This window comes from Brienomyrus brachyistius, chromosome 15, assembly GCF_023856365.1.
Source record: "Brienomyrus brachyistius isolate T26 chromosome 15, BBRACH_0.4, whole genome shotgun sequence".
In the NCBI taxonomy this organism is placed as follows: Eukaryota; Metazoa; Chordata; class Actinopteri; order Osteoglossiformes; family Mormyridae; genus Brienomyrus; species Brienomyrus brachyistius.
Window position 1 is genome coordinate 17,574,773 of NC_064547.1, and position 108,263 is coordinate 17,683,035.

At 47.0% G+C, this 108,263-nt stretch overlaps 5 protein-coding genes across 14 annotated transcripts; 2 read left to right on the forward strand and 3 right to left on the reverse strand.

Moving 5' to 3' along the window:
• Positions 1–11,258: 11,258 nt before the first annotated feature.
• Positions 11,259–19,459, reverse strand: atg4c (autophagy related 4C, cysteine peptidase). 2 transcript variants are annotated; one of them, XM_048975886.1, is made up of 12 exons: positions 19,336–19,408; positions 18,989–19,051; positions 18,752–18,886; positions 18,310–18,393; positions 17,951–18,184; positions 16,215–16,542; positions 15,493–15,563; positions 14,324–14,472; positions 13,894–13,972; positions 13,180–13,256; positions 12,570–12,689; positions 11,259–12,108 (listed from the first exon to the last, which is right to left on the reverse strand). In XM_048975886.1, the coding sequence occupies exons 3-12, from the start codon at positions 18,825–18,827 to the stop codon at positions 11,950–11,952; spliced, it is 1,377 nt and encodes a 458-aa protein (XP_048831843.1). In that variant the 5' UTR covers positions 18,828–18,886; positions 18,989–19,051; positions 19,336–19,408; the 3' UTR covers positions 11,259–11,949. The 2 variants fall into 2 exon arrangements, with proteins under 2 accessions (XP_048831843.1, XP_048831842.1); XM_048975885.1 differs by lacking the exon at positions 18,989–19,051 and having other exon boundaries at positions 19,336–19,459.
• Positions 19,432–64,109, forward strand: dock7 (dedicator of cytokinesis 7). Its single transcript, XM_048975881.1, is given in 52 exon segments — positions 19,432–19,548; positions 20,999–21,086; positions 25,856–25,958; positions 27,898–28,073; positions 28,588–28,656; positions 29,372–29,501; positions 29,615–29,827; positions 30,648–30,733; positions 30,853–30,919; positions 31,269–31,418; positions 31,634–31,714; positions 31,831–31,896; positions 31,898–31,994; positions 32,196–32,338; positions 32,599–32,692; positions 32,818–32,980; positions 42,498–42,615; positions 42,731–42,801; positions 43,738–43,876; positions 44,100–44,201; positions 44,444–44,530; positions 44,959–45,190; positions 45,580–45,741; positions 45,984–46,153; positions 47,180–47,272; positions 49,005–49,094; positions 49,602–49,697; positions 49,794–49,934; positions 50,021–50,134; positions 50,225–50,392; positions 50,550–50,689; positions 51,132–51,301; positions 51,414–51,568; positions 51,776–51,958; positions 52,049–52,184; positions 52,287–52,383; positions 53,310–53,327; positions 54,119–54,215; positions 54,910–55,044; positions 55,302–55,454; positions 55,596–55,754; positions 56,031–56,131; positions 56,370–56,562; positions 56,743–56,886; positions 56,961–57,092; positions 60,627–60,761; positions 60,851–60,940; positions 61,183–61,419; positions 62,280–62,423; positions 62,808–62,914; positions 63,022–63,189; positions 63,628–64,109. Coding segments are annotated over 51 exon segments (6,396 nt in total). The 5' UTR covers positions 19,432–19,548; positions 20,999–21,048; the 3' UTR covers positions 63,671–64,109.
• Positions 35,169–39,022, reverse strand: angptl3 (angiopoietin-like 3). Its single transcript, XM_048975887.1, has 7 exons — positions 38,460–39,022; positions 38,008–38,118; positions 37,755–37,866; positions 37,541–37,654; positions 37,148–37,243; positions 36,242–36,511; positions 35,169–36,097 (listed from the first exon to the last, which is right to left on the reverse strand). Exons 1-7 carry the CDS (start codon positions 38,937–38,939, stop codon positions 35,928–35,930), a joined length of 1,353 nt encoding a protein of 450 aa, XP_048831844.1. The 5' UTR covers positions 38,940–39,022; the 3' UTR covers positions 35,169–35,927.
• A 162-nt stretch (positions 64,110–64,271) lies between the features above and the next one.
• Positions 64,272–69,663, reverse strand: usp1 (ubiquitin specific peptidase 1). Of its 3 annotated transcripts, none has more exons than XM_048975884.1 (9): positions 69,496–69,663; positions 68,517–68,718; positions 68,294–68,417; positions 68,084–68,179; positions 67,793–67,962; positions 67,021–67,694; positions 66,748–66,912; positions 66,420–66,621; positions 64,272–66,329 (listed from the first exon to the last, which is right to left on the reverse strand). In XM_048975884.1, the coding sequence occupies exons 2-9, from the start codon at positions 68,681–68,683 to the stop codon at positions 65,612–65,614; spliced, it is 2,316 nt and encodes a 771-aa protein (XP_048831841.1). In that variant the 5' UTR covers positions 68,684–68,718; positions 69,496–69,663; the 3' UTR covers positions 64,272–65,611. The 3 variants fall into 3 exon arrangements, with proteins under 3 accessions (XP_048831841.1, XP_048831840.1, XP_048831839.1); XM_048975883.1 differs by lacking the exon at positions 69,496–69,663 and adding an exon at positions 69,282–69,450 and having other exon boundaries at positions 67,793–67,959; XM_048975882.1 differs by lacking the exon at positions 69,496–69,663 and adding an exon at positions 69,282–69,450.
• Positions 69,664–71,448: 1,785 nt separating this feature from the next.
• Positions 71,449–101,375, forward strand: kank4 (KN motif and ankyrin repeat domains 4). Of its 7 annotated transcripts, none has more exons than XM_048977054.1 (11): positions 71,449–71,638; positions 75,932–76,105; positions 89,589–89,636; positions 89,866–92,259; positions 94,229–94,328; positions 95,204–95,392; positions 95,956–96,040; positions 96,333–96,552; positions 96,681–96,823; positions 97,309–97,506; positions 98,473–101,375. In XM_048977054.1, exons 3-11 carry the CDS (start codon positions 89,618–89,620, stop codon positions 98,608–98,610), a joined length of 3,486 nt encoding a protein of 1,161 aa, XP_048833011.1. In that variant the 5' UTR covers positions 71,449–71,638; positions 75,932–76,105; positions 89,589–89,617; the 3' UTR covers positions 98,611–101,375. The 7 variants fall into 7 exon arrangements, with proteins under 7 accessions (XP_048833011.1, XP_048833009.1, XP_048833010.1 ...); XM_048977052.1 differs by having other exon boundaries at positions 71,449–71,621; XM_048977053.1 differs by lacking the exon at positions 75,932–76,105.
• The last annotated feature ends 6,888 nt before the right edge of the window (positions 101,376–108,263 follow it).

Sequence of the window (108,263 nt, forward strand, 5' to 3'; positions counted from 1 at the left end):
GTTTCCTGTGATCGTGTCATCGTCCTTCAGAACATTCTGGAAAGGCATGCTGTGAAAGACCGCCCCCCTTCGCAGTCAGACCGTAACTAAGAAATCCTAATGTTTTCCTAGTGCCCCGCCTCGCCGTAATAAATAAAAAAGAAACATTTTTAGAAACGCACTTCGATACTGTGGCTTTTGCTTCATTTTTAAATAACCCTTTTTAAAAATGAAAAACAGGGGGTCTCTTCAAATAAAAACCACGGCCTTGAAAAGGGGCCGTAATGGGGACGCCCGGGACAAATGGCCAGACGGCAAAAGGTACGCAGGCGTGGCGGCAAGGCGGGCAGCACCTACGGATCACAACCCCGTTCATTACAGTTTAAGAAGTGCTTTGATTTCCATTTTCCCATCCCGCCTTTAAACACTAACACAAAAACTCTTGCGCTTCCATGATTAAAAAAAAAGCTGGATAATGGCGTGCGGCCGGGGGGCCCGATTGCTCGCCGCGCGATTAACGGCTCGGATCTGTAGGCAAGAGGCTCTGGCAGCCTTGGGCGGAATGGGTGGGGGGTTTTTCCTGGACCGTAGGTATGTAACACATGCAGATCGTGGCCGGTGAGGATCCAGCGGGGGTGTTTGTACTCAGGAAACAAGTCCGTTAGACAAAGCGGGCCTTCCCTGTCGGATACTCCCTATTTCTGTGGCCTGCACAGTTCCAGAACAGCTAATCCAGAGAATCAGGTGAATAGGCGCCAGGCCACCATGGTAGGAGGCTGACGACGAGGGTCAGGAACCACAATAACTTCAGTGCTTCTTAAGCGATCTGGCGCGGCCTGGAAACCAGTCTGGACCCGCCTGCTCCGAGGGCACGCAGGAGCTCTGCTCCCCCCCGGAGATTCATAGACCGTATAAATGATGAAGTTTGGGTGCAATAACAGCTGCGAGAGGGTCACAGTAAAGTTTGGTTTAATGACAAGAACAAACAAGTGTAACGTCCAGCCCGGACGCTGAACCATGTGCCGGGACGAAGCTGGATAGAGCAGAAGCCAACCGGCTGTGACCGGCTGTGACCGGCTGTGACCGGCGGGGTGACTGCAGGGTGGAGGCGCTGGGGGAACCATAACGCTCGCTCATCGCACGGCAGGTGTCCATTTTATAGAGTTATTCGGCTGGATGATGCGGAGAGACTGGCATTATTGTTACCGTGCCGCTCATCCCTCCCCAGGCCAGATCCCCATGGCCAAAGGCCCTACCGGAGGGCCAGCTCAGAGGTAGCTGACCGCTCACCAAGCACCTTCCCAAACCGCCAATTCCCAGCCATGCTTCAGGACTACCGTCCGACATCATAACAGTGCACAGCTGCCAGGCATCTAATCACAACTATTAGCTACTTCTCCTGCCGTTGGGGGGGGGGGGGGGCTGATTCAGCAGCATCTACAATCTCCCCTTTTTTTGGTAGCTAAAGGTGGACCTTTCCTTCCTATTGCCCATACTTCTTCTCTGCGGTGTTTATAGTGTGTATAAGTTTGAGCATGTTGCCTGTATATTCTACGATTTTAGATAACAGCATGAAGAGGGGGCGCCCTGACACCCAAGGTGCCTTTGGGGCAGCTGGTTGGAAGATGGCACCCTAAGCGGGACGCCTAGACCACCTCGACCTGGGTACCGCTTCCAGGGTGGCCATCCGCAGGATCCCATCACCCCCCACCTCACCAGCCCGGCCTTTTTGTCCGCCTTTCATCGCCATGTTCCCGGTTTACACGACCCGAAAAGGCCTATTGGGTCGGCCCATTGTGGGAGGCGGCTGCTCCTTTCAGCTGCCTTTATCCGTGAAGAAGGGTCCTCACAAAAAGCCAGCCGGGTCCATGACAAACGATCCGGCAACAAAGGGGCGCGGGGCGCATTGGAACAAGGCAGCACACGAGGCAGAATCGGCCCCGTCAGGCGAAATGGATGAATGTCCAATTCATCATCATTACTTTATATTATTAACATTCTTCTCTATTCCTCTATATTCCAGCCTGAACGATGAATTAGAGACACGTCTTTTACGGGCGTCCGTGCCGTCTTTTCTTTTGCAACTGAAATGCGACATCCCCTCATGGTTACTGCGACGGCGAGTGCGACGTGGCGCCCGTAAGTGCAGATAAAATGTTGTGTTAATTCTCTACAAGTTGAGGCCATGTATTGCCCCAAGGGGGCAGCACGGCCAAGGAGCTGATTAGTGATTAGTGGTATAATTAACAGCTCAGACACGGGCACCGTTCCAAGGAGCCTGCCTGCCCTCCACTAAGAGCGACACGCGCACACACACACACACACACACGCCAGACACCCCAAACCACCCACCCTGCTGCCCCCAAAGACCACTTCACGTGGTTCTATCCGCCTCATCCCCATTATCCCACAACAAAAGGCAGACCACGGCGGACCACCCCCCCCTCCCCCAACCCCCCCGACTCTGTGAGGACACCGTATCTCCCGCAACGATAAAAAAGAAACTTCAGTTTAAACAAAAAAAAAGTTACACCATATTTGCTCAGACTAACTATGATGAAAGGCAATGAAGACAAGGGGCTCTTCATGTAGATATCAATATAAATATTACTGGAAGGTCAATTAATATGTAAATTAACTCCTCCATTTAATTAGCTATTTAACTATTTTCCGAGGCATGGACATATTAAATCATGCTTAAGGACCCCTCTAAGTAGCCTCCTGACAATAGTACAGAGGAGTCGCTGCCTCATAAACTACCGGCTTGACCTATAAGAAGCCCAAAGCCCGCTAATTCCATCTCAGGCTAATTTTATTACTTGCATAAAATAACCATAGTGCAGCTTTGCGGCTGTAAAGAGGATATTGATAATAAAAGCGGCTGAGGAAAAGCATGTGAAATCCCCTCTTTACCAGTGTCCTCATTTATTATTCTATTATTCTTTGCCAGGATCCGAGACCGCGTGAAAGACAAATGACCTTATTATATTAAATAATTTGTGAGGATATTAACCGTTAATCACACATAAACAGCATTTAAAAGGTATTGATTTTTCCGCACTCTCAACAGCTTGTAAAATTTATGTCCAATAACAAGATAATAGATAATCAGTGGGATTATGCCCGGCATCCAGGGGACAAAGTAAAGGTACAGAATAACACCTGCATCCCACCTCCCCAAATATAACCTCTTACCCCCCCCCCCCCCATACCTTCCCCAAATTTCAACAGGTTCAGCTCCTTGCCCAATTCCCTGCCACTTCAACCAAAAAGCCTGCAGTTTGCATTTGTTTTAATTTAGTAGACATACATTTCTTTCAGAAAGCAGTGTCGGACAGTTCTTAGACCAGCTGGAGCGGGGGGGGGCTGGGAGGGGTGTTAAGTGCCTTGTTCAAGGGCTCAGTGGCGAAAATCCTGATCCACAGTGTTTGAACCAGCAGTCTTCAGTCCACGGGGACAGTATCCTAACCCACTGATCTACACACTGCCCCCATCCCTGTACCCATTTAGCCTCTGGTTCCATTTCCTCGGACGACCACGTTACCTAAACAGGCCTAAACACACCCAAGCGTTGGCTTCAGGGAAGCCCTTTCCCTCAAACGTCATTGGTTGACACCCACGTCCAGGCAACTGCCCGCCTGAGAAGAGGCCTGCTGTGTGTAATTCCAGAGTCCTAGACAGAGTGACCTGAACTGGCAGCACCCAGGATCCGGTTGTACCCCGAGATGGCCGGACTGCTCCGGAAGTCCACATGGTCACCAGAGCGTGATGCTGATGACACGTGTGCGTCGTTTACAGGGGAGATACACGGTTCCAAAGGAGCACATAAATGCCTCATCCCTTTGAGTACCTGAGAAAAGGCTTTTATTTTCCACGAAAGACACCCGGAATGAATCCAGTGCCCAATCCTGCAGGAATCACGGAAAGCCTGAAACGTGCGGACCGGACCTAAATCAAACTGACGGCAATGACCTATTACGGAGTATGTATGATCTATGCAGACGTGCTCTGAAACCCACATGCGACACATCAGGCTGAGAGAATACGCTGCAGTGACATTATCTCCCAAACTTTAGCATTATCCGAGCTGCAAAATGCTGCAGATTCAGTCGGCCAAATACCAAAACCATGCAGCCTTTGGTGGTGATCCTCCCCCCCTGCCATTAAAAAGACCGCCTGCAGTTAGCATTTCGGTTTAAGAGCCCCCCCATGTTACTGTTTGGAGCTCTACGGCCACAATAATACATTTGCAGGAGGTATCAAAAAGTAAGGGGGAGACATGCAAATCCGTCTTGTGTCCCTCTGGGGGCAGCAGCGAGGGGGCAGGGGGGGCAATGAGGGCCTGCAGGTGAACTGTCTCTGGGACCAAAGTTAATTCCCAGGACTCAAGCGACTAGAGGAGCAGGGAGGTCTTTTACAACACGGCACCGACATGTGGGAGGGGTCGAACCTGAGACAGATCTCCAAGGAAAGACTCACACTCCATACTTGACGTGGGGGCGGCGGGGGGGGGGGGGGGGGGGGGCACTGATTGATCAGGGGAGGGCGCTGTCTTTTATTAGCCCGTGGTTCTTATTAAAATTCTATCTTGTGGAAAAGCAGGAATTTCTCTAGATTAATACCGCAGATTTATTATGTTAGCGCACATACATCTCCGTAATTAAGGGGCCCGTAGTGCCTCTGACAGTCCCGTTGAATAAGGCGCCATTTTCAACTTGGGCTGGACAAGACTTCGTTAGTATTGGCAGTATCCCAACACCTCAGAGCCGATTAACAAAATTATTAAAAATAGAATGCAATATCTGCACCGATACATTTAAAATGGTAAAATCTAAATTAAAGAATACAAATAATGTAAAAGACACATTATCAGTCTATATTTAATTTTTTTCCTAATACGATTCTTACCAAGTAAGTTGTCGATAGGTATGTATTTTGGTGATATTTGTCCCTGGTGGCTACAAGGTTAATTCAGTACCAGTCTTCGAGCGTTTACTCTGAATGCGGGCAGAAGGGATTGTGGGAAATAAGTGAAGGGCTACACCGCGCATCCGAGCAGGAATTCCGTTAATTAAATCACTCTGACTGCTGAGGACAGGTGTGCGCTTGTGTGTGCACGTGGGCCGGCAACGGGGAGTTATTGATTCGGCCCCCCTCTCATTTTTATGGGGGGTGGCGGCATTGCTGTGTCGTTTGGGAGCCATTTTGACAGCGCCGCTGATGCTGTCGTGGGCAATTTGACGAGCCGGAAAGGGACGGTGTGGGGGCTCTCAGCGGCGCACGGGGGGCCCTGCCGCGCCTCCTGCCTCGGCCCTGGAATCAATTCCCTCTGTTTACAGACCATTTCACAGCCCTTTACCTGAAACATCACTTGTGTCTGTCCCATACATAGCAGCGGGCATATAATGGTTGAATTAGCATAATGGCTAAAGCACTGAGCTTGAAGCACAAAGGAAATGTCAACATGTTCCCTGCACTCAGGCAATCAGGAGCCATTAAGCTGCGTCGCTGGAAATATCATCAAGGTTAAATATAATCCCTGCCCCCCCCACAGCCTCCCCACACCCCGGCTCTTTAATTCAGAGCCTAATAGATGAGCCATAGAAATTGAAATGTTAGTAAACAGTCGCAGTTGCAGGTTTTGGGATCTCGTCCGATCGGCCCACTTACTCAGAACCACAAATAGACAGCTTCTCCCAACCCCGCCCCCCCCCCCCCCCCCCCCCCTGCCCCCCCTGCCCCCACTGCTGAATAACTAGGGCGAGGTTTAAAAACCAAGTCAGGATACAAGAGCAGCCCCATTGGAGGAGAACGGAGATTGAAGACCTGGTCCATCACCCTCGGCACAGGGCATGGAGGGGGTGGGCTGGGTCAGGTCATGTGACCACGCCATGCTGCAAAAACAGCACCTTTATGCTGCCTTACCTGAACGAGTACCCAGCTTCTCATACAAAAGGCAAATCATAGTAGATTAATAGTTTTCATTAAAAATGTATGAGAAACGAGCATATATGAGATATACTGGAAGCAGCAAGACGGTAACATACTGAAAGAATGATGCTTTTGTTTTTTACTGAGGTAGAATGTTGAAATCAACAAAGTAGGCAGTGGTTCACTATGGGATTTGAACCAGCAACCCTCCGGTCACGAGCTTGGGTCCTTGTTCTGTATGTTTTCCTGTGGCCTGGCCAACTACAGCCTGCTAATAACATGTGATTAAGACCATGTGACCCAGACTTAAACCCATGAAAAAGCCGTTTACCTCAAGGCTTCCTGAAAGTTCTGTTAGAACCCATCACAGCACTGTAGAATTGACGCACAAAGCCATGTTTAACCCAGCATGGAGGATCGCGTCTCCCAGCAATGTGCCCTTCAGCTAGAAATGAGTGCAGGGCTCAATATGACCTGATGAGTCTGATCTCCGCCTCGTATTGACTGGAGCCTCGGAGGCGTATGCAGGTTGCAGGGGTAAACGATTGCATTTTATGGGCACCGCTGTCACTCCACCCAGTTGTCTCACGCCATTTTCTCAGGAGAGGGTGAGCACTACTGAGAAGTTACTACAAGTTTGTGTGTTGCTAAAATTATGAGCAGCTTCCAATGAATACAAAAAGGACTTGAGTTGTTGCAACCAGGCCCAAAATCAACACCCATTGCTTCTTTTTTCCTCCATTAAAAGGTCACTGTCAGTTTACATTCTTTGGCGTGTTTGATTTTAATAAAATGATCTTGTAGGTTCCTGACACGTATGAAGCAGAATTAACATTGAAGAGTAAAGTTAAAAATTGTACTGGTCCTGTGTCAAGTTGATCCTATTAAGGGGTTTAAGATTCCTATCGCATTGTCCTGCGGGGGGAGGAACCCGGCCAAAGGGATCAGCGCTAAGACGTCACCAAACATGGAGCGCAGATGAATAAATCTGTCTGGCAGGGAATTTAAATAACTTTTACAGTTTCATCTGTGTCTATTTGTTTCAGGGAAGATTTATGCCTGGGCTCCGGACGCGCATGTTTTTATCTCGCCTGTCTGTAGATTAAACCCGGATCAGCCTGAGGAGGGAGGCCTCTCTCTGACTGCTGTAATCCACAATTGGAGATGATCTTGTCTCTTAAAAAATTGCCAGCAGGCAGCGGTGCGGGGTAGCCACAGAGGAGATCTCGCCCACTCTTTCCCTTGGAGTGGCGCTCCGCAGATGGCCGAACCCAGTAATCGGCGGCGGGCGGGCGGCCGGCCGGCTCTGGCGAGTGCCATTCTGGGTGCCCGCCTCAGTTGCGGCTAACGAGGAATTAGCCGCTTTTGTTTTCCGCGCTGCCTCTTGCCCGGCACGTTAATTGATTGATGCTAAAAGTTTAGCAAATAAAGGCTAGGCGGCTAACTCGCCGGCCCCCATCGGCAGCAGGCCAAACCCTGGGAGAGCAGGCCGCTCTATTGAAAGTGGCAGCTTGCAATTCGTCGACATGGGCAGCTCCGTCATCCTGCCGGGGATGTGTGGGCGCTGCCGTTCCACGCGGGCCCACGGCTGAGAGACACATGTACTCCGGATCGGGAAATCAATAGAACACTTAATGAACAATTAGGGGAACATCTGCAGGGCTGTCAGAGGCCCATCTGTACATAGCTCAGAGGGAGGGGGCGGTAGTCCGGACAAGGCCTTCAGCACCATGCCCATCGCTCCAGGACATCACCCCCCACCCTTCCCAACAACCACAGCCATTCATCCCATACTGACCCCTTTCACATTTTCCCTTCGCAGCTTGGGGAGGATTTATAAAAATATGGAAATGGCTTAAGCCAATCCGTCAGGCCCCCCGACACCAGAACAGACTGATAAATTTCACAAATGCTGACGTTTAATTAAACAAAACAGACCACACTCCCGCTATGGGGTAATAAAATAAATATCGCAAATCGCCGCTGCGTACGCCGAGGTTGCGTCACAAACCGGGTCAGACAAAATCGGTATCAGTTACCACGAGCAAAGTCATTTCAAACGTATTTTTGATGTGCAAAATACATTGTACAATGATGAGAAATGATCCCCCTTTTTTGCGCTCAGAGCGGTGACCTTATATGCCAGTCATATGGAAAAATAGTCAGCGTCCGTAAAGAGGATGTTAGATAAGTTTAACCTTCTTGTCTCTGGTGGACATTTACGTATGGCTTACTGCCGCGTGACTGGCACGTATTATGGTTAATTAAGTATAAGTATTTGCACCCCGGAATGGAAATTCTTGTAATTGACCCAGAACATTCAGTCTTGCTTTATTAAAACTTCATTTAAAGAAGAACAACCCTACTGTAGCGAAGACTGCAGATATAATAGATTAGATGTGAATGCATTATGTATTTCATACAAGAAGGAGAGGAAGCTGAAACCTGCTTAAAAATATATTTTTAGTGCTGAATATTAATGTGTTCACACAAGCCACTGAATCATTTTAAATGTTCTTTTTTTAGGTTTTTAGGTATATATGTTAAAAAGACCTATATTTCAGGTGCACACGTGGCGTGGGGTTGAAAAAGTCATTAATGAATAAATTAATTTCTGCTCGCGGACCTTTGCCACGCATATATCCCATTTGACTCGTTCCATTTGTATAACTTTTCCCCGTTTTGATCTGACAGCCTGCACACTTAATCATAAGGTAAATCATAGCTTTTGTAACCAGGTACTTAGCCAGCACTGTATTGCGTGCAAATAAGTCATAACAAGAGTTTTCCTCTCTACGGAAAGATACGCACAGATAAGCAGAAATGACTTTTTTTTGCCCCGTTTTCCAATTGAACCCTCGTCCAAACCCCCAGTTTAATATCGACGGATGAAGTATTTTAAAAAACTAAATAATTATCATACGTAAATTTTTTACAATTTTAATTTCTCGGTATTAAAAAGGTTAGATTGTAACATCGGGTTGACTCGTTAGTGCAGGTACTGATTAAGTTGATTCACTGTGGCAATTACTGTCGAATCCCATTTAATTACTCTGGGTTTTATTGCGGCTTCCTCACAAAGCCGGCAGTAATGGATGGGCGCCCTAAGGAAAATGAGGTTGCGGGGAGTGACTATGAGAAAGGCGTAGCGGGGAAGACGGCGGACAAAGATGCGGCCCCCCAGCACCCCGCGTCTGGGACTGACAGATGCGTCACTGCCAGCGGGGCTCTCAGGTCCGGCGTCACGGCATCCCCGCGTTACGGTTTACCGGGTTATGTGCAAGTGCGGCCGCGAACACGGGCGCCTAATAGGAAGCCGTAAAATGACACCTTGTGCTGGCGGTTTTAACCCGGATCCAACGCTATCTCACGCCGAATCGATGGACACGTGGTCATCAAGCGCAATTCATTCAAGCGGAAAAAGCAAATGAACGAATTTATAAATGATCAGAAATAATAAACGTGCAAAAAGATGAGTGAGACTTTTGTAGAAGAGACTTTGGGAACAGGTTTGGGCGTCATTTATGCCCTGTCTACCGTGAGCAGTTATTTTTAGGAGCTGACTAAAAGCTGGGTACCCTTTGTAGGAAATATGGGGCTCCCAGTCTAACGTAAATCAGCCACTTTCCGCACACACGCATAAATAAAAATCGAGATTTGCCACGAAACCGTGAGACGTTCTTTGGCCGTTTAGAAATACTGAAGCGGTCTTCCGCCTTTGTGGGTATATATCTTTCTCGCGAAGATGGTGCTGTCCGTCACTGTCGTCATGGATCATTGTTAATAACATAAATTAAGGATAACATAAATTAAGGATTATTTTAAATAAAAAAATAAGTTAAATAACTTTTGGACACGACGCACAAGTTCCATAGTTTCGTCTGATATCTCCTGACGAACCTGGTGGGTCTTGAGTATTGCTTGATGTCAAAATGAGTCCAGGTGAGATAAATGCAGTTAGCTTCGCGACAAGTATCACATCTCATAGGTAAAGCTTGTTAAATATTTTACCCAGTCATCATCCAAACATCAAATCTTACGCTTAAAACCTCAACACCGCCATGCTGTTGTATTTATTACAATTATAACCACGATGAAAAAAATTTGGGAACGGGTGCGCTGCGGACTTTGGACATAATGATGCCTCTCATAGATTCTCTTTTAACTGAGGAATTTGCTCAGTGGCACAGATCAGATTTTCAGGAATCCGCTGTGTCAATGAAACTATTGGCAGCTGTGTTAACAGGGCCGGGATGGGCTTTGTACAACAGGACAGTTATTACATTTCCCCTGAGACTATGAATCATTAATCAAATATTCATACGTCCCTGTAAATACACCCCGAACACAGCAGCCCCTCAGTCCCCGTGCCCCCAGCACAAGTGGCCTTTCATGTAGGGCTGACAGATCACCCCCCCTCCCCTCCACCACCACAAAACAGACTAGCCTGTCGTGCATTCTTAATACCGCCCGCCCCTCGCCGGTTTTCCTAAAAACAGACCCATACGAATTTACGGACCACAGACAAAGTGACAAAACACAAAACGATCCCATTATCATCGGGCGGCGCTGCCTCGCAGTCAACGCCGAAAGGGCCGCGGCGATGGACAGACGCGCGATTCTTCCTCCCAGTCCCCCCAGTCAGAGGGGTAACTTTTTCCCCAAACGAGTTCCTAATCCGAGGCCATGCTCCTATTAATACAAGAATTTGTATTTAACATGAAAACAAGCATGCATTGCTCAAACGGAGCGGCGAGCACTAAATGAAACATGACAACACTGCATTCTGCATGGGGAAATTTCCTTTCTCCTCCTTGCCGGGACACAATCGGCTGTGTTGTCGAGTGACATTTTTCTGTGTCGGTGTAATGGGCTGTAGAAGCGGTTAGTGCGTGCGATTCATTTCAATTCCGTACATTTTAGTGAATCTGGAAAAGCCTTTACAGATATAAACATACCAAACACAACCGGTCTCAGTACAGTTTGTGTATTAATGAATATTCAGAAGACAAGATACAGAGTTCTGCATACTTGGGAAACGCACTTAAGAATAAAGCAAATGATTTTTGTTTTTTTATTTTTTAAACTTGATCGTTAGATAATTGTAAAGTGGGCCTATTTGTCATTACAAATTCCATTACAAGCAACAGCGTAACTGCTTTTTTTTTCTCCAAATGTTAGATAAAAATTAGCTTTAGCTTGCGTAACTGTTTGAAAACGTATTCTTTTCTGTAAACGGCGATAATTCTTCATAGAGTGCTTGCAAAAAGGCTCCTAAACACTGAATTTCCTTAGTATAAGCGGGTTGTTTACCAGCTGCGGATGAGGAATTACAATCATACCCTCAGTGCTGTATCTTGCATTTATTATTTTATTGATTGTAAACGAAACCAAGCACCGCTCCACTGCACAATCAAGCTGAAAGTTTCCAAGAAGCACTTTCTTTAGTATTATGGTTTTCTAAAAGCAGTAAGAGTGTTGCACAGCGTCCACATCACACTACATTGGTAAGACCAGAAGGTCTTTAAAGGTGATTCACCGCCTACTTTATATGAGACAAGTGTCTTTTTCTGTCATAACAAGGTTTCTGTGTAACATAACAGGATCACAGTGAATTCCCCAGGCTGCAGCCTAACACAGCACAGCTTTACTTAGCAAGGCAAATGTTTTCTCTCTTTTTTTTTGGCTAAATTATTTTCTTTCATTGAACGGCTGCGCCCATCCTTTCACGCACAAGATGCCACGTTCCTCGTACCGTCAACTTGAGCTACGCTGCCATCCACACCAGCACGAACCACCTACACGCACACGCGTCAGTCACTTTCAGTGCGCTCGCAAAACAAACGACAGTCTGCAGCAGTAATCTACCCGCTAATTGTCTTTCCTTTCCCAGTAAGGCTTGATTGGAAATGAGCTCGTGATGGGAGTGCTGGCGGGGGCCGCAAGGATCTCAGGATTAGAGTACAAACGATCAAAGCGGGAGCGAGCAGCGGCGTTTCCGCGGCCGCGCCGTCAGCATGCCGTCGGACGCTGGGGGCCTCAGAGCAGCACGAAGTCTCCCGACGTAGCGCCGGGTCTCCTCGACTCCCCCAGGAAAGGCCACTCGCGGGACTGCGGGCGGGAGAGGTCATAATCCTGCCCGTGACCCTTCATTAAGGTGAACGCTGGGTATTTCTCTTTCGCTGAGAGTCGCAGCACCTGAAATATGACACAACACCAGAGAAAGAAAGAATCTGTAAACACCGCCCATTCCTCGACAATTTGCCGCATCTCTGTGACCTCTGGAAACCTAGGAAAATAAAGTCCAAAGAAACCCAAGGCAGTGGCAGTACCAAACCTCATTTAGCCTATTTTTATCTCAATAATTAATTTCTGTTCCAGAGTGTAATATCTTCCCACATTATTCATAACATTTATTAAAACCAGCTTTTCATAAAGCACATTTTATGAATTATTTTCCAAACAGAAATTACATTTTAATTTGCATCTTTACAGCTCTCACCATCAGCTGCACGAACATGAGTAAATGCAAATCCTTCAGATTCAAAGACAAATACCGCCACCCCTTGGCCAAAGCCCCAAACTGCACCCTACAGAAGCACTCGCCATCGTCCCTCCATTCCACGATTTAAAAAAAAAAATTCTTTCTGGTCACAAACCTTTGACAGTTCCTCGCTGATCTGCTCGTAATCCCGGACATTTCTGGAGTAAAACCCAATCGTGCAGCTTGGGTCCATTTTGTTGAAAGGCATCTTCTTTGGTGACGGACAGTGGTAAGACTGCGAGGCAGGCAGACAGCGAACTCAACCCCCAACCCGGATCTCACAACATCCACTCACCTCTTTAAGCAAACTACATACTCTCTACAAAGAGTTAAACCACTTAAACCCACTTTAAACACAAAAACCAACAATAAAGGATGTTCTGGTTTAATAGCTTAAATTGAAGATCTGATTTTGCAGACACATTCAAAATAATATTACAATCACTTAAAAGCACATGTTAGTTACCTATGTCAAGGATAGGCTAAATCTTTAAGCGTCTACATGAATATTCAAAATAGCATGAAACATCATCATTAAGAATAAGACGTATGAACATGATATTGCCTATTACTACACTATTGACAGCATGTAATGGGGATGAAGCACATCTGCAGTCCACTGTAATTGGCCTAGGCTCATTTGGTTTCATATCTTTAACTACTAACAGAAAGTATTAAATTCACATTACTGAAAACACAGTCAGCTCTTTGTAATTTCACATTACCTCCAGGGGGAAGTCGCTTGTGCTGACATCCACAAAAGACTGACAGTAATGAGGATCCATGTAAATCAAGCTGTCATCTACAAGGACAAAACAAAAGACAAGTTATTCAAAAAACATCCGGTTATTAGAGTGTGTATCCTCCAATTTCTATGCAAAACAGCTCACAGACTCCAGCCTCCGTCAGACGTTTCACAGCCAAATGTGCACCTAAGTGATTTTTTTTCGCCTCCGCAGACGAATTAAATTCAACGTGCGGGTACATATTGCGGGATTTGTACATCTTTTATCCGCCGCCGAGGCTGTCATTTAATTTTTGTGAGAGGAAATTACTTTTACAAACATGCAATTATGATGGAAAATCTGCATCAGATAGATGCCAGCTGGCAGGGAAAACGTATGGCTTGTCATTTGGAGATTACGCAGCACTGCATCTCCAGTCGGTAAGATGTAAATGTGTAAATATTGACTGCCAAGGTGTACAACTGAAGGTTCCCGCCGTCCTGTGAGGGTGATGGGGAGTGGGCCACGGCAAACCGCCCTAACTTATGCATGCGACTTATGGAAATGGACCGCGGGCTCGATGCGGGAGCCTCAGCCGTGATGAATGGGCCAGCGCCGGCGGGTCAGGCGAAGCGAGGAGGGCGGTATCCGCGGAGGAGCTTCTGCTAAAGGAGAAATGTACTCAAATTAAGACCCCGGCGGCTCTACACTGACCTTGAAATCCCACAAAGTGGTACGCCTGCTTGGGTTTGCCACCGATGATGCCCAGGCAAAACTCCAGGCTTAAAACTCCCTGGAAAGAGGAACGGGAAGACGACAGGACAGCTTACCGTAACACCAAGTACTTGGTACTGGTTATGACAGGTTCATTTAACATGACACCGTCTGAGTACTTGGTATTGTTTATTTTAGCTGTAATACAGGAGCATTTAGCCTGACAGTACTCAAGTATTGTTATTTTCTGCTACACTACAGGGGCATTTAGAATGACACAGAGTATTTGATATCAGTTTTGTTAGATATGTTATAGGGGTGTTTTCCATGATACAGTCTGAGTACTTGGTATCAGTTAGGTTAACTGTGTTGCAAGACTGTTTAGGATAACACAGTCATAGTACTTGGTATCGGTTATGTTAGCATTTACCTTAACAAAGTCCAGGTACTCGGTGTTGATTTTCTCCCCCCCGAGCCTGATGGGGATAAGGATCATGACGGCTCGGCAGTCCATATGTGCAGTAGTCCCTGGTCTCAGAGGCAGCCCTCTGTGGCTGTCCATGACGTCGCCACTGTAAACTGCCAGTGAGGGGCAACATCATCCACCACACGCAATGTACAATGTCCAGAGCTGGGGTCAACTGAGGCACTGTCACTTGTGCTTGTGAGCCCCACCCAACTTGTCATGCCCCCACTGGTGTGAAGCCCAGTTCACACTGCACTTGCCCGCGTTGTTACCGTTGCCCAGTGCACATGATGTAAACTTCATCATCAGGGGTGTCTGCACAGGCAGCCCCGATTTCGGGTATTGCAGGCTACTTCATCTGTTCACAACTGCACATGTGCAAGGAATACTAGATGTTTCTGTAGATGGAATCTGCTGGGCTAGTGGAATATCACAACCGTCTATATACATGGACAAATGTATTATGTACACAAAAGTCAACACGCTCCACTGTGTGCGGACCGTAACAGCATACTGACAAGTGGAGCATGAACTAGGCTTAACTTACTGCCCGTTCATGCCATGAAGGCTGTACCGTAAAAGCTTCTGGTCTCTCTGAACATGCAGATAGTAAATACTGTCAAAGGACGCTACAATAATTTCTCTGACATCCTGTTGGATGTGCAGTGATGGCATTCGTGTGCTAAAAAACAGCTGCTCTGCAAGCAGGAGCCTCCCTCGCCTCCTTCACTAATGGGGACCATGACGAGGCCACTGGCAGGTCCGCAGTGCCCTTGCAGTGACCATCTTCACACGTACGTCTTCATCCCCTCCTGCAGCCTATTGGCCTGTTTTAGATCTTTCATGTTTAACGGCCTGTTGACTGCATGGCTTTTCTGACATTCCGGGGGCTTGGTGCCATGACTTCTGCTTACCTCCCACCCCACCCCACCATTCCCTGGCGGACAGTCATAAGAGGGGAAGACAACTATGGCCTGGTATTAAGAAAAATGACTTTAATCAAAATGCAAGGCCCGCAAGGGCAGCACCCCGGAGCACTCCGGCTGAGCCAAACCGCAACGCGTGCTTCAGACAAGGGGCTGGGCCAGCTGCTGAGCCCTGGCTGCTGGCTAGGAAAGCCTCATTTTTCATACCTGTGCAGTCCTGAGCAACGTAAACCGTTACGCCTCGCAGCTCAGGGTCTGTTGCCTCCTCAACAGCTTTTCTAGGAGAGAGAAAGGCCTGCATTCAAATTCTCACCTGTATCTGTTCCCGCTCAGGACCTTCTACAAATCTAAAAACACCAGTCAAACCCAGTCACATAGCTAATGGACGTCCACCGGCGAAAACTCAGCACGGCTGAGGAGATGTTGCATTTTAAGCAATTATATTTTGAAAACTGGCAAGGAGCTTTGAATTCAATGTCAAAGAGAAAGTCACGCAGACACATTAAAGTTCTGTGCGAAACTCTAAGTGTGGTCGACAAAGTATAGAATAGGGTGTATTTCCATTAATGTAGGCCATGCAACTAATACTTGCCATATATCATCCCATGAAATTAAAATCCATGTCTTGTGCTTCAACAAGGAGAGAACTCTCCATGAGTTAGCAGCTTTGGAATAATGAATTAAACACTCTATATCAAGTCCTACGTTTCAACTAAATCGCAAATTCCATTTCCACCGCAATTTTGCAGTTTTTTTTCCCACTTGCCTAAAAACCACCTCAAGCGACCATGGGAGCTTAGTTTTACGTTATTTGAGTGTTTATATTTTGAAAAATGTGTAAAACCTACGTCAGTGGGAAGGCCACTAGTGACTGTGTTCTCTCTGCAATACTCTACCACATTTAACCTCAGACCACTGCGTATCCTTACCTCAGGATGTGGGCCACAACAGCTGGCCCGTACCAATCCCCGGCCTGTTTTCCCGACGACCGGCCACACTCCACCAACTTGTGCATGCCCAGCTGAGCAGAAGGGAGGTCCCCGAACCAGGACACCACCTTGCGGTGGTACTCCTCTGGCAGAGTGACACTAGCCTCTGCTGCTAGTCCAGTCTGGGTCATGGACTGGGCACCTGCGACAGCATGCCTTTCCCCCTGAAGGGACGATTCCAGAGATGCCACCAACTTCTTAGCAGCATTGCTGGTCCACGATTCCGTGTCCAAAGTCGGAAGACTCAGGGCGTCGGCCCACGTCCAATCTAAGAAAGAGAATTCCATATATTTCTAAATATCCCAGGTGTGGACATCTTATGCTTGCCTGCAGTAGTGAACTCACTGGAAATAACATCATCATTAACATGGTAACCCAGAAATAAAATGCCTTCGATTGACTTATGATCAATAAATCAAACCTCATTTACATTCATTACCTTAATCACACCGTGCTTCTTTCATGACTAGTCATTTGCTTAACACCATATTAATAATTAAACAGAATAAGATACACAACAAACATCTCCTGTAAGCAACTTTACAGTTTTTCTTGTTGATCTGTCACTGTTACACAAACCGATCAGAATTCCTTTTTTTAAATAAAAAAAATCTCACTCATTCTATTTTGTCACTAAAAACAAACAAAACCCTAACTATATATTACTCTCTTCCACAGAAAAATCTGTCATCTTATTTCACAATCCAGATGCTGTAAGACTGAAGACACTGGAAGGTGCAGTGCCAAAGAGCCCAGTGATAATATTTCAGCTTTATTGCACTTTACCATTGCATGTCTATTGGGCCCCTTTGGTCAGGAGATGGGTGTGTCCCGTGTTGTAAAAAAGGTAGAGACACAGCATGAGGGCATTAAGATTACGACCTTGCCGAATGTCAGAAAGTATAATTGATCAATAAATATATTTAAGTGGCAATTAGTGACTTTATAGACAGAAATATCTTTAATGGCACATTTCAGACTCAATATAAGAGCAAGTTAGTACTTAAATATTGTTTTCCAAATGGCTGCATAAAAATACATTATAGATCTAGTCTTTCTCTATCCATTTGCTTTTATTTTACAATCTATAGGTCATCAGATGACCATAAACTGCTTAACCCACAGAAAACCTACTTTTGGGAACCAAGTGAATTGCCGATGCCCTTAACACATTTCCCAAAACAGCCACAAAAAACATACAGAACTTAGTTCGCAAAAATTCACGTAGTTCTCTAACTGACAAAAACAGTCATATGGAGGTGGTTTTCTTCATTTAGAACAATTATTTTTGTAGGAAATCACCTGAGATTTTACAGAAGTGGGATTGTTGCAGTTTCACATTTATGGGACAGCTGCCGTGCATTTACATTTGTCTGGTTTTTGTCACGATCAGAGTGAATGATAAGATATATTCGAATATATTGCTTTTATATTTCAATTTCATTACAGATATTGAGATATCTGAAAAGGGAAGCAGAAGAAGGCACAGAGGAAGATCGGGAGCTCTGTCAAAAAAAATAAAACTGAAATTAAGAGTCCAAGCAGAAATAAAATGAAAAAGGCAGTTATCAGAAAAACAAACCATGAAACAAACAAGGAAACATTGAAACATAAAAGAGGACAGAGAGGACTGAGAAACCCTGCTAAGGGTTTGATTGATGCTGAAGGGAACTGACCTCGGCCCAGGAAGTGGAGGAGGAGGGCCTGGGCCAGCATCATTTGGCCCGCCCTCAAAGTGCAGCCCCAGCCGCAGTCCGAGGTGAGTCCGGAGCCTCGAAGGGCCGGGAACTCCTCCCGATAGGTCAGCCACACGCGGGACGCGAAGTCCCGCCGAAAGGCTTCCACGTTCCCGGCCACCAGTTCATAATCTGAAGGTACAGTGCTGGAGCTCTCCAAAGGGTCCTCAAGGTCTGCAGGATCATCAGGGAGAACAACGCACAGCAACCAACACATCATGCAGGGTGGATATTTCAATGCCTGCACGCCAGAACCAAAACATAATGATAATTTACACAAAACAAATGTGTGAGTTTACCTTCAGCCTTAAAATGGTAGCATTTTCCCAGGAGAAAAACTGGAGAATTGCGGCTAAAATACGTCTTTGATTTCAGCACCCAGCCTATATTGTCAAACAAAACACGGGTTAAACACCTTTGCAAACACCCATACCTCTGACACCATACCATATCCCCATAAAAAATAACTTTGGTTAAATTCGTGGAGATGAATTGGTATGACAGGCATTGTCAGAGTTGCAAGGACAAATCAACATTTCGATGGTTATCAAGTCTTATTACAGCAGATGATGGCAAGGCATCCGTCACATGAGCGCTAACGCTCGGAGCCCTTCATCCTAAATCTCATACGCTATCTCCGCATCTGCGCCACACCGCCGAGATGAAAGACTGAGATGTGAGCGCTTGTTTCATGCCTCAGCGGCTCCACGGCGTCGCCACATGGCCTTCGCCTACACTTACTGTATTTCACATTGTTCCAGGCCGACATCAATCTCGTCTTCAGTTTATCTACCTCGTCTTTATCTTTGTTTTCCATCGTGAGCGCCAAGGAACGGAACCCATTCCAGCTCTGGGTGACTGCAACCACTGTGTGAACTAACCGGTAATAATAAACAGGGCATGTTAAATAACGGCAATGGTGATTAAATAAAATATGATGCCTTGCGCTGACACTAGAAGTTCAAAATATTCATTCACCCCTTTTACTGCAAATTCTGGACCTCAGGTTTCAGGTTCGCTGGGGTGGTCGAGGGTGCCAATCTGGCATTAACATACTTAGGTTAATGTCATTGCTTGTAAGTGTTACACTGTGTGATGAGTTTATATATTTATTATTTTCTTTGGCGCACAGTCGCCAGGTTATGTCGCGTGTGACTTCGCTTGGTGTAGCAAGTTAGCATAGCATGCTAACGGGCTACTTTTATCACACCCATTTCTGGTAGAGGTAGTAGCTCTGGCTCATTACTGTTAACCTCGACTGATGTACGAACAAAGCTTTACCAATAAAAACGAGGGGAAAAGACAGGTGGCCAACACGGCGTTACCTGTTCGGCCACGGGTAGCCGGTCTGCTAATCAGTCGCTGTCGAAATGTTTACAAGTTAGAGGAAGCGCGGCGATGGGTGACGATGTTTGCGTCATGTTGCGTCATGACGCACGATTACGTGATCTGTGAGATTGTCAACATCGCGCAACGACTGCGCGCTTCTGCTTCTGTGGAGATGTATTAGTTTCAAAAATTTCCAGTGTCCAGAAATGGTACGTCATTATTATTATTAAAGAATTGTTGTTTTTTATGTGCTGAATATAATGTTTTTATTGTCATTGCAAAAAGTAGGTACAACGAAATTAACATGCGGTAAAATATTAAAATTTAGTCAATTTCTAGGGCAATTTACCAACAGAAATTGTAAGCTGTGGGAACAAGAAATAGATCTTTACTCTCTATCCATCTTCATAAGCAACACACCTGTCCATCACAGGGCAGGAATACGCTTTGAGCAATTAACCTACTCTGTAATATAACATGTCTACTAACTGTGGGGGGAAAAACAAGGTACCCCGAGGAAATCCGTGTAACATCGACAGAGTACGCAATCTGCATAAAACAGCGAAGGTGGGCAAATGAGCCACTATGCTGCCAGTCTTTACTTAGATATACAGTATGTATCTTCGGAACTACAAATGAAACCGAATATTCAGTATTTACATGCATGCTATTGCTCCACTACTATGATATTTAATGGTGATAATTCTCCTTCTTTTCATTATTATTATTATTATTATTATTATTGTTCTTGTTGTTGTATAATGATATTAACAATAATAATAACCAGTGCCAGTTGACTGGGCTATAATATGTTTGTCTATACTCGGCATGAACCATAAGCCTTTTGCCCTTTGCCGCCTGCGATTGGCTTCATGCCCACTTGTGACCATGTACAAGATAAGGAATTCGAAGTGGATGGAACCTTTTAATGTGTTGTTTCAGTTTAGTTATGACTTGCTTATGAATCTCACAGGGAATTGTAAAAATTTACATTAGGTTACATTAGGTCTATATACAGTATATTATGTATCTAGCATTACATTACTATTGCTTTGAATGAAACTGTGAATCGTATTATAATTTCAGTCATCATGTATTATTAAAATACGGTAAAACAACAACTCAGTGTCGTATGAACATGGAAAATTATTCATTTTATATGAAAGTAAACGATCGGTATCAAGAAAAGAAAATCACTTGCTCCTGGACAGGAAAGCGCAATAAACGGAGCCCTCAGGAAACTATGCTGCTGAATAAAGACTGTCGGCGGCACGCACTTCACAGCTTATTATCCGGCACAATTGTTTCCTAACTGCTCAGGATATGAGTCATGTTGCACTAGGGCCAAAAAAAAAAATCACTGCGTTATCCATCCCCAGAGGACAAGAGTTTCACTTTAGACGCGGAAAAAAAAACTTGCTTTTCAAAAAACACTTTTTTACACTTATGACTTTACGACAGATTCCTCCTGCACTTTTTGATAAATCGCCGGAAACCAAGAACATCCTTAAGTTTTGTAAATGTTTGAATTTGTTGCTCGATTCACTTTTCATTCTTCTTTAATTTTACGCAAGGAGAATGCATGAGACGGGCTTTTCCTGTGCGCGTTTTGTTTGGAGATTACGGTAGCGATTCCAGTCTCTTTTTTTCCTTCGGCAGTAGCAGAGGTCTGGAGAACCAGGGAATTCAAGCAATAAGCGGCTACGGCCATGGCTGAGCGCCGCGCCTTCGCCCAGAAAATCAGCAGGTAAGGTGGCTTTGAGGCTTTCTAATGCCATGGATCGCGCTGCCGTGCATTCCTTAACCTCCGATTCACTACGGCTGTTCGATAGAAATGCTTCGGAGCTGCCCAGTTACACCTTATACGTTCCCAAATAAGGCCTAGCTAAAAAGATGCCCCGGTGACCCGCCCAGTGTCCCGAACACATATGAATATTTTTCTCGATCGCATCAATGTATCCGTCGCCGTTTAATGTAACGAGTCGTGGAAACAATTTTTGGCCAGACGGTGATATAAGCAGGTTTTATACGGCGTGAATGCGCGGAATAATGAAGTACCGTTTGATAAGTCTGTAATGGGGAGGGGGCAGGACGCATAGCTCGGTCAGTGGGTGCCATACTGACACAGTCGCCCCCCCCCCCTCCTCCCCGATCCACATGTCATATCCCCAGAATCCGGGTGGCCGACGTGTCACCCCAAACTCTCGCCACTGCTGGAAAGGCAAAAATGAAGGGACTGCGGTGATAGAGGGGAGGGGGGGTCCTCACATCAGCATTGAGGGTGAACAAAGGATCCCGGTGGGTAGGAGAAGTGCCGACAGTAACCTGCCGGAACAGTAATAACTGCAGCGAAATTAAAATAAATGTCATTCGCTGGGTGCTGAGTTGGTCATTAAGTGAGACAGTTAAGGCAAACACCGTTTTTGTTTTATTCGTTTTTCCCTCCAGAGCATATATAATGGCTTGCCAGTGTTAGTTACTTTATCTGCTCTACATAACAGGCTTGGTGAAGTTGCGATGCTGGGGCGATCCGCTTTGCCACCGGGCTGTGAAACGCTGATAACCCGAGACCTCTGTCCCGACACGTCGGTGTCCCGCTCCCACGTTTTATTTACTGCCTCCTCGGCAACCAGGCGCCGGTTAAAAGCGCCTGTCTTATAGTGCCATGGTGAAGTAGCAAGATTCATGCAGGAATAAGGGTATTTAAGGGATGTTTATTCACGGTGGGGATCTCGTCTTTATTTCCCAGAAACGTGTATTCTGGCGTCTGCAAAACGACCGTTTATGTCTGTGTTTAAGGGACCGATGCGTTCAGCGTTACTTCGTTTACTTCACATATTGCATTTAGTTGTTGTTGGAGATGCACTTGCGCTCGTTTTATAAAAATACTTAAACTTTCCTCTCGCGTTTCCCCCCTATAATATCGATTTGGGGGGGCTACACTGAAACTTGGAAGGTCACTGATTATCTCCGCTGTGACAAACCAGAAACGCCGAACCTTGTGCAGATATTCCTTCTAAATATAAAAGCCTTTGGTCAGAAAAAAGTCATATGACAAATGACCGGTTTCTTTGGTCTTTGAACTACAACAAGCACATGTTTTGTATATTATTTTTAAAACATCCTGGATTGAAGCCTAATGTCTTGGACTGATTTAAGCATGGTTTTGGATGAAAGCCACTTGTACTATATATATATTGCATCATTCTGGGTTAGAAGCACATTTAATTTGTTGCAAATGTCTGTATGGGGGACTTAAATGGTAAAGTATATTCAGATCTTTTGTGTTCTCCTGTTTAAAAATAGCCTTCGTTTTGTCTTTAGCGACTACATCTACCCTGTTCTTTTGCTAGTTGTAATGTGGTGAAACAGACGATGCATTTTTGTCTCAGATCACCAACAACCAGTATTTTCTCGAGAATGAGACAAGCTGTGAAAATTTTGCATTCACTAATGTTGGTAGTAATAATGCTTAAAATCTAGTGATTTTTAAATGCGTTTAGGTGACCATCTTACCTTTGAGCTGCATTCTTAGCTATATATATGATATTATAATTACACAGCTGGAGAGTGATTAACTGCTTAGAATAACCTTTAAATAATAAACACTTATTTAAAGTAAAGTTATACCCAGACTGCTTGTGGAAATGAAATGCGTCATGCTATGGAAGCTCTTAAATGGGCCGTGTTTGGCGGGGTCATTCGGGGATCTGCCACACGCCCTTTCGGACGGAGAGGGTCCATCGTCGTCAGGCCATGCTCGGGGTTCCATTGGTGAGCATCGCAGACGCCTGTGAGGGCGGCCGTGTGGACGCTGTGAGGATAATGAAAAGCAGCTTCAGGTTCAGCCGACCAGCCTCTGTTTGCAGCAGTTTGTCCGAAACGCTACACGCTGCTTCCAGTTTGGATGCTTAGTTTTCGACGTTTGAAGAGTCACTGCATAGCAGAGGAAGTTAAGATGATTACAAGGGTCTCTGCGGGACAGGGATCCTACAATAATGGAGCATGATTGGATTGGTCTAGTTTGGGCGGGGGGGCAATATGATACACTTTCAGGCCCAAAATGTCAAACCAGCTCCTTGGACTGGCTGTGATTCGTTTTGGTTTGTTATTCACATCAGTTGCCGCTGTATTATTACAGCGGGGTGGAGTCTTTTAAGCACCCCCATAAATTAACACCCCCTGATTACCCACTGCCCGGGGGAGGGGAGGGGGTTAAAATAAGCCTGCCACCGGACAGGATGTTGTACGGCCCGGGGTGTAAATATTTGTGTGGATCTAACGGTTTCCAGACTGTCCCATCACGGGGAGGTCGTTCCCGTAAGTGGTGTGGTCTGCGTCATGTGACTTCTGACCCAATTTTAGCCTTTTAAATACTTAACCAGGTTTACTCTTCAGTGAGGTACTTTTGTTTGACACGTATTTAAAGGGGACTCCCCAGAATTGCGCATTCGTTTGTTTGCATGTTTAAATAATCCTCATGGACGTCATCATAACACACCAGTCTTTAACTCCCTTGCCATGGTAGCCGGTTTGGAGCCAAACCACGATTAACTCTGAATCGCTCACAATCGACATGGCGGCGTAGGAGCTTTTTTGCCAGGCTTGTGACGTGATCTGTCCTTCCCTGGGGTCTCGGATCACGCCCCATGTAACACAGTGGAGGTGTGAGAATCTTTTGCTGTCTTCCAGATTCATTTATCTCTGGGAATATCACTGCTTTGAAGGCTGAAGAGGAACGCCTTCAGAAACAAAAGGTGTTCCCATAAAGCACTGTTTCTCTACCCAGTCCTTAGGGACCCCCAGACGGTCCACATTCTTCCTCTTTTTCACCTCCCCGGACACCTGTACCAGTGTTCTTGATTGGTCGGGAGCTGGGAGGGAGCAAAAACGTGAACTGCTCCCCTAGGACTGGATTGAGAAACACCGCTTACGTGATTGATATCAGCAGTCACGTAAAGTATATGGAAGCTTATCCTGGATAGGATCACTCCGCTTTAGAGACCTTTGGGCAAATGCTCGAAAATGAAACGCAGTGGTGGCCTGATGTTCTCACGTGTTCCTCCACACAGCAGCCCCATTTCTGAGAGACACAAGACTGCTGGAGCGTAGGGAAAAGGCAGATGTGAGGAGGAAGAATGAGACTCGAGGATGAGGACGAGGGCAAGAGGACGTGGGCCCTTCGCGGCGGGCTATGCTTGTTGGCAGTGAATGCTGCCTTTCTGCCACAGGGAGGGACAGAGGGAGGCTTTGAGAGATGCTAACGTTTGGGCCCCCGGGGGTCTAGTTTACTCACCAATGAAGTATTTTCCTGTGGGAAAAAGGGACCTTCTTCCTTCCGGTGTGGGGGTAAGATGATGAGAGCAGAGGACGCCTCAGCGTTTGACCTAAGCTTCCTGTTTTTATATCGGCGAAAGACTGAAGATTCTCATTGTTTTTGCATCGAGTTTCCATAACATTTCTTACCGCTGTGCTGATAGTACCTCAGGGGGGTGTGGGTTCGATTTCCCACCCTCGGCTCTCGGCATGGAGTCTTGTTTGGCTTTCCGTGGAGAATTCTGCATTCTGCTCCCAGTCCTAAGACATGCGGTTTAGGTGAATCTGGGTCTCTGCACTGCTCCAGATGAGTGATGGCATGATTCTCCATGTGCCCTGTGATGGAACGGCCGCCTGTCAACTTCCTTGTGGCCTGTGCACTGGGTTCTCCATGACGTACGGATGGCATTGAGGGATAGATCCTTTTATGTGTTAGATTCTTGTTCTGGATGGTCATTCCTGTCATTAGCTTTTTGTTGGCTTGCTTGACATTTGCTGTTTTAGCTCCAATGTGCCACAGTCAGTGATAAGTTGAAAGGCCTTATTGCATGTCTGGAGCTTGGTTGTGTGTGTGTGTGTGTCCAAACATCAAACAGCGAAGGCTAGCACAAAAGACCTCAATGTCCAATGGTTGCTAAGGCAATTATTGGCTCTCTAACCAAGGACTCCTTGAGGACAGATACAATAAGGGAACAGTGAATGGTGTTCCCATTTAGCCTGTTATTAAGTTCAGTTCTCCTTTTTTTTTGTGAAACTGCAGTGATTATTTTGCCGCTGTTACTCAGCATTGTTTAGCTCTGAATGGCTGGGCTGCATAATTAAGGTTGCGTCATGGAATTTCTGTTCGATGTTTGCAGTAAATGCATTTAGTCTGGTCGATTCCAATAAGCACCATGGCCTCACAACTCCAGGGTTGGTGGTTCGAATTCTAACCCCGACTCTGTGTGTGTGGATTTTGTGCGTTTGCTGTGTGTTTCTGTGAGTTTCCCGTGAATATTCCAGTTACTTTTTGCAGCCCAAAAACTTGCAGTTTAGGTGGATTCATGTTCCACATTTGCTGATAGTGTGTCTGTGTGTGTGCATGAGTGCACCCTGTGTAGCTGTAGATCATGGATGGGCAGAATGATGACATACTTTAAAAATGTCTTCCCATGGTGCGCTAGTCTTCGTTACATTCCTCAGTCTCCTGCTCTCTTCCAGGACTGTTGCGGCTGAGGTCCGAAAGCAGATCGCCGGCCAGTATGGGGGTTCTCCACAACTCCTCAAGAACCTCAGTGTTGGAGGCAACACAGCTAGCAATGCGGTAAGTGTCCGGTCTCTACAAAGCGTATACAAAGTGGACTCTGGAGTGTTATGGAGCCTCTGAAGTGGACTCCGGAAACCAGGCCTGACTGCGAACATGCATTACCGGCTGGAATTTTCATTGCGTCACGTCGCTAATAAATTGTATTGTAGAGTACAAACGGCGGGATTATGTTTCTTATAAAAAGTCATTTTTAATCTCCGGAAGAATTTTACAATTCTGAAGAGGCACGATGACTGTGTCGCGATATGTCGATGCTATCGTGTCAGCAACGTTATATTTTTGCGAAGTGCTCCGCACAGACTCTTGTAACAAACATCTGCAGTTAAAATCGCTTTCATTTTGGCACGAGGCTGGCTGTCCTCAGAACAGGAGGTTATAACTTTTCAGTCTGCTGCTGGTAAGCGTTTACCAGAAACCCGCAGCCTGAAGATGTCCTGGTTCTTTGTGCTTCTTCTCGTCGTTCTTTTCTAAAAAGAGGTAGTTGCTTTGAGTCAGACTCATTGCAGGTAGTTATGTGTAACTCAGACACGTTTAGTAGGAGCTGAGTCACGGTGTGTTTGGTATGATTTTGAGTTTCCGTTCGGTTCTTGCAGTGTTTCGTGTGACTTTTGCTGCAGTTGTTATGAGGGTGGTGTGTTGCCCAGTGGATTTGGACTCCGTGCCTTTGACTGGAAGGTTGTCAGTTCAAATCCCATGGTCAGCAGAGTGGTTTTACCGTTGAGGCCCTTGAGCAAGACCCCTGACTCCCAATTGCTTCAGGAACAGGCTGACCCTGCCTCTTTAAAACGTCACTTGTGAATGCTGACTCAGCATTTATCTGGGACGTATGTAAATATAAGCTCAGGGATGGGGGGGGGGGTCACGGGGCCTGGCTCGACTCGAGCTTTGTTCTTGTGGAAGATTACCGCTACTCGAATGACCCTTTCTCCTTTCCTCGAATGCTTGTTAAAATTCTTGAAGATAATCCAAAATGAGACTTTGTACAGTGAAGTTTCTTTAATAAGCAGAAGAGCTAAAGAGAAGCAGAGGGACGTGTCCCCACACCCAGGCGGTGATGCACCAAACAAGGAAAACAGCAAGTTTGGATGCCTTTTTTTAAGCTTCCCTAAAAAGTGCATTAATTACATATTAAGTAATAGCCAATCATGACTGATGAGCTTTCCCATTGGTTGCATCTTCAAAAACCATATCACTAATCAAAAAGCGCATCAGTCATGATTGGTGATATGCTTTTTGAAATAGTAACCAATGGAAAAGCTCATCAATCATGATTGGTCATATACTTTTTGAAATAGTAACCAGTGGAAAAGCTCATCAGTCATGATTGGCTATTACTTCGAGGCACATCACTTGTGCTTAGTTTTCCCACCCCACGATCGTCACATGACTTCTCCCCTTTGTGCCGCGGTCAAAAAACACACATTATTCTGCTCTGCCTGACCCTTATTTTCCTCCATCATGGTCTGTCACAAAACTCACACTTTATTCATTCTGTGTTTCCTATAACTCAATACTGTTGCTACTACTGTTATCTTAAGCTTATATGTCCCCTTATGTGTGCAAAATCCTCTACATTAGCGCAGATTTTCATATGCTAATATGTGATCAACAGCATGACTTCTCCTCTCGAAACAGATATTTTCCTTTCAACCTTAGCTCCTCTTCTCATCAACCTCCTTCCATCACAGATGGCTTCTTATCAAACTCGGTTCGCTCATTAGATTACTGGCCCCACCGGTGACCCAGTTTAAGTTAGAAGACAAAGCACATCCTGTACTATCGGCAGAGCAGCACATGTAAACAATTTTCTCCATGCCTAAGGTCTAAAATGTGACAACAATCCCATAATGCCTCCCTTCCACCCTATCTGGTCTTTTTCACATCCACGTTCGACCCGGAGCCGGTCTGCAGAGATGCATGTTGACTCTGCCTGCAGGTTCCTCTCACGGAGGCTGTGGAGCCGGTGGACTTTGAGGAGTATCTCCTGACGCACCCGCCCGTGGTGGAGTCCGGGCCGCTCCGGGACCTGCTGGAGTTCCCCCACGACGACATCGAGGTGGTATACGTTCCCCGGGAGTGTCGCACGCTGGTGCAGGCTGTCCCAGAGGAAGGGTAAGTGGAGGGGGGGGGTCTTTGTGGTTGGGGGTCCTCTGAACGGTGGAGGTAACCGCATGGAGAATCTCGCCGCACCTGTCCGAGTCTTACTGGTTTCTGGGAAATACCCTTTAATTGATGGTGGGAGATCATCTGATTTGTTTGGGTACCATTAGATTACATTATATTCTCCTTTAGTGACATTTTGCAAAGTACAAGCACTCAGACAATGAAATGCTGTTTGACGTCTAATCCGAAAGTGCAAAATAGTGCAAGGGTACTAGAATCAGCTGTGCAATGTGACTGTTACTGGTTGTCTTCATTTCATTTGTCTCGAGAAATCATGTTGTTAAATTTTGTATATGAAAAAGTTTAATGGCCTTACACGCTGATTACTGGTATTAATGAATTCAATGATTCGCATGCTTGAATTATTCTGTTACTCCTACGAATCCACATGTAAGTTGCTCCCTGTTGATAAACACGCTGGTAATGTGTCATCCTTCCCTGACGTGTGTTTGTGTTCCCGCAGAGACAATGATGCTCACGTCAGAGACTGCGCTAGGTCCTACACCGAAGACTGGGCCATTGTCAACAGGAAGTAAGCTACCCGGCTCAATGAATGTCTAATGTGCTGTCCTATCAAGCAATGTCTATTCCAAATAATATCTTTCAGATATTATGTTTAAAAACCTCACTGTATGCTCACAGACCCCTTTCGCTGTTCCCTCGGGTGCATGGTGTGTAGCTCAGCGGGTTAGGATGCTATGTATGTGACCAGAAGTTTGCAGGTTCAAATCCCAGCTGAGTGATGTCACTGTTGAGCCCCTGAGCAAGGCCCTTAGCCTTAACTTGCTCCATGGACTGTCTGTCAGTAACCCAAGGGTCACCAGTAATACACACAGATATGTAGCATTGCTAATTTTAGACATATAATTTGGAAAGACACTATAGTCCTAAATCTCTCGCATTTCCCAAGAGTCCTAGAGGGCGAGGAAAAGCCCCACTGTGGTCACATTCCATGGCTGATGGATCCTGCTTTTTAGATGGAAACGAGTTGTTCTTCCTCCCATCTAAATTATATGGCCAGTTTGGATTCATTTACAGCAAAACCTCGGGTTGCGAGCATAATTCATTCCGGAAACGTGCTCGTAATCCAAAGCCAATTTTCCCAGAAGAAATAATGGAAACTCCGATGATTCGTTCCTTCTACCCAGGCCAGCCTGGGCCCCCCAGAGAAGTTAATCAGCCCCTGCATATAGCAGATTAACAGTTTTGATATGAAGGGTTATGATATCTTGTCTTGCTTGGAACAGATACCACAAACTGGGCACAGGATTCAACCCCAACACCCTGGATAAGCAGAAGGAGAGGCAGAAAGGGCTGCCCAAGCAGGTCTTCGAGTCCGACGAGATCCCGGATGTCAACTCCTACCAGGACGACCAGGTGAGAGCCCCGGCTGGATGGTCCTGCTCGGGCACTTCGACCTTCTTGAAGGGCTGGAGAGCGTAGTCTCGTCTGGGCTCGGGGAGTCAGACTCCGTGTTGTGGGTTTTCCAGGACGACCTGAAGCGGAGGTCCATGTCCATCGACGACACGCCGCGGGGCAGCTGGGCCTGCAGCATCTTCGACCTGAAGAATTCCATGCCTGACGCCCTATTGCCGCACCTGCTTGACCGCGCGCCCAACGAGGAGATCGACCGGCACAATGAGGAGCAGCGCAAGGCTCACCGCCACCGCGAGCTCTTTGCCCTGCACCCCGCCCTGGATGAGGTACCTGACACCCGCTGCATCTTCAAATGACCTGCTACCCCCCCTCATCCCTTTGCCACCCTCCCTGAATGGAATTACCACTTACGGATCATAAAAACAGGAAGCTGTTGCCATCCCAATTTCCGGCATTTACCCCAGCCTTGTGACCTCTGGATAGGCTCATGAAAACTACAGTAATAGACTTAGATCTTACTTTATATTTATTATTAATTCAAAGAAAGATTATCTTGCAAAAGTCTGTTCATCTTCATAAACTTGAACATAGCCTTTGCCAGTTTTTGTAAAATAAATGCACAGGCCAGTAGAAATACTTCCGTGGGCTTGATATGGCCTTCTGGCTGGATTTTGCCTAGGTCTGGGCTAGAAGATGGATGAATGCACTGTAGTATGTGATAATACCATTATCTGTACTGCCCCTTATAGGTAAAATCCCCCTATTAACTTGCCCCCTGTCCTAATGGTTAGGGGAGCGTGCTTGTGATTGAAAGGTTGCTGGTTCGAATCCCCAAACAGCAAGGTTCCGCCCCCACCCACTGCTCCGCGAGTGCTTAATAATAGCCACCCACTGCTGTGTCACATGTGGGTGAAATGCAGAGGACACGTTCTGTTGTGCATTGTGTACTGTGGTGTGTCAACAACGACAATCACTTTCTTTCTTTCCATTTAATGCTCTTGTTTATTGTGTAATATGTATTATGTAATTACTGAGGTTTCATTTGACTATGTTATACACGTTTAGTTAAATGAAACAATTAGTAAAGATTTACAAATGAGCATTTCCTGGTGTTTTTTGAAGGCTTGGCTTCTCTCTCTGTTGCAGGACGAGCCTATTGAGAGACACACTGTGCCTGACGTGCCCAAGGAACATTTCGGCCAGAGGCTCCTCGTCAAGTGTTTGTCTCTGAAGTAAGTCTGGAGCTTCCTGAGCGTTTTCAAAGGCGCGCTGGCGACTGATCCCTTCTGCTGACTGGGGCCTTTTCTTTTCTCTCTCTCACCCTCCCCCCCCCCCCCCCCCCCACCATAAGATTTGAAATAGAAATCGAGCCCATTTTCGCAAGTTTGGCCTTGTACGACGTCAAGGAGAAGAAAAAGGTGTGATGCTGGCCTTTTCTCTGCTGCTGTTTCTGAGGGAGGACGTGAGGACGTTGCTTCTCTTTTGAAATGCATTGAAAGTGTGTGAATTCATCTCCAGTTCTGCAGACCCACCGTTACAGGTTTAATAACAGCCCCTGTCCTCCGGGCGTTAGGTCATCAGTCATTGTATGTGGGTGAAGATCCTTTCTAAACGTTTTTTGGAATCTCAGTTCTGGGCACTAGGGGGCAGCATTGATGCTTCCATGGGCAGTTTTTAGTGTTGCAGGCAGAGTTGGCTGCTTTGGTGTTTTTACATCTTATAATCATTTAATCGCTCTTTTTGCCCAACTATTTTCCCCACTTTCAGATCTCAGAGAACTTCTTCTTTGACCTAAACTCGGAGCAGACCAAGTCCATGCTGAGGCCCCACATCCAGTCAGCTGCTATCTCCACGCTAGCTCGCTCGGCCGTCTTCTCCATCACCTACCCCTCACAAGACGTCTTTCTGGTCATTAGGGTGAGCACCACGTCCCACCTTCCATTTCTATCTTATCTCTTTCATGTCCAGGGGGTAGATTTTATTATTCTGGTTCTCTGTAACCATCAGACTCACCCGCTTGATGTCACGGTCAGCTCTTCTCTTTGACAGACCCCTGTTCCTGTCAGGTTCAGCCTTCCGTCATACTCCGACCTTCATGCACCGCCATTTGATAGGGGTATTTTCTTTTGTAGTTGGAGAAGGTCCTTCAGCAGGGGGACATTGGCGAGTGTGCTGAACCGTACATGGTCTTCAAGGAGTCCGACGCCGCCAAGGTGAGTGTGAACCGTTTCTACAGAGCTGCCATTCTTGTGCCGCCTTCTTCACGATCCTGAGCATGATCATAGATCCGCTTTCCATTCCCGCTCGTCTTCGGTGCTGCCTCTTGTAGAATAAGGAGAAGCTGGAGAAGCTGAGGGCCCAGTCAGAGCAATTCTGCCAGCGGTTGGGCCGGTACCCGCATGCCGTTTGCCTGGACCGCCATCCACTTGATGAACATTGTCAACAGCGCCGGTAGCCTGGAGCGTGACAACGAGCTGGAGATGCCCCTCCCAGGTACTCCCTACCATGGCAGCATCCCACATGTGCTGAGGATTCCCGCCTACAGTCATGTATAGATAGTTTTACCTTTAACCAAGCTGTCTTGTCCTGTTAGCTGCTAACCGGCTAATCCCAGGTCATGTTGGGTTAACAGTTACGTGACGACATGATTACGGTGTGACAATGTATCAAACTTGAGGCTATAACCTGTTATAGAGAGGAAGGGCTCTTGGTCGGAGCGGCGGAATTCCAGCATCGTGGGCCGACGCTCGCTGGAGAGGACGACCAGCGGGGACGAATCCTGCAGCCTGACCAGCTTCCGGCCTGCCACCCTCACCGTCACCAATTTCTTCAAACAGGTCGGGCCTGTGTCCTTGGACCAGGAGCACGCAGGCAGCTGCAGAGATCCCAAAGCTCGACTGAAAAATTCCATTGCGTAATGCCCTTAAAATGGGACTGGATGTTTGTTTGGAAACCACATCCGTTTGATCAACGCTCAGTTTAATAAAAAACTGCTTTTACTTTTATCTGTGTAGCGGGTCGATGGCCTCACTGGCCTTCCCAAGTTCCGTAGGGGAAGCATAACAAGCTGTGTGTTTCTTTCCATGGACATATTCAGGAGGGAGATCGTCTGAGTGACGAAGACTTGTACAAGTTCCTTGCTGATATGAGGAGGCCCTCTTCAGTCTTACGTAGGCTGAGGCCCATTACAGGTGGGAGTGGCAGCGACTTGTTTGACTTTTGTCAAGTTGTGCAAGTGTTGCCTCTGGGGGGGGCTTCATACCCTGAGTGTTAAGCTTGATACCGTTTGTCCATTTTCTGTCTGTAACCCTCACAGCCCAACTGAAGATCGACATTTCCCCAGCCCCAGAGAACCCCCATTACTGTCTGACCCCTGAACTGCTGCAGGTGAAGCCCTATCCAGACAGCAGGGTACGGCCCACTCGAGAGATCCTCGAATTCCCTGCCAAGGACATCTACGTGCCCAACACCACCTACAGGTACTATCTGTGATGTTTCGTTTATTTATCAGATGTACAGCAAAGAAAGATTGTCGATTTTTGCTGGGCTTCCAGTGAATGACTCAAGTTAGCATTGAAGCAAAGGCTACAAGACCTTTTCAGAACATATCAGAAGAACTATTCATATCAAAACCCATTGAGGGCTCAGTTCTGCTAGACAAGTGCAAAATAGCAGAGCATTCAAGGTTGCCAAGAGACTATAACGGAGGGATAGTTGACACAGAAAACCTCCTGAGTCAGACCTGTTTTAATGTGATGGGATGACAAGGCAGCGCTGGCTCTCTGCCCCATGAGAACGAGACCCAGTGTAAGGTCACGTTTCCAGTGCACCAGGCACGGTACTTTTTGTTCTTCCAGACAGAGGTGGAGACTTCAGGTCCAGAGAGTACAAATCCAGATTTTGTTTCAGCCAACCAGTTGAGTATAAAGAGTACAGTCATAGACAACTCAGCTGATTGGTTGAAACAAAATCTTGGTCTGGATTTGTACTCTCTGGACCTGGAATCTCCACCTCTGCTTCCAGAAAGTACAGAAAGTAAGGTGCTAGTTTTCCACTGCCGTAAAAACTGGTTCCGGTGCTGAATGACATCACAAAGACAAGGTGGGATATTTTTGTGCTGAATTAAAAAAAATGGTGTCTTATTTTATAGGGCTGGATAATATATGATACTAATTTCAACAACGTATGTTCTGCACATGGAGTCCTCACATCGCTAGTTAGCTAGATGAACATCGGGCTATTTCTTGCTTTAAATTCTGTACGGACAGTTTCGCTAAAACATTTTTACTCTGTCGTAGAAAAAAACTTAGCTAGCTTTGTCATGTTTTAATTATTCCTTTCATAGATTTTCTAATACATGTTTGGATGTGCAACTCTCAGAGGCAGGTGCTGTACCATTCTATACCAAGGACTTGATGCCAGCACCTGAAGGGGGCCAATTAAGCCAGTCAAGGAATGGTGTAACGCGAGAGGACTTTGCCCGATTAAGTACCAGACGTGCTGCCGCATTGTGTATCTTCTGCCGCGGTTTCATAGCACAGGCTGACAGCCCCGTCAATAAGGAGACGTGGTACATTAGTCATGGGATGACATGGGCCGGGACTGAGCTACATTTTCTGATAAACAAGGTCTGATCTTCCTCATGTAGTAAAAGGTACTTCCACAATACTAGGATATAGCCTCACTGTGCTTAATGGATGGGTGGTCATTTTTCATTACCCGTAACTTCCTGGCAGACTTGATGGAGACAACGTCTAAGCTGTACAGTAATGTAGCGAATAGTATGTTTGGCAGGGGAGACAAAACGCCTGTTAAGGGTTTCAGTGTTCAGTGTTTGTAAATGTTCGGCTACGGTTCTGTTTGCTGCTCATGTCACGTCACACTGAATGATGTGTTGTTATTGAACACCCAAGAGTACTTTGGACTTGTACGAAAGGGGAACAGTTAAGAGTCTTTAGCCCAGTGACTTGTAACTAAGGAGGTTCTAAGCCGAGCTCCATATTTGTGCTCAATGTTGGTTTGTATTATGGGAAACTGGGAGCACTGATTTGACACTTGGTGGTCATGACAACGACTGACCTCGCAGGAATCTGGTTGCTTGGCTCCTGCTGCTATTTCTGTCCAAGGTTGAATATTACACAGGGTCTCTGAAGGTCTTATCAGGAAGCCTTACTGACAAGCCCCACTCCTGCTCAGTCTTTCCCATCTGCTCTCCCTGGGGCTTGTTTGTTTAAGATTCCCCCCTGATAACTGATGGATGTTTAATGACAGCATGTGCTTCTCTAATCCTGGAGCATGTTTGCATGAGTCAGCCAGCCAGGTTGCCACATTTTTCCAGCATTTTTTTAGAAAATATAAAATAGATCTTAGCATCTATTTAAATTTATAGATGTAAGCATGTGTGCAGCAGATTGGCTCAGTGGGTAGCCCTGTGGCCTCACACCTTGTGTGTACAAACCTTGTGTGAGGCCAGGCCCAGAAAGTACAAATCCAGTGCAAGGTTTTGTATCAGCTAACCAGTTAAGTATAAAGATTTAGTCACAGAGTACTCAAATTGGCTGAAACGAAATCGTGGTCTGGATTTTTACTTTCTGCACCTGAACTTCCCCCTCTGCCTCCAGGTATAGGGATTCAAATCCCTCTGCTTTCAAGTGATTAGAAGATGGGTGGTTTTATTCAAATTAAATTCTTTAATCACTTTTAAAACCTGCAACACCTCTTAACACTTAATTTGGCTTGCCGAAGAGAAAGTAGTCATCCTATAAACACTGCAGTATTCATTACAGAATATATACAGTCTGTAAGAGGAACTTGTCAGGAGTCAATATGACCCAAAAATAGCAGTACAGGACTACATGCAGGCGGTTTGGAAAAAACAGCAGTATTATTCTCACCATGTTCTTCCACTGGAAAAATAGTTTGGTATAAAGTTAAAAAACAAATGAAAAACACACCTACAAAACAAGTGTCTAGTTTACTGCAGTTGCTGTTTCTGTGAATGCGTGTCATAGCTGATTGGCGTGTGCCTGTAACTGATTGGCGTGTGTTGTGTGTTACGGGGTTGTCCGTGCCAGCATTGTTGTGTTGCATAATGTGGAATCGCATGCACTGATAAGCAAGAGGAAACACGCTAGAGATCCGCAGTCTAGCCTTCTGAAATGGTAAGACGTTCATAAATGACTTCCTTGTCCTTCAATAGCTTTCTCATTGGTATAATGGATCTTCGTATTACGCCGGGCGAATGGTTGAACAGGTCGCGTTTGACATTTTCCCCAGCAGCCTAGCCGTTTGAAATTTCATAGGTCGATATCCTCTGTGGTTTTAACATCAAGTCCAGCGATGCAGCCAGTCAGACCCCTCTACCTGGGCTGTTCTTGGAAGTCTATTGCCCTAGAGGTTGGCAGCATGCTTGTGGTCTTGCTCGCTTCAGTGCGGCATATGCCGGACGGACAGTTTGGTGGTCTTCAGGAAGCAGGAGTTCTCATGGTCGGGTTTCCAGTGGATGCCACTCTTCCTCTCTTTCTGGCTCTTTGGTCTCATCCGTATGTACTTCCCATTCAGGTTGGCGTCTCCACATGGGTTGAACCACCAGCCCCCTGCAAAACATCAGCACAGACATCACTCAAGGGCTCCCAGGCAGAACACGCAAATCTTTGTCAGTGGAGGCCTTTCAGTCTTTTAAGCCTGAGATTAGTTGCCCAAACCAATATATACATATTTGAAATGAGGTTTGTGATCACCTGTGAGTTGTTGCGAGCAGTTGATTTCTGAGTTGGCATTGTTGCGATCTTTTGTGGAGAACCTCACGCTGGTTTGGTTGGTCATGGCACCCAAAGAATCGCCGGCCGCGTGCTGCAAGTGGATGGTGTACTGCGAAGAGGGGCCCTCCAAGGTGAACTGGTACTCCATGGAGTGCCTGTCCCCTTTCCAGTCTTCCAGTTGGACTAGGAGAATCGACTCCCCCTGTCTGGAAATGGTGTAGATCTTCTCCAGGCCCAACCAGAACTCACCTGTAACGCATAAGCCAGAGTATCACAGTTTATTGTCAGTATGACACTTTTCCTTTACTTGCTATGAGGAGTTGGGTCATGGGCAGCCAAGCTGGAGAGGTGCAAAAACAACGCTGGCCTTTTACATGCCGTGCCAAGTCATAACTGATGTTCTGCATGAAGGCCAAACAGTCCATTAGTCGTCCCTCTGGCAGCACAGAGGTGCTACGGCTTCCTTGATGTTATGGCAGCGGACGTCATATCGACGTCTCTCTCTCTTTCTAGCTAGAGGTGTCTGGGCTTTCGGAATGCATTCTCATTGTGTCTGTTGGCTGTCCTCCAGCTTGCTTGATGTATTTGCTGCTGGTGCTTCGTCAAACTGAACAATAGAGGCAACCGATCTGTCAGCTGCTGCCTTTTAAGTTTACGGATGTACTCCTAGCGTGAGAGGAAGTGCTAGAGTGTTTCGGTGGCTGTTAGCGAGACCCTATGGATGTAGAGAGGCGTGAAAAAGATTTGTTCCTAATGTTCCTAACTGCCCTTTCTTATTGAGTTGAGTGTAAATCCCATTTTGATCGTTCTGGTTGGAGAGAAGATGGATATAAAGTGGAATTTTGGAGCCATGAAGTCTTGACAGTGGTCAGGCTAATCACTTACCCTTGAGATCTCCGAAGCCATTTTCATACTTCTCCCAAGTCTGATCGAAATCCACCGACCCATCCTGTCTGCGCTGTATGACAGTGACCCCTCCGTCTGTTTGCCAGGTGGTAAGGTGAAGGTGAATTAACAGGGGAGGTAACATCTGAACTACAAGGCACGGTACCGGTGATTTCTGCATACCAGAGGTTCCTCTTTCTTTTTAGCCTAATTTAAACGATCTCCTGTAATCTTGGTATAGATTCCTCTATCTCGCCGGCTTGTGGCGAGTCCCTCGTTTTGCTTCTGCGAGTTTGAGTGTACTTTGATACCACACAGCGTGAATGCGTGCAGGATGCGTGTTGTCGTTTTGAAAGACACAAAGGTGATGAGATGAATGTTTCGGTATCTCACCGGCAGCGATGTCGCAGTACACATTGAATGGCTCTGATTGATTGGGCTGTATGGAATACACCCCACTGTTCCTCTCTCCTCTGTTGAAGACCTCCTTACAGTCTGCCGGAAGGTCTATGGAACAACCCAATGCCTCACCAGTAGCTCACCAAAAAATTAACACTTCGTTGCATTTAAAACTGAAGTACATGCTTCTTAATTTATTTAAACGTACCCATCGTGTGAAAGCTGGTATTGGTTGAGCTGTTTGTGAGGTATTCTGAGAGATCCTCTGGTATTCTAGAATTTTGTTTTTCCAGTGTTTCTTGGAGAACATCCGTACTAAGCTGTAAAGGGAAGTTTATTTTGTCTGACATTGAAACAACTGACTGATACAACTTGCCGCAAGTGACAAAAGCATCCTAGCAAGGTCCATCACAGCTCACCGGAGGCCCAGGGAGAACTGTAAAATGAGACATTCATCCTACCTTTTCTTCCAGGTTTTTGATCTTCCGGCTTTGATAGTCAAGCTGATCATGTTGCTCTTTGACTGCCTTTAGCAGATTCTGGATGTTCTTCTCCTGGGTCTCAATTATTTCCTGGGAATTGCGGCAAAAACATTGAGTAATTCATAAAGAACACTATATTAGATTTTAGCTTTGTGGCTAATGCTTATCCAGAGGGACAAGTGTTACTGAATCTCTGCAGTTGTTATAGTACTATTAGGCCAAGGAACGTGAACAAGTACCCAAAAGTATCCAATGGTTATTACTCCATGCCCTTAACCTTTCTGCTACTCACTGTTGATGGATGAAAATCCAGAAATGCTAATGGATTTTAGCTGTTAGCATTACCCGGAGCTCATTTGGTGAACTTCTGTCGAGTGAATAATGAAGTACTCTGAAACATATTTGTCCTTGTCGTGCATAAGCGATCTCACCTTCAGGGCTGTGATCTCCACCATTTGGTCTGGGGGGATTATATTTTTGGAGAGACCTGTCAGCTTCTCCTCCAGCCCCCCTACCTTTGTCTGGAGCTGGCTACGTTCCTGCAAGATGTTGTCCACCTTGGTGTTGATCTCCAGCGAGAGATTCTTAATCTCCTCATTGTTGGCTTTGAGGAAGGTTGTGGTCTTCTTCAGCTCCTCCTCCTCCTCCTTGATAATGTTGGTGACATCGGAGAGCTGGCTGAACGAGCGGTCGAAGATGCTGAGCTTCTGAAAGATGTCGTTGATCTGGCCCTTGGTCTTTTGCACAAATTCCTTGAGACTTTGGCCCAGCTGGAGCAAACCCGTGGCCAGCAGTTGGACGTCGTCGAGCATGGCAAATCGGGATTTGCTCTCCGCTGCGGGTCGTGTCTCGCCTGGCATGGCTTCCATGCTGAGGAGGGCGAAGAAAACTAGGAGACACACCAGCTTCATATTGTCAGGGTTGCCTGCTCTGATGTTAAGAGCCTGTTACAGGAGGTTCTGCCTTTCTGTGGAAAGGATGACAAAAGAGCTGGCTCGGTTCCTGTATATACTGGGTCACAGTTGGGGGGCGTGGCCTGTGGGATGGGTTGATGGGGAAGGGGGGGGGGTTGGCTAATGGTTAACCCAGCTATGCCTGAACTTATACACCCTCTGTCACCTCTCAAGAGTTTCAGTCAGTGGGAGTAATTCACACAAGTAACATTTATCTCCCTTGTCCATCTATTCAGTTTTTAAAAGATCTTGGGAGGGAAATTTTAATAGCACTTACTGTCCTAAGTGTGCTGACCATAAGCTCGGCTCATCAATAATATACCATGTACTCGCCTTGGTCTGGCTTGTCGCTCAGTCAGCATGAAAACCCTCTTGGTGGTGATTTTGAAACCCCTCCTGATACGTGGGAGCGGCACTTCAGAGCTGCCGTGCTTGTAAGCTGAATTTACTGTTGTTATCCTTGGGTTTCCCTGGCACTAAAAAACCTCTTATGGCGTGTAGTGTTTGATAAATAGGTGTAGAAACACAGATAAAAATGTCATTCTTGCATTTATCCGACATATGTAACTGTCCAGCTTCGGCGCTGAAGTGCAAGCATGCAAAGCAGAGGAGACTCTCCTTAGCACGACGTAATTCCTTATGTCTTATTATCGCACTTTACTCTTAACTTTTTTTTTTCCCTTATGTTCGGCCTGAAGACTTCAAAGAAATAGAAGTTAGTGGTATTTTTTTTCCCCTAAGCTGAACGTTCACTCCTACAGGAAGTGATTTGGAGGTGCTAACCTTCTGTTTATGAGCAATTGTAGCTCTTGGCCTTGGTCTTATTATATTGTATCTCTGTACTTCATACATGCAGGAAGTTGACAGTTCCTGGTGTGCAGGCAGGATGAGGGCCAGTTCTGTCCTCTCCTGCCCTGTGGTTCTCTTGTCCTTCATCCCCGTCTGCGGGGGGGTGGATACTTCAGGTCCAGAAAGTAAAAAGTCCAGACCAAGATTTTGTATTAACACACCGGTTGAATACTCTGTGACTGTGACTCTTTATATTCAACTAGTTGGTTGAAACAAAATCTTGGTCTGGATTTTTACTTTCTGGATCTCTGCCCCCCCCTGTTGGCCTGTCTGTGTCTTTGTGTCTGTGACAGAGGACACATCAATAACCCTGGAGTACCAGAAATTGCCACACTATCCTATTGAACTCACTACCTTTTCTTAGAAAGTGATTGATCTTGCATATGAGATGGATCTGAGTTGGATCCAGCCTTCGAGGCAAAGGGCATAAGAACCCATAGCCTGCTGAAGGTCCCACTCTCAATGACTAGTAGTTTAACAGACGTGTGTGTATGAGTTCTTGTTCTAGCACGCAGTGTGTGACTTGGATCAGTTGAACCTCGTTTGTTGCACATGTGGGACTCAGTGGGTTAGGACACTTGCGCCTGTCATCAGGAGGTCGCTGGTTCGAATCCCAGAATAGGCAGAGTGATCTCACCATTGGGCCCTTGAGTAAGGCCCGTAACCCACAATTTCCCCAGGGGCTGGTTGACTTTGCTGTGTCAAATATGCATGATGCTTTGGATATTAGCATCTGCTAAATGTAACATGAATGTTTGTGTATTATGTTCTGAACTCACAACCTCTCACACCAGCACCTCCCACAACACAAAAATATGTAATGAATCTCACTCACTGCCGAATCTAATATGCAAACCTGTCCTAACCTCTTCCAGTTTCTTTCACTGGACTTGGTTCTGCCCGATTCTCTTATCGCCTGTTTCTCTTATAGCCCGTTTGCTTGCTTCCGCTGCTGTTCTGGGAAGAGTTCTATAATCATCAAACCAGCCTGAAATAAACTATCTATCTTGGGCACAGCTGTCTCTGATTGCCCTGCTCTGCCCTGTCGGGACCTTCTCCTCGAGTATTGAGTCTCATGCACCTGTTGGGTTGGATGGAGAGCGTATCTGGCATTTAGTGGACGTGGGGTCGATCCACTCGAATGTTCATTTTATAATGAGTGTCTCTCTTCAAATTGTTTAACGCCAGTGTTTCTCTGACACTGATTGCAATGTACTGGACACCTTTTCATGCTGAGCACTATTCTGTTCATACTTATGTGGCAGGGAAGGGTATCTTAACTACAAGAAGCAAGAAGGGGTAACTCTCTCTCGTTCTGTTTTTAGGCTCAATAGACGCTGCTAAATGACTGTTTAACCAGTCGCTTAGGGTCCACCACCAGTCACCCCAGCATAGTTTCAAAAAGCCATCCCCAGTGCCTTGTTCCCCTGGAAACCGCCGCCGGAACATTCCTCAAGCTGACATCAGAGCGGCGGCTAGCGAGACGAACCTTTTCAAGTGGGTTCGGAGACATCCGCGGATGCCTGGGTGCAGCTGGGGCAGCTTAAAGGGAGCCTGCTGTGCTGCCCGCGTATCCGCAGCGGGGGCCGCTTTCCCACACTCGGGGCTCTGGCTTCGCATGGAAATGACAAACCACGGGGGGCGGCTGTCTCCATCCGGTCAGCCAGGCACATCCCCCCCCCGCACGGCCGCCAGTGGTGCAGCAGGGGCAGCCTGCTGTCTGGGCAGCTCCTAGCCTCCTGTGGGCTCTAGCCTGGCCCACCTCCTAACCCTGCACATTTAACCCAAAGCAGTGTGCTCAGACAGTCTGGAGAAAGCACAGGCTCTTTTCTATAGCTCTGTTGCTTTAAATGAAACTTTATTGGTAAGAATTTTTACATGACGCACTTCCACTCCAACAGGTTTGAGAGCAAAGCTTGGTCACAGAGCAGGGTCAGGCCAGGGTTTATCTGCCCCCCCTCCAGAGCAGTTTTCGGGGTTAATGGGTGATATGATCCAGCCAGGGGATTCAAACCAACAACCTTCTGATCGCAGCCATAGAGTGCGTGCCTACAGAGCCAAGTGCCCTGTGTTCTTTCTGATCTCCCCACCTGATGTAATTGTACTATCTGTACCAGTCAGAGGAAGTCTGGTTAAAAACTCCAGCTGGATGAGTAATAGAGGAATCTCTGGCGGATGTCAGTCTGGCGTAATTGAAAGTTGCATAAGGGCTAATGCCCCAGATTTGCGTAAATGTGAGGCAGTGTCCTCGCTCTCTGTTTCGCAGTGGGTGCCGGCTTGCCGCGACCCTCGTTAGCTGGGCCGCTTTTTACTTTAGCGGTGCAGCTGATGTACTTTGCCCTGAAGGCACAAGAGCAATGCCCCTTAGGACCCTGAACCGCATTGATACCGGCTCCAAGGACTCAGCCCCTACCAACGAACCCCCCCCCCCAACAATAGAATTGAACCAGCAGCAGTTTTTGGTTTATAAGTTCAAGTCCTAAACCAATAATGTAGAGGAGGTCTGTTAATATAGATCAGCAGGTATAAGAAGACAGCAGTGAGTTGTTACTCACGTGCATTGAAAATGTAGTAATAATTTTTTTTTGCCGTGTCTATTCCATTTCTTCCTGGTTTATTAAGAGTTTTATTAGTAATTCATTTTTTTTTTTCTGAATTTCCTTTCAGGAATCTTCTGTATGTCAAACCACAAAGTCTGAACTTTGCCAATCGCCAGGGTTCAGCGCGGAACATCACCGTGAAGGTGCAGTTCATGAACGGGGAAGACGCCAGCAACGCCATGCCAGTACGTTCCGGAAGAACCGTGACGAGGGCATTCCGGACTTCCGGAGGTGTTTCCCCAGCCGGGCTCTGCCCCGGCGTCCCCTGGCTGACCGTACCATTGCATGTTCTCTCTCCAGGTGATTTTTGGGAAGTCCAGCTGCTCCGAGTTTGCCAGGGAGGCATACACTGCAGTGGTGTACCATAACCGGTAAGCTCCCCCCCCCCTTTCCGTTTCCATGGGAACGCTTTCCTGTGGCAAGTTAGTGACACTGTCTGCTTTCTAAGGATTCACACAACGGACATGTATGGATAATTTCCACCTTCTTTCGTCTGATTTTCCTCGCTGTCGTCTCAGCGTGCCCTGTCAGCTTTACGGCCCCCTTCCTAATCTCTCCAGTGGGGCTGAAACTGGAGTCCCTTTTATCTGTATGCATGTTTATTTATGGTTGAATATATAATTTTGCTTTGTACCGGTTTTCCACTTTTGATCAGAAGATTTTTAGTGATGTCTATATTTAGTCACTGAGAGAGAGTGTATTTGAGTGCTGTTTGCAAAATTTGGAAATCCGGTTTAAATGACACCATTCAAAAGTCAGGCCTGAGAGATGCCGCAAGACGCTGTACTTATTTACCTTTATTGTATTTAGCAGACACTATATTGTCCAAAGCAACGTACAAGTAAGAGAAATAGACGTTTGCATAGGTGTGGCTAGGCTGAGCTTAGAATGACTGAGCAGGTTCAAATGTGAGCTGTATTGGAAGAGGAGCTGCACCGCAACTTCTGTCAACGCAAGAACCTAATAAGGCTGTTATTTAGCTCATGGGAGTTTTATTTACACAAAAATGTTAGAGAACCAATCACATTGCAGAGGAGGTGGGTCCAAGCAGCCCAGACATCAGATTGGTTGGACTCACTTCCTCTCCTATGAGCAGTTATTTAGCATTGCGAGCATTCAGGGAGTACGGTGTCGTCCATATTCAATTTGTTGATTTCTTTTCTTCTGCCCCCTGGATAAAGCTTGAGTGGGGTGTTGTCTACTTGATATTGCATTTCCGCCAGCATGGCACTTAACTCACTGCCTGGCAGGAGGGCTGTCCATTGTGTGGTTCCCCTCTTCACTGTTAATCACCTGCTTGCTTGCAGATCCCCTGACTTCCACGACGAGGTGAAGATCAAGCTGCCGGCGTCGCTGACCGACCATCACCACATCCTGTTCACCTTCTACCATGTCAGCTGTCAGCAGAAGCAGAACACCCCCCTGGAGACACCAGTGGGATACACGGTATCATGTGACTGCACCCTGATCACGTGACTGCACCCTGATCACGTGACTGCACCCTGATCACGTGACTGCACCCTGATCACGTGACTGCGTGGCAAAGTGGCCACTTATTGTTTCGTAATTTTCCCAAAGTGATATAGCTCATTGGTCTGACTGCAGTGCCCTTTCTGGGCGTGGTGCACTAATGCAGTAATGTGTTGGTCTCTTCCTTCTGCTCCTCCAGTGGATCCCGATGCTTCAGAATGGGAGGCTGCGGACGGGACATTTTTGCCTGCCGGTATCCCTGGAGAAGCCCCCGCAGTCCTACTCCGTTCTCTCGCCAGATGTGAGTGGGTGCCTCGCATCCGTGTCTGAAACGAGCTTAGTGATTGGCCGAATTTTGGGGTTCTCCTCCTGCAAAATCCCCCCCCCCCCGATATTTTCCTAACGCCAGTGTTCAAAATAGGCCATTAATGATTAAAGCATTAATTCTGTGATTCGGGAACCTGTGTAAAATTTCACCTGTAAATTCACTAATCGTCTTGTGGGGAAAAAAACGTCACTTACATGGAATTAATTTGTGTCTAGGTTCCTCTTCCTGGAATGAAATGGGTGGATAACCACCGGGGGGTCTTCAATGTGGAAGTGGTGACTGTTTCAACCATCCACACGCAGGTATTTCCCTGTAGGCGTCGTGATACTAGCATCTTTCCGGCTTGTCGGCACAGCCCTGCGAAGGCAAAACTGTAAAAAAAAAAAACAGAACCGTAACTCCAATGACAATGAAACTGAGAAGAGAGGCTTCAAAGCTTTTTTTGTCCACCTTTATGCGTAGTAGGTGGGTAAATGAAGCATAACTGAGCTAAGATGTTTTGTCACACAATAAAGCAGAGCCTAGGAGACCCAATTTTGGTCACAACACGGATTTGATAAAATATACACTTTGTATGACTGAACTAGTCATGTAATTGTCTTTATATTACAAACTGGATATACTGTTTGATTGACAGATCATGTGACTGTTTTTCATGCCCTTGATGGCCTGCAGTGTTCTGCTTCCTGGGTCTTCCTGTTTGACCTTTGTATGCCCCGAACCTCTCCAGGACCAGTACCTGGATAAGTTCTTTGCGCTGGTCCATGCGCTGGATGAGCACATGTTCCCTGTGCGCATCGGCGACATGCGCATCATGGAGAACAACCTGGAGGCGGAGCTTAAGGCCAGCATCGCGGCCCTGAGCTCCTCCCAGCTAGAGCCCGTCGTGCGCTTCCTGCACCTGCTACTGGACAAACTGGTCCTGCTGGTGGTGCGGCCGCCAGTCATCGCGGGGCAGATAGGTACATCTCTAGCTCTGTGTGTGTGTGTGTTTTGGTAATTATTACATTGTGGGGACCATATTTCTTCAGAATGAGATGAAAAATCTGTATCTTTTTTAACTTGTGGGGACATTTTTCGGGTTTTATAAGGTTGTCATTGTTGGGATTAGGGGTTTTCCCATTGAAATGAACAGAGGGTCCCCACAAAAGATCAAAATACTATCTGTGTGTGTGTGTGTGTGTGTGTGTGTGTGTGTGTGTGTGTGTGTGTGTGTGTGTGTCTAAAGCCAAGATGCATACATCTCCACCTGTGAGGTCTTCAGAACCAGTGTGAACCGTCAAACCCCAACATGACTGCGAATCGCCTTTATAGCGCCTTCCCGGTGTGACTCGCGCTTTTCTGCTCCCAGTGAACCTTGGCCAGGTTTCCTTTGAAGCCATGGCCTCCATTGTGAACTGCCTGCACAAGTATCTAGATGCCCAGGACCAGCATGGCCGCAACAGCCTGCTCTCCTCCTACATCCACTACGTCTTCCGGCTGCCCAACATGGACCCCAACTCGCCCTTGCCAGGTGCCCACCGGCCCCCTAGTAAAACCTCATGGCAGTAGTGTAATCCTGCACAGCGCCCCCCGCCTGAGGGTGTCCATTTCCTGACCACACTTCACCAGGCCACACACAGCCTGTGATTTCTCATTTTCCTCCATGACGGCAAACCCGCGAGCCTGATCACATCCTGACCGCGTTGGTATGGTGTTTATGAACCTGTCTGTGATGGAGGCCTCCGCGTTAACACCCTGTATCTCTGTCCCCAGGACCAGGGGGGCTGGGGGGGTCAGTCCACTACGCCACAATGGCGCGGTCAGCGGTCAGGCCTGCCAGCCTCAACCTCAACCGCTCACGCAGCCTGAGCAACAGCAACCCGGACATTTCCGGAACGCCGACCTCTCCGGATGATGAAGTTCGCTCCATAATTGGGAGTAAGGTAAAGAATGTTAAACGGTGTTTTAATGACCTGTACAACTTTCTCAAAAGATTCAATGGCCAGCATAAGGTGATATATCTGTTGATTTTGAAGCACCTAAATTTGATTTTTATAGATTTAATACATTTTTTTTAGATATATGTTGTAACCCGTGTTATATTACATTCATGTGAACCTGGGAGTCGAAGCAGAGACCGGCAGGTAGCGTGGCGTAGCGGTACCATTCTCAGTAACGCCGGCACATGTCAGTCTGGCCACCGTCCCACCATGACAACATACTTACCAGCTAGCGGCAGCATTGGCTAATTTATGAATCGTTAGCATGGCTCGCTGAATTCATTCGCTTTATTTCCTAATGTTAACGTGAAATGTAACGAAGGCTGTGTTTATACCTTTGGGCAAAGACTGAATTCCAATTTCTTTTCCATATCAGGTCTTTCATGCAAATTAGGCCGATTTAAAAATTCTGGGCTAGAACACATAAAGTAATGAGGTTGCAAAACTTTGGGTTTTTTCTTGGAGATCTTCAAAATATTGGAATTGGGTCTAAACCTGGACTGCAGGGGACAAACATTTCTGCATTGGTCCCTGTTCATTAACTTAAAGAAATTTAAGGTAGACTGGAAAGTGTGTAGGAGTGAAGCCTACAGGACCAGAATTTGGAACCTCAAAAGCCCTTTTGTAACCCTGAAAGTCTTCATGTCTCCTGTTATCTTCTAGAACCCTATCTGGTCAAATTAATGCTTTTTCATTTCCTGTGCTGCTGGATTCTTCTTCTGTTGACTTAAATCACACAGTAATGATTTTCTCTGACTATTGCTCTGTTCGCCCTGAGTTGGGGTCTTTCCTGCTCTAGACATGCGGTCTCCATTTCTATGCTTTATGGCTTGAATGAGGGGAGTCCCTTTCCTTGCCTTCACATGTGAAGTCTAACTCTGGCTTCCTGTCAGCGCTTATGACCTTTGACCTCTTGCCTTTCCCTTACCTGTGCTACGCTTGCCTGCCCTCCCCCCCCCCCCCTCGCAGGGCTTAGACCGCTCCAACTCCTGGGTAAACACGGTGGGGTGCAAGGGCGCCCCCTGGGGATCCAGCCCTGGCTCTGCCTCCGACTCCTCGCAGGTGGTTCATTCCCAAAATCATATCACCACCACCAGCGTTGCCTAGCACCCTCTCACCCTCCCACCCTCCCACCCTCTCACCACCAGACCTTAGGGTCCCTTTTGACCTCTTAACCGCCTTCCGGTTGAGAATTTCCTACCTCTATTACATTGAGTATCCCAGAAGCCTGCTTGGTCCAGGCTTTTCAGGCTCCGTAGAATAACGAGGCCTGCCTGTGTCAGGTGGTCCCCTCTCAGTTTGTGGAGCAGATGCCACACGGCGAGGTTACAGTGAGGGTGGTGTGGGGTTCTGGGTGTGGCTTGGGCAGCTACACCAGCCTGGTGGCCCTCCAGAACTAACAGTTGTAGTTCTTCATGCTCACCAGACTCAAGCTTCCTGCAGAGAAACAGGGATTGAGTCCATGAGCATGTCCAACCTCCATTTTACCCCCCCACCCATCCACATAACCCACGGCTAAGTCTGGCCTCTCATTCCGAGTCGGCGGTTCAGAGGTCAACACATCCTACCCTCCTGCTTCCTCATACCACCGTTGCCACCCTTCTTAAAAAACCCTTCTCCTTCAAACTCAACCCACGCATGCTTTCCTGTATTTGTGCCTCTCGCTGTTTGGGTCGTGCATGTTGGGGATTCTGCATGTGTGCCCACCCCCCCACCCTATCACTCCCAGCATGCTCTCTGTCATGCTTTGCCGTGCCCCGTGTCTGTGATGCTGAGTGTGCCTGGCGACACGTCTGCTCTGTGTTGGGCCTGTGGCCATGTCTGTGGCCGTGTCTGTGGCTGTGTCTGTGGTCGTCTGTGGTCTCTGACCCAGCGGTTCTAGCCGGTGTCGTTAAAGCTCCGGTGTCCCTCTCCCTTAATCTCTGTCACACTTTGGATCAGCGCGTCTTACACTTGTGCCCTCTGCTGCATTGTGACGCTTCGCCCCATTCAGTGTGTCCTCAAGCGTCCTGCAGCGGTCGGACGCTGCGGAACTTTCTGACTATTTGGAGGCTTGTCATTCTTTGTCGCCTGTTTTGTTTCGTTTTTGTTGTCGCAAAGTAAATGTTTGGTTTGGGGCTGATCTTCCTGTGTCTGTGGTTACAGACACGCCTGTACACTAGTGAAAACATGAGTGGCTCTTTTGATTTCCATTTTGATTACAGTGTGGTTCATCCGGATATCTGGTCTTGCATGTGGGCATGCTTGTGATTGCTGTAACAGTAATAATGTATTTGTGTTTTTTTTGAATGGTTGCATTTTGAGTCTTCGACCCTGCAGATATCACTTTTAATCAGCCACCAACCAAGTTTGTGCTGTTTTAACAAGATGGACAAAATGTTTAAAGTCACTTCTGAGTACTGGGGTTACAATTAGGAATGGTTAAGTCAAACCACAGTTTAGTTAATGGAACATTAAAGAGAGATGTGCAAGGCACTTTTGTGGGTCTGTGTGTGTGTGTGTGTGTGTGTGTGTGTGTGTGTGTGTGTGTGTGTGTGTGTGTGTGTGTGTGTGTGTGTGTGTGTTTTGCCAAGGGCATTTCCTGTGTATGTGTGCTTGGTCACAGGCAGTTGTGGTGTGTGTGTGTTTGAGCAGTGGCAGTATGCCTGTGTAGGTGTTTGAGCAGTGGCAGTATGCCTGTGTAGGTGTTTGAGCAGTGGCAGTATGCCTGTGTGACTTTGGATGGCAGGTTGTGTCTGACACGGGCTCCGGTTTCCTCTCTAATCTGTTGCCCTTCATCCATCTCCACCCATAGGCCATGGAGCGTGGTGGCAATCGCATGTCATCGCACGCTGAGACCGCCAGTTTCTTGCAAACATTAACTGGACGTTTGCCGACCAAAAAGGTAGAACACCAGAGCGGGGCGGCCTCCCTATGCCACGCCCCCCTGCCCTCATGCCCGCTTCTATCTGTGTCATATATGTGCCTGGTGGTTCTGACCACCTGGCCAGGTGTCCAGTAAATCCGGTAAAAATGAAGCCTTGTTGAATGTGTTTAGGAAGTGCCATTACACAGCTCCTTAATGCGAAATTTGAGATCTGGGACAAATTGTCCAGCAGTCACTGGAGGCTTTGTTCGGATGAAGGTGCGGTTCCTCTAGGACTTTAACACTCTGGTTTTAATGAATCCTCCCCTTTCGGTACTTGTTTCGACGTTTTGAGACCCTGCAGCCAGTGGATTGTGACCTCTTCCTTTAAATCCACCCTTCTCGCTTCTGTAGGGATAAGTAAGAATATGTGAAATGACTGATTCATTTTTCCCCAGGAAGTGTTGATATCTCATGGTATTGGAGAGGTAGGTGACCTGCCGGTGTTGCACTGTTGCTCTTCACGTCGTATGTATCCATTACCAGCTGTTCCATGAAGAGCTGGCCCTGCAGTGGGTGGTGAGCAGCGGAAGTGTCCGGGAAGGAGCCTTGCAGCAAGCCTGGTTCTTTTTTGAGCTTATGGTAGGACTGGGAAAGCAGAGCTCATGTTCCTAATGTCCTCTTTCTTGATGAGCCATTGGCTTCCTCCAACCGCTTCCCCCCCTCCCATATTTGTAGGTCAAGAGCATCATCCACCACCTGTACTTCACTGACCGGCTGGAATCCCCACGGAAGAACCGGTTCCCCGAGCGATTCATGGATGACATCGCGGCCCTGGTTAGCACCATTGCAGGTGACATCGTTTCCAGGTTCCAGAAGGTGAGTGGGTTGGGTTACACCAGCACTTCATTTTTGGAGATGACTCATATGTTTGTGACGTGACCTTTGACCTCATCTCTCTTTAGGACCTGGAGCTGGTAGAGCGATTGAACAACAGCTTAGCGTTCTTCCTCAATGACCTTCTTTCAGTCATGGATAGGGGCTTTGTGTTCTGCCTCGTCAAGACCTACTGGAAGCAGGTAGGAGGATCAGAGGCTCCCCTTCGAGCCCTGAACATAAGAAGTGTTCTTCCTTGCATGTTTTTTGACCTCTTGCACCATTACCCACAGGTCTCCATGAAGCTATACGCCCTACAAAACCCTACGCTGGAGTCCCTCCGGCTGGACTTCTTGCGAATCGTCAGTAGTCACGAGCACTATGTGACGCTCAACCTGCCCTGCAGCCTCCTCACGCCTCCTGCCTCACCGTCCCCCTCCGTCTCCTCTGCCACGTCGCAGGTGGGCTGCCTCTTGCCGGACGTTCCCGTCGCATCAAACCTGCGTGATGTCTGACCTGTGGAGCATTGTTCCTGCAGTGTGTCTGATGGGTTAATGCTGCTGCTCCCAAGCATTCTTGAGCTTGTTTGAGTCTGTGTGGTGTTCTTTGTGTTTGCAGAGCTCTGGCTTCTCCACCCATGTCCAGGACCAGAAGATTGCCAATATGTTCGAGCTGTCCGTGCCATTTCGGGAACAGCACTACCTCGCGGGGCTGGTACTCTCCGAGCTGGCGGTCATTCTTGACCCAGAGGCAGATGGGTCAGTACACTGATGTGTCCATCTATTTTCTCACCCATGCATCCATCCAGGATGATACTCATTCCTACTCCAAACCAACTCTGTCTGTATATCCATCCATCCATCCATCCATTTTCCAAACCGCTTATCCTACTGGGTCGCGGGGGGTCTGGAGCCTATCCCAGAAGCAATGGGCATAAGGATGGGGGGGCCAGCCCATCGCAGGGCACACTCACACACCATTCACTCACACATGCACACCTACGGGCAATTTAGCAACTCCAATTAGCCTCAGCATGCCTTTGGACTGTGGGGGGAAACCGGAGTCTCTGTGTATATATATTTTTTTTAATTGTTTCTGCCCAGTGATCTCTCCAGTGTTACCAGTTTGACTGCTTTTGTTTGGGGCTTCTTTAGACCCAAATCGCTGTCTTTGACCCCGTGTCCTGCTGTTATTGTGTAGGATGTTTGGTTTGCACAAAAAGGTCATCAGCGTGGTGCACAACCTGCTGTCCAGCCACGACTCAGACCCCCGGTACGCAGATGCTGAAGTCAAGGCCCGGGTTGCCATGCTCTATCTGCCACTGATAGGCATTGTCATGGAAACCTTGCCCCAGCTTCACGACTTCACGGGTAATACTCTCTTTCGCTGAGCAAATACTGTGCTTGCGGTAAACAGTTTGGCGTGGCCTGCTGGCAACAATGAAGTGTAGTAGTATTCACTCGGGCTGTTTACCTTTTTTAGAGTCTCACAACCAATGGGGGCGTCCTGGCGCCGCTGGGGTCGATGACCATGAGGCCGAGGCGAACAGCATGATCAGCCAAACTGTGGCTATGGCCATCGCCGGGACGCCGGTGCCCCAGATGTCTCGGCCCAGCAGCTTCCTGCTGAACCCGCAGGTAATGGCTGACACTGTAGCTTCGTCTCATTAGCTTCCCGATGATCAAATCTGCTACTTTTCATATTTGACTTCCATTTGACTCTTTTTGTTTCTGTCTACAATTGACTGCTGCTCACATGACTACTGACTACTGTGGAAGTCCGAGATGTTCTCCAGCATTGTGCGCCTCGTGAAAAGTGTAACCTCCACCCGCCCTTATCCCCAGAACGCTCGTCAGCATGGTTCCTTCTCTGCCGAGTCCAGCCGTAGCCTGCTCATCTGCCTGCTTTGGGTCCTCAAGAACGCCGACGAAATGGTCCTGCAGAAGTGGTTCACAGACCTATCTGTCTCGCAGCTCAACCGACTCCTGGACTTGCTCTACCTCTGCGTCTCCTGTTTTGAGTACAAGGTAGGCCCCAATGCTCTGCGACTCCAGGCCGCAGGCAAGCCGTGGAGCTACCCACACATCCTGAATGTCTATGGGTGTCCTACCGCATAGGGGAAGAAATCCTTTGAAAGGATGAATAGCCTGACCTTCAAGAAGTCCAAAGACATGAAGGCCAAGCTGGAGGAGGCCATCCTGGGCAGCATCGGGGCCCGGCAAGAGATGGTCCGACGTAGCCGGGGGCAACTTGGTGGGTACCGTGTGGGATGGGATATGAGCTTGGTAGACCCACTTTCACAGTGCATGTGTTCGGGTTTGCTTGGCCTCCAATGGCCTGTCTGTTCTTGTACAGAGAGGAGTCCCTCTGGGAGTGCCTTTGGGAGCCAGGAGAACCTGCGCTGGAGAAAGGACATGACCCACTGGCGGCAGAACAGCGAGAAGATGGACAAGTACGCTTCTCTTACTTATCCCGCTGGCAAACACGGCACAAGGGCTACTTTTGTGACAGTTTTTTCCCTCCTGGTTACGCAAGACCACGCTGTTGACTTCCTCAGTTAAATAGTAACCTGGCAGGTCATGCTCAGCATCTGGGACAACACTTCAGAGTTTTAGCACTCCTGTTATGCATTCAGTCTGATTCCTGCTGTGAAGACATCGCGGGCTCACTAAAGCTTACTAAAGGCTGGCCACACTGCCATTCTTATGATGAATGCTGTCACTCTTGCTGCATCTGCACAAAGCAGGCCAGGTCCATTGCTGTGAAGGTCATCTTGTCTTTCCCTTTGTCAATTTGATGGAATGCAGTCTTAATTAGTGCCTCTTGTTTTATAAAGGTTTGGCATTACGTTTCTCTCACTCCAGCTAATTTTTGTTCCCCGACTCTGCCAGACTTTCAGAAATAGCAGCATTTCATATTCAAAGATCACCGAAGAGTTAAACGAGCTCATTTGATCCTTTTTTTTTTAAAATATCTTGGCTACACCATCTTGGTTCTAAACTTCACATCAGGAAATGTGTGCACAGCCCTTCATATAAGCGGAGATCTCACCTCTTTTCAGGTGTGGGATGGTCTGTGGGTCCTTAGGGTCTCAGTAAATTGGGTCTCCACTCTGGGCCCCCAGCCTCATTGATCTTGGTGGTCCTGTCTGACGACGGGAGTCGTGCACCTGAGTCACCCGCCTGTTCTGTATCGGCGTCCATTATCAGCGCTATTCCTCCTCTGTCCATCATCAGCCGTCTGGGTTCTCATTGGGTGTTGGTGCAGGTGGGCGGGACTTGGGCGGGGTCCTCTGCTGCCGTTGCGGGTTATGTACGGTACACGCGTGTGCATTGACTCCCTTCCTTCGTGTGTTTCCTCGTGTGCTGTGTGTTTTAGGAGCCAGAAAGCGGTCAGGTACTGTAAACCCAAAGTGTGCTGCTTCCGTTTACCGCCTGCTTCCCCTTCATTAATGGTGCTTTGTTTGTTTTTATTTCCTTTTAGTTTAACGCTGTGCATTTAACCAATTTTTTAAAATGGCGCCTGCTTTTTTGGGTGGGGAGGGGGGTCCTTTGGTAACCCTTCTTGTGTTGTGGTGAGTTGTGCTTCTGTCCAGGTCTGACAGTGTTAAGGCAGTAACAGTTAACCTACCGTACACCGTGAACAAGCTGAGTGACGGCGTTGTTCATGGCTGCCTTCTAACTTGATGCCATATAGCTGTGTAAAGTGGTCGCGGACTTGCGTTACGGGTCCAAGCAAGCGTCAGGCTGGTTTCGCCGAATGCACGTGGCCCTGAGTGGGCGTGGTCAGAGCATGGCCTCTGGGGAATCCCATCTTCCTGTTTTGGCGGTTCCAGAATCCTGGGCTGGTTCTGTCTTTCCTGCCCCCCGTTGAACATTAAATCCCTCTGTGGGGCGCGTGCATGACCAAGGGGGTGTCCAAAGCAGGCATGTGGCAGGCATTTTTGTTTGTATGTGTCCCCACCCACCCTTCTCTCTGGCCAATACCACCTACCACAACCCCCCTCCCTCCCCCCCGATCTCTGTTATAACGTAGGTTTAAGGACTGCCCGTTACTCCGGGGGGGGGGACAAGCTTTAATCTGTTTGAGCCCCCTCCACCCAAATCCCGCTTTAGGGCAGCGTGACCCCTCAGCACGTCCTGCTGCTTCGCCAGCTGCTCGGCTGACTTCTGCTCTCTCTGTAACAGAACCAGGGCAGAGCTGGAGCACGAGGCGCTGATTGATGGCAATCTGGCAACCGAGGCCAATCTGATCATCCTGGACACTCTAGAGATCGTCGTGCAGGTATTATCCGGGAGGAAGCCACAGAAATTGTGATTTCTCCCAGGACCTACGGAAAATAATTATCACTTAACCTCGACAAAACGTTGCAATAACTAACAGTCACCCTGTTTGTGTGTTTGCCTGTTCGCATCCAGCTACAAGTGGTTGAGAACTTACTTTGTCAAATATTTGTCAAGTGCAGCCTGGTTATGATGGGTTTACGCTCCGACAAACCCGTCATAAGGCGAAAACATCGTAAGGCAAAAATGCATTTTAATACAGTACACCTAACTTAACAAACATCATAGCCTAGCCTAGTCTACCATAAACACGCATAGAATTTACATTCGCCTGCAGCTGGGCAAATTCATTAACACAAGGCCTGTTTTATAATACAGTGTCGAATATCTCATGAAATTTCTTAAATACTGTACTGAAAGTGATAAACAGAATGGAATTTGAATACCCATCGTAAAGTTGAAATATCGTAACAGGGACCATCGTTACCCAGTATTACCACACTGATAAACTGCTTGAGCTTAAATCTGAGGCAACCACACAAATTCTGCAGCATAACAGCGTAATAGTCAGAGATACTGCAGGATTGTGCATTTTAGAATGTAAACAGTCTGGCCAGGATTGTGCTGGATGCCTGTAGTCTGCCATTTTAACAGCATCTGTTGTGCATCCGCTTGCCTCCTGTACTTCCCTGTAGACTGTGTCAGTCACCGAGTCGAAGGAGAGCATTCTGGGAGGGGTCCTGAAGGTCCTCCTGCACAGTATGGCATGCAACCAGAGCGCCGTCTACCTGCAGCACTGCTTCGCCACACAGAGGGCCCTCGTCTCCAAGGTGACCACAGTCTCCCTCTTTAACTTTGTCTTCTTTCTTGACTTTGTTCGGGAATTGAATGGGGTCAGGTTGCATTGCCTGTGTGCCAAGGATTTCTTGAAGGCCAGGTTGGAGGTGATGATGTTAGATCTGGTTGAGGTTCATGTAGCGCATCATTGACATCATGAGAATTTGACCTGTGGGATGCTGACCTGTGGCTGAGGTGCTGATTTGGCCCATTGCTTCTGTCTTTGTCCGTCTGCCGGCGTCCCTGGCAGTTCCCAGAGCTGCTGTTTGAGGAGGAGACTGAGCAGTGTGCTGATCTCTGCCTGCGGCTCCTGAGGAACTGCAGCAGCAGCATCGGCACTATCCGCGCTCACGCCAGTGCCTCCCTCTACCTGCTCATGAGGCAGAACTTTGAGATCGGAAATGTGAGTCCAGGTCCATCGCAGTAAAAGATGACTCTGTCCCGACCTTGAGGGTCAGGGTGTTGAACAATGGAGTAGTCCTCATTATTGGTATTACCTCAGCACCTTTCAGTATATCTCCCCTCGTCAATCATTCCTTTGTAGAACTTCGCAAGGGTGAAGATGCAGGTGACCATGTCCCTGTCTTCACTGGTGGGAACCTCCCAAAATTTCAATGAAGAATTTCTTCGGCGTTCCCTGAAGACCATTCTTACCTATGCAGAAGAAGATCTGGAACTGAGGGAGACCACATTTCCTGATCAGGTTTGACTGTTTTGTCTCATTCTCTTCTTTTTCCCTGGCATGTACAAATGGATTGTTCTGTTCAATAATTCTTAGACAGTTCCAAAGAGGAATTAGCTGCAGGGCAAGGACAGTCAATAATGTCTTGCATGTGAGCCATAAATAGAATTATTGAATTATGTCCTGCAGCAGCAAGTTGGCAGAGCTTTGTAAACAGCTCTTGAATCTTGAGAAATCAATTAAATGACACATTAGGAAATCCAGTTACATTTATGGTTCTGTATGCTGCATTTTCAGGTCCAAGATCTTGTGTTCAACCTCCATATGATCCTCTCTGACACAGTGAAGATGAAGGAACACCAAGAAGACCCAGAAATGCTCATTGACCTCATGTACAGGTAGCGGTGCTTTCTGGTGGAGGGAAGGGGGTACAAATTAGGCAGACCACATGAGTAAGGTGGACCCCTTTGTGTGAGAAGTTTTGATGAAAATACAACTTCATGCTTTTGAACTGGAAAATGCAGTCTTTAAATGGGACAGCACTGGCTCCTTGAAAGTCGCTGTGGTACTTGATTTCTACCAAAGGTAGCAGAAGAAGAGGGCTTGTAGAATATCAGAGCATCTCGTTCCCTCTAGGATTGCCAAGGGTTACCAGACATCCCCGGACCTGCGCCTGACATGGTTACAGAACATGGCAGGGAAGCACTCTGAGAGGAACAACCACGCGGAGGCTGCCCAGTGCCTGGTCCACAGTGCCGCCCTGGTGGCCGAATACCTCAGCATGCTCGAGGACCGAAAGTACCTTCCGGTTGGCTGTGTCACCTTCCAGGTGAGAGGGACACTGAACAGCACTACTGCAGAATGCCTGTGGTGTTTTGCTAGGTGATCTTTGGGGGAATTATGGGGAATTAACCCTCTCTTTAATAAAATTTTATCTGACCTAGCTCAGCAACTATGAATTCAAATAAAATATTCCGTCGTATATTAATGAATGGCCGCTATATCTCAGAATATCTCATCAAACGTGCTGGAAGAGTCAGCCGTCTCCGATGACGTGGTGTCGCCCGACGAGGAGGGCATCTGCTCAGGGAAGTACTTCACCGAAATCGGACTTGTGGGTCTGCTGGAGCAGGCAGCGGCCTCCTTCTCCATGGTGAGAGTCTGGCAGGCTGCTCGAGGGTCTGGGGTCCCTGGATGTATTATCGTGACACATGGTTCCCCCTGCAGGCTGGAATGTATGAGGCAGTCAACGAGGTGTACAAGGTCCTCATCCCGATCCATGAGGCCAACCGGGATGCCAAGAAACTAGCCACCATACATGGTAAACTGCAGGAAGCCTTTGGCAAAATCGTGCATCAGGTAAATATTTTGGTGCCATTTTAAATGCATTTACAAGAACCGCTGAAGGCCCATAGTGTGCTCGTGGAATGGTTTCCCCTGAAGCATTTCAACCTCCCCTTAACAACCACAGGTTTTCTTGCAGAAAGGTTGCATCATGCAAAGTAAGATGGCATCAGGGTGCTGGTGCACATGCAGACACGTTGGCTTGCAACAGCAGAGCTCAGCTAAAGCCCGACACTCCTTAAATGTCACCGCATGTCTCAGCCTCTTCTGAGACACATTTATCTGCAGTATTTTGCGATTTTTACTTCTCTGACTTATAAAAACATGGTTTGTGTTTCTGCTTATACCTTCACCGCAAGATGAAAAAAAATGAAAATTGCGACGTTCCGTCGTGTGTATAATTAGTGCTTTAGTGTAGAACTAGTAAATGAAGATAAATTGGGTGTGAATTTGAATGCTTCTTTTTGCATTACGCTCCTTTTAAGACACACACATACAGGTGAGAGTGAAGCTTGGGGTGCGAGTGCAGGCCCGGCCGTTTATCACACACCTCTGGAGTGTCTTCTCCGTACACATGCACACTTAAAGAACGCAGTTCTCTTCACTTTTCCGTGCTGTAATGGGAAATGTGTTTATTTGTCCTGTATTTTTTTTTTCGTTTGTTTTGTCACACAGAGTACAGGCTGGGAGGTAGGTCTCCTTACGTTCCCGGCCGCCCGCCTGCCCATGTGTGCTAGCTGCGGGTGCCCTGTCACTCTCCGCCGTGAACACGGCCCCATTAACCTCCGACTTCCACCGTCCATCCGACGGGGCTGTTGGCACGAATGAACAACAGTTTTTTCCCTCTGAAACGCGAAGCGGCCCCAGAGAGCGAGGCAGTGCATGGGATCCGGAGTGTTCCACACTAACAGAGAGCCTTTCGTGAATGCCCTCCCCCTCCCCTGTCCCATCATCGCTGCCGTCTGACACTTCCTGTCGCCGCGCATTTCATCTTCTCAAGCACAGGGTTCGATTTAAGTGCCTGAAGTACCTTTCCAGTCAGTCTCCTGTCTCCCGTGCTTCCGAACACGCGAGTGGAGAGGAAAAATCCTGTGAATGTCAGCAGTGTTTGAAGAAAAAAAAACAAACTAATAAACTAATTGGAATTTGACATTTGAGCTTTGGGTGGAGGTTCAATTTTTTTATTTTTTTTTGTTTTCTTCAACTAAATCGACCCCTGGTTTGTCATCTGTGTCGTGAGTTAATGTGTGGTTTACTGCATGAAATGTGCCGATCACCCCCACCTTCCAAAGCACCAGTCACTCAGCATCGCCGTGCCCTGAGTGTGTTCTTGAGGTGTAGCTTGGTTGAGGGGATCTCACTCCAGTCTTTGCTCTTCACTCTCCGCCTGAACCATCCTCTCGTCACACCTTCTCTGCATGGTTTAGACCTTCAGTTTTGTGTCTGTCTCTTTCATTTTGTTTCCTATGATAATTTTATTTCTTTTTTTCACCATAGGTGCTGATCTTTGTGAAGTTTAATTTGTGTTCTTTTGGATGTTCCTGGACCTGATTAAAATGCTCTGTTTTCTCCCTTTGTTCCCCCTGGTTGCTGACCCCCTCCTTCCCACTTTAATTATTGTGTGTTGTGGTAAGTTCCTAGTTCTCGGGTTTTTTTTCCTCTCTTTCTTACTTAATGGGGAACTGAATGCAGAGGGACAGAAGCCAAACCAGTATGACTCCCAAATGAACTTAAAAAAACCCTAAGAGAGGTCGGATTCCTTGCCCCCCTCCCCTGTCGTGGATTAGTAGACACATGCCTGTGATTTCTTAGGGACCCTGGTTGGACTGCTTTGGCTTTGCCCGGCCCCGCGATACTCCTTGGTTGTCCTGACTTGGCAAGCCTATTTCCTGCCACTCCTGCTCTCTCTGTGGACCTCCGTGCCGGGCTGCCTCCCATTGGCTTGCATGGGCTTATCTCTTCACTCTCAGACAAATGGGTACCCATTTATGCCTTTGCTTGTCACTGGGGCTGTACCTTCAAGGGTTTTCCAACTGTACCCTTAGCTGTAGGTATTTGTGCCTTTTAAGGTGCAGGAATTGACTCTGAGGTACATTTCTGTACCATTAATGGTACATTAATGCTGTTTGTACCTTCGGAATGAGTCAGAGTCCATTTCTGTACCTTAAAATCTACTGTTACAAGGGTACAGCCCCGAAGACAAGCAAAGGTACTAATTCTTACCCTTTTATCTGAGAGTGTTAAGGCTTTAACATCTCATTTTCTCCCTCCTTCAGTAGAGTAAATTGAGTTTTATTTCATGCCCTCCTTGCCCAAAGCGTTGTGGTGGTGTGTCTTAAAAGGAGGCCTTTGTACCCGTCCCTAACCCTCTCTTCTCTCTGTTACTCTCGTACTGACTGCTCTTTCGACACCATCAATAGTTACCAACTTGTCTTCTCTCTGGTTAATCGTAGCCCCCGTAGATTCCACTTACTAACCAGCTAAGTTTCCTACTGCGGGCAGGAGTGATTATAGGGTTTTTTTTTTTAAGGAGGGGGGTATAAGAGGGGAAATAATCTGTACAGAGGGGCCAGACAGTCATTTGTTTTGAATCAGTAAGCGATAGGAAGAGAGGGCACTCTGGGGGCCAATCAGCTTTAAGCTTGGACCATTGCTTTTATGGCCCCGCCCCTGTTTACACAGTTTTACTGCAGGAACTAGGTTAAATTATGCAGCTTGTAGCCAAATAAAATTTCATTTCATTTTCTTGGCTTGGAGCACCTGCCTTTTTCGAGGGGCACATACTCAAAGGTTAGAAAAGGGGCACTCGGTACCTTTAGAGCTCATGTGGAACTTTGTAGTAAATAATTTGGGCAAAACGCCCCCGCTCCTCCCCCACCCCTGCACATACCTGGCCGGGAGTTTTTTTTGTGTCATGAAACCTCAAAGGTAAACGGTTGCTGATCACTTTGTTTAATGAAGCTTGCTCTTAGCATGGTTGTGTAACCAGGAGACAGGCGAATGAAAGGTCTGACTTTGACCGCGTTCTGCTCCGGCCCTTTGCTTATGTAGCACTTGGCAGGGTTCACGCCCTGCAGGGGCCCCTTTTGCCAGCCAGTGCCCAGTCCCTGTAGCATGCGGTCAGGCGTGACATGGTTCTGTTAGGGTTTGAATCATCCTGCATCAGCTTTGTTGGCGTCCGGGTCCCGCAGAGTTTTACTGGGCTGTCAGACACAAAGGGCCACAGCAGAATATCATTTCAGGTGGTTTCCTCTGTCAGGTTATGCAATGTCCCAGTATCTATGTGACAGGCTCTGCTAAATGTATAAACTGTCCTTTGCACTGGACAGCTGTCTGACATTTATCAGTGAACATTTTCACATTTGCTGTTCACATTTAGTCCTGTTTATACATGACCTTTTGCTTTGTGATGTCAGCCTTTTTTTCTTTCCTCGAATGCCATTTCTGTCTTTTAGTATTTTTTATTTCATCTTTAAATCCTTAGTTGCTTTTTGTAAAATTTTAATATAACATTAGCGTTCATTTCCCCCCCCCCCCCCATTTTTTAAGGATGGAAAGCGTATGTTTGGCACATACTTCCGAGTCGGATTTTATGGATCCAAATTTGGAGATTTGGATGAGCAAGAATTCGTGTACAAGGAGCCGGCGATCACGAAGCTGGCGGAGATTTCACACAGGCTGGAGGTAAACGATCGCAGAGCCATTAGTTGGGGTTTCCTGGGGCTTCACGGCTGCTTGTAGCCGAAACTGAAATAGACTCGCTTTCTTCTCAGGCATTTTATGGGGAAAGGTTCGGGGAAGATCAGGTAGAGGTGATCAAAGACTCCAACCCTGTGGACAAGTGCAAGCTGGACCCAAATAAGGTAAAGGAGCAGGTCAGGAAATGAGACCATTTAAAACAGTAAATAATTACCTAGGTAGGTCTGTGTCCTTTTTCTAAGATTAATTTCAGTTATCGGTTTTCATTCTAGAGATGTTTCCTCTTGCCGTCTCGACGTAAACAATTGCTGCATCCAAAGACAATGCGCTTGTATTCTTCAAGTACAGAGTAAGAGAGTCGGTGTTCGATCAGCCGTATCAAATAGCTTTTGCATTTGTGGTCCAGGCCTTTATACAGATCACCTATGTCGAGCCTTACTTCGACACGTACGAAATGAAGGACCGCATCACGTACTTCGACAAGAACTACAACCTGAGGCGTTTCGTGTACTGCACCCCATTCACGCTGGACGGCCGGGCGCACGGCGATTTGCACGAGCAGTTCAAGCGCAAGACCATCCTCACCACCTCGCACGCCTTCCCCTACATCAAGACCCGCATCAACATCATCCACAAGGAGGAGGTGAGGCTCTCTGCTGTTCCTGGCTCTCCTGCATAGATGTCAGTAACCAACGTAACGTGTTCCCCAACCATTGAAATTGTGTACAACACAGAACATAGCAAGAACCTAGATAGTGTTGTATTTAGTTGGAATGCTTACGGTCCTTTTATTGCTGAAAATGAGTCGGTGTCAATATCTTAAATCGACACCTTTTTCATGAAATTACTTAAATTCTTAAATGCTTAAATTCATTATAGCGAATGTTTTCCCTCAGTATCACTACATAATTATGGGAGTAGCGCAAATTATCACAAACAAAAAAGATTTTTTTGTTTGCAAATTGTGCAAAGTTCGATGGCATACAACAATGTCACTGGTACTATGCATGAGCGCCTGATGAGAAAACACACAGGTGCTGTTCTGGATGATGGACGGCGAGAATGAAGCAAACTGGCAATATCCTTTGCCCTTATGGCTGTTAGATATGCTCATTATTAAAGCCATAAAGTTGTCTGCCTGCTACCTTAGAATTTCCATTGAATAATAGGCTAAAATCTGGGCTTATTCTACATTGATTAATGGTGTGTGTGTGTTTGTGCACGTTGGGCTGATTGGCACCAGTGTCATCGTGTTTAAAATAATCGACCAAACCAAAAGCGTTAAAATAGTTGATAGATTATCTATTAATCGATTAATTTAATTGATGTTATTAAAGTCGTTGGTGGCAGCCATACTTTTATCTGTAAAAGAACTGTAAAAATGTCATCAGTACAGGGATGAATCTTTTAGTCAGACCGGTCTGTGTAGCTTCTGCTGGTCTGACAGTCACGCACGCCGTCAGGCATTTTGATTGCATCTAATCCTTGATCCGCTCCACACAGATCATCTCCATGCCAATTGAAGTGGCCATTGAAGACATGCAGAAGAAAACGCAGGAGCTGGCTTTTGCCACCCACCAGGACCCCGCCGATGCCAAGATGCTTCAGATGGTGCTGCAGGGTTCTGTCGGTACGACTGTCAACCAGGTGAGCAGCAGGACAAGGTGCCTAATCTCCACACACCCTTTGATGGCCAGACCTTCCAGGCTGGTTATGTATCAGCATATAGGATGGCTTTTTATATATATATATATAGGCGATTTCCCAGCCCCAATCCTAATATTAACCTATACAAACTGGTCCTGGTTCTGCAAATGCTTAGCGCAAAACTAGCGAGCACTCAACCAATCCAAGAAGCCAAACCGTAGTTGCTTAATTTAAAATTTATTGACACATCCAATCAGATTTGTGCGATAGGCATTGACTGGCGTAAATTGCAGACTGCACTGTGAGCTGATCATTCAGAAAAATTCTGGAATTGGGTCCTTCAAGAGCTTGAGTCTGGTTTGTATTTTATTTTATTTTTTACAGGGACCCCTTGAAGTTGCTCAGGTCTTCCTCTCTGAAATTCCTAGTGACCCCAAGCTCTATAGACACCATAATAAACTACGACTGTGTTTCAAGGACTTCACAAAAAGGTAAGAGAAAGAGGGGGTTGCTAAGAAAAGGAATAGTGAATAAGTAATAGATTAAAATCAAAGTGTGCATGGCAGAGATGGCTTAACCCCAAGCACCACCTTCTCAGGTGTGAAGACGCCTTGCGCAAAAACAAGAGCTTGATTGGTCCTGACCAGAAGGAGTACCAGCGTGAGCTGGAGAGAAACTACCACCGGCTAAAGGAGGCCCTCCAACCCCTTATCAACAGAAAGATCCCCCAACTCTACAAGCCCATCCTGCAGGTCAACTCCCACAGGTGTGGTGATAGGCCTCCTTCCCATTACAGCACACTGCAGCTGCGCTGACTCGCGTTAAGTCACTGCTGAATTTCTTATGGTTCAAATGGAGTCGGAATTAAACGGTATTAGCGACAGACTGTTAACAGCATGTGACTCTGCCACATCAGTTAGGGGGACAGTTATTGTTTTAATTATTCTGGAAAACTGTAGAATATACTTTGCCTTCCTCTTTTATGTGCCATATTTTTTATTGCATTATCTCACTTGAATTAATCTGCAGCTTCAAAAAGCAGCTGTTTCAAAAATGCTATTAATTATGGTTGTTTTACGTAACACGCAGCAAAAGGACTACTTGATAAGGTAGTTTCCATCATTCTGTCCATACAAATATCTCACGGGACCTTACACCTTTAATGCCACTCTTATAATGCTTTTTTTAACGACCCTCTTTGCAGAGATTCCTTCAGTAGAATGAGTCTTCGCAAGTTGGACATTTGAAGATTAAGAAGAAACAAGGTCTTATTTATTCATGTGTAAATATCAGTCTTCGGTAAGCAGTGTTCATGTCAGTAAGAGACGAGCTGAAGTGATATGAGTTTGGTACGTCATTCCAGTTTCTTATTAGTTTACAGGTCTGTTACACGATCACGCTAAAGTCGATCTTACTGCAAAGTACGTCCAATATGGATTCCAAATTTTGTGCACTTTTTTTTTTTTTTTTTACTCTTCCAATGCATTTTTCCTAGACATTGAACAAGCTGAAACTTTATTTAATTTGAAGACAAGCAAAAAATGTACCACTATTTATCAAAAAGTATTGCTTTATCTTTTTAAGTTTTGCCTTTGTTAGGGAAAAATGTTTCAAACGTGTCCTCCAAAAATAGTTTTATGTAGGTTTTTGTTTAAATATTTTAATAAATAAATATTTTAATGTCTACTGCTGCTTCATCAATGAGGCTTTCGCAAAGAGTGATTGATAAGAATTCCACACCATAGCAACGGTGATGCCCTGAGTCTGGTGTTTGTGGTTCTTGTCTATGCATGAACCCAAAACAAGTCAGCACTCTTATGTATATTGACCAAATGAGGACCACTGGAATTGAGCTTCGGGTTAGTTTTTATTAACTGTGCCCTGCTTCCTGAGACAAAGGAAAATGTTTAATAAGATCCAGTATGCTACATTATAATATACATTGGGTCACATGGGTAGCCCACAGAGCTCCAGGACTGGAGATAAACCACCAAAGAGTTAAAATGGAGAGATGTCAGTGATCAGCCAGCCCTCCGCATGATCATCCTGAAGACAGAGGATGAGCTAATTTGAGTGTGAGCAAAGGTATAAATCTCACATGGATGATTCATGCGTGCTGCTTGTTTCAATGGCAGTTGGCATTAGACAGACTTCAGCCAATAAAGTCAAACTTGCTTTCAATTCCCTGTTCATAAAATTCCGGTTCCAGGAAGAACGGCATCAGTCTATACTTCACTTTCTACAGTAATGGGACTATAATGAATAAGCCCAACCATGTTTGCATAGAATAAAAACATGTTGACAGCCATTGTACAAAGTACATTACAGAAGACTATCTTATTTGCTTTTAATCTTACATTGGCACATTTATGTGGCTATAAAAATATAAATCAGCTTTAATACTCAGTGATTCTGCTACTGAGCGACACCTACTTAACAGCTGGTATAAACATGTTGTATATTTCTGAATGTCAGTTTGATTCCAACTCCAGTCCTACAGATGTTACCACAGCCGTCAGCCTAGACTGAGCTGTAGGTTTGACAAAATCACTTGTAGGAAGCTTCAGGTGACAAACCACATAACTAGCTACCTTGAACTGAGCAGTTTATCCAAATTATGAACTGTGGTACAGTCTAAATATGGTAGTACCAGAAGCACGTGTTCATCATGCAGCTCCTGAAACAGATGAGTGCTGTCAAATCCCACCACTGCCCCCGGTGGTAGGACTTAAGTCTACGCTTCTAAAAATACACCATAACTAAACATTATTTCATTAACGAAAGCTATGCTCTATTCGGCATTCCACAAAAATGGAATGGCTTTTTTAAAAAAACTTCTCTCAGCATTTGGATCCTCAGTCTAAGGCAGAATGGGGGCAGTGACTATATACAATGCATCGCATTGGAAGAAATACCTCATTATACCACTGGAAATGCATGCAATCTTACTATAAAGCAAAGATCATATAGAACGCATAGAACCATTGGTACCAAACAGTGATACCCAAGAACTTCAAATGCATTCTTACAGTAGAAATTAACAAGTAGATTAATAAAAGGCACTATAAGTGCCAAGGTGCTGTGAGGAACAAAAACACAAATTTAATTGCCACAACAATGGTCCTGAAAGACAGATTTGTGACAAATGCAGTCACACGTGTTATAGACATAAGGAGCCACAGACACATTCACTCCTGGACTTTTTTGTAGAATAGAAGATAAGGGGTGGACGTTGTGCAGGTCTCTGGAGAACAGCCATTCAGGAAGTCCTTCTCCTCAAAAAGCCTGACCTCTGAGTCATCAAACAGCATCCACTTGCCCTCATAGCCCATTAGGTTATGCTGGGCAAGGTCTTTGCTGGTCTCCATGGACACAACATCTGCTTCAGAGGTATCTCTGCTCTCATCCTCACACTTCACCCCTGCTTGGTGTCCCTGGGCACTTCTGGGCTCCCCTTTCGTACACTCTCCCATGACGCTACCTGCCTTGTCTGGGTTAGCCTGCTTGCTCCCCAGCTCGAAGCTGGAGACACTCTTTTGTCCTCCCAGCAGTCCTACACCATCGGTGGGCTTCTTGGCACCAATTTTGCCGGTGGTGACGTTTGCCTTCCCACTGAGGCTGAAGGACACCTCACCGTCATCGTAGTTCCGCTCCCTGTAGGCTGGGGCCACCGCATTTGGGGAATCTGCCCTCGGACCTTCATCGAGCTCCACCTTCATGTCCTTCAAGTCCATCATCTTGACGTAAGTGGTATAGTGTCCGCTGCTGATGGTGACTCCGCTGTGCATGACCACCGCGAAAAGCTCGTACTCCTTGGACGGCTGCGTGCACCACTCCTCCAGGGACAGCCTGAGCGGGGTGTGGAGAGGAGTGTTCACCTTAGAGAGCCCGGCGTATGGGTCTATCCTGTGAAGCATAAAAATGACCAATCAGCATACTCCACATTTTGATGTACTTCCTTTTAAGGAAAGCTCAAAAGTGCCTCTAAAGACTTACTCTGAACTGTTGGCAGCAAAACACTTGAGATGAATGGTCACAACCTCTGGTGTTTTGTCGAACAGGAGGCTCCTCTCCGCTTCAGTATAGTGATGGCAGGTCTCACAGAAGTACTTGTCCTCACCCACTATCCTTTCCACTGACGCAAACTGAGACAGGGCCCACTTCAGGGTCTTTGACTCCTGCTTGGGATCTGGAGAGACTGAACATAAACCAAGAATTTAATACAGTTGATGGATCAACCCTTTTCCATCTAATGGATAATCTCACTTGGTTGTGGGTTTCAGAATCAAGGGGGGGGGGGGGGGGGGGGTTGGGGGGTGCTCACCCTCAGAGTCATCTTCGAGCCGGCAGGGCTCGTCTTCCTGCACAGGAACACTGATGTCCTGGAAGTCCTCCCTCCGCTCAGTGAAGCACTCGCACTCCAGGCAGCGAGTGCGCAGGACCAACTGGCCCTGAAACAAGTGCTCCATCAGGTCAAAGCAGCTGTTTTCTGTGAGGGGAGAGCAGCACCAACAGTGCATAAGCGTCGGACTCACTGTAGCCGTTACGACAATCCCTTTGCGATTATCTACACAAGCCGAGAAAGAAGCATATTAACCTTTGCTTTGAGATTTGATTTTCATGGACTGAAGCTTCTCATCTTCACCCCAGGCTCCCACGGCATCCTTGTCCTTTTCAGGCAAGGACGAGTCTCCCTTCTCCTGCTTGGTATTGGATCCTACATGCGAGCTGATCCTGCCCCTGAGGCGGAACTTGGAAAATATGCTGGTCTGTTTGCCTGAGGGCTTCAGCCAGCTCAGCCTGGGCCGCTTCTGTCTCCTTGTGGTCACCTTCGAAGACTCCAGATCACCGGCTCCCTCGATCCCATCCTGGGTATGTTCTATGCTGATGTCACCCGATGTCCTCCTTTTGGACCGGGTGAAATGTAATGGCTCCTCTGTCTCACTCTTCACCTGGATGGACTTTGACTTCTTCCTGGCGTTCCCTGCCTCTGTGTCACTCTTCCTCTTCCTGGGGATCTGGTTCTCTGCGTTCCCTTCTTGCCCACAATTCACCCATGCCTCACCGGCATTTAAAGTCTCCTCTGTTGTGGCATGCCTCTCCTCTTCCATCTTACTCCCAGGACAATCTGCTTCCAAGTCCTGAGGCTGGCTTGTCATTTCATGCTCCTTTTGAATGGATTCACAAGCCTCCTGGATGTAACCTAGTATGCACCGCAGCACCTCCTGTGCATCATGCTGCAAATATCCCTCATACATGGGGTTCAGCTGCCTGCAGCCAAGCACGATGAATTTCGTGGTTAAAACATCCTTCAACATTAGTGAAAAGTAAAGGTCTCTCTATATCTCCAACAGTCGGAAAGCACTCACCTGAGTGTGTTGAGCAGTCTCCGGGGTGGGATGGCCAGCTCACCATCACTGTACTTCTTTGGGTTGAGGAGAAAGCTAGATTGGAGCTGCTCCATCGAAATGATGAGGCTGTGAAAGCTGCCGAGCAGTTCAATGTTCATTGGTATAGCCTCCTCAGCACCTTCCTGCTGCTTTTTGTGGGGGGGGGAGAGAAAGGGCAAACTCCATTACGCCAATGTATACCTCAAGTATGAGTATACCTCAAGAGTAAACTGCACTCGCACACACAGAATATTACTCGAAGTGGAAAACCTCATTATCAGCATCTTGTTTTGGCTTCTCTTTTTTCTTTGATAAGTTGTACAGCACCTTGATGGCATCCTTAAACCCAGGGCAATAGTAAAGCACCTGTGGGTGAGGAGGAGGGGGGGGGGGTTCAATTTCAATGCACTGGATCCTCCACAGATTTACAGTAACACAGTCCATTAACACTGCATTAAGTTAGAGAATTACTCAATTTACCTGCAGGATGCTGTTCAGATAGCAGGTGTTCCCCAGATTATTCAGACCAACAAAAGGAACCAGGTTCTCTCTGTTCTCACAAGTAAGAGGAGCAGGTGTTGGCCCAGGTACGACCTGGTCACAGCTTAAAAAAAAAAAAAAAAACAATAAATATTTCCAACCACCAATGCGTTAATATTTGCGCTCCACACATCAACCTGAAGACCAGACTGCGGTCTCGAACCTGTCAGCCTCGTCCTGTTCCGGGGGCTTCTGCTCCTCCGTCCGTGACTCGGAAAAGTCCAAAGTGCGCTTGGTGTCCTTCTTCTGGAAGAACTTGAGAGAGAGTCTGTTCTTCTTGACGGGACTCCCGACCGCGGCCGGGCCGCCCTCGCCGTGCAGGCCAGTCATCTTACGCTCGTGCTCGGCGACGGATCCCAACAGCGCTACCGTCGAAACAAAAGCGAAACCAAAATAAGTGACACTAACATCAAACAAACCGACTAATCGGTATTCCTGGCTTACATCGGACTGTATGAGACGTTACGACGCAATACCACTTAAATACAAGCGCTCAAGCACGCCCACTCGGACCGACTAACTAACGTGGAGATTTTGGAAAACAATTACAACTCAGAAAGTTGTTTTTTTTTCCTTTCCAAAAACGCATTCTTATAATGCTTGGCTCAACAATCAGTGAAGCAGATCACGTCTATCAGTAAAATAACGAACTGCATGCTTATAATTCCTTACATGCTTTTAAAACACGTATATTTGTTGTATATTATCATGAATAGTTTACACTTCGGACTAACAAGTCAACTACACTTCGCGGAAAAAATAACATATTCTAAATTATAACCTATTTAACTGACGCAGTATTTACATCGAAAAATAACAGGACTCGTTGGTTCCATACGAGCTGTCCTTTCATCTGAGCATCAAAAGCCTCAACTCCCCACATATCAGGAACATTAAAATAATAATAATAACAATAAAGCGCTTCTACCGAGTAAGTAGACATTTTCATGTAATCTTTTAAAAACTGCTTTTAAAAAAGAATAAGCCGCTTTCTGGCTGACAGTTTTCACGATCTTCTGTTCTGTGCCGGCAGCTGCAGAGCGCGCGGCCTCGCCGAGCCGCCAAAGTAACATGGTACTACGTCAGTCAGTCTTGTACAAGTAGAAAAAGTAGAGAAAATGTCTCCCGAACGCGACACTTACCACTGCGGAGTGTTACATACTGACAACTGCAGCTACGCCGGGGGGGCTCTCCGGTTTGTTTGGAAAATTTTATAATAAAATATTTTGGCAAAACTGCGCAGCGAAGAATTCGCGCTTTTTCCGACGCAAGACCCCGCAGTCTCCTGCCCACCAGCGCCCGTGTTCGCCTGTAAAACGATTCTCAAAACAAGCAACTCAGAACAGCTTTATCCACACATATACAAGAAAAATATTATGAATGTCCACCACCTCCGATTATGATAATGTTTTTCGGCTCTATAATGCGATTCACTTAACAATCAGGCAAATGCCGGGGAGAGCCCGCGGAGAATCACGTGATCCCTTGTACGGCACAGCGCGTGCTGGAGGACGCCATGGAGAGCTAGTAGTAAACAGTGGGTTTTGTGCCCTCTGCGCATGCTAGTAGTTTACTAACTAATCGCACCTATTATAGAACATAATACTATATATATAGTATATGTAATTATATTTATTTTTTGAAAAGTAAACCAAAATCTTACAAAATCAATTAAAGAAAAAATACCAACTACAAAGAATAAAATACCAGAATTATTAATTCTGTGGTGCTTCAAGATAGAATTGCTACTGCTGTATTTAAAAACATAGTTTTTTTCCTCTATAGTGTTAGTGTCAGAGTCTTGTCCCTGCAATCGATTACCAGGAGATGGCAGTATTGTGAGCTAAGTGATTTTTCGGTCCTTGTAGAGAGACAAGGTCATTTATTTTTTAAACATAAAAGCAATTAATCTAATTAGCCTATTGCGTGGCCCAACTGAAAATTCCAGTTTTTAGTTGGCATTCCAAATAAAATGTACAGGGATGGGATTTTTGTTTTTCACGTTTATATATATTTTGGCCTTTGGAGAGCCAGGACTTTGTTTAAAGCTTTTGGCATGAATCTTTTTTCAAGTCCTCTTTGTTTCAAATTAACACTGCTTCTTATGTGTATATTCATCTATTGTGGCTTTTAGGTTTTGCATCTTGGACTTCTTGCGCTTCATAGTTTACAGTCACCCAATAACTCAAGTCAAGTGTTCGGGAGAGTTGTGGCGATATCCGTGTGAAATGGGAGTAAAGTCACTTTTGCATATTGCTTCATGGAACATTCCGGTGCTGGGCGTTATATCTTCAGCACACTCGAGCGCTGGCCTGAGCGAGGCAGCAGGTCCTGCCTTGGGTGGTGTTTACTGGGTTATGGCTGGGTCAGTAGTGCTGAGGTGGAGTTAAGCATCCCCCTCCCAGCAAAACCAGTAATGTCCTTAGAATGAGTCAGTGTCTCTATACGGAATGAAATGAGAGACTTTGTTATTATGTTTTCATTGTTTTTTTCTTTGTTTCCTTTCGACCTGCTTTTACATCATCACAATTATTTGCAGTATTTGTTGCTTTATGAACTTTATGAGTATTAGACTGAAGTCATGTTTGTGTATCTCCTCCATCCGTGCAAAGCCACTGCTTTAGGTGGATGCATATTGATCTCTGCCTGTACTTGTAATTAAATTTAAAGATGAATCTCCCCTCCAGTTCATTTCCGAGCCTTAGGTTGCAGTTTCGTGCAGCTGTTTCAACAGATAAGGGGAAGGGGGGGGCAATCCCCAAAATTCTTATTCCATTGTTGCGATCCATGGGACTGGGAGGGAGTTTAAAGTGTGAGTATACCAGGAAAATGTGGGCTAATTTGGTAGGTTTGCAAAGCTTGTGTTGAATGAGCCATGTGAAGCATTTAAGACAATTGGGGTGGGGGGGGGACTCTCACAGAGGGGCAGGGTCCCCCCCTTTGGCGTCGTCATCAATGAATTCACTCTGCAAAATCAACCCCCCACCGTTCCCCAGTGCTGGGTAGAGCCGCCCCTCCTGTGATCTGACCTCCAGGATTTTATTGGATGAATGCTGAGGAAGGGGGCGTGTCCATCCTTCCAGCCATGCAACCCCTGCCTTACCCGTTACGGTCCTCTCCGCATTTCTCGGGAACCACTGTATCCCGATCCCAGATGTTGTTGCGGAGGACGTGCAGTAGAAGCAGCGCCTGAGTGGAGCGGACAGGGTTTCCTTGAAGAGGTGGCGCAACTGAAGGAAAACTGCCTCAGGCTTGAAGCAGAAGAAAGGTATGGGGGTCCAGGAGGTATGTTTAGGGGGGGTGGGTGGGAATGTCATTAGTCACGGCAGCTTTTCCGACCTGCAGCAGTGATCGGGGATATCCCCGTCTCCATCCGGACGGGCCGTGCTCCCGGTGGCCAGCAGATGTCCCCGCCGAGTCAGCAGCCCTCTGATAAACTTGCCGAACGGGCCGTAAATTAAACCTATTTGCTGCCTGTTTTTATTCTGTCACACGGATGGAATATTTAACGAGGAACCATTAGTGCCTGGCACTAAGAGCAATGGGTTTATAATGAAGGGGGGGGGGCTTTTGGTAATTAAAATGGTGGGTTTTAGAGAAGCCAGGATGCCTGTGTTCGTATTTCTGCATGCTGACAGTAAGAGTCCCTGCCTCTGTATATTACTGAGCATGCTGCCGAGCATGACATACTGGGTTACGGATTGGTCCCGTGGGGTCCTCTGGGGTGGGTGGCATTGATCTCCTGCTTTCTTATGACGGCAGGGGGCTTCGGAATACACATATACGCTTGCATAAGGATTTCCAAAAGGCGCATGACCGAGCGTCAACAGGAAAATGTTTCTCATCATTTCTCTGCCATAAAATCTATCTGGGCCAGATTGTTTTTGTGTCTGTGTGGCTTCGATGTGGATGTTCATCCACTTACTGGCTTAATTGGATTATGCTGTGGGTTTGTCTGAATGGTGGGCAGGAAGAAGCTGTTTTTCGTTGCTGTCCCTGAACTTTTCTTACCGGCCTATGGAAAGAGAGACCAGTTTGGGTTTTAAGCTGGTACTTAAGGTACCTGTCGGCTGCTCTGGGAAGTGGGAAGTGGTTACTACACTCCCACGAGGCTCGCGCTGCACAGGGTCCAACGATCGTGCCACCCGTGTCCTCTGCTTTAATCGCCGGCCACAGCCTGGCCCCATGAGACCAACCCACTTCACAGGTGGCCGTGGAACATTCCTGAAAACCTCTGAGAGCCTGGTGTCCTTGGGCTATGGGGCGGAGCAGCATATGGAGCCAGACAGTCAGCGCCAGTCACTCTCCCCAAGAACGAGGACAGACACCAATTTACAGCATGTAGGCCCTTAACGATCAATCAAGCCATGGCACAAAAGCGCCAAAGTAAGGGTAAAGTGTTTCTTGATCCTGGCTGTGTGCATCCATGCTGGGGTACAAAGTTCTGAGGTACGGTGGGCTGGAGGAGTTGCCCTTATCTCAGCTGGCAGGGAACCCAGATGGTCCAGATGGTTTGCATTCCCAAAGCGTGGCCCCCACAACAGGCAGAACCCCCCCCCAGTGCTGAGAGCCAGCAACTCCCACGCCGATGGATTCGGCTGGGATTTTTCACCGTTTCATCTCTGGAGGGTATCAGCACCTCCGTGGCGTCTCCTGTTATCCCCTGACGGGCTTTGGCTGGGATCTGGGTGCATTTGTGGAGTGTTACAGAGATCTCCCACACCGAGTTGGCCTCCCTCCCCATGCTTGCTTTCTTGATGCCTGGAAGGAGCTTGGACTCGCTCACGGGAGTTTTACTTACACAAAAATGTTCTGGGGGCCGAAGGAAAAATGATTGGTTCAGAGAGATAACCAAACAGATCGTAGAAGAGGTGGGCTCAAGCAACCAGAGGAGATTGGACCAATCAATCAGATGTCTTGGTCCCACCTCCTACAGTTACCTCTACAATCTGATTGGTTATCTCTCTGAACCAATCACTTTTCCTTCTGCCCTCAGAACTTTTTTGCGTAAGTTAAACTCTGATGAGCCTTGGATTCATAGAAGTCGGTGGTAAATGTGTGGAGTGTTATGGGTTATTACTCCCAGAGACCAATAAAATGCTGAACGCCTGTGAAAGTCTCCATTTGGGTTTGATTTGGTTTTGTTCATGATGAGATTTCATCACGGTCTTGGGGGTAAAACAAATTCAGAATGGTGCTGGTTCCTCCGCTTGCCGTCCTCTCTATCTATCTATCTATCTATCTATCTATCTATCTATCTATCTATCTATCTATCTATCTATCTATCTATCTGTCTATCTGTCTATCTGTCTATCTATCTATCTATCTATCTATCTAATCTTTTTCTTTTTCTCTCTTTTCAGTTTGCCTTTCTCTCTTTTTTTCAGCCACAGTTGAAGTGTCACATTTTCCCGTAGTGAAGCTGTATCCTTCAGCACATCTGCTAAAGGCATAAAGGCCAGAGCCGCCGGCTCGCGCGCGGCCTTTGGCGAAGCTTCACGGCGTGGCGGGCGCCAGTGCCGAGCCGGGGAGTCGGGGATTACATTAGTGCTGACGTGAGGCTCAGTGTGGCTGGGCGAGCGGGGGTGTTTGGAACCTCTGGTGCTGCCAGGTCGCGGTGGGGGACGGATGAGGTACTCTCGTGCTTTCCGTTCCTGCAGGAGGATGTTTTGTAGTGTGTTGGGTAGGGGGAACAATGGATTAGATCCTTTGCGTGATCGCTCTGCATGAGCCGGCCATTTTAATTTGTTTTTCATATTAGCCTGCGGAAAAAAGCAGGACTTTTCTGTCACAGGGAGAGAGAAGGAGAGAGAATTTAAATGAGTTGCTGGAGGAAATCTTCTTGTGTTGACCTTTTTAACCTCATTTGCATAGCTAATAAGACTGCAACTTAATTAGCTTTAAGTGGCATCTAACTTCTGCAGGATTTGTACAGTACTAATCATTTGTAGCCACTACCTATACAACTATTTCATGAACTAGTAAGCTATTGGCAACACCGATACTAAATATTTTTAAGGACAAGCAAACAAAATAGGAACATTTCCATGTAATATAATTAGATATATTTAGACTGATTCCATTTAAATTTGATGTATAGGTGTCTATGATGTATGGGGGTCTATTATTTTGTATTAGTATGCTCTGTGTAAGTGCGAGAGAATATTGCAACCACCTATGAGGACAACAAACATATGTAATCGATACCTTAATGGTAACTTTTGAATGTCGACAGTGTCGAGGCATCGATCTGGCTGTTCCTCTCTTTGGCTGCAGTGTACAGAGCTGAAGTCTGTGTTTGACGTGTGTTTCTGGAGGTGTGGTGCAGAGCTCACCGAATTTACAGGGGCTTAGAGAGGAAAGCTTAAATACTGCATCAGATCAGCAAACTGTGCAACGAGAGAGAGGCGTACTTGGGGTGAGGTGGGTGAGGCTTGGGCGAGGGCGGGGGGCTGTCCGGGGCTAACGGAGAGGCAGTCCTGCTTTATTTTTCTGCTCCCGAGACTTTCTCAACATTGCAGAGGAGTCAGGAAACACCCAATGAGTTTTTTTGCGGCGAGATATTCAGTGTATTACAATGACAGACAATGTAAAAGTTAAACTGTTATTGTTCGTCGCTTGAAAGCACACCCATTTCTGCATTTAGATTTATGATTGTAATAAGACGAGTTTGAAACACCAAACAAGTGCCAGATGGACGCTGTTAGACGGCGTCGCAGGCATCTTGCTCCGGGACGCTGTGGACTCCCAGCATTTCCGAGCTGGGAGTAACAGACAAGGCCGAACACCCTGCAGCATGAACTGAATGGAAGAGCAGTAATGCCGATGGATTATTAAGCTTTATAGGACGGGGATTGGAAAAACATTACTTTTATTAAATCAGTAAATAGTATTCACTACGCAAAATAAACGGGAACAGAGCTGTATGTATGGCCACACATTTCAGGATTTTGTCAGGCATCTCGTTGGCAAAGTGGAAAGAAAGCACATTTGTTTAATTAACGTTAAACCATCTTTACTGCCAAACACAAATGGACCGTGTCAGCTTTCATACTGGACACAACAGTAAATAAAACTCATGTTAATTTGTATTGGCGGCTTATTTAACAGAGACAGAAACATTATACACACATTCAAACAAAATTATTTCAAATTTCAGCTTGGATTGTATTCATATCCTTTGTTCTTTGCTTATATGTGAAAAGAGTGGTACACAGTCCCATCGGAAAGCTTACATTTTGCTTAATTACCTGTCATGTTGATGGAGAAAATCTTGCATCATGTGTGAAGAATAAGCAGCATCTGGGCACTAATGCTAGATTTCTGTTTCCTTTGCTTTTCTGCAGAAATAAAATGACAGACTGTGTTTTAGGGAGGTTTTGATAGATTTTTAGCTAAAGCCTCCCTGTGCATGTTCAGTGGCCTCCCCTCCTTTAAATATCCTGTACAGATGTCAGTTGGTTGCAGGATCTTTTGTAAGTTTAATAAAAACAAACCTCCAGTGAGGAGAGGGTGGGTTTTTTCCTGGTTAGTTTATGAGACCCTTCCTTCAGGATGGGTCCCATCTTAAATCCACAGCTTTATCCGGCCCTCGACTTCCAGAAGGACGCCGTTGCTGTTCCTGCAGTAGAGTGGATTGCAGCCTTGGTCCTGAGCCAGCCCAGGGTGAGGGGAAGTGGGGAAAGGGCCTGTGTGCTTCATCGATCGTTGGTGACCTTGCCAGAAACGATGATGCACGTCCCCCTACACCAGGTAGATAAAACCAGCCCCCCCGCCCCTACCCCTCTGGGCATTAGTCTGAGGATGTGAGACTCTCTGGCACGTCAATACAAGGCCTCCCGTTCATTTGAAATCCAACCGTCTCCTTGTGCCTGCATGTGTAGATGAATCAGTGACCCACTTCCTGTTAATATAGGTCATGTTCCATCAGCGGACCCATTATACTCTGCCTCTGGACAGTGCATATATTAGTTCCTGGTCCTTATATGAAGATGGGTGGCGCTGTGGAGGGCTACACTGAGGCATAGTGATGTAATTCTGCATCTGTCGCTGGAGGCGGAGCTACTGGGGCGAGGGCCTCTGCAAGGCCCAGCTGAAAACTGATTGGCCCCTGGAGTACCTTCTCCCCTGTCACTCACAGATTCAAATTATATCATTGGTTGGTCAGTCCTATGGCCCCTCTTGTGCACCCACCTTAAAAAACCCTAGAATTACCCCTGTCTGTAGTGGTGGACTTCAGGGACAGTCAGTGGGATCTCCACTGCAGAGGCTGTTTTCCAGGTTCTCTGTTACCCTTTATTGACATTACTTTTGGGGGAGGGGGTGCTACAGAGGAGATGGGTGCATTTTTTCAGTACAAATTATTCGTCGTCTTGTATTAAGGCCTCACTGAAGGCCAAGCCCCATATGGTCACTGGGTCTTTGGGGAGGAGTCAGGGAATGTTCTAGATAAGGCCATGCCTCCGGCTGACTGCCATGCCGGGGTGGGGGGGGGGGCGGGGGGGGTCACGGAATCAGCCATCCTCTTCATGCCTCGAAGATCAAACCACTCATCATAGAAAGCCGAGTCTTCTGAAGGGAGCTGAAAAAAATGACACCGACAAAAAACAGGATTTTCAATGACCCCCCCCCACCCCTTCCCCCCCCCAAAGCTGCAGGAATGGCATTTGCCTAAAGCATCCTCCTTTGTTGGGGAAAAAAATGTCTAGAGCTACTGGAGTTGACTGTCTTGCCTGGTTTCTCTGATACGAGGTCTTGGGATGGATCAATGTCAACCCATGAACTGCTCCCACACAGACACACAGACTCTTAAATTCCTTGGCTGTTGTGATTCTGCTGTATTCCTCTACATCGAGCGTAAAGATCAACTGCATTTGGTGCGGACATGGATTAGGCTCCCAGGCTGAATGAGATAAAATGGATTTGATTACTCTGTGTTTGCCCAGCTGTAAGTCAGGTTTCAGAGTCCAAAACGCTCACACGCGACATTCTGTGTCATAAGGGAGGGGTGTTCCAGGGCATTGCCTGTTTATGAGTAACCGACGGCCTGCAGTTGTTATGGTTTCAAACCTAATTTGTGGTTTTCAGAAGGAATTTCGGGGTGTAACATTTTAGAAACTGATATGCTTGTGTTTCCTTTTCGAGTTCCTGCTTTTAGTGAAAGTACCACAGAGGTGGCTCTATAATTTTGCCACAGAGGGTCAGCTGTAGGTTTAAAAAAAGCATAGAAACTGGGCCTTTAAAGGTGTAAGGAATGACCGGGGGGGGGCTGACTAACTCAATGCCCCCTGACTTCCTGTGCCTGAACTTTCACTGAACTGCCAAGCGCAGGGACACACAGGGGGCTCTTTAGGCGTAAACACCCCTGCCTCTGTACTGTTCAGTTCCTCACGCTGAGGCCTGTTATGCTCACTGCATAAATGACAGCTGCCGTCGCAGCCCGTGCATCCTGGGGAGAACCTTTCATTTACATAAACGCCCAGCTGAATGAAGAATAGATTTAAGGGTTTAAAGAAGTAGCTGACTGGCTTGGCTCAGGGGCCGTCGGTCTAAACCCTTAGCCTCATACAAATTGTCTGAGCCTGATTTTGCCAGAACTGAAACGTGTTCTGGTTGCCCTTCCATAATGCGGCATTACCCCTTTTCAAGAAAAATGTCCTGGAAGCCGCTCCCCTTCGCAGGCCCTGCTGTCGGGCGTCCTGCAGCCATGCCTGTCCAGAAGTTTGACCGCGTTCCAGCAGTTTTGTTTCCTGAAATCTCACTAAGCGACCAGTCTCAGCGGGTGTAATGAAAGTCCCTATTTAAAGTAGCTCATAATTAGGGATGTTTGCTAACAAATGTTTTCTTCTCCGCTTGTTTGGCGGAGACCAAAATGGCGGCTTTAGCGGCATCGATTAGGAAACCCGCTGTAGTGCCAGACAAAGGGGGGGGGGTTTGGAGTAGCCAGGAGCAACAGTAGAATTTTCCTCTGCGGTGGCAGCAATAGCTAAATCCAGCCGAAACAAAAAGACGTTTTTTAAAAGCATAATGGCCACCTTGTAAAAGCCACAGTCCGCTGCAGGAAAACAATCCAAAAAGACGGCAGCCGAAAGCATTTCACGGTCTGAGCTGTGCCGTTATATCGAGCGGCTGGCAGCCGCTGCAGCGATGCCACGTCTGCCCACAGAAAAACATCAGGTGAGGAACAGATGTCCTGTCAGCACAAACAGAGGCTGAATTTCTTTCCACGTGTAACGTCAGGAAACACCTGTAATTCTTCATGCACATTCACAGCCCATTTTTTTTTTTTGGGGGGGTATTTGTTTCTCTGCTGAAGACATGTTAGGGTTGGTTCTTTCTTCTTGAGAAACTCCATCAGCAGGCCTTAGATATTTGATAAATGCTGGATTATATTTCCTACAGTGTGCATCCTGGTGGAGAGTCTAGCCATGTTACCAAGCACGCGGCAAAACTGACTACTGGATAGCCCACCCTGAATATCACCGAGTAAACATGTGGGGGGGGGAAATAGGTGCCCATGTGCAAATCTGCTCAGTTAGATTTTGGCATGAAATGAAACGATCGTACTGTTTATTTCAGCAAGTTTCCTTTACGAGAGACTTTTCGCATTTTAAGTAGCATTTAAAGCCTCTGATGTCAAAATGCAGGAACTGCGCAGCCCTTTTGAAGCGGCTGATTGGTGGAGGCCTGGGTGAATGATCGCAACACTGCCTGTTTGGCAGCCTGAGAAGTGGCAGTGTCCCCCCTGCTGTGTGTGTGTGTGTGTGTGTGTGTGTGTCGCCCAACTCGGTGCCCGCCTGTTTACTGCATAGCTGGCATTGCTCGGGTCTGTGGCCGCCGTTCCAGTGCCCGCCGCGGTCTGAGTGTCGTCGCCGTGGACGACTCGCGCTCGCCGCAGTGTGGGCCGCCCCGCCCTCATGGAGATTGCAGCCCCGTTAGCGCTATTAGTTGAGAACATGGAAGGACCATGTGAGAAGAGAACCAAAATTAATCTTAATTAATTAATCTTAAGCATGTGAGAGTTAAGTGACTGAATTAAACAAATTTTTCGGTTTAATTGTTACATTTTTTTCAGGTGTGCTCCTCATTTACAGTACTTTGCACCATTTTCATAAGATGGAAGGTTTATGTTGGTGGCTCATTGGGCTGCATTAGTGTTATGGGTTCAAATCCCTTCTCTGCTCTGTGTGTGGGGTTCGCATGTTTTCCCCATGTTCCCCTCCCATGACCCTGAGCTGGATAACCAGTTGAAAAATGAATGGATTGGTTCCATAATTTAGACAGCAGACAAGGCTTGTATGCAGTAATAACCTAGAGTAAAATGATCAGATGACAGTGCTTTTTGTGTGCCGATGTTACAGAGAGATTGGAGGCAGTGTCTCGCCCCTGGGTGTGGCCCCCACTTTGAAGCAGGTGCTCCGGGCCATTGCTGGGCCCCAACCCGCTGCCAGCTGCCCCAGTCTGGCCGGAATGCCATGCCATGCCTGTTTGTGCAGGGAGTGGGTGTAGCTTGAGAGCGGTGGATGGCGGGGGGGGGGGGGGGGGGGGATTCCAGACCCAGCACATGCAGTGTGCACATGTGTGCAGTACCTGATTCCAGACATTGTATGATTTCCATAGCAACCAGGTCTTACTGGTTCGTAGTAGAAGAATTTAAAAATACAACAGATTGACATTGGCGCTGGGGGGTCCACACTGCAGCTGTGAGGGTTTTTTTTTGCATAATAGCACTTTTCTCCATTGATTGATTTTGTACAAATAAATGGCCCCGAACATCGATGTAAGCTGTGTAATTCACTCAGAAGACATAAGATTTCCTTATTAACTTAAGTGCCCTTTATTCTGCAGCTTACCTCTATACTTACATGTCATTATATACAGCAGCTTTAATAAATATGACCTTTTTTTTTTTTTTTTACTTGAGTTGAAATGAAAATGCTGCTTTTCTCCTGATGCCTCTTCACAGCTCCAGCCAATCAGCACGATTGGACCCTTTTGCCTTCCAGTGCCCCCCGGGTGTTTGTCAGTTTTATTTGACTTTCTTGTTCATTGTTAAATAATTAAAAATGTAATAAGCGGCGAGTCTAAGATGCCCCCCCCCATATGGACGTGGGTGAGGTATCTAGACTGTAAACAGCAGCCTGCCTGCAGCTGCCATCCCATCTCTTCTGTGCCGCACGCTAACTGGCTGCCTCTCTTCCCCTAAATACTAGGGAAGCTGCTTATTTGCACTGAAGAGCTTCTCCTTCCCCCGCCGATGATACGGATCCCGCTTGAATTAGGCTCCTGTTAATTACGTGTAGCGATTGACTCATTGTCGGCATTGCGGGATTAGTATCCTGTATGTGAAGGCTCTTGGTAGTTAGGGTTGATTGCTGCTGTCGTTCTGCTTGTGTCGCACAGTCAGGGCTGAATAGTCCATCTCCATAACGACGCAAACCGCTGCCGCCTGCCAGCTGCCTTGTACCGGCACTGCATGTGTGTGGAGATCATTCACCAGTGCCACCCCCAGGTGTGTGCTGTCAAACTGCAAGCGCGGAGATTAAGAGATTATTCTGCCGGCCGAGGGCGGAGCAGATCTGGGTGGCACTCGTATGCTTTATCGTCTAGTCTGTCAGCCATTGCTTATTGCTGCACCCAGGTAGCTACTGACAGGGGCGGCCATGTGACCTGGGCAGGTGTAAGAGGCCACACCCCCAATAATTAGGACATGACCATCTACAACGGGCTTTTTCACCAGATTCATACAAAATTGGCTGCAGTTTATTATTTATATTTTTTTGTGTGTTGGTGTGAATTTTGCATGCCCTCCCATTATTGCATGGGTGTCCTCTATGCACTCCTCCATCCTTCGGGAGTCCAAAAAACAGGGGGTTACGAGTATTGGTGTGACTAAATTGCCCTCAGTGTGTGCATGTGTGTGTCCTCATGGACTGGCTTCCCAGCCGAGGTGGCCCCCTGCCTTGTGCTTAATGGGAAAGACTCCAGGTTCACAACAATATTGGATAAGGGGTTATGGATGGATGGATGGATGAATGAATGCATGGATGGATGGATGGATGGACAGATGGATGGATGAATGAATGCATGGATGGATGGACAGACGGATGGATGGACGGACGGACAAATGGATGGATGAATGAATGCATGGATGGATGGATGGATGGACAGATGGATTGATGAATGAATGCATGGATGGATGGACAGATGGATAAATGGACGGACGGATGGATGGTTGGATGGATGGACAGATGGATGGATGAATGAATGCATGGATGGATGGATGGATGGACAGATGGATGGATGAATGAATGTATGGATGGATGGACAGATGGATAAATAGACGGACGGATGGATGGATGGATGGATGTATGGACGGACGGACGGTATGTAAAGGTGTCCTTTGCAGCATCCATGCTCCTTCTGTCCTTCAACGCTTCTCCATTATATCGTGCAGCATCACAACCTGTTGTTCAGTGGCTTGTACTGGTAATGGAATTGCTGTTATACCCTTGATGTGGTTCTTACCTGAATTGCTCTAGAGAAATATCGGACAATTTGCTTAGCTAAATATGGCATATTGCTTTGGGTGAAAAGATCAGCTATTCCCGCTGCAGGGTTTTCATTCGTAAGTATAATTTGGAGGCCAGAAATCTGATGTGTACGGGCTGAAGCACGTCTCAGCTCAGCCTCACTCGGATAGCGCATGTACAGTGAAGCACGTCTCAGTTCAGCCTCACTCGGATAGTGCATGCATAGTGAAGCACGTCTCAGTTCAGCCTCACTCGGATAGTGCATGCATAGTGAAGCACGTCTCAGTTCAGCCTCACTCGGATAGTGCATGCATAGTGAAGCACGTCTCAGTTCAGCCTCACTCGGATAGTGCATGCATAGTGAAGCACGTCTCAGCTCAGCCTCACTCGGATAGTGCATGCACAGTGAAGCACGTCCCTCTGTCCCCGTTTCTTGGAAGTTTCCTTTCAGCAAAACATTCTTCTCCAATGTCTTTAATGTTGCTTTTTACCTTGTTCTTCCTCAGGATGTCTGTTAGGGTCGCTTGTGATCAAATCTTCTATCTCTGATCACTCGGCCATCTCCCTTTCCTCTCCTCCCATGTTTTTACGCGTCTGGTTTACTCATTCAGCAGCCCCAGTACTCCTCCTGCAGGGGGTCCCGGTAAAGGAAGCGTTCTCTGTGGATCCTGTGCCTGAAGGGGTCCAGACCGGTGCCGTGTCCTCTGATTAGCACGGAGCATGACGTTTCAGTGGTCCCAGCATGAAAACGTTCAGTGTGGGCCGTGCGCGGATCATAGCGACACGAAACGGAGCAGATGCGGTGTGCGGTTTCCGGGCAACAAGAGCCTTTTCCCCACACAGGTGTTAGCGATCGTTTATGAGTCTCCATAGGAGATTCGCGTTTCCCGGGGCTCAATTTCACACTCGGGATGCTGCTCAAGTTAGACTAATATCAATAAGAAAGCATAATAAACAAAATTGCCACTAGCTGTGGCTTAAATCTTCCGCCTTTCCGGAAGTTTCCTTGACTGAGGAGGACATCGATGATGCAGATCACAGCGCTATCTCTTAATTTAACCGCCCTTCGATCCGTATTTGTTTTAAACTTTAAATACCAATGTTTGCACACTGCTGATTTTTAATGTGCGCTTGGTCTTCATTTTAAAATATGCAAGCACCAGTTCCTACGGATGAAATTATTCCCACGTCTCCATGGGGCTGTACTGCAGACTTCAAACCATTAGCCATCAAATTACCGGAGACTCAGCATTGCCGTTAGGAGCGGAACGCAGCGTGGGCTGTGCAGAGATGGCTGGGCAATTTTATCGTCTTTTGATGGCGCGCATGCAGGAAAGGTGGAAAAAGAGGAATAAAAAAAAGTATAAGTGTGGAAAGCTGTAACCGTCAGCATTATTCCTGCATAGTAATCCAGGCGTCCTCAATAGCTACAGCATGTTTACGCAGCATGACAATATCTCAAAAAATACGGAGAGGAATAACTGCACTGCGTTTTCTGACAGTTACGTGTTGTCATTTCCTGTGGCCTTCCGTCGTCCTCGGAGACGATGTGTTGTTTTTAAATGCGCTGGTAGAGCAGCGACCCGCCTGTTGGTGCCGTCAGCATCCCAAGTCTGCGTGGTTCCGCTGATTTCAATGGAGGTATGTGGGGTCACGACTCTGCCAAGGAAAACACGACAAAGCCCTGGGTTGGTGTAGCCCAAAACTAGGTCATTACCGACTGTGTTCTGCCACTTGCTTCGTATGAGAGCTTTGTGTTTAATCTGCTCCCCTCCGACATGCCGTTTCATGGGTCTTAAAAGTGCCGGTCAGTCCGTCAGCCAACAAAGATACACACATGGGCCTCAACCAGCCCTGGGTCTTAAGGCACAGTGGCTCAGCAGGCAAAGTCTCAGAAGATCACCAGTTTGAGCTCTGGCCTTGGCAGAGCAGTCACATGTTCTTTACCCCTTAATCCCCAGCTCCAGGGCTGCTGACCCTGTGCTGTGACCCCCAAGCTGTGGAGAGCAAGATGGGGTTGGCAAAGACAAGCATTGCAGTTTACCTGTACTCGGGCAAATGAAGCATATTTGTTTATTTAGTAGTGCCATAAGCAGTTTTGTTTTCACCGTGGTCATGGTACCCAAACAACACTGTGGAACAGAGGCAGTGGCTTTTCATTGCTGCTCAATGCAGATATTTATGTGGCACCACTGCAGAAGCAGTACTGAGCTTGTTATCCCTGTCAGAGTATCGCCGAGGGGAGTACTCTTAGCATACTTTGGGTTAAGTTATACTCGGCCGGGGAATCCCGGCTGGGCCAGACGAGGCCCGAGGAAGGGTGTGAGGCAGCGCCCCCCAAAACCGGGGATGTGGTTTCCCTCCGGAAACAAACAGTGGAGGCCACAGCCCGTGGAAATGCCCATGGGGCCGAGTTCGGGAGGCAGCAACGCATGGAAAGCTGCTTACTTCCAGAGTAGGAGGTTAGATGTTTATAATTTAGCTCTAACTGGAGTCAAGTGGTGGAGAATGTGCAGTCAGGGAATGCAGGCTCTGCCACTGGGCAGTCAGGTGTACCTGCCTCACACTCAGACTAAATAGTTTTATTTTTTAGATGTTTCTCCACATGGAAGAACTTAGTCGGACCAACCACATGTACTGTCAGTCTCTCGGGCTTTAACGACAGCGCTTAAAAAAACAAAATCTTTCTTTTCCCACCATACAATGCGAAGAGTAATTTCCTTTGCCACTGCGTAACAAGACGGCTTTTCAATAACGCAGTTTTTACTTTTACGGCAGTTTAATTGCACTATAATTATCTTCTTTGTGATCTCTGTGCAACAGCTCAGTGGAACTGGAAATCCAAATACAACTGCAAGCAGTAAAGAGACTTAATGAGCCAACATAAACTCCACCCGAAGTGTTTGTGTTCTGGGCAGATAAGAGGCGGACTGTTAAAAGATACCGTTTAAGCCCCCATTTAATAATTCACTCGATATTTGCAGCAATAATTGCACTGCTGAGTGGCGAGCATTTACCGGTGTTCCAGAGAAAGCTGTGGAAAGTGACTATTTTCCTCGGACTTCCCAAGACCAGTAACCTGCTCCGGATACTATGAGGGGGGAAAAGGGGATTTTCACTGAATTCCTGAGATGCAAACATGAGAGAGATTAGAGCTGTAATTCTCGTTGCATAAGCTGGATCTCTGCTGTAGTTACAAGGTTGTCTGTCACCTGACGGTCTGATCGGGCAGCTGGGGACCCTTATTCTCAGCTGCACGGTCAGCATTTGTATGTGTGTGTGTGTGTGTGTGTGTGTGTGTGTGTGTTTTCTGTTCAAGTTGGGGGAGAGTAAGGGGGAAAACCTGGGTAACGGAGCGGAGAAACTCTGCAGCTGCTGCAGCCAGCGCGTCCTGTGCACGGCTGCATTGCACAGGGGCTAGAAGGAGAGGTTTGTGGCAGCCCTCGGGCATTAATTTCTTACCGTCCTCGGTTTTCTGCATGTGGCTGCGGGTCTCTGTGTGTGACAAGTGGAGCCGCTTGCATTAACGGAGCGGTAGCGCCGCTGCTGCAATGCAGGAGACAGCGGCCGGCGCTGTGCGAGTGGATGTCGCACCGGCGGCTCCGATGTCCCTCCAGCTTGGCTAATTAATTAATTACACCTCGCATCAGTGCGTTTGGCCGCGACACACAGGTAACGGTGTGCACACCTACGGAGGATGATGCTTTCAAGTCCGCGGGGTTTTACTGCAAGTAGGCTGCAGTGAGAGTTGTTGCCAAGCAGAAAAGGGCTTTTTATGGGGTGGGGGTATTTCACCGGGATTGGGAATGTGTGTCTCAAGCGGGATGGACGGTGACGACGGGAACCGGGGGAAGCAGCGTCTCAACAACTGAAACCGCACCTCTCTGCTTATGACAACCACAACATGTATCCGTCCCTGCTGTGATGCATTTATTGCAGATAATAATGTTTTTGTCGCTACCCGTGACACTGAGATAGTTTTCATTTTCTTATGGATGAAATGAGTTTACTTCTTGCTGGATCATTGTTGTGTATTTCTTATAGCTCTTTAGGTTCAAACCGTTCAAGTCCCGTAAAATTCCTTATACCGTATATCCATATCCTGCTGCTGTACAAGACGGCGCATGCATTTGATATTAGCTGAATTATTTATACCCAGAAGCATCAGAGCGCTAATAAAATCTCTTTTCGCTGTGTTTTGAGCCGTACATGCCTGATAGGTGCAGATCTATGTGCTGCCGAAGATGGGGAATAGACCAAAACAGCCGACGCCGTACCCACGCTTGCCTGACAGACGCGCCCTGTTTTTTACCCGTTAGTTTTTATTGCACAGATGTAGCACACTGTCAGCCTAACGGAATTAACCCATCTTCACTAATCTGACAAATGTGTTCCCATTGCCAGACACGGTTATGAGATGGGCAGTTTAATGTGCTGTGTGTGGGTTAATATGAAGTCTGAATGGAAATATGATATAATAACATTATTATCATTATGTAATAATAAATACAGCATTTGATATGGCTGTATTACTCCTTTCTAGGTCTCCGGATTTTGGACACAGACACGGTATAGTGTGGCGTTTATGGTCTGCAGGCACTTTTATTTATTTTAAGTTATGTGGGGGAACAGATACGAGAGTAGCGCCGGGGGATCAGTGCGCCAGCCGCCTGTTCTCATCTGCTTCTGGGGATGAAGCGACCCTTATGTAACCGCATCTGGTGGGAAATAACCTGGCTGTTTCGGGTAATTTTGCTCTGCCCAGTGTGAGGCAAACCTGCCGCCTGTGGCTCCTCGCTCATTCAATCAGGACGCGGCGCAACAGCAACGGATTAAATCAGCGCTGCTTTACATACACTTTGCGCTCAGTCATTTTGTGTTATTTAATTTCAGCCACCGAGAATCGATGCGAGCGGTAACTTTAAATCATTGGTTTCTTCCTTCATGAAAAGCTCATCATACATCCTTGGCTGGGCTGTGCAAACGGGATGAGAGCAGATACGCTGACGCCATGAGAAATTAGTACTGGGCCCGTAATGAATGCCATGTCTAATTAAGAAGCCTCAATTTAATTTGGTGTTGCAAGTTTTATTCGTCATATACACGAACACACAGTTCCATGTGAGTAATAAAGCGCTGTTTCCACCTACTCTCTGAATTGAGAAAGGAAGAACCGAATTCGAAAAAAATCAAATTAAAACGACGATGTAGTCGTTCAGTATGATTCAGTAATGAATAGCAAGTATCGTGGCAGGTTAACATGGTACGATGAGACACATTTCCAGCAGTCACCCAGTCCTTGGGCTGTTCCACCATCGCGCACCTGCCTGTCTCTGTCAAGCAGCTTGTTGACTTCGTGACTTTGCCGTTGATCCTTTAAAATTGCCCAGCTGCTGGGACGAGGCTGATTGGATGATCTTGTCATTTCACTCTTGAAGAAAAAAGAGGCACTTAAAAATTACTGGTGTTTGTATAGTAGTCCTTTCATGTGGATCTTTCAGCATTAGATTCATTTAGAGGAAAAAAAAAACGTTTCAGCAGTTTGAAGTGTATTCATACATTCATACTTCCAGCAGTTTTCATGCGGAAGAACTACAGAAGAGTGTTGTAGATTCTCTGTTTTCTTACCTGTTGTATTACTGCCAGTTCTCTTCTTTATTTGGACATTATTTCATCTGCTGGAACTTCTTACCGTTCCTTCTTACTTGGAATCCCTTTGAAGTCAGAAAAATACTGCACGAAGCGTCACTTACAGCAGTTCAGAAAGTTCTAAGCTGAAACCGAGCCTGTGAACCAAAGACATGTAGAGGCAGCCTTCATCAGGGCTACGCAGCTCGTCTTCAGGGCCTTGCTCAACGGGCCAACAGCAGCATGACCTCCCTCGCAACCGTGGGATTTGAACCAGCAAACTTTCAATCAGGAGCATGGCATCCTGATCCGGGGAGCCACATACAGGTATTTGCTGGTTCTACCCATGTTTTGAGCTTCTTGAGTTTAATTGTCATTAATTAAATTGCGGCTTTTTATATTGCATCGAGTGCTGTAATTAAAAACAACGTGTTCCTACAGCCACACTGAAATGGGGGGCTCAGCTGCTAATCCGGTAACTGTAGATCGGGCGTTTGGCTATTTCATTTAGCTGAATAAAGTCTTTGACTGCTTCTGCGAGTGCCTAATTCACCCCCCCCCCCTTAATTTTAACAGGAGTCGGGTGTAAATGTGATGTGATCCCCTGACCACCTGCTGCCGTCCAGTTGTGCACCGTTTCACAGCCTTTTACGTTACTCGCTTCCACTTGTAGGTGCTCTCAGTGTGTCACACTTCAGGTACACGGTGAGGACAGACTGAGGACAGCCCCTTTCTGGTCCTGGAGAATATCCAAAGCCCCCCCCCTCCCCTTCAAACTACATTGATTTCAGTTTCTGTTTTTCTCTGGGAAAGATTACCATTGGGTGAGACCTTCCCGCCATTGGTCATACATTATATAACCACCTGAGGCACTAAATGCTGGACACTCTTCACAGTGCAGTTACTAAACCTTCTGTTCTCAGAAACGCTAAATCAAAGCACGAGACTGATGCAGATGGTGTTTGGCCTTGACTGTTCTCCATCCAGGTCCCTCCCCCCCGACCATACATGAATTTGGGAGCGTAGAATTTCAGTTATTAACTTTGTCTAAATGATACAGTCTCTTCCTGGTTTTTTTTTCTTTCTTTCTTTTTAATCGCAGTTCTCATCACTGCTTCAGCGTCGTCCTACGAAAAAACAGAATCTGGTTGAAATTACTGGATGTTGCTTTCATACCTCCATGCAGGCTGTGCTGTGCTCTTCTGGGGTTTCTTGGCACCGACGCGCAGCGACATAGTGCATCTCTTCTACGGCGCATTTTATTTTTAACATTGGCTCTAACTTTTAGTGAGAAACATGGAAAACAGATAGATGCAGAATATAAAGTATCTATGTAGGCTTTCTTTAAGTCTGCTTATTTAATTTCTTGAGGTACATGGGTGTATACTATGGGGGGGGGGAGTTGTAAAGACCCCAATAACCGGCCAATACAACCCCCCTCCCCTAAATGGGTGGACACCTCAACTCTCCCAATATTCAAACCAAAGTTACGCCCTTGTGTATGTGTACATATATATATATATATATATACGTAACTCTTTGTCGGTAGTTATAACTGATGCAAAAACCATAATCGTGAATTTTGAATGTTTCCTGGTCTGATAATACTTGCCTTGTGAAGACCATCCCAAACTAATGGCTTCCAACAGTTGGCATTTGTAACTGGAACAAATGAGTGAAACTGTAACGGAACATTTTACGCGCTGCTCCACGTGAACGTGGTTCACTTACAGACGCTTCCACGACCACAAATGTCTATGGTTGCTCTTTTGATTACGCTGCAATGGGTTAGATAGTTTTTGCTTGAGGTTTGGCTGTTTTATTCTAGTGTTAATGCCTAATATGTAATATACTACAGTGTAAATAGGACAGCTTTGCAAAGTAGATTAAAGGCTGTGGTTGGCAGATTCTAAAATACATGTTATGTTGTACAGTATTAAAGGGAGCCGTGGTGACTCAGTGGATATGATGGATGGATGTATGACAGTGTTGAAATTGCCAGCGTGATAAATGCATATTTAGGCCATATTTTCCCGTAAGCATATTTTGTTTACTTAAAATGATTTTTCTTTCAGATCACCAGTACTAATCACAACTAATTAAAATGATGGACAAAAAAAATGGTAAGTTTTGTTTTTTAATCTCCATTAAAATATATGGTTTTTTTTTGCCTGTTTAATATGATTTAAATCTCTTTAGTCTGGTTCCTTGTTAAAAATGCCCTTGCTGTTGTAAGAATTTCCCAGTCAACACAAAAGTTGCCGATTCAAGTTTGGCTTAAAAGCATTTATAAGTTGTAAGGAAGCAGGAATATTAAGTGTGACATTAAAGCCGGTGACTTACACGTTTCAGCAAACGGCTTGTCTTCAAAAGCCCCGGAGAGCGGGGGCCAGCGAAAGCAGCTGCCCTATTACGTGGAAACGCCCTACGGGTTTCACCTCGACCTGGACTTCCTTAAGTATGTGGATGACATCGAGAAAGGGAACACCATCAAGAGGGTTCACATCCAGAGGAAAAGCAGGGGCCCCAAATTCAGCACTCTGCCTCGGAATTTCAGCCTCCCAGGCCATGCCGCACGAAGCGTGCCCAGGGACACCTGGGCGTCATCCTGCACCCTCGGACACAAAACGAAGGCACGCGTCATGGAGGTCGAGAAGATCTATGAGTTTCGGCCATGTGAGGGCAGGTCTCCCAGTTACCCCAGGGCACCTGGAGTCAGCTACAGATCAGAAAAAGCTGTAGAGGAGGCCACTATCAGAGCTTTCGATGAGCAGCCCTTGGGTTTACATATCAGGCCACATCTACTCAGGGCATCCAGTATGCCAGTGACTGTCATGAGGAAGAGCTCAGAGTCTTCGGAGGTTCTTGGACCTCAAGCTTCTGCGGAGTCGTCCAGGGAGAATGGCTCATCTGAGAATGTCTCCAGGTTGTTGGATGTAGGGACCAGGAGGAGTGGCGTGCTTGGGGAGCACACAGGACTGCACCAACAGTTTGCCACGGCCCTGCAGAGGGTCCGCGAGCTGGAGGAGCAAGTCAAAACCATCCCAAAACTCAAAGCACAGATCTTATTGCTGCAGGAGGAGAAAGAGCAGCTTCTCCGGCGGCTTAACTCCCAGCCTGTGGTCAACAAGACAGAGTGTCTGCCATGTGAGCACCGGGAAAGTGCAACTCAACAGGATCGTTTGGAGGATGCAAGCGTTTCCAGCACCATTACCGCAGAACTAAGAATCGAGCAGCCTTTTGTTGTCCCTGATGATGATGACCAGATTCATGAGCTGGAATCAGAGGGACAAGAAGAAACAGAGAGGTCTGTGGAGCCAAAGTTAGGGGCACAAGAAAAAACAGCTTCTATTACAGACCCACTTTTGATACCGGTAACAGTGGCAGAGGTAACAGAAGTAGCAAAAACTGATGGCAGCAGAGTGGAATGTCCTTTGGAACAGGAAGCAGTAGTACCAGAACTGGCAATGGAGACACAGGAAACGTTGTCAAAGAATCTTCTGTGCCAGGAGGAACTGTTAGGGAACCCTTTGGCAGAGACACCAGGCAAGAACATGGAAGCTGTAGGAAGTACTTCTACAAATGAAGTAACGGTGGAAAGTCCTTCATCACATAAAGAAGCAGAACAAGTGGAGACTTGGCAGAGAAGTCCCTCAATACAAGAGGCAGCCCATTTAAGGCGAGGCATGGAGAGTCTTTCTACAAAGGAACCACCAGGGCATGAGGAAGCACTGAAAACAGCCCAGCCAGAACAAACAGCGTCAGATATCCATACTGTTTTTGGTGAGGGAGATATGGATCCCACATACCAGCAAGCAGGTGAAGACTCTGAGAGTCTGATCATTCAAGCTCTTCAGGAAAAGCTGGCAGCCCTCGAAGAGCAGCTGTGTGACATCAGAATCGAGCTAGAGAATACAAACGCTTTGCTAAGTGAAAAGATCGAGGAGAATAAGCTGAAGGAGGAAAAGATCAAGGAGCTAATGAAGAAGTTAAGAGTCTATTCTGAGGAAGACATGGAGGATGCTGATGAGAGTGACCAGAAAACTGATGATTTGGCAGAGACGGCACCTTTCTTCTCTGCTGGTTCACCTTGTGATTTGTCTGTGAATAAAAATGCAGAAGAACTAACACTGACTTGTGAAGGAGCTACAGCCGACGAGACAATGATGTCCTCCAACACTAGTGGACAGCCAAAATACCTGGCAAGCTCGAGCACCCAAACGGATGCTGTAGAGGTACAAGACAGAGGGGTTTCAGTAAGTGTTTTAACAACTGAGAAGTATGTGGAAGTTGGAGTGACTGTATGCGACCAAGCTGTGGAAACAGATCCCCAGGAGGAACCTTGCCGCACGGCTCAAGAGGAAACTTGGAAGGCTGAGGAGCCGAATGTCTCAGTGGAACCCATGGACCAGCAAGGTGCTTCCTCTGGTCTTCTGGAGGAAGCTGGCTGCTTGGTGGAGCTGAAGCAGCCTTGCCAGTTGGACCCAGGACATCAGCGCTATGAGCAGGATGGAGAGGAAGTGCCGGCCACAAACGCGGCCATTGGCCAGTACGTGACGAGGATCCAGGGACTGCTGACCGAGCAGTGGGCGTACCTCAGCAGCGGACACCCTGAGATCACCAGCACCCTCAAGCAGCCAGCCTCCAAGATCAGCTCCATCCAGACTCAGCTCGTCAGCTCCCTGAATGCTCTGTCTACCTTTTACTCTTCACCGGGGCAGAAAGGGGCCACCACTCAACCAGCAGGTAATTCCCAATGTATAAAAAGAAACATACAACTGTCATTGATGTGCAGATGACATTGAATTGAATTGAATTGAAACTAAACAAAACAAAATGAAACAAAACAAAACGAAACTTTATTTGCACAAGTACATTGAAATTCTTGCACGGTTCACTCAGTCAGAACCATAAGACTATGACATACTATGACATATAAAGATGCATTAAGATCTTACTGTACTGAACAGATATGTTGCTTGAGCGTCAGAGGTACTAGGGGAAGGTGGGGGTGATTCTACAGAGTTCATGCACAATCCAGCTCATAGTAATTTTCATACCACTTTGTTGCCCAAAAATGTACTCAGCAGATCCAGCGGTTTTTCTCCTGAGCTCTGCTGGACTTGAAAATGTACCAAGTCTAAAAAGTCTGTTGATTACAATCAAAAGATTAACAGCATGTCGCCGAGTGAAACAAATGACATTGCTGGAAGGCGTCCAGGTAGAGAGCGAGTAAGCTTCATTCCCCAGGGTGCTCTGACTCAGATTCTACCATTATCTCTGTTATACCAAAGGCGTATTTAAAATTCAGAGGGATGTAATAGAGCCCTGGGACAGTGGAATGCTACACTGTAGCTTTTAGCTAAATGCGAGAAGACCTCTCACAGATCTGTAAGGGTGGGCTGAATTACAGCACGTCACACTACTTGGTCGTAAGTATTTTGGTCTGAAATATTTTACTTGGTGTGTAGAATGCCATGGATTTATTATTGATTCATTCATCTTTCCTCCTAATTAGGCACATACTTAATTGTACTTCATAAACAATGCATGGTTTAAGTCTCAATATAATATGATTAATCGGCACAGTTCTTCTTTAGCGATTGTTGAAGGCATCATTCTTTCTGGAATGTACTGAGTCAACCCCTGCGGGATGATCCCAAAGCCAGCTTCAGGGCTGTTTTTTGCTCCCTAAACAATTTGATGAGCACAGTCCTGCCGTAATTAAATCCAGACACTCCGAAATCTGCAAGAGGCAGACAAAGAGGAGCAGGACATGTCTGTCTGAAGAGGCAGAAGCTGCTGCTTTAAGCCACTGGTCCCGACGAATGCTGTGACGAACAGAAACTCATCACGCAGCCATTGTCAACCATGACACCGATGATGGGCAGTAAAGAGATTCTGAAAAAGGCTTACAGTGACACCTATATAATTTAGTTTTTTAGAAGATATGTTGTCAGTGATAGAATATTACATGTTGTCATTGCCGCTGACACATTTAACGTCAGATATTTGATGTGGTTTCCCTTCTTGCGTCTTCACTGACTTAATTTCTACCTCGATTTCATATAAAATGAATGTGGTTGGAATAATTTGGGGGCTGCATTGAAATGGCACTCGGCGTTTGGTGAACTGGAGATCACTTTGCGTGCAGCTATTTGTGATTTATTCATTTTTTTTTTATCTCAAACCCAATTATGTAAAGTTGCGAAATATGATGAAGAGTGGAGCTGCTTCACTTTAGACTCAGAAATGGTTTCTCTTTAATTAGATGTGTATGAACTGATTTTTGATACATTTCTACATAATGAGGCCAGAAAGGTTTGTCAGGAAGCTCACAGAAAGCAAGATCTTAGGAAAGCAAAACCACTGAACCCAGCTAAGACGCCACAGAGCTCGGCACCATGTGACCCAAACTTTTGACGAGCTGCCGTTTGACAATGGCGAATCTTCATAAAGGCTTCTAAAGAGCAATTCTGAGAGATGTAAGGATTTTTAAAGGCCCCTTTGCTTACTCCGCCGTGTTCAGCTGAGGGGGGGGGGGTACCAGGGCTGAATGGGGATGGACAGCCCCACGATGATTTTTTCCAACTTTCCTTCTGGGAAAATACCAGTATTCCAGCTGGCCAGTCCAGCCTGGCGTTCGTTCCGGATTGACAGGTACCTGCCCCCCCCAGCCGGTGCTCTGACAGTCTTTTCTTTGTCCTCTCCTCAGGCCTGAAGTCCATCATGAAGAAGAACGACGACGGCAGCCGGCCAGGAAATGGCAGCGGCGGCGGCAAGAAGAACCTCAAATTTGTCGGCGTGAATGGGGGGTACGCTGGGGTGTCCGTCTCACTGCCCCCCCCACGCATTCACCAGCTGCCCTCTGCTTGTTTGCCGCCCCCTCGCCGTTTGAAAGCGTGCCAGGTGCCACCAGGTGGTCCGGCCGCCCAGAGGGATCCCTGCCGTGTGTCGGCGGTCCGGTGTTTATATAAACCGGGTCGGAAGTGGAAACAGGGCCCAGAACAAAGCCCCCCCACCCCACCCCCATCCCTGCTGTGTCCCTCCCGCCAGCCGTCTGTCAGCTCTGTCTGCGAGTCTCCCAACAAGAAAACCCAGCCCGTCACCCCTCCCCCCCAGCCCCCATATTAAAAGAAACACTAGATGGTGTTTATTAGTTTGTGTTCTTGTATTTTTACACTAGATTGCCAGCATTGAGAAGCATAAGACAATGTTGACAACCAATGTTATTTATGCAGTGCTTTACAGTTACATTTTACTAATAGCTATTTACTATTTATTATTAGCTTTTACAAACGTGTAACTCACTCTGATTCCTCGATTAGACTGTCTCGCTTCCACAAGCTTGATTGTTTTTTTCTGTCGTTAACTTTGGGTTTCGCCAGCTGAAACGACTCGACCGCCTGTCGCGTCCGAGTTAAGAGTCCGTCAAGAAAATGTGCTCACGTTTGTGTCTGTTCCCAGCGCACAGAATTTTAACCCACATATAACCCAGTAATAATAATCATAATGATACATTTATTATTTTAGACCCAAGTAGCAGTCTTGTTTAGGGGGGGCCACAGGAAGGCCATGCATGTAGTCACTGACGCCTCCCCCGCCAGAACTGCCCCTGCACCCAGACACCCCCGACACTGAGAAACCCAGGGTTCCTGATTTGTTCCTTCGCGTTCCGCCCTCGGCTCAGCTACGAGACGACCTCCAGCGAGGAGTCCAGCGGCGAGGACAACGTGGATGACAGTTCTGGGCCTGAGGAGCAGGAGAAATCCGGTGATACCAGCCCGCAGGAACCCACACATGTCGAGGCGGCGGGATCCGACGGTGACCTGAGCACCCCGGTCCCATGTGCGGACTCCCAGGACGACCCGCCAAGAGGGTAGGTCAATGAGGACCACGGCCAAGGACTGGTCAGCTACCTCCTAACAGCGCTGCACAGCCGCCCCTCATCTGATCTCAAGCCAACTGAGGGAGGATATTGGACACGCCCCTATGGCTTTTCCCAGGCAGGAGTAGCCAATAGGAGATGGACACAATTCCGCTCATTGTTTGCATTGCTTGGCCTGGAAGCCAATATGAAGGAGGTGCTGACAGACTTTTTAATATATGAAGAGAAGGGTCACCTACATACCCAGGCCAGGTGGAGGCCTCAGCCTTGATATATCATTTCATATATTCTCCCAGCATGGGAGAAAACACGGATCCCAGCCTTTTAATCAATTATCCATGCAGTAACACCACGGTAAAGGTTTATTTTCCTTTAGTTGTGTCACTGGTAAAAATACTCATTAAAAATGAAGTGTACGGTCCCATGATTGTAGAGACAAATATAGAAACACTGCCTCCGTTCCCAGAAACCAGAAAGTCCAGTTGTAGCTTGTGCTGCTCTTCAGTGGACGGTGCTGGTTGCCGTTGAGCTGCGTGTGTCGCTTCTGCTCCCAGGGAAAAGGTGGATGAAGACTTCATGGAGGCCTGCATCTACCTCAAAGACCGGCTGGCAGAAATCAGCGCCCCCGACAAAGAAATGGTAACATTTAAAAAGTGTCTCAGACATACCTACGGCACAATATTAACTATACAGTATGCCATGCCTTAGGAGTTTGCAATTTACGGAAGAATTACTGAGACCTAGAGTCCAAAAAGCAGACGTATTACATATTCTGTTCAACAAATGCAGCTGCTTAGTTCAGGTTTTTTCAGGAAAGTACAAAAATTCTCAGAAGTAGTGGGTCTGTTTACATGGATAAGCCGTAATCATTGGAAAGTAGGGCTGACGTTGGGTGTTGTGCAGTGAACTGTGGTCCTTTATCGCCCCCTAGAGGCAGGTCCTGATGGTGCTCTACCAGGAGTGGTTCCGCATCTCCAGCCAGATGGACTCGCTGGTGGACACGGTGACACTGTACCTGAAGCAGGTGGCCTTCACTGCCCCGACACTCCTCCATTTCCTCATCAACCTCGCGGACGGCAATGGCAACACTGCACTCCATTACAGCGTGTCACACTCCAACTTCGCCATTGTCAGGCTGCTGCTGGACACGGGTAACGTGGTCGTCTCGCCACCAGGGGGTGCTCTGGTTCTAAATCCTGAAAGCTTGGTGTGTGCGGTCCTGTGAAGTTTATCTGCAGGCGCAAGGCATGTCACAGTGTGTGGCGCGCTGTGCCTGCAGGCCTCTGTGACGTGGACCACCAGAATAAGGCTGGCTACACCGCCGTCATGCTAGCCTCCCTGACTGCTGCCGACGGGCCGGATGACGTGGAAGTGGCACTGCAGCTTCTCCGGCTGGGGGACGTCAACGCCCAGGCCAGCCAGGTACGGCCGCGTGGCACAACTGCCCTGCATCCCCGGAAACGAACCAGCTTATTCCTCTATGTGGACTATAATCAGTAACACCTTTCATAGGGTGGTGAGTGGCTTAGGCCTCTGTGCCTGTAATCAGAAGGGCACGGGTTCAAATCCCGCTGTCGACGAAGTAACTTCACTACTGGAACTAAAAGGAACTACAAAAGAACAGCAGGCATCAGCTTGCATCTGGAAAACGATCTGCCATGTAAAATGTCTTGCAGATTAAATTAAATTCAATTTATTTGTATAACGCACCTTCCAAATATTGGGTCCTTCCTAATGTAGCTGCCCCAAAGTGCTTAAAGAGACGCAAATAGCATTAATGAAGGGCTTTCAAACCCTTTCCCGTTCCCTTTACGCGATCCCACCTTCCCCTTCTCTCCACCATTTCCCTGCACTTGTTTTCCCATCATGCTCCTCTCTGGTGAACGCTTCTCTCCGTTTCGGCGCAGGCCGGACAGACTGCGCTCATGCTGGCCGGGAGTCACGGACGCACGGCCATGGTGCGTGTGCTGCTGGCCTGCGGGGCGGACGTCGACACCCAGGACCATGACGGATACACGGCCCTCATGTGTGCCTGCGAGCAGGGCCATGCAGAGATTGTCCGCCTCCTGCTGGAGAGGGGCTGTGACCGCCACCTTGTGGACAAGGTCGGGATCACAAAGCAAAGACTGGCAGAGACAACTCTGCTTCTAGCTCATGTTCACTTGGATAAGAGCCAGTCATTTCTCTGAGGTTTCTCTGTTTATCTGCTGCTTATAGCTATATATTTCTCTAGATGCCAAAGTATAATAGGTAAGAGCCAGTTTTTATTTTCTGTCAAAGTGACTTACTGTTGAGGAATATTCTTTCTTATTTGCTCAGTCTTTACTCAAAACATTGTATCAGGTTTCCCAAAAACACATGGTACAACTTAACTTGCACAGGGTGAGACTAATTCAAGCCAAATTCCAATTGCTACGTTTTTTTTTTACTGTGCAAACAGTGACATCTGCTGGACACAGCTGCAAAGTACAGTTTTACAATGACAAGTGAATAAAGTGAGACGTGTTTTTGTGAGACCTTGAGGTTCTGCATCTGGCAGAAGCCACTGAGTGCAGGAGGATTTCAGGTGTGACCATGAGGTTGTTTGAACAGAGAAGTTTGATTAGCGACAGTCATGAAATCTCAGTAGGTGAGATTTGCTAATCCCTTTTAGGATGAATTATTTCTGCTGAGAAGCTGTGAATGGATTATGTGTTTGGGGGGGGGTGCAGGTTGGATCAGGTCCTCACTGCAGCTTACTCTCCAGAACAAAGGCAATGAGCCAATGAATTCAAGCCGATCACAGTATAGTCATTAATACTACAGCCCTTAATGTGATTACCTTGGACGGTAAGCTCACTGGGAAGCAGTGCGACTCCAGGGTTGTAGGTTTGATTCCCAGCACCACGTGTGTGCCATGTTCTCTGAACATTCTCATGGGTGTCCTGCAGGGCTACACGGGCCATCTGGCATACTGGACATTTTCCCAGGGGGCCAATGAGTATGTGGGTCGGCAAAAATCATGAGGGACCCCCCCCCCCCCCCCCCCCGGCCGCCATGTCATGCTGACTCTGACGTCCTCTGTTTTCCAGGAAGGACACACCGCTCTCTTCCTGGCGTCAAAGGCCTCCCACGCTGAGATCGTCAAGCTCCTTGAGGAGCACCCAGGCACAGCACCAGCCCCCTCCGACTCCCACGAGTCCCACCCGCCTCCCCCACCGGCGCCGTAAAACAACTCCACCCTGTGGCGAACCATTGCAGCAATGACTCGTGTCCACGCTGCACAGACAGCACCCATCACCCCGTTACTGGCAGACTGCAGTCACATCATTGCCATGCCCAAGGGTGAAGGACCCACACTGAAGCATCTTCAGCTCGGTCTTGGGCAGCACTGTAGTGGAGTCTTCTGGCATGTACCACCGCCTGGACGCTGCATCACGTATCAAAGACACCTCCAACTCTTTCTGTGTCCACCTTCTGTATGGGCTTTGGTTGTGGTCGCCTCTTTATCGCTTCTGTGGAAAACGTACCTGCCGTCTTCCCCGAGGGTCGTGTCAGTCTGCCGCTCCTCATGGTTCCTCCTGAAGGTTTCATGGCAGGAGAATGAACAGGCTGGAGCGACACATCCGCCGGACTCACCAGTGACACTTTACTGGCTCTCCGGTCCGTCTGAGGTCACCCTGCGGGTTCTGGGCACACGCCCGGTACCGCATCAACAAGTGAGAGAGTCTGTACAGCTGCCTTGCACCGCAGCCGCCCTCGTGAGTAATACAGGATGGAGAAATTCGTGTTCTTCGGCAGAAAGCAACATGTGATTATTCTGGGTATGATATTTGTAATGGCCTGCAGCTCTGCGCACTGGGAAGCTCCAAGCTGGCTGGGAGGCGGGACGGGACTGCTGGAGCATGTTAGGCCTCGATAAACAACCACAGATTCCTCCCCCATAAGACCTTTGTGACTTGAGATGGTGAACATATGAAAACAAAAAGCTGGGGTCATTATCGGAGGGTAAATGCACCTTCAGCTGTCTGTCAGGGACAGGGATAGGTCTCACACCTGGGGGGGGGGGGGTAGGCTCAGTCAAATTTACTATCCCAGAGAGGGGGGACCTCTGTATATTGTTGCGAATTTTGCATGATTGTCTCATCAAAACAGACATATATGCGGGCAGGCCTGGGGGAGGGGGTAAGGTTTGCAGTGGGCGCCCTGCCATGATGGACCCCATGGGCAAATACCACTCTGCCCCCAGCCCCCCCACCTTTGATACTGCTCTACAAGTGTGCAAGCAGCTGGCAGTCATGTTAACTGGGAACAGTACAATAGAGGATCCAGGCAGGCATTCACCGTGGCCGCCCATGTGCTCCCAGGACTGTCTGGGTTAGTAAATTGTTCTGCTCTCTTTCCACCATAATATCACTTTCTGATGACATACCTATGTCTTCCTCTTACCTTGTTTTCCCAAGTCTTCCTGAATTTTTGACAGGGTGTCCTTTAATGTGTCTTGAACCGCTGTGACCCACTCATAAACGAAGACTGGAAACTGCGCAGATCGGAGCCCAGGCAGGGCGTGCTGCTGCAATGGCACAGAGATCAGAGATCTGGCTGCGCAGGTGAAGCTATCCGGCAGGATCTGGCCGGCCATGTACCATTACTCACCGGCTACGCCTCTGTCACGCCGGCTCGTTAGTGCCGGAGACAGAGAAGCGGCACTAATCTGAGCTCATCCTCCAAACGCCTTCCAAAGAAGTACTTTAATATTTCAGCCGTAATCAGAGGGGCTGCGGCCAGCATGGCGCCCTGCCTGCATTATTACGGCGAGGGAACAGCTCGTCTGTTTCAGGTTTTCCGTCTTAACTGCCTCTTCTCCGTAATCACCGCCGATTTTGCGACACAAGGCATCTCTCGCTCATTACATTCATATATTCTTCCTGCAAGTGGTAGCCCGAGTTAAAAATGTATATCCAAGGTGAAAGAAAGAGGTATTTACAGTTCCCCACCCCCTTCAGTTCTGTATCTGCCTTTTTTGTCTTGACTGCGGTATAAATAATATATGCACACGACTTTCTGCCTCCTTTGTAATTCATTATACTTTTGCCTGCTTTGCCTGTATTACGGATTGTATCGTATCGTCCGATGTATCGGTTGAAATGCACGAAGAATGTTATATTGCAATTAAATAGATCTCCCCCAATTTCATATTATTCAGTACGAAGACGATGCACCGCGTATAGCGTATGTGGCTGCAATGGAGCCGAATGGAATACGTGTGTCATTTGAGCCAATACTGCACTTTTTTTTCCAGAATACGCCACCCGGTTTTATTGTCGGGAATTTATTTCGGGAGTCGATGCATTTTTCTTTCAGTATGAATATTCATCGTATCTTTCTACAAATCACACGCATAGACAATCCGATGAGTTATGTGTTTATCTGAGATGAGATTTTTTTTCCGCCCGGTGTGTTTATATGCAGAGGGATCCATGAATAACCGTGTGCAGAACATACGCATATTTTGGTTAACCCTGTTTTATACTATTTTAAAATATTCTACTTAAAATATTTATTTTTATCAAATATTAACATGCGCATAAACGAATTATTCAGTGCTGTTTGAAATATGTTAGTAAGTGGTTTGTCTAAGTATCTGTCACTGAAAAAATGCTTGGCAAACAGAATGTAGAAATATATTAATGCGGGGGTTATTCCGTTTTATCCCCCCCCCCCCCCAAAGTTCTCTCTTACCTACGAACTGTAGTTTTATTACCTTTTTTTGGATTTCGTTTTGGTTAAACCGGAAGTTTCCCAGGTCTTAAGTCATACCTATTAAAGTCAGCCAAAAATATAATGCATTTGCAAGTGTGTGTGTTATGACTTATACTATAAAAGGGAATTAATAAGTACAAAGAAAAAGTATATACTTTTTGGTAATTCATCCCAGTATTTCAGTGCATTATCAGTGTGAAATGAATATATTAAATATGGTTTTGCAAAAGTCTTTTGTTCTCTGACTAACATTTTTTCTTGATTCCAAGCCACTACCTGAAGTAATCAGCATAAATACACACGGCCAATGGGATAAGAAATTCAATAATATACATCCTGCAAGTTTCACGAGTAGAAAACCCCGTTTTCCCCAATATATCGCTTATACAGAGATCACTACAACGTTAGATTGCTAAAATGAAGCAATATTATTCAACCATCGGTAAATAACTGTTCACCCAATATGTGCTCTAAAACAGTAATAAACGCTGAGATTCAGTGGTAATTGCAGATATTATTCCATCATTTAACGAGTTATTTGCGAATAACAGGCTACAACTCTTACCAGTTGAAGATAACGGTGGGTTACAATGTCTTTTCAACACAAATTAGCGTGTCACAACAGCTACTATGGTTAAACATTCCGATAATGTATATAAGCAGGCAGAAACATACAACCGGACCATTGTGAAACTATGTAGACTAGTATATAAAACTAAAGAACGGTTGCATAAGTAAAATTACTAAACATCCAAGCTAGCAGTCATATGAATTACTTTACAGATAGATGGTCCCGATTCAATCGTATTATAAAACGGAAGGTGAATGTAGTTGCATCTCTGCTGACTTGGAAACGATTAATGGAAAAAAAAACTTTATATGTATGCGTTTTGGATATTTATGTCGTGTCCAGGCGATGGCGCTATTACGCCAAAAGATAATCTCACGTGCGGGAACGCGGACGCCTGCGGACCAACATTATATTGGAGCATCAGGCGATTTATTACAAGAAAAGCTTTGCAAAACGCTACATAAATAGTTAGGAAGCTTACTGCCGTGCGAGCTTTCCGGGTAGGTCAAATGTTTCCCTGCTCACAAGTACGAACAACAAAACTCCTTTTGCTTAAATTAAAAGTTATTCATTCAAATGCATTATTATTTTTTAAAAGGTGCACCGAATCGTCATGCTTTACATACTTCTTAGCTCAGCGGGTAGCAGCGTGTTTTTTGAATACTAATACCGAGCCCCTTTTCATGCGGGGATAAAGCCGAATCCGCAGACAGCACCGCCTTTCAGGCCGAAGCGCAAACGGAGCGCCTCTTAGCTCCCTGGGAACCGCAGCGGGGACGTGCGAAGCGCCGCCCCGTGTCCTCTGCAGCTTTCACACCGTATGGAATAATAATATGGACAAATATGGAAAAGGAAAATAAGCTTTAAGAAGGGAACGTACAATGTACGTAAGGCAGACGTCTGAAATGCATCTAAGAGCAGCTCGACAGAGCATTTGAACGAACGACGACAAGAACGCAAATGACCCAGTGCACACTGGAACACACATCTATATCGCCAGCGAAGGGCCAGCCACGCGAGATCTTAAATACTCGCTAATTTCAACTGCAGATCGTTCTGATTTCTGACGCCTCTGCTGACCGAACGACCAGACCTGTGGGCAGGCAGTGCAGTACTATGGGCGACCTTAACTCTGGAAACGCACGACTAGAAACGCCACACAGAGCCTTTCTTTGGATATGAAAAGACAATCCAGCAACTGAACTTTCAGGGACAATCAAGACTACAGGCGAAAATTTGATTAAACCATTCATGAACGAGGCGGTGCAGGTACCAGAGGTGGGAAGACTCTGCTGGATGTCTGGCATTAGAGCGATGTGCTATGCCGTACCCCCCCCCCCCCCTTCCTCGCGTTCAATGGGTCTGTTGGCAAACAGTTGACAACTAATTACAACGGAAATGCTTAACATGCAAGGCAGGTCCAGTGGCAGCTGCTGTGCGGAGCGAAGCCTTCAGCCACAGCTACAGCTGGCGGCTCCTTAAAGGCTTTGTGCCACCTTCTCTGCCCACCGATGACTCTTTCATACCCATTTAGGTGGGCATTAAAAACAGAGGGATGGACAGGCTGACTCGCACCTCTGCCACTGGGGGTAGCTCGAGCTACAAGTTGGGCTATCTGTGCCACTCAGAAGAAGTTTGTTACCCCTTTATGAAAACATACAACAAAGGAAGTATTATCACATATAGTATAACACATTCTTGTGAAGATAGATTCAGTTCACATGTTCTGTGGGTTACCTCTGAATACTCCTGTTTACTCCCAGAAAGGCCAGCAGTCAGGTGAATTGGTTTTTCTAAAGTGCCCACAGAGTGTGTGTGTGTGTGTGTGTGCGTGCGTGCGTGCGTGCGTGTGGACGTGTGCCCTGCAGTTTGCTGGCTTTTTCTCCAAGCTGTCTGCTGCCTCGTGCCCTGTGCATTCTGGGATAGACTCCAGGCTCACCGTCACCCTGGACTGGATAAGCAGCTACGGAAGATGGATGTTAAACAGAGAAAAGGAAACACCTCAACACAGCATGTGCAGATTTGGCATATGCCAAGCAGCCTCTGACTTTGGGGAGCTTTAACTGAGCAGAAAATGAGGTTTGTATAAAAATACCCACTAAGATGATGATACCTGAAAATCGTCCTGTAAGGTCTGCGGTTTTCCAAGGGTGTTAGACAGGACCATGTAACCTGGGTAGGAGGTTGGGAATAAGAGGTTTACTGGGGGGGGCAAAGCAAAGAATAAATACATGGAAAGTAAAGCAGACGCTCGCGTGGGTGAGAGACACACATGATGCGCTCCGGCGGCTTCCATGAGCGGGGAAGGAACTGCGATATGAGGCCGGTCTAATAAAAACAGAACCTGAAAACACGAAATGCATGTCAGTGGAGAGCCAGTGAATCGGCATGGACCACACTGGTCACCCACACAGCCACACGCGCAGTAAACAGCGACACGGGGGGATGAAAGAAGAAAAAACACAGAGATGCGATTTTTATAAATTTAATATATGAATATATATAGATATTTATGAACAGCTTGATTCTGTAGAAAGAGGAGTGAGACCTTTTGGCGTTCAGTTCGGGTATCCAGTGTGAGTACAGAAGTTGCCAAATACGACCCCCCCCCCCATTTTCCTGCCTACCAACAGATATTTACACAAAAAAAAAAACAAATCCAGTGAGATACACATCAACACAAACAAGGCACCAATAAATTAAGAAGTCATGTTTTAACACAACCAAATATATTAAAGAAAACCAGGCCCTACTGAATCTCTATCACATGTTAAAAAAAAGAAAACCAAAATTAAAATGTAGACAAAACACTTTGGTAGATTATTAATTTGAGTTACAATCAAGTAGTAGATAAATCCAGGGCTCTTGTGTACAAATAAATTCATATATGGTCTACACTCTTTCCTAGATGTTCATATACACGGAGATTTTCTTTACAGAAATGTTTAAAACATTATCAAAATCTTTGCAGTAAGAAAAAGTATTTACAAGTCATGATTCAAAACCATTTGTCTGCAACAATCAGTGCCCCTTCCAGCCCCCACCCACCCACCCCCCACCCCACGTTGTCATTTACACAGTGCAGAAGGCATTTTGAAAAGTTTGTGCAACAAACGGCATACAAAATGTTCCCGGTATGGCTGTGGAATGATCGTACGGATGACCCTTCCCGGCACGCTAATCCCATGCCCCCCCCCCACAAATCTACATCGACGGGTTCAGAAGAGGAGCCTGGACTGTGTTTTTCAAGTAATACACGTCAAATGGGAAAGGACCAGCCGGGGCGAGACTCACAAAACACAGAGATGCAGCAGGGATCGTGGGGACCGGCGTGTGTCATTGGGTGACATCATCTGCGCTGCTCCGCGGTTAGAAAGAAAAAAGGAAAGAAAAAGAAAAAAAAGACCCAACCGAAAGCCAAGGGATTCAAATCAGGTTCAGGCCCCCCCCCCCCGCTCCCATCCTTCGAGTGTCAAAGTTCAGAAAGGTAGCCCTTCGAATAACAATGGGTTAATAGCGATGGAGATGATGGTCTGGTGACGCGCCGGGGGGGGTTAGTGACAGAGCGGTGAGGAGAAGCAACTCGGTCGACCTGCTACAGGAGCGTGAAGCAGGAGAGGGGGGCGTGACCAGTTACCGGTAAGTTCTATCTACAGAGGATTGGCTGTTGGCTGCGCCCATCCGTGAAGCATGCGGGGAGGGGGGGGCGGCTTGGCCCACCTTTCAACGTCAGATTAAGTCTCAGGGCCCTGCATCTGACAAATTGGAATGAGGTCCCGTTCTACAAGAATCCTCCTCACGACGCCGTCATGGCGGACCAACAAGCCAGCAAGTTATTTCTGATAAACACGGACAGGTACTATCAACGGGAGCCAGGGACGAGCAAACGTGTGACCACACACACACACACACACACACACACACACACACACACACAAACACGCGCCCTGCCAAGGCGGTGAGAGAAACCGGCTTGTTTCAAGCAGGATCTTACGGAATTCAGCCTCGATGTGTCGTCCTCTGATTCACGGCGTCACTGCAAACACCCACCATGACAAAGAATAATCAGCTCAAACAGATATTCGTTTTAACTGCCCTGCCTCTTGGTTCCAGTGACAGGCGGATGGCGTTCAGTGAGGTCACAGACACAAAAAGTGCTTCTGATTCTGCTACAGACCCCCCAGCTTCCATGGAAAGAAACGTAAATGTGAAAATAGGTCAAAAGCACAGGCTAAAGCCTTATCTTCCCTGTCGAAAGAGAAACAAACAGTTTTCCCAGAATGCCATGTGATGCTTGGCTAATGGCCTTGGCTAACGCGATCCAACATGGCTACCATGAGCTCTCCGAGGCACAGAGAGGCCGGCATTTCCAATGTCACCCCCAGGAAGGGGGGTAGAATTGCTTGCCTGTTCCACCTCACCCTTAGCCTCCCCCGTTCAGAAACCTGCAACAGGACCGAAAATCCACAACATGGAAATCAAGTGCCAGGGAACAGGTAGTGAGCCGATGCCTCCCCAAAATGGAGCCAGAACAGTCCTTTATTAAGGAAAAAAAATACCCCAACGATCAGTGAGGGTCCCTGGACAAGCTCTGGTCATGTGATAACAGCAGATTCCAGAATCTGGAATCGCTTAAATGTGTACTACGGGTTCAGTGCACTACTTCAAACTTGATTCTGTGATACAAACTGCATCACGAGGGCATTTTAAAGTTGCCCCTGCTCACTGTCCACCTCCAGCTACAGCCTGACCTGCAACAATCTGCTCTGTGGCAAATCAGAACACAAGACGGCCACAGCGGCGTGTGACCTTAATGCTTTGCATATATATTACTTTCCATTTAATTATAAAAGTGATGATAATCAGAATAATTACAAAACACTGCAGCAAAGACTCATCGATCCCAGACCGCTAAATAAATCAGGCATCTCACACCAACGTGGAGAAGCGAGTTTCTGCTGTCATGACCTCGGGGAGCCTTTAGTACATCACAGATACACAGGACAGAACCCAACTCGGCAGCATATACTGGTAGAAATACACGTGTCAAAGTATGAAAAATATAAAGACAAAGCTGTACACCCAGAAAAATAAATACTCTCTTTCGTGTAACAAAAACTCCGCTGTCAAGGGAGATGCTGTGTTTGTGAACATTGTCGCGCTCGTGGACAGGTCAACAACTCATGGTACTACGAATCCCATAATCCACCTGGCTCGCACCAGACTCCAAGTCGGAAGTGTGACTTTGAAGACATTGCTTTCGGTAGCTGAGGAGCTGAATGTGCCTTGCATACAGGTGGAAGACATCTGATGCTGTGGGTTTGACGTTGGAAGAGCTGATGGATTTAGTGCTGCCCTCTGCTGGACAGAGGGGGGCCGGGTCAAGTTAGCCAGCATCGCATCGTTTGGCCCGTATTTCATATAACCCCCGTGTTTGTTGCTTTTTTTATTTAGTTCTGTTCTCCCATGGAAGAATTTAAATGACTCCAGAGTCCCCTGTGAGGCAGATCCGCTTATCAAACAAAATTCCTTTTAAATCTGCACTTAGGAGGCTGAGAAAGCCAAAAGATCAGCATTTTGTATTAAACACGGCCTTTGAGTTAACCTGCCAATCACAACCTCCGCCTCGGCCACCGAACGCCGAGGTACCAGGACGTGGTGCTGGCAGGGCCCGCAAACCTCACGTGGCTCACTTTTCCAGAACCTTCCACGAAGTGTCATTCGTCATTTCAACATTAGCCTACTCCCTATCACGGAAGGGGAATAAGCAAAGTCTGCCCCCCCATCCCTCACCCCCCAAGAGTGCCTCTACCCCACCCCCGTGCACCAACATGGATGCCCAACATGACCGATACAGCTGCCTAATCGTGGTAAACCTCGCGCTCGAGACCCTTGTAGCGGGTACCTCTGCGTCTTCGCTTAGGGGCAGCGGGATGCAGGAGTGCTATCAGTAGTGTCGGGGGTGGAGACTAACTAGTAGTAGTAGGAGTACTAGTAGTATTAGTAGTCATCCAGTAGTAGCAGTAGTCATCTAAGTTAAATAAATAAATAACTTGCTAGGGAAAGAGTGAATGACAGGTATAATTTAAGGACGATAAAATACATACGCCCCCTAGTGGTCGGTATGAGCAGGCCAGCATACTTTCCCGACCGTCGGCACTTGTGCGCGGCTGGCTGTCGTCTCCCCAGGAGACGGCGATCAACTGAGGTGGGCGGGGGAGGGGGAGGGGGGGGTCGTGCACACGGGGCACTCCTCAGGGCAACCCGTCATCGTCCAGACGGAGCGCCACCCGCTGGGGAGAGCAGACAGAGGCCTGTTAATGTCGGAGTGGTGAGGAGAGAGAGAGTGAGAGGGGGATCGCGACCTCAAGCTGAAGCGGGGAACCAAACCAGCACCAAGAAGCCAGTCGCGGCGCTATGGGGTCAGGGGTCAGAGGTTGATATGAAGCTGAGTGACTCGTACCCTGAACACCTGACCCCACGCAGCACCCCAGCGACCATCCCATTGAGAGGCGTGTCCACGCCTTCCCTCATTTGCCATGCGCTCAC

What these genes read in the sequence shown, in the direction of transcription:
- kank4 (XM_048977054.1), top strand. An exon ending in GCGCCCCCGACAAAGAAATG is followed by an intron (nt 96,041 to 96,332) that starts GTAACATTTAAA and finishes ATCGCCCCCTAG; the next exon opens with AGGCAGGTCCTGATGGTGCT. An exon ending in ACCGCCACCTTGTGGACAAG is followed by an intron (nt 97,507 to 98,472) that starts GTCGGGATCACA and finishes TCTGTTTTCCAG; the next exon opens with GAAGGACACACCGCTCTCTT.
- atg4c (XM_048975885.1), bottom strand. Translation starts at nt 18,827, where the DNA reads ATGGAAAACAAAGATAAAGACGAGGTAGATAAACTGAAGACGAGATTG. An exon ending in CTGGAACAATGTGAAATACA is followed by an intron (nt 18,394 to 18,751) that starts GTAAGTGTAGGC and finishes TTGACAATATAG; the next exon opens with GCTGGGTGCTGAAATCAAAG. An exon ending in CCACTTTGTGGGATTTCAAG is followed by an intron (nt 13,257 to 13,893) that starts GTCAGTGTAGAG and finishes TTGTCCTTGTAG; the next exon opens with ATGACAGCTTGATTTACATG.
- usp1 (XM_048975882.1), bottom strand. Translation starts at nt 69,426, where the DNA reads ATGTTACTTTGGCGGCTCGGCGAGGCCGCGCGCTCTGCAGCTGCCGGC. An exon ending in GAACAGGACGAGGCTGACAG is followed by an intron (nt 68,418 to 68,516) that starts GTTCGAGACCGC and finishes TTTTTTTTTAAG; the next exon opens with CTGTGACCAGGTCGTACCTG. An exon ending in GCTCGAAGATGACTCTGAGG is followed by an intron (nt 66,622 to 66,747) that starts GTGAGCACCCCC and finishes GTTTATGTTCAG; the next exon opens with TCTCTCCAGATCCCAAGCAG.
- angptl3 (XM_048975887.1), bottom strand. Translation starts at nt 38,939, where the DNA reads ATGAAGCTGGTGTGTCTCCTAGTTTTCTTCGCCCTCCTCAGCATGGAA. An exon ending in TGGAGATCACAGCCCTGAAG is followed by an intron (nt 38,119 to 38,459) that starts GTGAGATCGCTT and finishes CGCAATTCCCAG; the next exon opens with GAAATAATTGAGACCCAGGA. An exon ending in TGGCTTCGGAGATCTCAAGG is followed by an intron (nt 36,512 to 37,147) that starts GTAAGTGATTAG and finishes TATGCGTTACAG; the next exon opens with GTGAGTTCTGGTTGGGCCTG.